This window comes from Lepidothrix coronata, unplaced genomic scaffold (assembly GCF_001604755.1).
Source record: "Lepidothrix coronata isolate B3197 unplaced genomic scaffold, Lepidothrix_coronata-1.0 Scaffold30, whole genome shotgun sequence".
NCBI classification, from domain to species: Eukaryota; Metazoa; Chordata; class Aves; order Passeriformes; family Pipridae; genus Lepidothrix; species Lepidothrix coronata.
This window is the reverse complement of record NW_016690210.1, coordinates 6,030,722-6,169,019: the sequence shown is the minus strand read 5'-3', so window position 1 is coordinate 6,169,019 and position 138,298 is coordinate 6,030,722. Positions and strand designations below refer to the sequence as shown.

At 41.3% G+C, this 138,298-nt stretch overlaps 2 protein-coding genes and 1 long non-coding RNA gene across 10 annotated transcripts in view; all 3 read left to right on the top strand.

Moving 5' to 3' along the window:
• PRRG1 (proline rich and Gla domain 1) overlaps positions 1-29,885 on the top strand; it is a 33,052-nt gene extending 3,167 nt beyond the window's left edge. For 2 of the 6 annotated variants that reach the window (XM_017810985.1, XM_017810988.1), the window contains 3 exons: positions 14,327-14,375; positions 19,238-19,398; positions 26,554-29,885. In XM_017810985.1, the coding sequence (XP_017666474.1) occupies positions 14,366-14,375; positions 19,238-19,398; positions 26,554-27,078 (696 nt within the window). In that variant the 5' untranslated portion in view covers positions 14,327-14,365 and the 3' untranslated portion in view covers positions 27,079-29,885. Of the gene's footprint in view, positions 1-4; positions 58-10,367; positions 10,389-13,454; positions 13,475-14,326; positions 14,376-19,237; positions 19,399-26,553 lie in introns of those variants that run through there. The other 4 variants (XM_017810987.1, XM_017810989.1, XM_017810990.1 and 1 more) reach the window with 4 other exon arrangements.
• A 5,588-nt stretch (positions 29,886-35,473) lies between these two features.
• LOC108495321 lies at positions 35,474-42,148 on the top strand. Its single transcript, XR_001874068.1, has 3 exons — positions 35,474-35,529; positions 35,829-35,944; positions 42,027-42,148. It is a non-coding gene; the product is annotated as an uncharacterized LOC108495321 (long non-coding RNA).
• A 26,093-nt stretch (positions 42,149-68,241) lies between these two features.
• On the top strand, positions 68,242-127,688 carry LOC108495357 (lanC-like protein 3). 3 transcript variants are annotated; one of them, XM_017810983.1, is made up of 6 exons: positions 68,242-68,787; positions 94,668-94,791; positions 95,756-95,953; positions 97,270-97,477; positions 116,563-116,825; positions 123,730-127,688. In XM_017810983.1, exons 1-6 carry the CDS (start codon positions 68,242-68,244, stop codon positions 124,554-124,556), a joined length of 2,166 nt encoding a protein of 721 aa, XP_017666472.1. In that variant the 3' UTR covers positions 124,557-127,688. The 3 variants fall into 3 exon arrangements, with proteins under 3 accessions (XP_017666472.1, XP_017666471.1, XP_017666470.1); XM_017810982.1 differs by lacking the exons at positions 116,563-116,825; positions 123,730-127,688 and adding an exon at positions 98,562-105,597; XM_017810981.1 differs by lacking the exons at positions 68,242-68,787; positions 94,668-94,791; positions 95,756-95,953; positions 97,270-97,477 and adding an exon at positions 107,710-107,961.
• The last annotated feature ends 10,610 nt before the right edge of the window (positions 127,689-138,298 follow it).

Sequence of the window (138,298 nt, the reverse complement as noted above, 5' to 3'; positions counted from 1 at the left end):
TTAGAAGCACCTGGATGAGCAGGGGACAAGAGGTGGTTGATACCCCTTATCCCAAGTGTGAGTACTGGGAATAACCTAAGCCATTTTGCCCTTCCGCTTCCATTATTCCAGTAAATCTTCTGTGCTTCATTTCTTCCCATTTACTCAGCAAATGACATCAGATTTTCTGTAGGCAAGACTTTTAAATTTTTTGGCATATCCTGTTAACAGCTTTTGCTTTCAGTTTCTCAACTCAATCCTGAACTTTGCTGCTGGTTTTCATCCTTCTCCTTCATGAATTCCCCTCAGCTGTGTTTTCAGGATGCTGCTTTTCTCTGGCTGGTGTTTCTTTAACGGTTGATTTGCTTCAGCCTCCAAAGACAATCTGATTTCTTCCCCCACCCTTACTTCTTTTCCTCTTCCACATTATAAACAAAAGCACTTGCATTATGCAGTAGAGAACCTTACAGAGCTGGCAGGGGAGTGGACTGAATGACCTCATGTCTGGCCTCTGTTCTCCTGCCAGCTATTTTTGAGTTCAGATGTTGGTAACTATTTGACCTTTTAAAATCTAATCTGACAATACCCAGCCCTTTCCTTGTTTACTCTTGTTTGCTTTACTGATTCTTGTTAAACAAAATTTGATGTGCATTTGTGAGGTGTGAAATACACTTAACCCATTCTTTCCTTGCCAGCACTTTTGATGGTACTGATTATCAAGTAATCTGTGTTTTGATTAAGGTTGCTGAATACCATTATTAAAATAGCTACATTTCAATATGAAGCATGTCTTCATACTGGAAATTAAAGAAATTACATCCTAACCACCTAAAATCACATCATGGATTTTGGCTTGCTTAGCAAACATAGTTGTTGAGAGATGTTTTATATGTATTTCAGGCTATCGCTTATAAATAGTTAGATAAGCATTATGTAAAATATCTTTAATTTTTGATAAAAATTAGGCATCTGTTCAGAAATAAATATGTAAAATCAGACAAGAAATATATTTGCACAGCCCAACATATTGGAGCTAGCATCCAGGGCTGAGATTCCTGGACAATATAGTAGCACAAGTGCTGCCTGTTTTCAAACCAACAATGCTACTTTGTGTAAATATTTTTTTTGAAACTAAGTATCTTGACATGGGGGAGAGACAGATTACTGTGCAATTGCATCTTGAAAGATCTTTGAGATTCCTTGCCTTTAACACATTGCACTGTGTTGTGTACCTGCTCAGTGGGGTGTTTCATATAAAGTGTTGAATCAGCCTTCTCATGTCACTTTTGAAATGACTTTTGAAAATTGTCATCTCCTGTTCTAAGGTAACACACTCAACATATTTCCAGTTTTTCATTTAGTAGTCAGTCTGTACCAATATGATTACTCCCAAGAATGGTCAAATTAAGTGATGCTAAAATCCAGAGAGACCATGTGAAGTGTAGGATTGGAGTAGTTCATTGTAGATTCAGCTTCTTAATCCTGGTGAAGTACTCATTTTATCGCCTGAAACTGCAGAACATCTATTTTTTCCAGAACTGTAGGGTAGGTGAGATTTTTCTATTTGTTTGTTTACACCAAGATGTTATACCCTTTTGTTGTAATTCTGGATGTTTCTGTTTTGCTGAGCTCTTTGTGTTCCTGTAGTGTAACAATGGATGCCATGGACCAGTTTCAAGACTCACTTTACAGCAATTCCTCATTAAAATCCCTATCGCTAAATTAACTGTTAACTGCCTAAACTGCAATATTTATAATAATTAGCTGTATTTCTAAATGTTTCCTACTTGGCATTAAAGAATGACTCAAAGTGTGAATTTGTTTGCTCACTGGTGCGAGGCAGTTTATGGAATTCTACCAGGAAAATTCATGAATGGTTGATTCATCAGACAGGTGAACTTTAGCACCTGGCTGGACCCCCAGGTTTATCAGTGAGCTGTTGACTGACCTTGTGTGTATTCTTCAGCTTTTATTTGCAGACTTTTACTCTTCTAACTATTTGCTCAATAAACCTGGGGGGAGAAGCAACTTTCTGGTTTAACTTTCAGTCCCTTGTTCATTCTCACGGCTACGGGGGAGGACTAAATGAGATTTCAGCAGCAGGATTATGAGCTAAACGTCTTGCTGCTCTTCCTATAGATTCCTCCCATGGCAGCTGAGGTTAGCACGGTCCATGACATTCCATTGCAATACTGCTGAGCAGCTCTGAGCATCAGAAATGCAACGGACTCACTGTACTACTTTCTGTTTGTTACTGTTGGTTGTCAGAGCTGTGGACAGCAGCAAAATAAAGGCATGGCACACAGTGTGTGGCTGGCTAAGCAGCTTAACTGATCTAAGCTTCTCCTGCTGCCTGAAAACAGTTCTTCCTTTTCCACTCCATCCTTGCCATGTTTTGTGTTTTGACTGCTTCCCTTGTGCTGGCACTAGCACTCTTAATGCTCTGCAGTCGACTGAACCAGGGAGCTGATTTGTTTTATTGCAAAACAAGCATCCTGACACACATGCACACAAAAAGCTTTTCCACTGGGTGCTGTCAGCCAGAACTTGTACTGACTCGGTGGAGCGAGTCTGTGTGTCTGTGTGTGTGGGACCACCTTCTCAGACAGAGCTTTAGCTGGGATTGATCTGAGTGCTGACTCCAGAACCATCAGAGAAGCAGCAAGGTATCAGTGTCTTCCTCTGCTGATGTCTTTGAAAAACAGCAGTGAACTTCTCAAGAGGGAAGGTACAAGGAAATCCTTCAAAAGGACCAAGAACCCGGTGAACAGACCATGGGGTCAAACTCAGAAAGAGAGAAGAAAGGTGAACAAACTCTTCTTTCATGGAAAGGCCACTTGAGGTGAACTGTAAAGAAGTGCCCAATTACAAGTGCCAAAAGCTCATCTGTAGTTGTCTCAGATAGAAGTATCAAAGCACTTTCACTGTGGCCATTCTTAGGAACCCTTGGCAAAAGTTTGGTCAAAGTTTTCATCTCAGTGTAAGAAAGAAATTTTTTACACTGAGATCAGTCATTCACTGGAACAGCCTGCCCAGGAACATGGTGAAGTCCCAGTCACTGGAGGTTTCTAGGATGCAGTTGGACAAGGATGGTAGATAACCTCAACAGGGCTCCCTTTCCGTAGAACATTGGACCAGACAAATCTTTTGAGCTTCCTTCCAACCTGGGCTGCACTGTGATTCTATGAAATTTTGTGTGAGTGAAGTAATCTACACCAGAAACACTAAAGGTGGAGATGCACAAGCTGACAGGCAGCATGTCTAGGATTTCTCCAATGACTTCTTCAGTGAACACACAAATGAATGCCTTACCAGATCTAAAAAATAGCAGTGATGTATTTCTTCTTATTAGAAGACTCCTCCACGTTTTCTGTGTGGAGAGTTTCCATGTGTTCAGCTTTGTGGAGGTGTGGGGGAACACCCTTTAAATCTTCCAAGAATAAAATGTTAGACATGTTAGATTTTGTAGAGAATCTGTCAGTTGTGAATAAAGTTTTCAAGAGCTAACTTTATTTTCATGCTGTGTATGCTTTTGACACAATTAAGATAAATTATGTCTTCAAATACAGTTGATTGCACACACACAAATTTGACACATTAATTTGGCATATTAGTGTTAGGAACTTTAATATGTGTAAAATTTTTTTACTGTAAGTCTTTTAAAACAGATTTCTAAAGCAAACATCCTCTGCATTGTTTTGTTACATATATTTTTTTGTGCTTTACTCAGGCAGAATGGATATTGTACTGAATCACTTCATGAGGAGTAGAAGAGCAACAGTAGAATTATTGTTTTAGTTTTGGGGGCTGCACTTGTGTTTTCACAGTGCTGAAAAGCATGGAAAACTCTTATAAGTATGACCTGATACTGGTAGTTCTGTGACTGCTGGAACTCATGCAGCTTTGTTTTGTATGGATTTATGCTGTGTGATTGATCAGCTCTGACTTAGATCTTTACTGGGACATTTATTTCTTCATAAATGACAGTTTGAATTAGATGTTAAGTCATCTTCCAGTCTTCTCTTGAGCTACGATGTTCAGAATGCCTCCATCCTCTAGACCAGTGTGCTTTCTTTAGGAAAACTTCCATGAATTTAAGGTTTTCTGCTGTTCTGTAGTAATTGATTGGAAAGGGCCAATGAGTAAAGTTGTTGGACTAGAGGACAACACAAAGCCCTTATTACTGAATGCAAACAATCATGAAATAGAAAAACTGTGTTAACACCCTTTGAAAAGAAATGCTGTTGATGTTTTCAGTTTTTGCATTTTTAGTAATTCTTACAGAATGACACCCATTTAAAATAAAAATTCATCCTTGACTTCAGTCTTACGAAACCAAATGTAATCTATGTTTTAGAGGCTGCAAGGTAGCTAAGGAGGGATGCAAAACTAGCTCCCTGAGTGGTTAGTTTTGGTGGCAGATAAAGTCTGGAAAGTTCACATTTCCTTTCTGCTGCTGTTCTAGAGAGGAAGGGGTAGAGGAGGAGAGGTTGGTGGGAGAGAGGCAAATCTGTGGTGCAGAGCACAGAACTGCATCAGCCCATCAGAGGGCTGATCCTCAGGAAAGAGTGGATATCTGTGGCAGGAAAGAGGTAAAATTCCTTGACTCCTGTTCAAGGCTGAAGCCAAAACACCATATGTTTGAGCTGGAGTATTTTGTGTGTAGGTTTGTTCCAATCCTACTCAGAAAAAATGAAGTGCAATGTGTGTATAATGTGTGTATCTTAATGTATTTGGAAATCCAGGTAAAGTTGATGTGAGGGGTAATGGGTGTGGGTGTTGAGAGAGAGAAATAATAGTATTTAAAACATTTTTTCCGTGTTTTGTAGGGCTGTTTACCCTTCTGCTTTACTGCAGCTGTTCTTTGGATTCTAGTGGTGTACAACTTTAGTGCATTCTCTTTATGCAATTTGCCAGTGTGACAGAAAATTTAATAAAATCTGTAAAGGAGCTGTGCCTCATTATCTTTTCCCTAGTTACCATCTAATTCAATAAGATGAAAAATGTGTTTATGACTCTTTCATAACTTCTATGCAATTTGATTTTTGGTTGACTGGAAAATCCCATTAAAACATGCTCTGAAATGTAGTCATATATGCATTGCTTCAGGGGAGGACAGGCAGGGTGGAAATTTATATTAAAGCATGCTGACGGTGCATAAATACTTGGAAGAGAAGGCTTTGTCTGCACATTTCTCTAGTTTAGTTTAGCACTTCACAAAGAAATTTGCACTTTGTTGGTTTTGGGTTAATTTTTCTCAAATAGATGAGGAGTTAGACGTTGGCCTACCAAACAACTGCTAAATGCAATATCTGTCCAGACCAGAATATTTGCCTCATCGCAGAAAAGCCAAATAAATGTTCTGAAGAAGTAGGCTTATGTTTGCTATGAAATTATTGTATACAAAACAAAGATGCCAATGTGAAATTTTCCAGGTTTCTTTTCACAATAAAAATGCACGTTCTGAGAGCTAGAATATTTCTGGGATTTTTTAATAGATACTTGAAAAATACTGGTAGTTTAGTGGGAAACTGATTTTTAAAAGTAGCTATTGCTCCTTGCCTTTCACAGTATTGTAATAATTTCAAGAAAAACTTCAGTGAATTGAGGATAATCTTTTTCAAATGTATGGAATTGTCAGGTCTCTCTGTGAAAAGAGCAGATTTGAGTATTGGATACAGTTTGATACAATTGGAGGCTGAATTTTGTGCAGCCAGTTTGTGTTATTTGGAAAATCCGTAAAAGGTATTATTTGTGACACTAAAGTAACGGGTTTGCTTTATAAGCTGTGTTGGAGAAGAAAGTATCTATAAGAGTTTCAGAGAAGGATGAATGTTACATTGTTAGCTTTGATCTTGTGACCTTCTGTCAGGGGACAAACACTGTATCTGCAATGAAATTACATTTTGGAATGGACTGTGCTCAGATACTGTTACTTAGCCCTTTTCTCTCATGCCTGGAGAGATACAATCTGAAGTAAAGGTAGCATTCTTTTTACTTTTCCAGTTTTTATTTCTCTCCTACCTAACCCATGAATGCTTCTAAAAGGTAGAAGGCACTGTTATAATCTACTTTCTGCTTATTCTGAAAGTTTTGATGCGTTGTTTTGGGAGACTCAGAGCCAATGAAAAAGGGAGATTGTAGATAATAAGTAGGATCTATTCAAGAGACCACTTACCATCTGTCAGCTCAGTTTCTGGTTATGTGGTGGTATTATGTGCTGATAGATACTTCCCTGGTCCTAATTCAATTTAAACCACCTTGGAGAGGAACTGGATGTAGTTGTTGGGCACTGAACTGCTTCCCTGCTTTCATAGGCAGGTAGTTACTGATAAAAGGTTACAATTAGATCAGCTCAGTGTCTACCTTCTCTGAACTGAGTGCTTTGTGGTTATTTAAACACAAAGGATATTTCCTTTTTTTCTTCTTCTTCTTTCCATATAAATAGTAACATGTAATTTTTAATCCCTACACAATCCAGTGTTCAATTGAAGTTGAGAGCTGCTGACTGTTCCTCGGTTTGTTGTCTGCAAAGCATCAGGAGACGGTCTGAACTACAAAATGAAAGTTGGCTTGATCATAACTTACAAAACAGATTCAAACATTTCATTTGTATGAAAACAGGAACAAAATAGGGGAAGGAAATTAAATGAATGCACATTCAGAACATCTAATTTAGGGAGGCTGTGAGTGAAAACATGCTATAAAGGAAACATTCTGCAGCAATTCTGATACAAGTCATCTGGGGTTTTTTTCTTGAAAAGCACTAGCAGGTCCATTGATTGTTTTATCTTTCTATAAATTTAGAAATACTTGATAGTTATTCAATAAGCAGCTGTCACCTTACTAGTATAACATAAGATTTTGTCAATATGTTATTTAACACTTCAACCACCTTTAAATGCATGGCAAAAGGATCATGCAGTTTCTCTGGCTTCTTGTGTATTGATTTGCTGTGTTACTTTATGGTTTTAGAAACTGGTAACATTTTGGAGAAGAACGTACTGTAAACACTGATAATGGTGATCATAAACTGGATGTTAATTCTGTAATCTGTAATTGCAAGTTTCCAGTCTTTGGGGGTGTGAGGGGAGAATGTGCTTTTTTGTTTGTGGAGGTATTTTTGCGGAAGTGAGGAGTGGCCGGGTTTTCTCCTAGTTCCCGTATTAGGTATCTGTGTGTGTGTCCTTTTCTGGTGTTTCTGAGCAACCACTCTGGTATTTCAGGTTTTTGGCCTTAGAATGGTCCCTGTGGTATCCTGTGCATTAGCAGTATTTAATTTCCGCAGTAAGAACATAACATTTGAATTCAAGAGACAAGCACATAGACTGAGATTCAGAAATATTATTCACTGTGGTAAGGTTTTTTGTTTTCGAGAAGTTTTTTTGTTTGGTTTGAGTTTTTGCTCAAGGGAGAGCCTCATGTTACCTTTGTTTTTGTCAACGTGTTTGTCAAATAATTTTGTAGCTTTATGGGAAGTTTTGCCAGACATTCACTGTCATCCCATAACAAGCTTTGGCTTTTTCCTGTGGAGTCATTTACACAGTTTCCTTACTCATAGCTTCTTACTGTTTTGAGTGCAGTCATACAGTACACATTGGATGTATCTCCAGTAGCATTTTGGTTCAGATTAGGAGTGTGTTTGGAAAGCAAATCTCCCAATTGTCACCACTTACTGTGCTTTGGTTTGTGCTGCAGAATCATTTCAAAGCACTCAGACTAAATTATTTTTGGATGAAGGTAAACCAGAAGATACTCTTCAAGAGCACACCTGCTGCAGTCCCACTGCCACAGGGTGCTCAGCTCATGGAATGAAATTGTAGCTACCCCAAAATAAAATTCTAGACCTGTGTTGTGTAAATAGTGTCCTCAGCACCAATTGTTTTGTTCTTCAGGTGCACTGGTATTGCTCTGCATTCCTAGGTAATGTGACTATAGTCATGAATAGAGATAATTATTATGCACTTAGAGGTAATTATTCTCGGCCACTGTAATTGCTTCAGATAAAGAGTCCAGCTATTCAAGGTTAGAACAGACGATATCCAAGTGTCTGACAACCTGAGTTTTATTTGGAAGCTGAGACTTAAACAGTAATTAGGTCAGGGAGCACCAGAGATATAATGAAGCTGTTTTCCTCTTTCTGTTACCTTTTGACCTTTCCTGCTTTATTAATCTGAGTTCTCCTTCATTCTCTAACATGCTTATCCTTATTAGCCAGCCACTGACCCAAATTACCACAATATTCTGACACCTCGTATGTGCTGCCAGGAGCTCTTTCCCTCTTCTCATCTCTTCAGCTTATTTGAGTTCCCACCTAGTAAAGGGCTGTGCAGGCTGTGGCTGGTCCTGAACATGGTGTTATGATTCCTGACTACTTACTTTCTGCTGGCAAAATGGGTAGTGATTTACGGCCACCAAAGGTGCCATGTTTCCTGAAATACTGCCACAATTGGTAAACCCATCTTTACCTCAGTGGCAACACTAATGGGTTTTCTTTGTTCTTCTTGGTCATTGATTTTCATGGAAAACTTTTGGAAGCACAGAAAAAAATCTCAGTGTCAGATTTGGTTAAAAGGTATGGGATAGGAGCAGAATGTAGAATAGGTGAGTAACACAGTATCATTAGTTTTGTGTCCAAACAAAATCAAGATAAAAACACATCCTGCTGCAGAAGCTTTATTTAATTGTTCACCATTCTCACTTGAAAAAGAAGGAGAAGAATTAGTTATATCAACACTTCAGTGTTAAATACTCAGGTTAAATCTCAAAATTTGAATTCCTGAAGCATAAGAGATTGTCTAACCTAAAGCAATGTCTTCCAGCAGTAACTTACAGAAGAGAGAGGTGCCTGAAGCTCTGCTCTATGGGCTGCTCAGAAAGGCCTGGTCTCTTGAGGATTTGTGGAGTTCTGGTTTCCAAACAGATAGTTATGCAAGTGTTAAATTCTGCCTCCCAGGAACTGCTCCAGGTGGTCCCCAGGAGTTTAAAACAATGCAACCTCCCAAAGTTCTTCCTCACTGAAGAGAAAATTTCGTTACTTCTCCTGCCTGATGTCCTGGTTGCCAAAACGTGTGTATCAGGAAAATGTTCTTGTCTGGTTTTGAAAGGGAGGGGAAGGGAGAGATATCTCAACTTGTGGTGATTCCCCCTTTGAACCGGAGGAGCCTGGAAATATCCAGAGAATAACCAGCCAGAATATTGATATAACTTTAACAGGAAAGAAACCCACAAGTGCAGAAGGGGTGAAGTTGAGGCAGAAGCTTAGCCTTCAGTCTCTGCCAGCTGAAGTCCTGCCCAGCTGCAGTTGTGAGGAGCCACCTTCCCTCTGCTCTCAGGGCGGTGTTGGAGAGCTGTGCTCAGCCTGCTTGCTCTGTGAGTAATGATGGGTTTCACTGGGTTAAAGATGCAATGGCACTCTGCTAAGTACAGGTTTCTCTTAGTGACCTGGTCTGTGGGTTTGTGTCCTTATGTCATCAGAATTACTGATGACGTTTTATAATGCTGTGATCAGATAGCATCTACAAAGCAGAGGGTTTTTTTCAATTCTCTGTTTTACTCTTATCCTTGTCCTATGTAGTCTGAAGTGGGACAAATCTTTCGCATCCTTGTCTGATAGAGTAGTTTCCAAAATGTTCCATCCCTTTTTATTCCCACCAAATTCCCTGAAAAAACATGCTGTTAAGAGCAATTTAATAAATACAAGGTTCTTCTATATCCTATATCCTATTCTGTTCAGAGAAAAATAAATCTATTTCTTCAGCATTTGAATCCATGTAAATTATTTGGTATGCTTTTCCTGGGAAGCAAGTTCCTGTGAAACAGATGATAATAAACAAAATTTTAGTCTTCTGTAACATTTTTTCCAAGGATATAAAAGATGTATGTGGTGGGACTGGTATTTTTAGGTAGGCACATAATGTGTTTTGAATAAATGGCAGTCAGATAATTAAATAACTACACAGGAAGACAGATTGATAATCTTTTAATATTTCTTCTAAACAGACCTCCCACAGGAGTGTTTCAGTTTTTGCTTTGCACCTGGTTTGGGGCTGAGGGCTAGAAAAGGGGTGTTTATATTTAGACAGAACATCTACTAATGTTTTAGTTAACAGTGTCCCTTGAATGGACCTGCTTTCATAAAAAGCTCAAGAAAAATTTAAATATTTATAACTTTAAGAAATTATATAGCTCTATGTGGCATCTGGTTATAAATTGTGTCCCAGAGATTTCATTAATTGTACAGATTACAAAACTAAAATCAACACTTGAATGTTATGTTAAGAATTCTATTGCAGAATGAAAAAGCCACTTCCCTCTTCCCTACCTGGATGCTGTCAGGCTCATCTCTCCCCAGCTGTGAGAGGAGCATGGTGGCCTTGCAGTGTTTTAAGTCCCTGTTAATGCAGCAGGTGAGAAAGTAAGTGAGAGACAATACCACTGCTGCTTTACATTAGCCTTATTTTCTCTTCTCTTTCTAATCCCTTCCCTGAAGGACTTGCTTTGTTCTTGATGTTCTGTATCCTTAGAACACGTGACAGTGAGTGAGAACAGTGCAGGCAGTTTTGTGTGCCCTCAGTCAGATCCTCTGTCCTGTAATGGTACATGCTGCACACGAGTTTCCATTAGTCAGGAAATGAACCCAGAAGAGGTGTGTGCTGCCAACTGAAGATGGTTATCTTAATAAATGCAACAAAATCTTGCAGAAATATTGTCTTAAGCCAACAACTTTTAATGCTGAAATTAGTTAATTTTAGAATTTAAGAGATACACTGCACTGCTAGAATATGATTACCAGCTTTGGAAACATGTACACAAATATTCTATGCTTTATGCTTATAGATAGTGCAGGCAAGGTTTGGGCACTGTCAGGATTGAGGAAAAGAAAATTTAGGTTAGTTGTGGAAAGAAATGTACATCTTGGTTTGTTACTTCAATATTAGGTCCTTGAGCTTTCATGCAAAATATTTCCCCTTGGTAAGAGACTGCACCCCTTTGGTGGTGAGCAAGGTGCTGCTGGTAAATAGCACAGGCCTTGTTGGTGTGTCTCCTTGGCTGTCTCACACACTTTAGAACTTGTGTTCTTATTGAGTCATTATAATTCCTACCAAGAGTGGACGGTTCATTGTTTTCTTGTCATGTTTTTTAACCATTTTACCAACAGCCAAGCAGGCAGTGAGGAAAGATCACGTGTTGGTTTGGGTAAGTCAGCTGCCTCTGAACTCAGAGTTCGACACTCAGCGTGGCTGTAGAGCTGCCCATGCTGTCCACCCTGTTGTCACTTTTTCCACAAGCAAATTTAAGGTGATATGTAACCTTGTGGAGGGAATAATGTATAGAAGAGGAATTCCTGAAGCAATAAACATTGGTGTTACTAGTAAGATACTATTGGAGGTGGGGGTGGTGGTGAAGAGTATGTGTTCTTGTGTATGTGTATGAAAAAGATTGCTCTGTATGCATAGGCTTCAGTAAGGTTTGTGAAGACTTAAAAGCAGAAAACTAAATAAAGAGCCGGGTAGAGGAATAAATGAGTCAGTAGCAAGTCAAGATGTTCCTGTGGTGTGGTCAGCCCTCTTCAGCTTTATTAGCTGGTTTATGATGGTAAAAAAGATTTTTGTACTTGTCCATGTTCTATCCTTTCTTCCAAGCAACCTTTGAACTATTTAGTCAGTTTGAACCAAGCCAGTCAGAGAAGAGGATTAAAATATAATTAAACTCCTTCCCTTTAGGGGAAGGGACAGTTAAGTAGAGGGTGAAGGCACAAGTGGTTCCTCTGCAGTGGGAGAGTTTGTTCTGTGAGTGAAATGTCTGTGTAGTGGCAGGGCAGCCATTGCCCCTGTCCTTAATCAACCTCTTGCCCAGTAGGTTTTTGGATGTCATAGGAGGAAGCTATGATTTGTGGGAGCTTGGAAACGAAGGTTGAGGAGATATAGAGAGGAAAATCAGGGGAACATAGAAGAGACACACATTTGGTGGAAAATGGACATGATTAATTCCAGGGAGCTCTAAATACTTGTAATTCCTGTAAGAATTTAATATAGATTGATGAAGGGGAGTTTCTGTACTACAGCCACTGATTGGAAAGCTGTATTTGAGATTTCCTAGAGAAGGACATATTGTTTCCTTCTGTAATGAAGGAGGTAAAGAAAAATGTAATTTGCGTTTTGCAGCCTCTTCAAGAAATCTTTATTTTGTCACCAACTCATAATATACCTACCTTTGAAGAAATTAAAATGTTTTTCCTTCTGTGTTTTCTTTTTTTTTTTCTCTTCCTCCTCCATGTGTTTTCCCCAGTTTCCCAGCCTGTGTGTGTCAGTTTTCTGATGTTCATTCCCAGAGCTTATGATATACCAAGTACCTAGTGCGAGGTGCCAAGGCAGAGGCAGTGTCCTGCTGTGTTCCTGGTGGAAAACATCCCGTAGCAGGGGAGAGGCTTGTAAATTCCTCTTGTTTCCACCACAGTTCCAAGTAGGCAGAGCCATCAGAGCCAGAGTTGTGACTCATGGATGTGGATGTGTATATTCTGCTTTTTTCTTTTTTAATGTTTTTGAAATCCACACCCAAGTTATTTGTTAAGGGGATGAAATATTAAAGACTAACTGAAATTTATTGCAGAAAAATGACTCCATTAGAGAGGGGGAAAGCCTGGCAAGGTGTGTTTAATGCACAGCATTACTGCCACTTAACAGAGCAAGGGATCACTCATGGCTCTGCCTCTTCTGTTGCTGTATGTTTTATCTGATGTTTGCAAAAGCAGCCATCTGAAACTGCTGGGTAATAACTGGCAAAAAAAAAATGATGTAACAGGTGAAGAGAATAGTTACACCACTAGCCAGTTCTTTTGTGACCTGTTTATAAGTTTGGCAATTTCTTCATCACAGGTATTTGGGTTGTAACAATGTGACTGCCCAGAAAATGATACTAATTTTAATTTTATTCAAGAAGCAACTGGCAAATGTGGTTTGTCTTAGCACAGAGGAGTCTGGTAAGAAAAATTCAGTGTATTAAAAGAGGTCTTATAAATATTCTGAAAAAAAATTTTAAGTCTTCTGCTTCTGTTAGCCTGCAATACTTAGTAATGACAAGCTAAACACTGTGGTGGTGAGATTTCAGACTGCTTTAATGTTTGCTGTTTATCCACATTTATTTACCTTTACAGAGATTTGATGAACTTGCTTTAAAATCAGTTTACTCCTTCATCCTATGAGTCTTGTAGTCCCAATCCTACAGTTTTGTTTAGCAGGCTGAGATGTCTTTACAGAGCTCCACTCACCTCAGCAGTCCTTACAAATACTGTTTACGAAGTCTGCCCTTGCCTGATGAATTATGCTGTTGGACAGGCCATGCTGGAAACATTAACTTTTCCTCTTTTTTTACAACAGCCATGGCCAACCCTTTTTACAGAGAGGTTTGCTTATGAGGGTTTGGATTTATGAAAAGTGAGGACATCAGTGTGGTACATGTTGATGTGTAACCTGTCCTCTGAATTTAGGAGTAGGTAATTTATTAATTAAAAAAAAAAACACCTTTAACCTTGTGATGTTCTACTAACTTGGTTAGGCAGTTGTACCTTTCTTGTACTTTCCTGAAAGCTTTTGTTTTCTTAATTCTTCCTATACTAATAAAGACTCCAAGACACAGAAAACAGTCCCTCAAACTATTCTTGCTGCCTTCAGATGCAGTTCTTGTTGGCTCTCTGCCTGGTGGGTGCAGTGAGCTTCAGGCACTTTAACTGAGAGCATCTTGTCTGTTCTCTTTCCAAGATGAGGTACAAAGTGCATGTGAGTTCTTGTAGGGCTGGTTGGGAGCCTCTCATGTATTGCAAGTTCCTTTGCCAAATTGCAGGCCTTGTTCTGCCCTTGCACTTTATGCAGACATCCTGTTTTAATCAGTAGCTGACTCTGAATGTATTTACATGTGTGTTCTGATTTCAAAAAATCTGATCCACGGACTCAACGTGTTGACTTGATCTCTGCATAGTAAACTTAAGTCTTAGCTAAGGTATAAGTAATTACAGTGGAGAATGTAATACCTTTCAAGTTCAATTAGGCAAAACAGGCTGCATTACATTTTAAATGATACACACCCTTTCTTTCATATTAACATTTTTGTATATTCTGAATGTGAAAAGCCTTGAAAAAGGTTAAAGCATTCACCAGTTCACAAGAGTTAACTTTTTTTTTGGATAGTATACCTATATTACTGAAATTAGTTTGTCTGCAGTAGTGATACATCTCAAAAGAGGGGTTAACCTTGATATATTTGTAACAGTATTAGGGGATCAAGAGAAACTTTTCCAAGTTTGTCATAATTCACAAACTCAACAAGATGTTTCCTCTTTTGTTTACAGACTTGATACTGCAAGTTCCCTGCCTTGACAGCAGTCATCATGGATAGTGGTAAGTTTGTTAACTTAGTGGTGAGTGTACATTTTTTATTATTCCCTATGAAGTGGGCAGTAACACACCCCAGAACTGTGCTCTCCTCAAAATCCCAGTAAGTTTGCACAAAATGTCCCCTCTGGCATTGAACTGGCTTGAATGTTATGTACAATGCAGATCTTTGCCCACACTGATGTGAACTGGAATCATATGACTGTTCTGACAGAGACCATTTGAAGACCATAATAATCACAGACTTACTTGTGGCCCTTTGAAAGTTGGCTGCAGAATGAAAACCACAGAGCTCAATTTCCAGCCTTGAGTACTTTACTTTTAACTATTTTTAATCTTGTCCCAGTACCTCCAAATTTTTAAAGCAGAAATCACTTTTTCAGCTTTACAAATAAATGTACATATCATTTTTCACCCCTCTGCCCTATTCAAACCAAATGGCTTTATTAAGATGGACTACAGAAAGACTCAAATTTAATAGCACCAGCTTCAACTTTAAGGTTAAATGTTTATTTTTAGCATGGGGGTTTTAGTGGTGGTTTTAGTCTGCTTAGTTGTTGGGAAGGAGTCAAAAAAAAGGAAGCCTCAATAATGGTCTCAATAGAGCTGGTTTTGGTGTCCAGAATGCCCCAGGCTTTGCTTTGGCCACACTTCTGTGTCCCAGAATATTTTTCCCACGCTCCTGCTCCCTGTTCCTTCTGTCACTAAAGACCTGAAGCCTGTTTTCTTTCCCTGTGACAGCTTCAGCTGGCAGGCTGTGGTGTATTTATCCTCTCGTGTCCTTGCCTGTCTCTGGTTCTGATTGAATTTCACCTTGGTAGAGTATCCATCCTCTGTTAGGATACCACGAAGGTTTTACAGAGAATGTGTAATACATTGATCTGACTGTATTGCTCTCTTCAGTAATAATAAGTGAAACTAAGTCTTTGGAATTATTTTTTGTAGCTTTCTGATGCATAAAAACTTGGTAAAAGACAAGTGTTGCAGTTACACACAGAGCTCAACCATGTCTGAAGAAATAATGTATTCAAATGCATTAAAACTGCTGGTAGATATGTATCTTCATCTATATTCTACAAACACTGAGGGACTGAAAGAGACTTTAAATTACTTATTTCTGTGTCTATTTTACATAATGCCAAAATAATAATTTTTATTTTTATCTTGTATTTGCTAGTTAATCTCCTTTAAAAAAAAAGTAAAAAAGTAAGTTTTATCGTGCTTCATTACTTTATTCTTGCCACATACAAGCCTTCCCTGATTGTGTTCAACTCCGCAATAACAGCTGTAGTGAATTTGGCCACACTGTGGTTTAGCTGAAAATGCAAAGTAGTTTTTTTTACACACTCCTATCCAACTATAACTGAATATCTACAGGATTATGATCCTGGAATACTAAGAAGTCAAAATGGATTCTTCAATGTGGTTCCATTCTCTCTTTTTATAGGGTTCATCAGGCAGTGACTGATTCTCATTAAATCCCTGTATTTCAATCAGTATCTTCATCAAAATTGCTTTGATTCATGTGTTCTCATGTTGCCTTGATGAATTTGTATTGATTTCTCAATAGGATTTGAAGTCACTAGCAGTGTGAGAGCATTAAAAATGTCACATCAAAACAAACAAATTATTGTATTTTATTTTTTTCCAGCCTTGCAGGTTCAAAAGCCGTTCCTGGTCTGGACTAACCAGAGATCATTAATTATCAGACATCTTCAGAATTAATATGGGATGTAGTTTATTTTCCTCAGTGGGCTTTTTTTTGTCTCTGTGATGTATGCATTTTGTATACTATATTGTGAGAGAAGTCAGACTTTCTGAATATGAATGCTAAATAAAAAAGTTGTGCATTTAGATAGTCATATATTGACCATGCATTTGAATCAGAAATGTATGTTTAGCTCCTTTTGGAAAACTAAAGTATTCCCTAGAAACTCATAGCAGTGTGTATCAAATGCAACATTTCTTAACATACCAGCTTTAAAACCTTTATTCTGTTTCTAAATTGGAATGTGCATGCAGAAAAAAAGATTTGTGTCTTGTTTCTGAGAACCAGAATCTTCAAGTCAGGGTACTTTCAGCTATCTGCGTTTTCCTGTATTTCTTTTCCCTCTGCATCCGGTACAAAGCTCTCATAATTTCTCTCATCATTCTTTTCAGGGATGAATTCCAGCTGTGAAATGAAATTCCCTAGGTTTTATCTGCTGGAGGAAAGGAAACTTGATTTATAGTGCATTATCTACTCTTCAGTGACTCTTCATATGGGCACTCTTAAGAGAGTCTGGCCTGACACTTGTTCCCTTCAGGAATGCCCAAAAGGAGTTGGGAGAAGTAGGTGGAGTACCAGCAGTCCATCCCCGGGCATGGCTGTGTGCTGACTGCCTCATGTGGACAAGTCCTTCAGCTCATCACCTTTAGGTGATCACTGAGGCATGTGAGGAGAAACCAGCTTCTTCAGGCCTAGAGGGGAGTCAGGAGAATCGTGTGGGAAATGGAAAGAAGACATCTTTTTTTCTTTCCTTTTGAAGAGATTTATGTTATTTAGTCAGTGAATTTGTAGGAGATGTCCATGTGCTCACCTGTGGTGCTGTAGAAAACCAAATTTGTGGGAGGTACAGTTGTAGGGTTGGCACTGAACCCCTGGCACCATCGTGGATAGTGTCATTTGTGTGGTGCATGTGTGTACATGTATTAAAACTGGAAGTGAGTGCTGTTTTGGAATTTAATCTTCAGATCTTCATTTAATCCTTTGCAAAAGGAAGATCACTGTCAAATATTTGTAATCAAGTTGTGGTGGGTTGACCCTGGCTGGACACCAAGTGCCCACCAAACCTTCTGTCACTGCTCCTGGTCAGGAGAGAGAAAATACAGTGAAAGGCTCATGGATTAAGATAAGTAACTCACCAGTTACTGTCACAGGCAAAACAGGCTCAACTTGGGGAAATTATTTAAATTGTGAGAAAATAAAAACAAATCTTAAAACACTTTTTCTCCTTCCCTTCTGCCTGGTCTCAACTTTACTCTCCATTTCTCTACCTCCTCCCCCCAGCAACACAGAGGGATGGGGATTGGGGGCTGCAGTCAGTTCATCACACACTATCTCTGCTGCTCCTTCCTTCTCAGGGGAAGGACTTTGTCACTCTTCCCCTGTTCCGGCATGGGGCCCTCCCATGGGGTGCAGTGCTTTGGAAACAGTCTGCTCCAGTGTGGGTCCTTCACAGAGTCCACAGGTCCTGCTAGGAGCCTGCTCCAACATGGTCTTCCTACAGCCTCCTTTGGGCATCCATCTGCTCCACTGTGGGATCCTCCACAAGCTGCAGGTGGATCTCTGCTCCACCATGGACCTCCATGGGCTGTAGGGACACAGCCTCACCATGCTCTGCACCATGGGCTGCAAGGGAATATCTGCTCCAGCACCTGGAGCATTTTCTGCCTCTCCTGCTTCCCCAACCTCAGTGTCTGCAGGGCTGTTGCTCTCATATATTCTCACTCCTCTGCTGCTGCAGTTGCACAGAGCTTTTTTACCCTTCTGAAGTATGTTATTACCAAGGTGCCACCACCATCCCTGATGGGCTCAGCCTTGGCCAGCAGCAGGTCCGTCTCAGACAGAGGGGAATTTTCTAATGGCCTCTCACAGAAGCCACCCCTGTAGCCTTGCCACTACCAAAACCTTGCTGCATAAACCCATTACAGAGACTAAATAAAGTGAAATTCAAGTAGATCAGCCTAATTATGCTAATCATTGCTGACAGATGACATCTATCTAAAGAAAAATGCAGTGATCATATTTGTTTACTTGCTGGCCTCCTTCTGTAACATTAAAAATCAGATGATTAAGGGAAAAAAAAACCTTCAGATTAAATGTAAATGAAGCAATGCACAAATGATTGCATAGGTCAGGAAAGTGGTATGAGTGCATTAGTGTGGCAGTGCATTGAATAATCGTCCCCTCTTGCTGGCAGTGAGAGCCCAAGAGCAGTGTAGCACTGACATGATGTTCCTGCTTCCTGACCTGAAATACCAGGAGAATTTCTGCAGCATTTACTGCAGATGTACCTCCCAGGTAATTCAGTCTGACGGATTTTGGAGTGTTCCAGATGCTGCATATTACTGTAAAAACCATTGGCGCAGGGAGTTTGAGGGAAATCTGGAACATCAGGAGAAAAGAGAAAACTAAAGAACGCAAATAAAGAATACCTGTGTCAGAACACTGGTTGCCTTTTGGAATTGTTTTATTTGATTAATCAAATAAGGTGAGGTTTTGTGTATGATTAAAGAAAATAGAAAGAGGCCAGTTCCCCCCACACCTCCAAAAGGGTACCCATTTCATGGTTGAGATTTCTGGAGTGAAGGGAGCCAGTCTGCTTCGAAGTTGCTTCGGAAAACTTAACAGACTAAAACATTGATAAATGCAGCTGTTCTGGTGTGAGTGACTCTGGGTAATAGTCATAAATATTTATATAAAAAACTTCAGACCATTCTGGCCGTGATGTCCTCCGGCAGTTGCAAATCTCATTTTGTTTGTTCTGTGTCATCTTAGTTTAAGAAGTTGCTTGAGTTGAGCATGTGCCTGTCTCATCTGAGCACTTCTTAGGCACCAGCTTCAGGCTTGTTGAAGCACACAGGACTATGATGCTGAATTGAGATCTATTGCATTTATGCCATTATAGCAATAACTGCTGAAATTGTAGGCCCAACTCCTTACAACAGTGAACAAAACTGGGAGATGCCTTTTATCATATGAAATAAAAGGGAAGACTTTGAAAAAGCATTTTCTTACAAGCACGTTTTCTTTGAACAATTCTAGCGTGAGGTTTTGGGTATCTATTTTAGAACTGACCTTTGTTGTCTCACCTCTTCTTGTTTAGTGTTCTTAACAGAGGACAAAGCCAACTCTGTGTTAAAAAGATACCCAAGAGCCAACACATTTCTGGAAGAATTAAAGCAAGGTGACATAGAACATGAATGCAGAGAAGAAATCTGTAGCTATGAAGAAGCAAGAGAAGCATTTGAAAATGAGGAAAAAACGGTATGTTATGCTGTGTATGTAAAGATGGGTGGGGTGTACTGATGCTAAATTTTTCACTGTGCTGAATGCTTGTATGTTATCCAACACTACATTAGATTTGGTTTAATTTTGGTAGTGTTTCTTTAAGCAAATTAAGTGAGCTGTGGAAACGGATAGACTGCACAGCAGTAGCTTTCAAATCCATCCTAGAATTATAGAAAGGCTTGGATGGAAAGGGATCTTAAAGACCATCTAGTTCCAACCCCACCACCCCCCATGAAGAGGGATGCCAGTCACTAGATCAGGTTGCTCAGAGCTCCATCCAAGCTGGCCTTGAACACTTCCAGGGATGGGGCAGACACTTCTCTGGGCAATGTGTTCCAGTGCCTCGCTACCCTCTGAGCAAAGAAGTTCTTCCTAACATCTAATATAAATTTCTCCTCTTTTAGTGTAAAACCATTCCCCCTTGTCCTATCACCATCTGTCCATGTGAAAAGTTGCTTTCCCTCTTTTTTATAAGCCCATTTTAAGTACTGGAAGGTGCTATAAGGTCTCCCCAGAGTCTTCTCTTCTCCAGGCTGAACAGCCCCAGCTCTCTCAGTCTGTCTTGACAGGAGAGGTTCTCCAGCCTTTGGATCATCTTCATTGCCCTCCTCTGGACCTGCTCCACTTCTTTCTTGTGCTGAGGACCCCAGAGCTGGATGCTGTGCTCCAGGTGGGGTCTCAGCAGAGCAGAGCAGAGGGGTAAAATCCCCTCCCTGGCCCTGCTGCCCACGCTGCTTTGGATGCAGCCCAGGACACAGTTGGCTTTCTGGGCCTTAGGAGCACACATTTGTCCAAATTAAACTACATTTGAAGGAGGTAGAAGTTTTAGAGGTAATTATGCTTATATGTGTTGTGCAAATTGGCAGCTAGAAAGAAAAGAAACATGAACTCTCACTTGAGAAAAGGTGGTAGATGAGTTTTTTCCCAAGTAGCCCATGTACTGGTTCTCCCTAGATGTCATAAATGTAGTTGTCCTGCTTGGAAGAAATGATGGGACTGGGACAGTTATGGGGAGTATAGAGAAGCAGAGAGCACAAGTCTTCACTTACCTCACTCCTGCTGGAATAACTTGTTTATTGAATATGTTCATATGAAAAGAGTGAGGAGCTCAAAAAGCTTTCCATTTAAAATACACCTTTGAATCCCAGGTTTTGCTGCAGCTGGCCAAAGTGTTCACTGCCCAGACTATTAATAGTCTAAAAATAAGGAAAGTGGCCTTCTTCAAGCTAAAATCTGCAAGCCTCCAGAGAGTATTGTTAAGCACCAGTGATTTAAACATGGAAGGAGCAATGATTTCAGTGCTACCATGTGTTATGCAAGGGCAGTGATCTATTGACTTGATGGGAATGAAGCAGAAACTGCCTACACAGAATTGTTGCATAGTTCTGTTGGCTTCTCTGATTTAAAGAAGCTTGTGGGCTAATGGCTCTGCAAGCAGTAGCTGCACATCATAACCAAAGTATCTTATATTGCTTCACAAAAAATAAAACCAGGTTTTTGATGGTGGCATCTGAATTATTTAATACAATACAGTCTTTTTTTTTTTTTAATTCAAGATAGATATGGATGAAATTAGGGCCGAATTTGAAGATAAATCTGAAGTGAAAAGCAGTTGCTAGAAAGTGTGACTAGGTATCATTATCTCTACTTATCTCCACAATAAGCTTCTATCCCTTGTGGTCGAAGTGACAGAGGGAACGCTGCAGATTTCTTCCAGAATTTACTCAGGTAGTGCATTCCACTCTTCAGCTGCTGAGCTCTACATCAAAGAATAACAATGTGAAAGGCATACTGGAGATTTTAAGTTCTTGGCATCTTTTTGTTGGAGGTCATACCTGGGGAGATGAATGAGAATTTTCTGATTTATTAAAATGAAATAGTAGGACTTATTAAATAGTAGGATGTATTAAAATGAAATATGTGCCATCTCTTCAAAGCTTCTTCTTTCTGAAGCTTTAAAGTGCATGCACTTTTTTTGCCTCCCAAATTTGTCATGGTGTGGCTATTCCTCTTTGTGTAATTAAGAATAGTGTGTACAATGAGACAATTTGTATAAAATTCTAACATAATATCACTTTTGCTTTTTGTTCAAGTCGTTAGAGAAAACACAACGTAAACGTGTGGCTTCTCACTTCAGCTTATTTTGCTGCATTTAGGAACATTTTATGTTTTAGTAGATAGCAGTTCTCTTGCATAGGCATTTGGGAAGTAGTAAAATAGCAATAGATACATTTTTGTTCTTGCCACAAGTGGTGAAGGAGCTTCCAATAAGGTCCTGAGCTTTTATCCATTTTTACTACTGTATCTTTTTTTCCTGGCTGCTGTATTATGTTGTTGGGATCTTGCTAATGGGCCAGGCTCTGCTAATGTGCAGTCATGCCTGACCAGCCTTATTTACTTCAGCTTTAGTCCATTGTCCCCCAGCAGTAGCCATCCACACAGCCACTTAGTAAGACTTAATTTCTGTGCCCCAGGGGAAGGAAATAGATGCAGTAGACAAGGAACATGATCCAGTACATTCAGAGAAACAAAGGATCAACAATTTCATAGTATGGATAGACTGGGATTCAAATAGGGTCTGTAGCTTATTTATCTCATGGTAACTTTGTTCTGTGTAATCTCTCCCTTTGTATTTTTATCTTGTCCACTTGGTTCTTCATTTTTCTGCAGTCTCTGGGGCACTGTGCAACATACAAATTTGTAATATTAAAGTAACATCAAGCAGTTCCCTCAAGTTATTTTTGGTTCATAAGTTTTTAATTAGCATTTTGTATGTCAAGTATATACACATAGCATTCAGTATTTTCATGACAGCTTTTAGTATTATGTAGGCTTGGGGATTTTGACAGGTTCAGAATTATTATTTAAAATTATAAAGTTAATTATAAAGATAATACAATTATGTTAGGCTAGAGCCATCAGGGAAGAATTTGCAAGACTTTGTGGTTAAAATAGAATATGAAATTCAGTGTTGACAAATATAATGCATGTGGGGGGAAAAGGGAACACTCATTATATATATAATTGGCTCTGAACTGAATTCAGGAACAAGATCTGAATTCAAATCTGTGAAGACTTGAATTTAATGCTCAGCAGCCAAACAAAACCAAAATAAAAAACCTGAGTGCCAAGAATATGAAAAAAAAAGAATAAGGATCAAAATAAAGAGTGTAATTCTGTCAGTGCATACCCACATCTTGAATGTGCCGTGATCCCCCTATTTCTTTAAAAGCAAATTAGTAGCTGAGGAAGGACCAGAGAAGAGTGACAGTTGACCAAAGATATCAAAAGTCTTTTGTGACAACAATAGTTCATAAAATAATTAAATCAGGGAGTATGTGCTGATGTCTGTGAGGAGCATGAAGGTTGAGCTGAGGTCAGTCACTTGCCATCCTTCTGATAGCAGAGCTAAGAGGGCCTCAAAGGAAGCTAGAATGTGCAGGTTCAAAGCAAATAGAAGTATCTCTCCTCACCACAGCTAATAGAGCTATGGACTGCCTTGCCACGGGATGTTTGGGATCCTAAAAACTTGTATGTGTTCAGAGAACATTGCTGTACTGCATGAAGTTTGTAAAAGCTGAAAGTCACAGATCTTCCCACAAATTTTAAGTATTGAAGAAACTCCAATGTTTTCTGTCTTGCTTTATCCTAGAAAGCAAACAAAGAAACTACTAAAAAGCTTAGCAAACTCAAAACTTGTCAGCCAGATCTAAAAGGATGTGATTGAGTAAGACTTCTAGTGCCAGTCTGTGTGTAACTATGGATGCTGGATAAATACCTAGAAGAGAAGAGGTGAATCTTTTCCTGCCACCTCAAATGGGGGGCAGACCAGAAGAAAACAGTGTGGCAGGTGCACTCACTTTCCATTGCTGCTTTGTTTGCATCCTCTGCCGACCTAATACCAAGCACTCTTTTGGCTGGCATATTAGTCCACCTTTAAAACAAGTCAGACAATTGATCAAGGATCATTTGAGCTGATGATGCTGCCAAATTTAGTAAAGGCCTCAGCTGAAATTCTGAGCAGGATGTCAGTCTCTTACTTTCATGTGGATCCCTTATTTGATTCAGTGTTCAGATCGAGTTAACTGATGCTGACTCTGTTCTGAGTATTACAAATAAAAGGGAAACAAAATTCTTGCAAATTTGCTGTAACTGTCTTTGTTTGGGATGCATTTGAGAATTCCTTTTGATTGTTTCAAACTGGATTTGCCAAAGCAGTAAGGTACATTCAGAAAAATAGCTCTTGGCAGGAATATATGTTAGATGTTTTCCAAGTCTTTTCCACAGTGGTTATCTGATTCTGTGGCCTGCTTAACTTAGTTTTTCAGCCTTATAAGGCATTCACACCTGGCATTCCCAGTTGTAGAGCATTTGAGGATAAATGATTACTTAAGTGTCCTTTTCTTTGATCACAAATTAGTAATTTTGTCAAGTAGAAAGTCAGTCCTTTTTGTTGGTGGTTTAAGAGACCAGCAATTGTGGAAGGAGTGTTTGTGCTGTGAGTTTTTCAACTTCTAAACTACTCTATAACTTTCTTTATGAATTTCACAGCTGCTTTCTAAGTTTTCAGTATGTCCCCTACTCGTTCTTTTTTCAGAGCAGTTTGTACAAATCCTGACATTGTGCAAATTCATCTGAGTTGTCTGTGGTTTTGCAGGGCATGATTTGACTTTCACCAGATGTCTTGTACTCCTTCTGCACCATCAATTTACTGTGTGGTGTAGCTGTGGGATGACAGAGCAGAGGGAGAGCTGCTTGGCAGCTGTGCAGCTCAAACCCTAAGGATTAGTTTCTTGCAGTTCCTGTCAACTGCATCACTCTGGAACTAAGTGTCTTTGTGCTTCTCTTTGAGATCTGACTTGCAGAAATGCAAGCTGCAAACCTGGGATGCTAGTAAGGTTTTGGTTGGTGGGTTTAATGGGGTTGTCTTGTTGTGGGTTTTTTTGGTTGGTTGTTTTTTGCTTTTCCCCTGAAGAAGAACATTTAAGTATTTGTTTCTTAGTGTTTTGCATCTGTGTGCAGAACTTTATTCCTGTGTCTCTGGAAGATAGTGTTAGGTCTAAAGTACTGTAATTTTTGACCAGGGGTGAGGGGTGTCTACTGTCTTGAATTTTCTTTACCTTGCATATAAATGAAAGAGGACACTAAACTACTTTCATCCTTAAAGCAGTTTCAACTCTTACCTTAAGCTCTTTATGCAACTGTCTGGTCACATCATCAAGTCAAACACCCCAAAACCTGTTCTGAACTAAGTACCTGCCAGTCTGGGAAAACAGCTTTTTTTGCTTCTTTGCCATGTTGCAGAATGCCAAGGAGGTATTTCAGCTGGTATTTAAGCTTTATAAAAAAGGTACAGAGACATTTTCTACAGCAGATAGATCTGACCTAGAAGTAACATGAAAACAACACTGAAATACCAGTCACTACTTACTACCCTTCTGTTGGAGAAGGTGCATTTCCTCTGCAGTCTGCAACACGAAATAGATTGCTAGGGGAGAAGTGTGGTTTCTTCTTTTTCATCAAAACTACCTTTCTCCTCCACAGTCTTTAAAATGACCTACCCTTGCACAGTCTATTTGACATCTTTCTGTAAACCTTTGCAACCTTGGCCTTAAAAACAAGCACTGTACCATTTTATTTCTTTGCTGCCATTGAGGCAGCAGAACAGTGAAATGGAAAATTTCATTCCAGTGCAGACAGTAGCATTTCGTAATCCTAATGAATCCTTTTCTGCTTTTTTTAGTCAACAATATATCTATTATTTATTTCACTAAATAATTTAATTCTGTTCTAACCAGATGGAAAAGTGATAGGTAACAGATCTTCTTGGTTGCCTGGTAATCTGGTGGGGAGAGGGTGAGGTGTTTGGTTTTGCCATCTCATGCAGAGATCTCAAAAGTCCTCAGTTGTGCATCTGATGGCATTTTTTTAATGTTAGTTCCTCCCCCCATATGTTTGTCTAAAATCAGCACAGTTGATCTGGGATTCAATGTGGAACAGTGCATCAGAGAAGGCCCTTGCATAGAAGTGTTTAGGGTCCATCTTCCCAGAGTTTCTTAAAAGAAACTAAAGAGTTCAGAGTTTCTGGCATGGATTGCAGGGTGTCATTAATTATTTTTTTCTTAAATTATCCATGACTATAAAACACAGCGGAAATGTTTCTTAGTAGGAGAGATCTTATGTTACAGGTGAGGATGGCTACTTTTTTGAGGTAGGGTATGCTTTTCTTTTGTTTTTTTCATAGCAGTCACTGCAGAGGAAATTGGATTGGCAACATGATCTTTGTGCTCCCACTTGTGCACATTAATAGAGCAAAGATGACTTTCAAGTACTGGTGTACCCCTTCATCTTTGTTTTCACTTGTTCATATTTTCACTTTATGTTCCATTTAACTGTAGCTGTGTTGTCAAGGTTTCTAGAATATAATAAGCTGTGTGATATTCTCATAGCTCTGGAGCTGTTTTTAGCTGTAAACAGAGGATCTGGATCAACTCAAAATAAGCTGACAGCAATAGCTGTATGAGCCAGAGGGTGGAGGAAGTCTAAATTATGAGATGACAGTACAACATAGTTGTGCTTTGCCAAAATGGTCTGTCATTCTGAACCAGTATTTCCCTGTCAAATTCTATTAGTATATTATTGCAATTTTAAAACAAACAAACAAACCCCAAATTTTACCTTGAGTGGTGCTGAAAAATTTTGATCCACCAGATGGCTGATGTGCATGCTGATTAGGCAGGGTTTTGGGGGTTTTTAGCTAGTTTGTTTTGGGGACAGGGGGGTTGGTTGGCTAAGTTTTTTTCTGTTTGAGGGGTTGATTTTTTGTCTATTTTTGCATAGCCTTGTCTGTGCTGCATGTTTGCGAACACTGAGTGCAGACACAGGAACCTTAAAAGTAGCATGGAGTTTGTTTTTAAAAACCAAATCCCTTTGGTATCACTAATGACATCAGAAGAAAAATCGAAAGTTTCTTGTGTGTGCTTATCCATGCCAGTTCTTATTTTAATCCTCAGTATTTGAAATGCCTTTTTTATTTTCCTCATTCATTTAAAACAACTTGCTGACATTGCTTTTTTTTTTTTTTTTTTAACTATCTTATAGTTTCTGACTTACTGTATCTTGCTCTTCTAGAAGGAGTTCTGGAAAGTCTACAAAAACGGACTTCAGGGAGAAAGTAACACAGGACATACCTGGTATTCATTTTACCTTGCGTTTCCATTAATCATTGGCCTTTTCGTTATCCTCATTGTCATTTTTGTCATATGGAGATGCCTGTTTAAAAAGAAAATGCGTAGACAGTCGGTGTACGTGCACAGGGGAGCCCACGGAGCGCTGGGTGACGGTGCTGTGGCTGATGGCAGAGGCCCTGTCCCGCCGCCCCTCAGCATTGTTCATTCCCCACAGGAGGAAATGTATGAAGTCAGTGGGCTCTCCCCGGGAGGTCTGAGCTATATGGACGCACGGTCGGACTCGATATCCACCAGGCTCTCAAACTGTGATCCTCCTCCTTCCTATGAGGAAGCCACTGGTGAGATCAGTGTGAGAAGAAGTGACACTGAGCAACATTTAGATCCACCCCCGCAGTACGAAGACATTGTGAATTCCAGCTCAGCCAGTGCGATTGCACTAACTCCCATTGTCACCAGTGCTAAGTGAAACGAGAAGAACGCCACGGACCTTTTAAAAATCAGTAATCCTTTTGTAGCACTTTATCTTGGCATATTATGCATTTCTGTAATTTAATGGACTTGTATAATGGATTTCACTTTTTTTAGGTTCACTCGTTCTTTGGGTTTGGGATTTTTTTTCCCCTACAGAAGGTCTTAAAAGATAAGGAATCTGTATTGAGAGTGTAGTGCAGATACAAGTGTGGTGCTCTGTCATACTTCTCAAAAGTACCTCTGTTTTGAGGGATGTCACTTGTTTCATTCTGAACATGTCCACATTCCCCACAAGATTTGCGGGATCCCCCTCCCCTTTCTTACTGCAGACTGTCATAATTCCCTGCAATAGGGAATCCTTAAATAACATTTTAATAGTTAGTTACACTAAAGGGGCCTGATTTTGCAGTATTGCCTTGTCTGCTAGGTTCTTTTTTCTCACTTGGATTTTTGTTACATGATGAACCCTATCCTGGACCCTCAGGAGGCTGAGAGTAGGATGGCTTTGTGTTCAAACCAGGATCTCATTTAGAGAATGCTGGTGTAATAGCAATAATTTCAGAGTCCTAGCAGAAGAGATGTGTTCTAAAGCTTTTGCTATTACAGCTCAAAATTCTGTAAATGTTTAGAAGCTAAAAATTCAAAACACTGATTAGTGAATTTAATGGTGTTTGGTTTTGTCTGTGTTCTGCCTTTCCTGTTTTCCCTTGTGTATTCCAGAGATGAGAAGTATGCATATGTTAACCTTAGAATTGGAAAGTTCATGCAACAATAAATAATGAAATACTGAAATACTCAAGAGTGGATAAAATCCTGGTCATAAACTTTCTCCCATGGTCTTCACTGGGACCAGGATGTTATCTATAAGCACATAAACCCAAAGGTATTACTTTTCTTTATAAAAAGGAGAAAGGAAAGGAATTCAGTGTGACTTCCTTTTTCCCCCAGCTATGAAAACCTTCCTCAAATTCTAATACTCTCCTGCCTACTTACCTGTACCGTGTGCACCTTGTATTGGTGCCTTTGGAAATCCTTTGCAGAGAATATAGATACCTTTTTACAACAACAGATATATTTATTGCTTATCCATTCCAACAAGGAATTCTAAGAACATGCAGGCATAACCCCAAGCATTAGTGTGGAGTGACTTTTTGAGGATGAAGAGATGGATGCAAATTATCTACAGGCTTGTACAAAATTTCACCCACCTGGTTTAGATGCTGATGATAGTTAGGGTGGTGAAAGTTCTAGTGTGGTGATTCCTTTTTTCCCAGCTTGATTTGAAAGTTCATTGTTTGATTTAACTTCTGAATATTAGTTTCAGTTTTCTTTCTTCCCACACCAAGGTAGTGTGGCATTAGCTTAGTACTGTTCCATGTTCTAATCAGCACCAACTGAAATGTGTTTAGCCCTGAAGGACTAAATTATGTTATGTTGGCTTTCTTAAAACAGAAACACAAACTGGATCTTGTTTCAAACGCCCCAAATGAAATGCCAGTGCCATACACTTGAAATTGCTCTTAAAGTCCATCTCACAGGGGGCTTGGCCCACCTTTTCCTGAAGGATTTTTATGGACAGAGACTGGAAAGAAATGTGTGGTCATAGATGAGTATGTATATGCACACTCTGGTAAGAATTTGATCTGATGTACTGACAAGTGGAGTAAGGATTTTATGATTAATTTCATGTTCTCATTTTTGACAAAGAATAGGTTGCCAAAGTTGTCTGCTGGGGATCTCCAGTGGCTAAGGCAAGTTATGTTAGACTTAATAGATGAACTCCTGGCCAAACTCCTGACTCCGTTGTCAAAACTGTAACTCTTATTTATGTTTATTATATATAATAGATATTGGGCAGATAAATATAATATTTTGGACACTTGTAGTAAAAATTGCCTGAGTCTTGTTTGTGGGCTGTCTGACCTTTTCTTTTGAAGTGGTTTTAGCCCTTCCCAAATCTTCGTTCGCGAAGCCTAGCCATGGTTTTAGCCCTTGTGAATCCTGAATTGCCACTTATGGAAGTTAAAGCTCCTTTTGTACTGAGCAACAGTTAATAAATGAACTGCTTTGGGCAGATGTTACCAAAACAAAGTGCCTCATCCCAGCGTGCAGAAACCACCTCAGAAAGAGCTGGTACTTCAATGTCTGTGCCATATTGGCATCTCCTGTGCCTGCCAGCACAGATAGTAATTTTAGCAGTGACTTTCTTGTTAGAATATAAGACTTTTCTGTAGGAAATGCATGGAGATCACCCATTTCACATTAGGTTGTTTAGCAACAGTTGTCATCCCCTGAACATGGGCAGTCTGGTTTAGTAGTTTAGAGATGAGCTAGATCCTTTTTTTGTTTGGCCTTTTTTTTTTTTTTAACTATATTCCACTACCACTTTTAAAGGCTTTGTTTCTGGTTCCTAAATTGAATATGTTACTTTATCCTGTTACTGTATCCTGTAGATACCTTTATGTGCAATTCAAAATTGATGCTTGCTGTTCCAAAAAGTCACAACCAAATACCTAAAGTGATCTATAAGTAAAATTTATTGGGCTATGCCTTTTCCATGTACATGAGCATGAAAGCCTTTGTGGGCTATAAATTTATGTCTTGGTGAATAAATTTCATAGTTAACAAAACTGTGTGGGACAGTTGTGCAAATTCATTTCCTCTGAGACATGAACAGTTTACTCCATGTTGGAATAATATCAAATTACAAATTGTTTTGTTCTGTTTTGTGAAATGTGGGAAAATAGCTTAGTCTTGTGGCTGGCTTTTCTAACCTGATTGAAAAATAAAATTTCATTTTTACTGGGGTTTTATACAGCTTGTTTGTTTGTTTATTTTACCTATCATGTAATTGCATGTCATGCAAGAAATATGAATTTATAGTTGTACCTCTCTAAGGTTTTGCAACTCTGAATGCAGTGCTATCTTGACTGATGACATGAATAGTCAGGATACTGCCTTTCCCACTTCTGAATGTAACACTGAATTTCATCTTGTATTAGGACTGAGATGATTTAGCTACTAAAACTAACTTAAATGTGTTGCTGTTTTAAGAAATTATGGAAATTAATGATTTGCTTAGATTACATTAACATTAGTGAAGGTTGTTCTGTCTTCACTGGATGTAAATAACCTCTGATTACAGTATTGCATATTTTAAGGGGGTTTGGTTTACATTAAATTATCCTATTTAAACATTTTTGCCTATGTTTATAGAAAATTTTTTGTAACATTTGTTTTTCAATATGCTAAATAAAATTTTTTAAGATGCCTCTATTGTTTCAAGGTATCAATTCTACACAACTACAATGAGAATTAACTGTGTATTTAAGTGGTCTTTTAATTTGCATTGCTCTATGGACTTAGTTGCATGAATCAATTATTTTTATGATACAAAATATCTATTGTTTGTAGGCAAGCAAGTATATTCTTTCAAAATTCAGGCTCAATTTTAATCATATTTGTGAATTTGTATAGTTTTCAGTTTTAAAAAAAGCATCTGTTCTAGCCATAGCAAAATAACAGTCACAGGCTGAGGGAAAGCAGAAATTATTCTCTGTTACAACAGACTGAAAGATTACAACTGAGTGAGAGGACAACTCTTTGAAAGTTTTTACTCCACAGGCAACAAGCTTGATTTGAAACTTCTTTGAATTATTTGAGGGCTAATTCCAGAATTAGTCTGGTTTTTCAAGCACTGTAATTGGGATCAGAACTGGGTCAGAGGATTTCTTCACACTGTCTCATTGGCTGTTTTATAAACATGAGCATATTCCCTTTTTCACTCACTGACAATATCATGGACTAACCTGGAATTATTAAAAGGTTTTTCCAGCATTAAGTATGACCAGTGACATTGTCACTGGAATTTTTTTAAAGCACAAAAACCAAATCTTCTGTAGCAAAAAAAGTGTTTTAAGTCAGAGGACTTAATTTCAAAGTCGACTTCAGCCATTTGAAAGTGATTGCAAACAAAACCAAAACCAATCTTGCATAATGAGCCCTGCTGGAACCTGAAGGTCTCTGTTGCAGTCAACACAAACTTTGTGTCATCCTTTCTCGCTCTGGTAGGCAGGATAATGTGTCCCTGGTATTTTTGGAGAGGCTGGTGAAGCCTGGAGGGAGGTGGGTGTCTGAGAGTCTCATGGACACGAGGGCAGTTTTTACACTGATCATAACAAAAGGGCAAAGAGAGTCTTTTGAAGCAGCAGGGTGAGTGTGACTTTCCAAGCTGTCACATGCACAGTGTAGCACCTTGCTCCCCTGGGGACGTTTCTTTCCAAACAGGACACTCTGCCCTGGGTTAAGTGGCGTTTGCTGTGCACGTACACGTTTGTGTCCTGACCATACATCCATCACCACGGGCTGATGTGTTTGCACATAGCTCAGTGCATGATTGCCTCTGCATGCCTGGCTCCCAGCTATGGGAGATACAATGTTAAACTGGTATCATGAATCTCAGTGTCTATAAAAATCAGATCATCGTGCAGGTTACTGGTGATGAATGTTCATTATTTATTGTTTTGCACGCCCTGAGCACTGTTCTCTGCTGCTCTAAATCACAATGATAGATTTCTTTTTATCTTCTGCATAATGTGAGAGTTGTAAATGTCTCCTAGTGCTACTCACTGATTTTTAAAAAGAAAGAAAACCATGTTCAGCTGAAAGCACAGAGGTGACATCTGTACTATTTCATTGCTTGCTGCACACAGACTTGATTGATTTGCTACAGGGTAATTGAACTTTGAGCTTTGCCAGAGAGTTGAACTACGCTTTTCTTCTACAGGGGGATCTCAGTAATTGTATTTTTCATTTGGCAGTGAGTTATTGAATGCTAAGTAACAAGTCAGCGAAAGAAAGGCCTTGCTTATATTCTCTTGACCATGTATATATCTAGCACATGCAGCTTGTTATGCAGCACTTGCTTACCATTTAGTTTTGTGCAACAATGTTTGCTGGAATATTAGGACCTGTGTTCTCTTTGCCTGTCCTGTCTCTGGGTATCACACAATAAAAGCACACTGACTGCTGTGCTGTTTTCCCCTTAGAAACAACAAAACCTAAGAATCAAAACAAAAATTTTCAGTGTGACCTGCTGTTTCCTTCTCCACTTGGAAGAATTGTATGTACCTGCATCACTCCCAGGGTTAGCTAAGGAGCTTAAAGCAAGGAGGAAACAAGTGCTTAAATCATTTTGATACTTCCAGCAATGAAATGTGTGCACAGGGAATATTCTGTACCAGACTGTCTCCCTGGCCTTTCCTGTGGTGTTTTCCTGCAGAACAGACCCTGGATCGATTCCATAGGTCAGAGGCTCCTGATTTGATTTTTCCTTAGATTTTTCTTTATTTTGTTACTCAGCTCTTGCCACTGGCAGTGATGCTGAGCACAAGGACTCAAGTTGTTTGTTCAGTGACACCCTGCAAGGTCTGTACATATGTGGATCTGCTACCCAAGCTTGCCTGCTGTCCTTCCCTGTCCCTGACATTGCTGATCTGCTCCCACCTGGGCCAGGCAGTATTTCAGTGCTGGACAAACAGCCAGGGGGATGAACGCAGGCATTTGGAGCCAGATGCAGGTGTCAGTCTGTGACACACAGTGAGGCACAGCCTGTTACCACCTGAGGCCTTTTCACTTCCAGTCTTAATGCAGCCACCACACGTGGGTTGTTTCCAAGATTAAAACCACTGCAGGCAGCATTTCTTGCCAGGACTTTCTGTGAAAAATTACACAGTTGAAGGAAAGCAAGGGCAATGTGACCAGCTCAAATATTCTCCCCAGCTGGCACCCCTAAACTCTCTTAGCACAAGTCATTTATTTCCATTTACTATTGGGATTGTTATTTTTATCTCTTCCTTTTATTTTGTTTTGTCTGCTTTTCTGTTCATGGTTCTGTTCTAACCATAGGTTTTTCTTTACAGGTGGGTGAAGGTAAAATATAGTGACCCTCTGAAAGAAAACCTGACATATGAGAGTTTGTCAGACTGGGTTTTTTGTATGTACCCACCTCACTGGCATTTTAAATAAAATCAAAAAATTCCACACAGATGTCTCCTGTGTCTCACAGTAGTGATATAAATATCTCAGTATCCCCTTTTTGTGTGTAGTCTTGTGGGCTTGTTTCTGAACATTATGTTGGTGTCTCTAAATGTACTTCTTCTGTCCTACAGCTGTTTGAAATCATGGTTTGGATTGTTTCCAACTTACCTACAACTTCAAGAGTGTTAGTAGAAGTATAGTAAAGGCTGGACACTCTTGAACATTCATTTGTTGGTAGCACAGGCAGCATTAAGCAAATTTCTCCGTAACAGCACCTGAGGAGCGGGCAAGGTTGAAGGTAACTATCAACTTTAAAGTGAAAAGACCTTTCTTCCATGAAGAAAAAGTGCTGACCTCAAACCTAAGCCTGACTGCTGCTCTGGGTCATCCCAGATATGTCCAGTAATCACGAAAAGCTTCGTTTTTCTGTTTCTAGGTGTTTTGGATGGTTTTTCTCTTAAGTTGCTGATTTTTGCGTTTTGTTTAATAGCAGTGCTGAATAATGATGCCTCCTTGTTCTATTCCCCCTAAAATATTTCACATGCTCTTATATCAAAGTGCATAACAGTCGATACTTTTATTGTGCAGATTTATTAAAAGAAATGTAGGTTTGAAAATAATTTCTAATGTTATGTTCTCTTCAATTTTTTTTCAGCCCTATGAAATGTTATTTGTAGCTCAGTGTCCCTTTTCTTACCTAACTGTGCTACTAACCTTCATTACCTTTCAACCTTTCCACACAGGCAGCTTGGCTCTGTGAAAATGCTCCTGTCTCTCTCATTGGTAGAAGTGTTTAAAAAAGGGGTTTCTGTCCTGCACAGTACTTTGAGATTTCAACATTTGCTGTTCTGCATAGCACAACATTGTCTTCCTGAGAACTTCACAAAATCATGATACTAGTGCCAAAATGCTCGGTGTCTGGGGGCTGTCAGCAAACCCCCAGCCCGTAAGGAAGGCTGACTCTTGCTCTGACCTTCACCCACAGCCCTGGAGCAAGGATTTGAACTTGTGTTTCCTCCACTGCAGGGCATTAGGCTGCTTTGCATGTTGAAGTAGACTAGCAGACTTCAAAATCCCTTGACATTTTCTATAGTATATGCAGATCTCTGGGTATAGCAAATTTAAACTACTTAACGTAGACTTAATTTACTTATTAGCTCCTTATAAATTATTGTAAAGCAGACCAGTATTCTTCTATTAAGGGATATAACAGGCTGTGGGTTTGAGCTGCTCCTCTTGATTTTTTGTGTGCTGGTGATGCCAACCTCGATGTGATGTTTTATGGATCACAAATTCCATCTGGAGTCTGAAAAGTCATTGCCAGTGCAAGTTTTGTTTCTTGTTTTTGTCAAAACTGGCATGGTTCCATGAGCAATTTTGGCTTCACTGAATTATTTTTCAGTATAGAAGAGTTTATTAAAAAAAATTCCTGAGTAGCAGCAGTTGATGGTTCTATGATTGACTACAAGTATGTCTCTTAGCAACATGACTGAAAAAAGGTCCCCCCACATTGCTCATTTGTCCAGAGATTTCCAAATGGATGTGGTTACCTTGATGATAAACCATCTCACTTCTCCAGTACTCCTTGCACCATATTTTGTGCCATACTGTTGAAAAGTCTTCTCCAGAGTGACATTAAAAGTATAAGCCCTAATTTCAGACTCCTGTTTTGGGACATGTGTAAAATGCCTTCCCAGGCAGCTGAGTAGTGCTACCACACATCACCAAAGCATTCACTTCCTTTCCCAGTAGCTCTTCTGAGCCAGGCCTTGCAAAGGATAGAGACCTGTGGAGTTCATTTTGCTGTCTGACAGAGGTTTTCAGAGCCAGGTACAGCCTGTGGACCTTTCATCTGGCATCTCTGTGCTGGTGACAATGACAAATTATTGGCTTGCTGATAGTCAACATAATTTTGATAATCCTTTCTTTGAAAGAGATTGCTGTAGTTGGTTGTGAACAAATGCTCCACTTTCACAAGATTTCACAGATGAGATTCTGCAAGAGGCTGCCCTGCTGTCCCCTGCACCTCCCCATGGCGGATCCCTCTGCTTTCTCAGAGAGCCTCCTCAGGCTGCAAGGACACTGTGTCACCACCACAGCTGCAATATGTGTTGATTTGAGGCTGGTTAGTGCTGAGCACAGACTTGATGGAGGCATTGCTGTGTGAGAGAGATGGCAGGGGTGCTGCCTTTCCCCACTCCCAAAGAAGGGTGTCCAGCACTGATGGAGACGTGGTCATGGAGTGCTGGCTGCCGTGGCCCCATGGTAGCAGCCACTCTACCTGGCTGCAACTGCATTTGACTATGAAGTAATGCCTCTGAGAAGCAGATGCTGTCACTGTTCAGGGCTCTATTTTGCTTCAGGACCAACCTATGACAACGTGCTCCATGTGACCAGGGCTAATGTGGTAAGAACTGCTCAGCTACACGTGAGGCACTGCCGGGCTGTGCTGGCTGCCCCATGGCCTGAAGCAGCTTTACAAACCTGCTTCACAAACCCCTTATCTACCATGGAGCTCTCTACTCGAGATATCTCTTCTCTCCATATGCTATGGGCAGCAGCACCTTAGCTGGGTTTGTAATGCAAACAGATGGGTGAGCATCTGAATCTTTCCAGGTCCACAGAGCTGCCCCATCTCTCTTACTTGCATGGCCTTAATTTTAATTTCTTTGGGGCATGTTCTAAAAGCTTCCTGTTTTATATAAGGCTTTGAAGGGCATATAAAGAAATCATGTGAAGGTGCCTTGGGAATGTTCCTGTCGTCACTGTCCAGTGCCTGATGCAAATTGTTTTCTTCACTTTGTTATTTAAACTGCTGGCAGGTGAGTTAATAAATTTTAATAGAATGCTACAGGGTGGGCTTCGGAAAGCTAATTATTTGAAAGGCACTCAGAAATGTTAAAAGGTCTCTTTTAATGCCAAATCTAAAGAAAGTGATACAATTAAATAATGGTCTAGTTTTTTTTTCCTAAAAAAAAAAAAATTAGAAGAGAGAGAAAAGGAAGAGGCCAATTCAATGGGAGTAATTACTTTTGTAGTACTTGTTAAAAGTCTTCCAAACCCCTTGTTTTTGTTCAGGTACACATATCTCTGATATCTTAATTGTCAATATTTGAATCAAGTTAACAGATGCTTCTCTGTTTTTACTTGACCTGCCTTTGTGCTGTGGTTGGTATCACGATACCCAGGAAATCCACAGCAGGGGACATTAAAATGGGAATATTGGGCCAGCACACAGTACCAACCACCCTCAAGGGCAGCTGGAGATACTGGTCCACTAAACTGGATCGACCAGTGCAGGGACTGGTGGTGTCTGTGTGAAAGGGTCAGCTTCCAGAGAGGGTTAATCAGAGGCTGGTTGGTGTCCATCCAGGCAGTGGGAAGGGAGGCATTCAGGAACTCTGAGATTATCCCATCAACCTCGAAGTGACTGTCTCACTTGATAGGTGAGACAGTCATTCCTTAGGATTTTTAAGTCATCCCTCTGCTCCCTTGGTGGTGTGTATAAGGTTATACAGGGCAAGTAGATAAAGTGTCCCCTAAAACCAAGAGATTTGCAGTATTTTTCCTGTAGAAGAAAACAATTTCTGTCATCAACATGTCTCCTTGTCGTTTTCCTTTTAAGCCTCTGTCAGTAACAATAGAGTTTGGCCTGCTGTATTCACCTTATGCAATCAAGGGAGTGGATTTCCACAAATGTTTGTGTATTCACGTGTCAACTCTGCTCCACCCTGGGTGTGAGAACACCTCCAAGGTTAGAGTAGCAAGTTCTGTACCTTCCTCTGGCCTTAAACCATTAAATATGTTGAGTGGTTGACTCTTGCCGTGGTTGAAAAGCACTGATAAAGGACTGCAGGCAATTAAATCTTACTGTATTTCAGCTGTTTTACCTTTAGTCGTGTTCGTCTTAAACTGAACACTCTTCAGAACACCTCTTCACAGATTATTTCTTTTTTATTCTTGACTGTGCCAAGGTAAATTTATAATAGAAGTTTTTTTTCATTTGTGTATAACTTTGAGAAAGACTTTCAGCCGATAGTTTGACTGACCTTACAAAGAACAGAGCTGAGCAATTTTGTTTAATCTCATCATGTTGGAAAAGATGCACTTGTCCTAAGAAATGAAAAGATTAAAAATGCAGTGGTTGTACACAAGTCTGTTCTCGTTACATTTTTCCAAGTAACTGTTTCAAGCCTTTATCTGTTGTTGAGCTTTGTTTCTATGACTAATAAACCTATATTGAGACAAATAATGAAATATTGATTCAGCAACTTGAAACTTTTTCAACTGCCATTTTATTCAGTGCCCCCATAGGCAGCACAGCAGAATGGAAGTTTTATTGTGGACTGAACAAATCCAGTGGTTTGAGCATGACATGGTGAAATTGTAACATAGCAATAAAATCGCACGGCACATTTATGCCATCTGTTTCATAGTGGGAAAACAACACTTTGGTGATGGCCTCAAACAATAAACCTGGATTTAGAAAAGAATAACAAATGGAGCTTGTAGTATTAGGAACAGTGTAAGATATTGTACATCCTCCTTCCCACACTGTTGCTCAACTGCAAAGTTCTCCCAAGTGCTTTTTGGTTTAGGTGTCCTTAGCTGTTATAGTCTGCTGGTTTCAGGGCTCAAAAAAACATCTTTGACTCATAGAACACGGATTCAACAGATATTTGCCTCTTCCTATCTCATCTATTGCTTTTATCAGCTTTCCTTTTTTGGAGTGGGCAGGCAGGAAGGGAGTCAAGTCACATTGCTCCTCCATCAGTCAGTGACAAGAAACAAAGTTAAAGGGTCATGATTGAAGAGCAGGAGGCAAGCATGAAAAAGTTTTCTTTAATCTTTCATCAAAACAGCGTAAAGTCTAAGACATGAGCCCTGTGTTATCAGAAATTGGGGAAATTAGACTACTATAAATTATGTAGTATGTGCAGAAAAGGTTTTTTTGTGTTTTCCTTGGGAAATCAGTGATGTAAGATAAGAGGGTTCTCTTATTCTGACCACTCATCAAACATTTGATATTGTGGCCCTTGTATTTTTAAGTGACCTGTGACCTGAAAGAAGGGGCCATAAAACACTGTTCTTGTAAGCTTTTGAAATCTGTAGATAGAGAATATGATTAAGATAAGTAATAAATCCTGTTATTAACTATTTTTGTTGCAAGGTTATAAATGTTATATCTACCTAATAAGAACTAAATATCTTTCTTCAGCTTCAAACTAAAAGAGAGTAGGTTTAGATTAGATATTAGGAACAAATTCTTTTCTCTGAGGGTGGTGAGGCACTGGAACACATTGCCCAGAGAAGTTTTGGATGCTGCATCCCTGGGAGTGTTTAAGGCCAGGTTGGATGGGGCTCTGAGCAACCTGGTCCAGTGGAGGTGTCCCTGTCCAAAGCAGGAGGGCTGGAACTGGATGATCCTTAAGGTCCCTTCCAACCCAAGCCCTTAATATGATTCCATTCTATAATACTTTGGTGCATGGAATCTCCTTCAGGGAGTTTCTTACTGTTTTCTATGCCCTCATTTCCACAACAGTCCTCTGTAATGTATGTGGATGACCTTCTGTAATGGTATCTGTTTCAAAGTCTCTATACTGACTTTTGGAGGAGGAAAGGAGAACACAAAAGATGTCAACGTTGTTGAAGCCACTGGTTTCTGGTCCAGCTACAGCACTGTGATTGCCTCAGGGCATCTACACACTTCCAGTGGCTAAATCTCTCTCTGGCATGTCCTCCTCAGCTCAACTACCCTGTCCCCATTCCTAGTTCTGCAGCCTGATAAAAAGTGGCAGTTTCCTGCAGCCTCCCCTGCATAGTGCTGCTTTACAGAGTGAGACCTTCACAGCTAATTGCCCTGAGTCTACCACCTACTTCTGTGAAGGGGGTTTGCATCCTTACCCAGCTCTCTCAGTTAGGGACCTGGTTACCTGCCTGGCACAAATTGGTGCCTGTCAGATATTAAATAAGAAGGATGGAAGCAACTGGGTTTGTTTGTGTTTAAGCTGCAGAAGCACAGTTTACATTTTTTTTTTTATAGTCTTTGCCAGTTTTAAGATGAGAGCTTGAAAAATGCCATTAACATGAAGAATGGTCACAAGGTAATAAAGAAACAATCTTCTCACTTTAATGACTTGAGCTAAAAGCTAAATGACTGTAGCAGCTCAGACTGTAAAAGCAGTGGGAAATTTAATGAACAGTGACCCCACAGGAAAGTCAATCTGTCTATTAATGTTTAGTTCTGTCATTTCTTCTGAAAAGTAATAAACTTCTATTATATAATCTATTGGTTACAGAACCTGGGGTCAGGCTCCCGTTGAGCTTAACTCTGCCAATCTGCCTCAGCTGAAATTACTGACCTTCCCCATGTAATAGGTAAACATCCCAAGCAAGATATAACTGTGCAGGTACTCAGGGAAACAGTGTGATTGTGAGGAAAGGAAATTGTCGTGAACTTGACTGCAAAAGCTCTAAATGGTTTTCATATTCCCATAATGGTAAGCGGATTCAGCCAGTTAAATTATGTAAAATATAATGAATGAAACTGTGATTAGTCAGTAGTGGCTGATGCCCCAGTTCTATAACATGTCATTCATCTGGATGCTCTAGAATACTTATTGCAAATCTTGTAGCAAAGGTGGCAATCAAGTAAGAGATAAAAATATGAACCCTTTTGCTTATGTTTAGCTATTAAGAACATGTATTTACTTAGCCAGGTAGCGGCAAGAGGCATCTTGAAAATTGGCTGATTTAGAGAAGTGTATTTTAACTACAGACTAAAAGCTGGAAAGCTCCAAACTTAACCATCCACATGGGTTAATCCTGTGAGCACAGGCCTGGAAGAGGCTGGAGAAGTCCGCTTCTGGAGAAATCTGCAAAGTAGAACCTGCCCCATCCCACAGAATTCTTCATTTGGGCTAAAGTTTCAGATTGGCTTTGTTTTAATCTTCTCTACTTAAATCAGAACCTGATCCTGTTTGGTTATGCTTTGTGACCAGCATGTTTGAGTGGCTTTGTACAGCAGCTTGTCCTGTGAGAATGGGATTGTGTATGGGTGGGATGTCACTTTGGAAGGGGCTGAGCTGACAAAACTCTTCAGCCACTCATCTTTCTTTTTCCTAGTTATATAGTAGCAATTATCCAAAGTCCAATCTCTGTCACATGTATCCATCACAGTGTTCAAACTGGAGACTTATTAATTGGTTACATACTGTATGTCACATTAAATCTGTATTTTCTTCTTTACGATGCTTTAATAAAAATTGTATATGCCTATTTACATATGTTTCTCACAGATAACATTTCTTTAAAGCCCATTCAAGTTTATTTTTGCTTGAAAGCCTATTGCAATTTGCCTTCAAATATACAGCACAAGTAGAGCTTCACATTTAAAAAGTCACAGAACTTTTTATAGTTTCCATCATTTTTTCCCTCTTTTTTCTTTTTTTTCTAAGCTGGCATTTGGTTCTGTGGGCTGGAAAAACTGCTTTCCCCATTAGTAACGTCCTTTCCTATTAAACAAATCTTGTTGATGTAAAAGAAATTTTCCATCCAGTGGTTTGGCATTGCTGAAGTGTACTGAAAAGCAGGTACAAACTAGTTTGGAGAACACCACTATTTTAATGAAAAAAATGAACCTATAAAGGCTCATAATGGTCTTCAGGCTGCCTTGACACCAGGGCAGAGCCAGGGTGGGGACAGTGACCAGCAACCACCTGAGGATGTCCAGGCATGGCTGGGGCTATGGGGCAGTTCCATGGCCCAGCCAGGGGCCCAGCAGGTGAAGCTGGGACAGCAGAGTCTGCTGCCCCCAGTGCTCTTCCTCACCACGAGGAGCCAGCCTTGGGCTGGGGCTGCAGAGCTCCAGATGTCCTGGCCCTGGCCTGGTTTGGTCCCCATAACCAGCAAGATCCTCCTTTTGGTGCTGCCTGTTGCCTTCTGCCCACCCCACAGGGGTGTGACAGGGCAGGCGGCAGGACTGCAGCCTCCCAGCCTGGCCCTGGTATGACCTTTGCTCCTTTGGCACGCCTGGGCACAGTCCTGATGCACGACTATTTTTGCTCATGCTTTAATCTGCTTAACATTTTTACCAGAAATGTTTTCTCTCTCCTGGCAGCGTCGTGTGTGTTCAGTGTGTTCAGCCATGAGCAGCCACTCGGTGCCCCCACGCTGGGCCGTGCCCAGCTTCGGGCTGCACCACTCCCACCTCACCTTTTCCTGAGCAGAGCTTCCTGGCGTCTTTCTCAAAGTAAATTTGGAAACTACAGCCTTATTAACTAACCCTGTCAAACACACTTTGTGGGGAAAGGTACCACATCAGTCTTCTGTGTGAGCGTACGTTGTCTCTCCAGCCAGCAGAAAAGCCGTGGGCTGAAGTGCGGTGGTAGCAGTGCTCCCTGCCCTCCTGTGACATAAAAAGGAAAGCCAAATTAAAACACAGAGTAAATTAATTTTTAATTTTTTTCATGATGGCAGCACAGGCACTTCTCACAGCAGGGCACAGAATCATTAGAGACTGATCTGTCCTAACAGGTACAGAAGTACTTCTGTAATTATCCGAGTACAGTTTCTTTCCAATCTGGTAAGACTTGCCTCCTCAGCACTGACTCAGTCCCTGTGGCATCAATGACTCTGCTTTCCAACATCCCCACTCCTGATCTCGGAGGGCATCAGCTCATCCTCACGAATAATGACGGCCTTGTGCGTGAATCTAACATGGAGTGTGCAGGGGACACGCGCACAAGCCACAATTTCACCGACGGTGACTAATCAAACTACTTAATTCTTCCATTCCACAGAGCTGCCTGACAGTTCACAACAATTAAATAACAAGATATGTGGGAGAAGCACACACAGTAATGCCTATGTCATGCAAAATATGTTGACCTTTTGTGTCTGCAGGTCTGCCACAACCTGCACCCCGGTTGCTGCCATCTGCCCACACCGGCACAGTCGGCTGCAGGCTGATGGACAGGTTTGCTCTGGAGGAGTCAGTGCTGCCAGGCCTTCCTGCATCCCTGCAACACCCTCCCTGCCTTCCTGTGCTCTTCGACTGCTGCTCATCCTGCTGCAAATAGTGCAGTCACAGCCAGCTGTTAGGATCTGATTATTAAAAGATACCTCTGCCCAAATTAAGGGCAAAAAGAGACCACATGCCAAAGTCAATAGCATGGATTTTATTTGACAGTAAATGTGAGGGAGAGAAAAACAGGAAGAGGGGGGAGGGGGAGAGAAAAAGAGTGAGAGAGAGAGACAGATTAAGTAAAAGATCACCACCACATGGATTCTGTTGGCATCCCCGCTTTTTCTGATCTTCTCGGTGGTGGAAGTCCCGAAGTTGTGCTTCTGGAATACCACTTTTATACAGTTCAAGTCCTGGATATTCACAGGACATCAGGAGATGTTCCCACAACTTGGAATGGCATGGGTGTAAGTAGTTGTTTTCTTTCCCACAGCTTGCACAGTGAAATATTGGTTTGCTCATTTCAAACCTTTACCTTCATTTAGGTTTGGAATTAACACTTTTCTTTCTCACAGTTTTCCACAGAGGGAGTCTTTGTCTGGATAGGTTACCCAGATCTGCCTTACCAGGCCTGGTTCCTGTTGTTGCCATCTGCTTTTATCACAGGTTCCTTTTCTGGTGACTTATGGGAATTTCTTTCTTTGACAGTGTTTTGCGACAATTAAGTCCTCATTTTTTAAGTCCTGACACCAGCACAGTCCTTTATCTCACCTTACTTACTTATTTTGAGCAACTGCTTGTAAGAATGTGTTTCCTCCTTCCCACAGTGTTAGTCACAGCATTTCTGTTCATCTCTCATTTACCTGTCAAAATCTGGTTAAGGACTCTGCATCCTCCTTTCTAATAGCTGGTGACACTGCAAATCACTACCAGAGCCCGCAGCTGGTGAGAAACTTCTGTGCAACACAAAGCAAAGACAAAACACTCGTCTACAACAGTATCACTCAGAAAAAAATATTTCAGCTGCATCAGATAAGACAGCTGCAAAATACGTACAGCCTTTTGGTGTATAAGAATATGAAGTATGTGGAAAAAAAAATATTTCTGGATGGTGCTATCAAAAATGTTTAGCACATGGTTAGCAGTTTCCAGTCAAGTGGAAGATAAACCTTTTATAGACTGCAGCGATTTGCTGTCAGTGGCACTTTCAAAAAGCTCAATTCAGATCAACCAGGTTAGGAGGTGATACAGACATTTGTCAGCTAAACAAAGGAGGTTACAGACCCGAGGGTGAGATACAAAATAAGGCATTTAATTGCATAAGAGTCAATGAGAGTAGCACATGAACCTATGGAATTGTATTCATACAATTAGTTAGTCCTATTAAAACATCTGATAAACTTGCTACCCCCTGAGGATGAGTTGTAGCATTGAGCCTCCAGTTTAATTGTCTTATAGAATGTCTGAGATGTGAAAAAAAATTGGTTTTCTTCCAATGTTTAGGTGTCCTAGATTGGATAGCAGCAGAGGGCCATATTAGCTTCTGAGAGATGAAAGAAATTTAATGCATACTGATTATATTTTACTGCTATAAGCAAAACAGCAGCACTTTAAAAGAGTAAAATGCTCTTTCTATAAATACTACACATATATTGTAGAATGAAATTCCTGTTTCCAGAGCCTGATTCTTTTTTGTGAAGGGAGGAAGCACCATGGATGTTGCTATGTTGCCCTCTCGTGGGTCGAGCCTGCAAACAGCGGCTCAACGTGCCGGAGCTGCCACTGTGTCACTCACGGGTTTTCAGCGGCCTGAGCTGACAGCCAAGGGGTGCCCTGCCTGAGGAGAAAGGACTGAAAGATCGGCACGTGGTAAATATGTAGTCAAATAAGTCCATTTCCCCCTAAATTCTCTGTTTCTATTTCTGCAGAATACAGCTCTGAGGATAGGTCCCCGTGGGAATTGCAAATGTTGTCCTGTAACATCAAAACAATAAGCATAAAAAATACAGTACCACTCCTCTTCCCAAGTCTCTTTCTGCAGGACTTGATTACTGTTTCTGCAGCAAACAGTAATTGAAGAGCAGGAGGATGAACAACACTATTTGGTGGCAGATGAAGCACAAGCCAGAAGTGAAGGGAGCATAACAGGAAAGACAGTTGACACACAGATCCATTTTGCTGTGCTGTGAGTGATGTCATCTATCACACAGAGTGCTGCAATTGCCTCCCACATTGCTGAATCTCATATCTATTCTGTCCTGCTCTTCTGGGAATTTTAAAACAGCATTTTCCTGTCTAGCCAAGGTACTTTTGTCACCCGTGCTGAGAGAGTTGTCTGAGTACTTCATAGTCTCTGAAATATTTATCCTCTCACTTTTCTTGTCAGGTAAGAAAATTCTCCATTTTGCAGATGACAAAGTGAGGCACATGGATTAATTCTCAGTTCAAAAAAGAGATTTATTCATGCAAAGTGGTGCTTAGGCAGAATTTAAGAGTCTATATCCAAAATGTACATTGTGAAAAGCCCTGTTCAAGGGTCGGAGACATCTGATGGCATGCAAGGAAGCTGTCAGGGAGTTCCCTTCTCTGCCTAAGGGAGAGGAAAAATGACAGCAATTCAACTCTTTTTTATAAGCCATTTATTTCTGTATATGAAATAAAAGTTCTGAAATAAAACTGCATTCAGATAAGACTTTGCATGCAGCCTCTGCTACTCATAACCACCTTGGGGTGGAGGAGGAACAGCTTACAAAGCTCCCAGAAGGGAAGGAATCAAGGTAAGATCTTGTCCTCCCATGCTGTGACTTGCTGAGGGAAATGCTGCCTCTTGTTTTATGCACACTGGACACCTACATCCCCAGGGAAAACCTTCCCTGAGAGCCTGCTGCAGCATCAACAGCCAAGCTACACACGGCCTTGACTTCACTGAGCTGACCAGATAGGCTTATGCTGAATTTGTGAGGCTGTTTGGGGCCTGACCTGCTGTTCAGAATTCATTTCTCAACTCTGAACTATCCTGTTGTTAAGTTAAAAAGACTTTATCACAAAACAGGATGCCCCACTTCCAACTGATAACCTATAGCACTACTCTGAGAAACACCAAACCTGCATCCTAGGCTCTTCTAATCCCATGAAAGTTTGAGCCTTCATCTCCCTGACCTCAGAAAAATGCCCTGAACATCGGGTGCTGATTATTTGAGGTGGGAATGGTCCCCATTACTTTCGGGCCACTGAGAGAGGAAGGTCTGCAGCACCAGCAGAGAGCAGCCATGACCTGCAGCTCAGAGGGCTGTGTGTCTGCAGGCGGGACTCTGGCTCCTACTCTGGAGTATTTTTCTCTGTTTTATGAGAGATGTGTTTCAATTTCCTTACTAGCCTGAGGAACCACAGTGTGCCCCTCCCCAGCCTAAGTGCCTACAGCCAAGGCTACTGATCCAGTCCCCTGTGGGGATTTTGCTCTCACAAATCCACACTTTTAACTAAAGAACAGTCTGAGCTCAGTAAGAGGTGACAATCACCCCTGTGCAAAATGCCTCATAAACTAGCAGCTTTTCCTGTAATGCAGAGCCATTTGTTCAAATGACAGGAAGGGTGATGTTGGTTTGGGAATTAGTCTCCTGGGCACATTTTGTAATCTGTGGCTGTGTAAGAGAGCGGGCGAGATGTTGCAGACACTGAATCCCTGTTTCTCCAGGGAAACATCAAAGACAAGTTTTCAGTTCTCTCAGTGTTTCTGATTGACTGGTTTGAAACTCTCCTGTGCTCAGCAATTTGGCTTTTGGACATTTCCATCCGGATGCCTGATTTTCCCGTCTTTGATGGAGAGTCACTGTCACCCCACTGTCCCAGGCAAAGTAGGAGATTCAGATAAAGTTTATTAAAGAAATCCTCCTACTGAATCACAGGGAACAGAAAGGACCCCCTTGCTTTCTAACTCTGCTACAAAGGGTCCAGTCTTAGCCGCAGACTTTGTCAATAGTTTATGTGTAAAGTATTGAATAGGTGTAATTGAACCTTCATACAATGTTGTCGCCAGGATTAAGGATGGTAAACCATATATATTTATATAAATATATATATGATTTATTATGACAATGATTAGAAAAAAGTTCTTAATCAGAATTATTAATGACACACTATAGGAGCCATAACAATATTATAATGCTATTATAATATAGTGCACTATGAAGCAATATTGAAGCTACATATATATATATATATATATATGCCATTGTATTAAAGCTAGCAAAACCAATTATGCAGAGATTGATGTCACCCATACCAATGACTGTGGGCAAATCGCTTTCACTCAACCTCAAGGAGTAACACTGAGGGACAGCCTCACTCAAGGGAGGAATTTCCACACATACACTCCCAGAAGGGATATGTTAGAAGACCCTGCCATTAAAATTTCGGACCGGGCTTTTATAGTATAAAGTGACTGACTGTCCATCGTATGTCTCCAGGCTGGCTGTGTCAGCTCAGCAGCCTTAGACAAGCAGATGGTATCACTTGTTTCTTCCTTTATCCGGGTGCTTTACCAGGCCTACCACATCTTCACCTCACAATCAGGATGTTTAAATTTGGGATTGATGAGTCAGACTGATTTCACCATTATTCAACACCAAAAGCAGCATGACTCCTCTGTCTCCATTTACCACTGGTAGCTTTGCAAATTGGGCATTATTTGAGTTGTTCTACCTCATTCCAGGCAGAGCATCCTGCTACAACCACCAAGGCACCCCTACAGATGGCATGGCAGAGAGGGTGCTGGCAACCCTGGTGCCACGAGCTGCACATTAAAACTCTTAAAGCCCAGTGCTGGACACCTGCTAAAGTGCTCTCATCTATTGAAAGCAAACAGCCATGTTAGATAGAAAGCTTTGTTTTCTTTCTTGCATTTGGGACAAATCACTCTAGAGCCTATCTCCCCTAAAAAATTACATCTGAAAGAGGTTATTCATGTGGCTTATGAACAGCACTTAAATTTAGGCAGCTAATTTAGCCATCTAAATTGGGAGACTATCCTGCCTCATTTTGCTTGTATGGAGTGTGGGGAAAGAAAAACTCACCCAGAAGCTTTTCAAAGCTGGAACTAAAAGTCAGGGGCTGTTTTCAAGTCATCAGTGGTGGGTTACATTACAATGCAATGCAACATGTGGATTTTCTGATTTGTCCTCTGAAGGACTCTCACGTCTGCAGTGCTAGGAATAGTCATATATAAGACCAGGCACCTCCTTCCATTAAGTAGTGTATCTGTGTCCTTAAAATGTGACCGTGTGAAGAGGAACAGCATTAGCACTTTTCTACTTGATAATGCAACTCAACAGTAAGGGAAAGTGTTACATTAGAAAACACTGTTTTTATGTACACTGCAGACATCTTCTTTTGAAGCTTCATTCAGCAAATAATTTGGAAGTTGATTCAAAGGCCACATAAAAAAGATCATGTCTTACTATGTACATCTTTAAGCAGATGTCTAAGGACATGTCTATTCAGCAAAGCACACTCATGTGCATTTAAATCCCACTGGAGGCCAATTTTCCGCCATAAGTGCATTATTGAACTGGGATTTTGAAATACATCATTGCTTCTGTTTGAAATCTTTCCTCACTTCGGAACTCTACTGTTTAAAGAAAAAAAAACCATATGGAACTAATCATGCACATTTTGTCTAGCAGATAGGCATTATAGCAGACTGTGTTTTCCCTTCAAGTGATTGTCCATATGAGCAGGCAAACTGTGGTGTGCATATAGCTGAACATGCAAGACAAGGTTTTCAACCATAACAACATCCATACTGATGTACCTCCTGCTCAGTCACATAATTATGAGATGAGAACACTCATCACTGCCTATCTGCCAGACAGATGAGGTTTCTTTTCTTTTTCCCTTCCCTTCCCTGCCCTCTCCCTTTTCCTGCCCTCTCACAGACCTTACTGTTTTTTAGCTTGTTATCTCTTTATTTGCTTCCATTTAACAACTGGTCCTTCTGTTGACTCCTCAGAAACACAGAGTTCAGACTACAGAAGAGAGATTTCCCATTCTGGCAGATATTCCACATGCTACTACACTGCCCCAGAGAAAATGCCCCTGGGAAGTATATGACTTCCTGAAACTTCAGTACTGGCTTGCAGAGAAACAAGAGAGGATCAACACTGCAGGATGTCTACAAACCATAACCCCAGGACTAGAAAGGAAGCATCAACCACCACTAATCCTTATATGAGAAGCCTGGAGAGAGAGGACACAGTAAGTAAAGTTGTACATAGCTACCTTCTTTTTATAATTATCAAGTACAGAGTTCTTTTCACTCTTTATATACATCTCTGTCTAAATAACTTCTTGTATAAGCTTTTCTATAGTATGACATTGCATTTCAGATATATCCAAAGTTCTTAGTCAAACCACTTTTCATTTCTACCTGATTAAAAAAATCATTCTTCTCTGGTTGTGACTGCAGATCTTTTGTCAGCAGCAGAGGCCACACAACACAGACTAGTGTGTTAAACATGGGGTTTTTTATATTCTTTATGTTTTACTCAAACAGGATACATTCTTTCCTCAGCTCTTTATACCCAATACAGAGAGATCATCTGAAAATTACAGTAGCAATCAGCTTGCATTTGAGGTGATCCAAATGTAGCACCTGTGGAATACATGACACAATTTTTAAAGGAGCCTGTAAGCGTCTCTGTTCTCACTCATGTGGTGAGCACTGGGTTCATCCAGAGTGAGACCTTACTCTGACTTAAAGACAAATGGCAGGTTGTTGAACTGTGTAAACCAGATGCCAATAAAGAGCAAACAGTAAAGTTTTATCAGCTCACAAATACCCTGGTTCTTTCTCATTAAAAAGTGACGGATATAGTTCCAACTAAAATTACTGTGTCTGTGCCATTTTTGTTCATGTCACAACACTGGGCCTACAAGGTAAACTCACTCTAGTTTTTTCAGTTAAGGCTTCTTAGCCAGAGGTATTCTGAGCATTTTATTAGCAGTTGTTTGGACTCTAAAGACAATATGTTCATTCCTCCAACTCTTGAAAATAGACCTATGCATTATGCCATAACACTCTCTAATTTACACACACAGAAACACACCTCGTACAGATAGATATGTGTGAATATTATTTTCTGCTGAAAAATTATATTTTAAATATTTTTCAGAGTATGTTAACAGTATTTCAGAAGGTGAATATTTGAATCACTATAAATGTAAAGATTTGCATCAATCCTTGTCTGTAAATCAAAAGGGGAGAAAAACTCAGGAGTAATACAACTAAAATTTCTCAAATGTGTCCTAAAATACTCTTCTATGCATGAAGATTCTCTGTGACTAAAGGTGGGTATCTCAGCACTCTCCAGTTTTCTGAACTAGTATAGTGGGTATATAATCTGGGAGACTCCAAAGTTCTTCCTTCCATTAGTGTTTTAGCACTGAATTGCATTGCAATTATCCTACCACAAATACTTGTCCGACATGGAATATTGAATGCCAGGAGAAGATAATATGGAGGAACCTAAATTTCCCACAGATGGATATGAAAGGAGATGATAGGAATTTATGGCAGGGTGAAGTCTGAAACATTTTTGTAATGGCCATTTGGATTAGGCAGGCAATTGTAGTGTCAAATGCACTTCCAGCAGAGGGAGATGGAAAAGTTAGATTTTACTTTTTTTTTTAGAGCTCTAATTTTTCCTATGGCTGTACTTGTGAGTGGGTGTAAAACTATTCCCTTAATACATATGTAAGAGAATGAAAAGGATATGTTACCAGCACTGTAACCAAACATTCATATTTTACAGTCCCAGCTGGGACTGAATGAATATTTTATGAATTGAAAAGGTAATTTAGGTTCACTTGGCACAATTCACATGCCAGATGATTTGGAGCTGGCCTCAATTTGAGCTGCAGTGAGTGAGTGAGAAAGGAATGGAAGGCAGTAGGTGTGTGTGGCTCTTTGTGTGCTGCAGTACTTGGCCTTGAAAATTCTCACTGAAGTTGCCAATTTTATATAAAATACCTAAAATAATCAGCCCAATGACTCAAACTCATCTGCTCTGTCAGCAGGTCACATCACCTACAGCAATGACCATGCTATAGGTATGCTTAGACCCTAATTCTGGCCAAAAGTGAACAGACTTATTTCACCAGGAAAAAGCAGCAATGATGGTGTTTGCCCTTGCTTCATAACTTCATACCAGAGTGGGGAGTAAACAGTCCTTTGAGAGAGAGCAACCACTGAGCCAAATATGAATCAGCTCTATTAATCAAGTAATGAAAAGTGCCTGAAAACAAATCCCATTTCAACTTTTCAGTGGTCTACAATACAGGGAGGTTGGGTTGATTTGCAATATTTTCCTTTTTTGGCTGCTTCAGTGAGAAATCAATTGTTTGAAAACCATGAGTGGTTAGAAACTCTCAATCAGCTTGTGATTAATAGAGAACAGGAATATAGCAAAAATCTTATTTTCTACTTTTCAGTGGGTATGTTAAATATTTTATCCTGCTGTTCAATTTGATCATTCTGACAACTTTCTGTATAAGATGCAGAACTCTCCATGTGGAATAAATATTAACTCATCTCCCTTACACAGAATAAAAAGAACAGAGATGGATGGGCTTATGCCTGTAAGCAGAAAAACTGTGTTGCACTCTCAGAAAATGTGAAGAGAACAATGTCTAAAGAAATTATTCTGGAGTGATTAAATAATTATAAAAGATGTGAAAATTATTTTTTTTCTTGGTTCTTATGTTTACCTTCATCTGATTTTCCAAACTGGTTTTTGCTTATAGATATTCAGAACACCAAAAATTTTAAAAAGCCAGTGTGGATGTGGGTGTATGTGTTTGACAAATATGACAAGTAGAACTTCATTAATAGTTCTAATTCTCAATCTTTGCACTCTTGGTAATAAATGCATAAAAGATAAGTGTTACATATAATTCTTTGGTTGCTTCAGTCATTATTCAATGAGGCTGCAAAGGTTAAATATGTGACTGAAAGTAGTAGATCTATATCTTATTTGAAAAAGCTCAATATCAAGTCAGAGGCATTCAAACAAGCCCTAGTTTGACTTGTAAAAAAATAAAATATCACTTTTATATGTCTCAATAATATTTCATTTTTAATTTAGGAATATTATTGCTCTTTATCATGGGAAATTAAAATATGATAAAATCACAGTAAGATTTCAGAGTATTTTTCATCTGAGCAGCTGTCAGGTGCCAAGAGGGCAGTCCTGGACTGCCTACTCTGGGATAGCTGATGGATGTTTGGGATACCCTTGGGATAAATTAAGGTGAAACAACACCAAACGATCAATTACAAAGTTTTATTTAGGACAGCAAAGACTTAAACTTTCAAATGATAGATTGAATGGCCCACAGCAGCAACAATTTAAACATTTCTAAACAGCGTGTGGCAGCAGAGATTTAAACTGTTAAGGAGAGGGGGAAAAAGGAAGAAGGGAAGATAGAAAAATAGAGGTAGTGAAAAGGATCTGGGTCACCACCCAGGATTTCAGCACCATCTGGGGTCCAGCTCCTCTTGATGATGGGTGCACAAACAGTGGGTGCACAGATGGTGGGTGCACATACAGTTGTGCTATTTATAGAATCGTCCTCACACATTATTTTGTTATTTCTGAACTTTTCAGAAGGGTGCTGGGGGGGTCTTGTGGTTTCAGTTCCCCTCCCCTGACAGAGACAGAAGTGCAATGGTGTCTCAAATTTGGTTTCAGACGCAGCTACCCAAGATAAGGAAGGTGGTCCCAAAAAACCACTATCCTGCCTCTGAAGACCCTCTTTCCTAACTTTGCCTTATCTCCTTGGCATGGTAACATTCCTTTTCTCTTCTGTTCAGTGTTTGAGACATTAACTCTTCCAGGTTTACATTAACTCTTCCAGGTTTTCAGTCTCTCGCAGCAGCTTTTCTCTTTAGGATGAAAAACACGTCCTACTCTCCCTTCTCTATAACTGAGAAATTACCACTGACACCAAAGGCACACAGTAGACCACGAGCTAAGGCAAGAACCAAGATGAGTTTCTCTGTGAACCTGTATCCTAGCCACCAGATAAGGTAACTTTTATTCCAGTGGCAAATATTCAATCTTTATTATGTGTACTGCAGACAATCTAGGAAGCTCAAAGCAGGGGCCTGAAACCTATTGTTTAGGCACTCTGAGAACAAAAACCAAAAATACAGTGTATCAGGGAAAAATGGAACATGACAGAACAGTGCACAGCAGCATATTTTTTTCTGAGGGCATTTTTCCTTTGTTTGCCACATATCCTGACAATACTTCAGCCTTAAGATAAATTTGACAGCCTTAAAGCCTTTTTGAACAACTGTTGATGAAAGAACAATTTCTGAAGTAACCAGCAGCCCACAGTAGCTACCCAATACGTAGCAGAGCCACAAGTGCTGACATCATTGCAATTTTCTCCACAGAATCAGTAATGACTGGAAAGGTCAACATAATTCAATTATACTTTGAAGCTAAAGTCTTTTATTGATGTCATATTGAAGGAGAATGATCTCAAACATCACTTACGACACTCAAGAAATATAACCTAACAGCCCTCTGCAGGCTTTGCTCAGCAGAGTAAACTCCTAGGATGAAAAAGGTTCACTCATTTTTTCTGAGTTTTTGTAGCATCTCTGATAGATAACAGTATTAACATCATGGCCTGCCTTATGTGTCAGGACCAGCAACTTTCACTGTGGAAGCTAAATTTAAGTTATTAATGTATGACGTGATAAACATTGTAAGGACCTTTGGTAGTGCATGTCCCTGCATATTACAAATGCTCACAGCTCTGAAGAACCAAGTGAAGCTGCAATGCAAGCAGTGCACATCCAAGGAAAGGAACATGAAGTTTGGGCATCATCTCAGGTGCCTGGGAGAACTGAAATCCTGCGGGCAAAAGGGCAGCAGACCTCGGTCTGGCCCCAGCCAGAGCATTGACAGCACTGAATCACTGGGTGATACCACGACAACCACAGCCTTATAGACACCATAAGGGGCACTTAAGATGCTTTGCTTTTTTTTTTTTTTTTTTTTTTTTTTTTTTTTTTAAATTGAGGTTTATACATAGGAAGACATATGGGAAATGACTGGGCTTGTGAAATAAAGCTCAGGTGAGGATTTGCATTGAACCTAGTTATTACATTAGACTACTGCAACAGAATCACTGAATCAAAGAATCATTTAGGTTGGAAAAGACCCTAAGATCTAACTGTTAACCCAGCACTGCCAGGTCCAGCACTAAGCCATGTTCCTAAGTGAAACATCACGTATTTTAAATACCTCCAGGGATGGTGCCTCAGCAACTCCCTGGGCATCTTGTTCCAATGCTTGTTAACACCTCTGGTGAAGAAACTGTATCTAAAATTCAATCAAAACCTCCCTGGCAGAATTTGAGGCTGTTTCCTTTTGTTCTGCCAGTTATTACTTGGGAGAAGATACCACACTCCACCTGTCTAAAACCTCCTGTCAGGTAGTTGAAGAGAGCAATAAGATCTCCCTGAAGCCCCTATTTCTCCAGGCTGAGCAAATCCAGCTCCCTCAGTCGCTCCTCATAAAACAGAAGTGGCCCCAAGACTGAGCCCTGTGGAATATCACTGGTGACCAGCTGGCACCTGGATGTAACTCCATTCCCCACCACTCTCTGGACCCAGCTGTCCATCCAGTTTTTCTGCCAGCAAAGAGCGCACTTGTCCAAGCCACAAGCAGACAGATTCTCCAGAAGAATGCTGTGGGAAAGTGTCAAAGGCTTTACTAAACTACAGGGAAACAAAGCCTCTTCCTCATCTACTAAGCAGCTCTTCTTGTCATGGGAGGAGATCAGGTTACTCAGTCAAGCCTTATGTTAAGTACCTCAGAGTCTTCCTCCTTCTCATTCTTTGTCACTGTGCTTCCTCCCAACCAGCAAAGGCTGAAGATTCTCCTGAGCCCTTCTTTTTTTGCTAATGTACTTATGGAAACATTTTTTAGTCTTTTACAGCACTGGACAAATTAACTCCCAGTCAGGCTTTGGCTCTTCCAATTTTCTCCCTGCATAACCTCATGACAGCTTGAAGTCCTCCTGAGTGGCTGCTCCTCCTTCTAAAGGTCATAAACTCTCTGGTTCCATCTGAGTTTCATCTCAGTTCCATCCAAGGCCCAGGCTGGCAGGGTGGGGTCACCATGGGGCTCTGGCACCTGTGACATCAGAGGGGACAAGTCCCCAGGTGCCCAATCTGGCAATGCAACCACCATTTCCCTGCCACCCAGCCCTTCTCTCCATCCTCCTCCTCCAGGCCATGGCTCTGAGCGTCACCCAAATCCTCATGGTGCTGGGTGTCCTACAATTCACGCTGCTGATGGATGACCAGTCAGTCAAGGTCACGGAAGAGCTCCTGAAGCAGCATGAGGAGCATCAGAATCAGGAGATGGCTTGGCTGAAGGAGATGGAGAAGAGGATCCAGGAGCAGACCAGACTCAGTGAGGAAAACCTGCTCCTCTCTGCCTGCCAGCAGTGGTGGTTCTGGGCCTTTGCTGAAATCCTCCTCGTGATTTTTGGGTTCTACTGGCTGCCCAAGCAGAAGAGCGCTGGTTCTGATGGCAGCAGCCAGTGGGGAAACTCCAGCAGTGTCCAGGAGCAGAGAAAGGAGAAGGACTGGGAAGATAAACCAGACCCTTACAACACTCAAGACAAGCCCCTGGATAAGGTGGGGACCTCTGGTGCTTTTGCCAAGCCCTTCCCAAGAATAGCTTTCTGATGGCTGCATCCAGCCATGAGAGCAGACAGTGCCTACAAAGTCCTGGCACCCTCAAGGACAACATTACCAACCTCTTGCTGTTCATGTCCCTGAGACCATCCTTTATGCACTTTTTCCACCAGGGCTCAGCACTGTGGTGGGTCTGCCAGTGAGACACTCCTACGGCCATTTGCAGCACCCACCGGAGAACGTGCTGTGCTTCCACCTCTGCTGCCTGACAAGCCACATCCTTGCTTCCTGTGCAGCCTCTGCACCTGCTGCCAGTCCTGATGCTCCCCCTGCCGGGAGGCGTGGGAGAGACTCACCTTTTGTGCATGTTACTAAAATTGTTCTTTTGATTTGAGAAATGCTTTATCTGTGGGTGTCTGGGCAAGACTGTTGGAGGATGGTACCCCTTGGCTCCATCTCCTCTCTCTAACAAAGAGATGAAGTTTGTGCTCCAATTTATGTTTGCAGTGATTACACTCGTGCTGAGGTGCTTAGCACCTCCCTGTCTTCTCCTGGTGTTCTTGACATCTTCTCCTCCCTGTATCCTTTCCCATGTCCCAGAACGCCTCTAAACTGGCTTCAAAAGATGCTGCTGAAATCAGCAGCTCTATCACGGGGTCTTGCTGCTTGTCCTTGAGCTGTTCCTCTGAGGAGGGTGGTCCCATCAAATAAACCCCCAAAGGCCTGCAGAGGCCATCGTGTTACCTATTTCTGACCATCAGATCCTGACCCACAGCTGGAGGCTCAGCCACCTCTGGACACAGTTTGAAGGCTGCTGGGAGATGGCCATGTGTACACAGACCTCCACAGGCCTCCTGCTTTTCTTTCGGCACTCCTCCTCCTAAGTGGGAATATTGCCTGTGTCTCCCAGGCAGCTGAGAAGGTCACTCTTGGTACAGGCAAATCCATGTCTGTGGCTCAGGTGTCCAGGCTTGGCAGCGCTGGAGCTGCAGGGGAGGCCTGTGAGAAAAGGCAAAATGCTGCCCAGCAGAGGAAGGAGTGAGGAGAGAAGTGTGAGGAACAGTGAGAAGGAGGAGGAGGAGGAGAGGGAGAAGGAGGAGAAATAAACAGTAGTAATAAATGCTTTTAGGAGTAAACTGCCATGGCAATCTATTATGATTAGCTTTTCACATCTTTAATAAAGTTTTAGACTTTTATAGTCTCATGTGTCAAGAGACCAGAGTATGTTCTCATGGTCATCTTTCTGGATGTCAGTCCTGAAAAGAGGCATACCAGTTCCCTGTGCCTGTTGAACAGGTAAGCTCCTCCTCCCATAGAGGATCAATTCACCTCTCTGTCCACTCTGCAAATGAAAAGAAGGGCTTGGAGCAGGACCAAGGCTCTTCGAAGTGTTTTCAGTGATTTCACCAGCATGACCACCCTTTCCAAAAGCAGGGTGCACCCAAGGACAGGCATGAGAAGCAGCCCATGTTGCTGCCTCTCCTTATAGGATTAGCCTGGCCCAGTCACGTGGACACCTCATCTTATTCCATGAGCATTTACTGTCTTTACTACGAGAAAAAAAAATATTAGTGTCAAATAAATGAAAAGTGTTTTCATTCCAGTCTCCATTAAACACAGCAAGTTTCAAGACAACCAGAGTTTGTATGTACAATCGAGAGCACTTCACATGTCAGCCCGTAAACAAAATACAATATGCATTTTTAATTCTGTGAGAGTGTCACTACTCTAGAGCATCATTGGCACTTCAATTAAAATGCCTCAAAGGAAAGAATAACAGAGATGCCTGGATGAAGGGATAGAATGAACCCTAAGCAGGTTTGCCACTGATACGAGGCTGGGGGGAGTTGCTGATACATCTGAAGGCTGTGCTGCCATTCAGTGGGACCTTGATAGGCTGCAGAGCTGGGCAGAAAGCAACCTAATGAGGTTCAACAAGGGCAAGTGCAGGGTCCTGCACCTGGGGAGGGATAACCCCAAGCACCAGTACAGGTTGGGGGCCGACCTACTCGAGAGCAGCTCTGCAGAGAAGGACCTGGGGATCTTGGTAGATGACAAGTTGACCATGAGCTGGCAGTGTGCTCTGGGGCCAGGAGGACCAATTGTATCCTGGGGTACATCAGGAGGAGCGTGGCCAGTGGATAGAGGGAGGGGATCCTCCGCTTCTGCTCAGCCCTGGTGAAGTCACATCTGGAGTGTTGTATCCAGTTCTGGGCTCCTCAGCACAAAAAACACAAGGAGCTACTGGAGGGCCCAGCGGAGGCCATGAAAATGATGAGGGGTCTGGAGCATCTCTCTTATGAGGAGAGACTGTGGGAGCTGGGCCAGTTTCCTCTGGAGAAGGGAAGACTGAGAGGGGATCTCGTCAATACATTTAAATATCTCAAATGCAGGTTCCAAGAGGATGGTGCCACACTCTTTTCAGTGGTGCCCAGCAACAGGACAAGGAGCAATGACTATAAAGTAAAACACAAGGAGTTCCTCCTCAACATGAGGAAGAACTTCTTTACGGAGAGGGTGGTCGTGGAGTCTCCCTCTCTGAAGACATTCAGAACCCACCTGGATGAGTTCCTGTGTCACCTGCTCCAGGTGCCTGGGCAGAGGGGCTGGATCAGATGATCTCCAGATCATCTCCCTTCCAACCCCAATGATTCTGCGATTCTATGAACTTGAAAAATTATATGAAATTGCTTGTGTATGAAAATGCCAAAAAGAAGCATAAAATACAAAACACAAATCTCTTTTTTTCCTTTCTCTTTTCTCCTTTCCCTTTCCCTTCCCTCCCCTTCCTTCCTTTCCCCTTCCATAGTTCTCTAAGTTCCCGAGGCCAATGTTATAAATACTCCAACCGGCAATTTCTAGCAGAGCAGTCGCCTTTTCGCCAGGATACGAGGATTTTCCATGTGCACTTGGGGAATCCCCCAGCGGGCGCCGGGCCTGGCATTGCGAGGACGTCCCGCCAGGGGTCCCCCTTGCACCAGATCCTGAGCACAGATCTGTTTGTGCAGGTAGAGCTGGAAAATCTCCGTGAATTCCCTTTAAAAGATTTTACATATAACTACGTAAATATTGCTACATAATCATTTGCTCACCAGAGAAGACAGTTTTAAAGTAGTTCCTCCATTTTGAATTATAACGTTCCTTGAAAGGACATAATTTGCTGATTAGAGATATGTTTGTTTAGCTGCAGTGCCTGAAGCCTCAAATTTGATTGAGATCGTTCTAATCACAGGACTGATCTTATTTTCAGTAACATGGAGCTGTTTGTTCCAAATGCATTTATGAATTCTTATCTCAGTTATGTCACAAGCTGGAAGTGATAGTACTCTTCCTAATTCCTAACATCATAAAACCTACACAGAGGAGAAAGTGCTGGAAGAAGGAAGCATCTTTTGAATTTCTATAAACTAAATGGGCTTATTTTCAAGTGTCTTTAATCCTGCTTATGCTGCCGTAAGGGACAGGCTCCAAAACCACACATGATCCTTGTGCCTCTGACATGAAAGACCTGTCAGTTCTCACACACTGTGACACAAATACACTTGGCTCATGTCACACAGCCTCTGCCTATGGTTACATCTCCCTTGTTTACAAAGCTTTACCATGTTTTCCCTCTTACTAGGTGCAACCTACCTCCAGAAGGAGCTGTTGCAACTGCCATTCCTTGTTCTTCCAGCCTATAGGACGAGGGAAGAGAAAATATATTAAGTGAGGCAGTGGCACTTCACAGCACTTTTTCCTGACTCCTGTACCACCCCTTCTGCCCAGGGATCAGAGTACCTGCTCACCCCCCGCTTGGAACATTTTGTGAGAATTAAAAAATGAGCTTTCTGGGCCTTCAAGGCAAGCACCAAAGAGGGTAACCTTTTAACAAAGCAAGTCAGGGAGACTTTTTGGTGATGACAGAAATTGCACCTGGAAAGTCACCTTTTACAGAACTTGTCTTGTCTCTGCTGCATACTGGAGACAGAGATGTCTTTTCAGAAATCTTCATTTTCAGCCAAGGATTAGAGTGGGATCTACAATGAATTAACTATTAATGTTACAAACACATGTAATCCTCTGTCCCAAACTCATATGTTGAACAGTCATGCCTGTGGGCCATAAGGTGAAGGACAGAGACCCAACGATATACGAAGTTAGCAGCAAGATGTTGCTTGAGCACCACAGAGCTCCTTTGCCAGCCCACTTGCAGCCTGCCTGTAAGCTGAGAGTGTCCATGCTCTCCAGGACATGTGTGCCAGGGATATGTTGCTGGAAGAGTAAGAGGTTCATTATCTTGTACCAGAAGTTACTGGTCTTTAGGTGCTATTTTAGGAAGAGGTCATCAGTGGCCCATAAAATGCTTGGAACATGTCCTCTCTCACCCCTCTCACCATTCCTCTGTGGCAACGGTGGGGAGAATGCCAGTGGAAAATTCCTGTGCACAATGAGGTCAGATACATTAGTTTTCCATCTTTTTTAACTACCCAAGCAGTGAAAAGCAATGGGAGTGACAGCTAACGCTGATCCAGACACAGCTCCGGGAAACATTATGCAGGAATAGGACCTTGATGTAAACAGGAGTCCAGGACTTTAATGCAAATGGGAGTCAAGCCCACTGAAAACATCAGGCTGATCTCCTCCTGAGATAGGGTTGTTCTAATCAGAAGAATTATTTGAAACTTAACTTCATCTCCTGAACACAGCAATACCTAAATCTAAAGGTGATTGTGGGAACATGTGACTAAGTACACCAGCGTGGGCCTTGGAGCCTCAGAGCCAGCGAGGGCTGGAGGGCAAAGTGACATTAAAAAGAGGGAACAATTTGTACTCTGGCTAACATGCAGAGGTTTAATTTCCCCACAGTAGGTAACAAGCACCGACATCTGTGAAAGTCACTGTGCATTGAATAACAAGTATCCAAATGTGGGGCATCCAGAAAGTCGGCCAGTCCAGCCCCGCCAGCATCAGCAGCTGCACTTCCAAGCACAAAGTTTTCATTGCAGTGACTGTTGATGGAGCCCAGCAACCTTTTCAAAGGAGAGGCTTCTCGTCAAACTGTGTATTAATACCTGACTCTGGAGAGCTGATGGCTTTGTTTCATAATTTGATTCTGACAGAGGGGAATAGAGAAGGAAGGGAAGGCAAGAGAAGGCAGCAAATGCAGGCAAATTCTTCTAAACTAGTTGTGATTCTAAAAAGTGATGTCCACCTTCTTCTTTGCAGAAATGCTGCAAACAATGCTGTGACACAGCAAATAAACCAAGCAGTAAGTGAGCAAGTATAACTGAATTAATTTGGTTTTAATGAGGTGCAATAATAAAGGTAATAATCAGAAAAAGGGAGGGTTCTATTTGAGGTTTATTTTCAAGCTCATCATAGCAAGTTTTATTTTCAAATTTGAAATGTGAGCTTATACATACATCTATCTAATGTAAGTTTGTGTATAAATATTACACATACATTATTTCCTTTATCTACATTGCCTTTTTCATAATGAATTTGAATCATCTGGCTTACACAGAGAAACTCTAAAACCACGTTTGTATGGAAAGGCCATGGTTTTATTCCATCATTCACTATTGTCACTTTGTGAAGACTGAAGTGTCTTAAAATGCCTTTTAAACAGGCTTAATTCTGCTTACTTCAGAGAAATATCGACTTACAGAAAGCTGGAAGGGGAAAATCCTGTGCCAGAGCAGTATAGGTCTGATCCACTCAAGCATGAGCTTTTTATATTGAGTATGTGAGCAATATTTCTGACCCATATGGTTTACTGAATCAGAGCCTAATTTTGTAATATCCTATCCAAATTTATACCTTAGTACCTGAACATATTGCCTTATCAACTAGAATGTTTCCCTGCATAATTCATGAAGCTGTGAATTATTTTTATATATCCTCTACCTCCTGCTTTTAAAAGAACCAGTTTTAAAATGAAAGACTAGAAAAACAAAAATACTTAACAGGCTTCTGAAATAATCTTAGACCATGATCTTGTGAACAATATTTACTGAGAGCAGCTAGGAACTATTCACTTATGCAAGATAAATCCCAGATGTAATATTTCCTTGATTGTAGCTTACACATTTGAGGGTATAAAAATAAAGCAAAATGTTTTTGTTTAAAGTCCTATAATACTACTTTATCTTATTCTAATTTATAACTTCAAGTGACCCATAAAGCTCATACTAAAAGAAACCTAAAACCAGAGTACAATATATTGAATATTTCTGTTACCTCCTCCTTGGATGCTTAACAAGCAAAATAGCATAAACTGCTGCAGATGGATCCACCTAGCACAGTTTAGCACAGCTTCTATGCATCCCATCAGACTGGTATATAGCAATGAAATGAAGACAGACGGTGTAATAAGTGCAAGAACTGCAAATGGAAGTGAGCAGAAATTGATTGGCACTTTCCCAAGACAATTTTATCACTACATTTAAAAGGAAGTGCTCCATGCATTGTTTCAGGATTACTAAGAATTAACTCTGGCCTCCGTAATTATTTTCTCTTCTGAGAGCTATTTTCAGTTCAGTCGTGATATCTACATTAAAAAAAAAAAAAAAGAAGTTGTCGATTCTTAAAATTAGAAGACCAAGAGTCATACTTGAGAAATGTGCCTGGCTGTGGGCTCCCCAGTACAAGACAGATATAGAGCTACCTGGAGAGAGTCCAGCAAAAGGTCAGTAAGATTATGAAGGGACTAAAACACGTCTCCCATGAGGAAAGCCTGAAACAGCTGGAACTGGTTGACCTGGAGAAGAGAAGACTCAAGGAGGGGCCTCATCAATGTATAGAAACACCTGAAGGGAAGGTGTAAAGAGGATGGACCCAGGATCTTCTCAGTGGTGCCCAGTGACAGGACAAGAGGAAAAGGGCACACTGAGACACACGAAGCTCTGTCTGAACATCAGGAAACACTTTCTAACTGTGAGGGTGTCCAAGCAGTGGCACGGGTTGTCCAGAGATTTTGTGGACTCTGCATGCTCAGGTATTCAAGAGCCACCTGGACATGGTCCTGGGCAACTGGCTCTAGGTGACCCTGTTTGAGCAGGGGAGGGGAGCTGGACCAGATGACCTTTGGAAGTCCCTTCCAACCTCAGCCATTCTGTCATCCTGTATAGAGAATTGTGACTTAAAATGTGTCAATCAAAAATTAAAAACAAACCCTGAGGAGACTGCAGTTGTCTTGAGTGTCAATCTCATTAATTTTCAATGTCTTAAATTAGCCCAACTGTTTCATTCTTTGAGTGGACAATAACTGTACACCCAAACTCAGGTTATTTTATGTTTTCCCAGATCTGCAGCTGTAAGGGATAATGCATCAGCATTCCATGGAGACAAGTCAGTATTCTGCAGATTCATAAAAGCATCTAGACCAGGCTGCTCCCACGTGCATAAAGCTGGACCTGCGCAAATTTGCACAACTCAGTGCTCCCTAACTTAGGCTGCTTACTCCTTAGGGAATGCTGAAAACAGCTGGATAGAAGGTTCTCAGGAGAAGTCTCATATTAAAGTTTTCGTTTTTGTAAACCCAGCCTTGTCTTATGGTTTTGTTAATTTGACAAAAAAAAGCCAAAACAAAAACAAAACAAAACAAAACAAACAAAAAAAAAACAACCACCAAAAAAACCCAAACCAAAACAAACAAACAAACAACAAACAAACAAAAAAACCCAAACAACCAAACACCAAAACACCTGGAAGAGGTTTTGGTTCTGGATAATTTGTATTTCTAAGTGTGTGTGTACGTGTCTTGTAATGTACAGCATGTCACCTGGCACTATGAGTGCCTCAAATATGTCAAGCTGAGAGATCTAGACCTGGTCAATAAACATGGCCAACACACAAATTTTAAAAAAGATCAAATGCTGCACTAGTTTTGATGATTCAGAACTTGGAAATCCTCCATCTCTATTATCATGTATCTAACTTCCTTAGCATATCATTAAAGGGTAACTTGTTTCTGGAGGTGCTATCTTTCCCCAAGGACATAAAACCATTATTAACATTACCATCATTAGTTGTATTTAAGACCCCAGGACATTTTCTTTTCAGATTTAGTGTTACAGCCTGAAATCCCAACAATGTGCTTTGCTACTCAGTGCCTGTGGCTGCGCCAAGGTCCCAGGGCTGTCATGGGCCCAGTCACTGTTCCCAGCTCTCTTCACTCCCTGCTGTGGGCCCTCTGGTGAGGTCCCTACCCTGGCAAGTAGAAACGTCATTTGTTTGTCTATTATTTCCATCACAGCAATTACTGAGGTGAGCTAGCACAAAGGCAGTAGCAAAATGGACTACTTGACTTCCGATGTTGATTTTCGTTCCTGTACTTTGAAATGCTTCCAAATTCCGGCTGTTACAAAAAATGTTACAATTAAAATCTTGGATATCACACTGACATCTACTGAAGAAAAGGTGCACTTAAGGAAATTTAGAATTTACAGTATATGTTGTACTGACAGACTAATTAGTGAGATGAAAAATAACTATTTCATTTTAATATCTACAGTAGAGTGGGATTTTTTTCCTTCTTTATTCCATTAGAAAGTATCAGAACCAGGTAGAGAACTACAGATGAACTACTGCTCTACAAGCACACAAGAGTACTTGTGGTCCCTTAAAAATCATCTTGAACGTGAAAAAATGGACATAATCTGCTGGACAAAGAAACTGTGGATTGTGGCAGACACGTCTGCAGGAAAGAGTTCTGCCATCCTGTTAGTCTGAGCAGGTTTGAGCCAAGGGAAGGAATGCCAGGAATAACAAAGCCTATGGAAAAAGCTCAGGACAGGGTCAAGGTAGTGCCATTTTGAAGTTGGATTTTTATCAGTTAAACCAAAATTCCAAATTTCAAACCTCCTGCTCTGCAGAAAGTCCTGGCATTTGTCAACAGCTGAACCATGATTCACTCATCACAAGTGGGATTACACAGAGATACTAAAAAATGCAATATTCTTTTCAGAGCCTCCATAAAGGCTGTTACGTTTTTATCTAAGCCAAAACCATTACCAAAATTAGCCTACATTTCCAAATAGAAAATGTGATATTCTGTAATAAAAATCAATTCTGTTGGCAATGAATATCTCTGCCCATGCTTTCAGTATCTTGTTAAAAAAACCTATAAATTGTTCTCTGCACATTCTCATAAAAATAAAGAAAACAAACATCAAGACCTAAAAAAACCCCAAAAACATTCTAGTCTTGTCTCTTAAGGAGGTAAGGCTTGCATGATCACGCATGACTGTCCAGTATCTATTCAGCATTTCCCACCATCCTGAAATTTCTCATCTGTTGGCCAATTTCTACCATATTTGGGAATAAAGGCAGAGTCTCAAAGAAATTAAACTCCTGTTCAATTCCTAAGTTTTATGAAACTGAGCAGTAAACAGAAATTCAGTGTACTCTTGGAGCAAAAAGGGATTCAGTGCATCCCCACCTTCTGATGTGTAATTTTCATTGTGGCAATGGTACAGTGAATGGCAATACACACATTAAAACTTGCCTCATGTAGAAACTGTGTTTTTATTCTCAACTATACACAAGTAGCAGAAAAACAGGTCGACTTAGGAAGAGATTCCATTGTACAATGAAAAGAAGCACTTAATTTTTAAAACAGGTTTTCAGATCACTGTCAAATGATTGTCACAGAACAAAAAACACAAAACTTTTTGTGTTGCTTTGTAAGTGGAGTCCATACAGAACAGGGTAGTTCAACCTAAGAAATGGAAAAAAATGCTTATGGTAAGAAACCAGAATATACTGAGCAACCAGAAACTGCTGGGGCAACGTGGCAACTGAATGACAATGCCATGAAACCCTGGGGGCTGCCTCCACTGTATGCTCCTGGTCAGACTCCTGTATTTTGGCTACTACCATGGTCTCTGCAGTGCAGTGGTAATTTCCCCTTCAAGAGCCCTCAACAGAGAACACTGGAAATACAAGTATTTCTATTCTAATGTGGACATGAAACAACTCTGCCTAAATCATTCCTTTCTGCCAAATGTCCAAGGGCCAGCTGCCCATCAAACATGAACTGACTACAGGGCTGGGACAGAGGTGATCCTGTAAACCCCAAAGCCCCTCAGACAGGAGTGTGGATTTCCAGGAAAAAGCCTAACCAGGCAGGGAGAGGAGCTAACTGCAAAGCTGACCTGCAGTGGCAAAACTCTCTGTGGAGGGAAGAGCAGCACTGGGCAGTAAAGAGTACTGATGGCTCATTTCAGTAGTTAGGGCAGGAACTCATTTTGAATTTAATAGCAGGTGTGCTCAAAGCAGCCTGAAGACCCTCTAGCACAACCCTGCTAATGTGTTCACACCACTTAATACACTTCTGTTACTGAAGCTTAGACTGTGTATGGAGCCCAGTGTTTCACCTTAGGCTTGGGAGAAATGTGGAACACTGGGTAAGAACGAAACTGGCAACCACATGGGTATCCAAAAATCCTGAAGGCATACAAAATTGTAACATCAGTAAAAAGTATACAAGACAAATGCCAGGATAACGAATCAGACATTTATTAGGAGATGCCTCCAGTCCCCACACAACAACTGAAGAGAGACTATTGTGCTCTGCTGGAAATATCAGATGGCACAGATTCCCTGAAGGAATCTGTACATAAGCAAGCAGAAGTGAACAAGCATACACGAACAAGCACACCAATAAGCCCTACTTTAAGTACAGGTTGGACTAGACCCTAAGGTTCCTCCCAACCTGAATTATTCTATGATTACACATTTTATCAACATGTAACAATAAATCTCCAGAATATGTGTTGCATAACAGTGGATTTAGTAAAACAGAACAAAGAGCTTCGAGGCTTCAGCTCCCTCCTCTACCCACCACACCAGTATCATGGTGTGATTGTCTCCTTGGACAATCTATAATTTTTTTCCCTTTACTTGGCTTGTAGCATCAGATTTAAAGAGCCAAAGAGGAGAAATGGCATGCTCAGAGAGCACAAATCAGGGAGCTGCAACAGTGGAGTGAGAGAGGGGAGTTCACATTTGTCTCAAACTGAAGGCCCACACTGGAGGCCCACACTTACTCTGGAACTCAAGAGAAGGGCAAATCTCGGATGATCTGATGAGAGACACATGATCCCCACTTGATAATCTGCGCTTCTTCTCCTCCATTTTTATTGGGACTGCAACTGTGCTTGTTTGAGAGAAAAAGGTACAGAACACAACGCATCTGAAAACGTGAAACTTTGGTACAAGAAAGCATGAGTAGTTTAAGATTTGGGGGTTTTACAGCTATAAGAAGCATGTGGGGTTTTTTAATGTATCTCTCCTTTTGGCCTTGGTGGTTAATACTCATACAAAAGAAGTACAGCAGAAACTGCCATTCTCATTTCTTGCTTGATTGCTGTGTGACACTTGCTAACCCCACAGTGGCTAAGCTCTTTTTATTTCAACAAAAGACTCTCCAGAGCACAGAAAGTGCTCCTTTTTGGCATGTCATTACTCACCCTCTTTTGAAAAATATTGTAGCACTTATTTGACCCTCCTGCAGAAAAAGTTGCTAACCCAATTGATTTTCTCATAAACTCTGTATTTTTCTTAAACCCTTTTCTGCTGAAACTGGCAGGGGTCCATTTCCACTTGCTGGGGTTCTCAAAAAGAGGCACCTGTGACAAGGTAACTCTCTCAGTTACATTCAGTGCAGGGAGACAAGCAATTCCAGAGAGAGGATTCCTTCACATGAACAGGAAGACTATGTCCAAGACATCTCCCACCCCAGAATACTGAAGGAAATTACCAGTCCTTTTAATCTGAAAAGGATACTGGAAAGATGAAGCAAGCATCCACACAATGTGGAATAAATGGTGTCAGAATGAAAAACAAAACTCCCAAATTTTCACTTAAAAGAGCATGTAGGGAACACATTTCTCTACACTAACAGGAATTATGCTGGAAAATCCTTAGCTACACCCTGAACCTTATCAATGGGCTGACAGGAGCCAGTTAATGACAGTAAATACTGCATGAATGAGATGTCTTATCTATTGGTGGGGCATTTTCACATTTTCAGTGCTCTAGATTGGCAAGATTTGTGTGGTAGAAACAACATATGGTACAACTGTGGGTAAGTGAAAATGGGGCTATAGGGAACACCCTACAAACACAGAGGAGCCAGTGGGTATCTGGAATGTGAACATGGCAAAAAGACACTGAAGGAAAGCACAGAAACCAAAATCAGAGGGTGAAAGCAAACGTCTCTGAGCAGATCATAAACCCCTACAAAGGAAGGAAAGAGAAAGGATGGGTGGGTTGAATCAAAAAGTGAGTGTGAAAGTGCAAGTGAGGAGCTGCACAGAATTGAAGGTACTTTCTAGAGGAGGCGGGAAGAGGGCTAAAACAGCCAGCATGAGACTGAGAGAAGCCAGACACACTCTAGAAAGGTCTTTCAATGGCCAAAGGACAGTGCTTTGGCTTTTGCTACTGCTGTGCCAACTGGTGGCTACTGGCTGGATCCTCCAGCAAGCTGCTACTTCTACCTTCCTTTGGGAACGCTCTCAATTATGGAGACTGCATCTGCAGAGAAAGTACCAGATACCACCAGGTGCCCAGAAGTCTTTGATGATAAATCCACTTACGCTGGACAAGTTCACATCATCAGGGGAAGATGTGACAACTGTGTATTTGAATCATTAAAGAGTTGCTCTAAGTATCTGCTTCAAGATGTTCCTTCTTTTTTTTTTCCCTTTCTTTTAACTAGAATCTATTCAGTGACCTAAATTTTCTATTCCTCATAAGCTCTGCTTGGCTTATGCATGAAGGAAAGGGGCCAAAGATGACCTTGTGCCACTACTGGTTTGCTGGGGACTCGCTCATCTTCCTATGTAAATTGTCCTCGGGCTATCCTCGTTTGGGTTTGGCTACAGCCTTCAGCTTTGGCTGCAGCAGCCCCCGAGGGGCCGTTCCACAGCTAGGAATAACTCAGCAGCTATCCGGCCACCCTTCTTTGCCCCTGGATCTCTTCTGCAGACCCAGAACTCATTCCTGAGCCAAGTGGTAGCGTCTCTGGCAGCAGCGGGGAAGGGGAGAGTGAAGAACCCAATTAACCCCTTTTCCCCGGGAATGCACGGACGGGTCGGGCAAAGGTGCAGCGAGGGCTTCCATTTGTGAATGAAGATCCGGACACCAGAGCCGGGACGCCTCAGCTCTGCGGTCCGGAGATTCGGGTCAGCCACAGCCATCCCGGGAGACGGTCCGAGGAAGCGTTCGCCGAGCGCAGGAGGGGCGGTGGCGGGCGAGGGGCGCTGGGGAGGCATCGTCTGCCCTGTGCCAGACCCGCCCCTGGCACCGCCGGGACTCCCGGCCGGCGTCACCCACTCCCGCCCGGCATCCTCGCCCCTTTCCCGCCTCTCCCTCGCATCCCTCCGCCCCCTCAGCGGCAGCCCCCGCCCGCCTCTCCCCCGCTGCGCAGAGCGCGGCGCCGGCGGGCGATGGAGAGCCAGCGCTGCTTCGCCAACCGCTTCGATGACTACCCGGGCAGCCCCGCGGCGGCGCCGGACAGAGAGGCGGCGGTGCCGCTGGTGACCGCCACCATCGAGCGCATCCTGCGGGAGCTGCCGCCCCTGGGCGGCCCCCGCGGGTGCCCGGGCGGGCTGTACGGCGGCGTGGCCGGCGTGGCCTACATGCTGTACCACGTCGCGCAGTGCCCGCTGTTCGCCCCGTCAAGGGACTCGTACCTGCGGGCCGCCCGCCGCGTCGTGGACGCCTGTCTGCGGTACCAGGAGGGATGCGGCGAGGCCGACGCCGACACCCGCGCCGCGTTCCTGCTGGGCGGCGCCGGGGTGTACGCGGTGGCGGCGCTGGTCTACCGAGCCCTGGGGCTGCCCGAGTTCGCCCGCCCGCTGGGCAAGTTCAGGGAGCTCAGCGAGGTCTGCGCGCCGCTCTCCTTCCTCGAGTGCGGCTCCGACGAGCTCTTCGTGGGCCGCGCCGGGTACCTGTGCGCCGCCCTGGTGCTGAAGCAGCGGCTGGGCATGGAGGTGAGGGGCGCTGGGGGACGGCGGGGCATCCCCGGGGGGACCGTCGGGGAGCTGGCGGCGGTCCCTCGGACCGGCTTCCCGCGTTGCTGCCGAGGTGGGACAGTGCCCTCGGTTCTGGCTGGCGGTGGAGGGGCATGCAGCGGGGTCGCGGGTCTCTACGAAATAAAAATGGGGAAAAAAAAAAAAGGCGTCTTTGTCAGCTTGTACTTTGAGGGACCGCTCCCCCGGGAGGAGAGGGCTTCCTCTATTAGCTGCTCCTTCCCGAAATTAAAAGATGTGTCTTTAGACGGAGGGAGCTGAGTGCATGGGGCGAGTGGGATGGGGTCGCGCCGCCGCGGAGCCGCTGCATCCCGGGGCACGCCAAGAGCATCAGCTGTTGGTTGCCAGGTGGTGAATTACTTGGCAGGAGCCACCCTGGGCTTTCAAGAGTATTTCCGTAAGATGAAGTGGGTAAGAAAGGGAGGAGTGTTGGATATACAGTACTAAGCTGTGCTGTGCTGTAATTTGCAAGCAAGGAACCAGATTTTCAGAGGTGCTTGGTCTTGCTAACCTCAGCACACAGACTTTTGGAAATCTGTCCTTGTATTTTGGTGCTTTTCATGAATGAGAGCCGTTCTTTTAGCAGGAAGCACAAGATGTGGTTATGGTTCAACATGCTATTGGTTTCAGTAGTTGGGATTTTGCCCCAGGATATTGTCGTTGTCAGTGCTGACAATTCATGGCTTCCACTGACTAGGGCACAGTAATTATTGCAACTGATTCTGTTTGCTGTGGTGCTTGTTACTAAGAGGTCAGTCTGGTATCTGAGCAGGCAGTTGGTAGATTTTTGTTCCTGTCCTCTTGTCGGGTCCAATTTGTGTTTCCTCTGTTAATCACTGATTTGCAAGTTCATATGCTTCTGGCTTTCTTTCCTCCCAGGAGAGGAAGCGACATTTATTTACAAGTAAATAAATGATGTAAAAACAAGTGGCCCTGCCCCATCCAATACCAGTCACTGCAATTGGAGTCCGAGGAAATTCACTTACTGGAGGTCTCAGGAGACTCGAGGGTATCCAGAGAAGACACGAAGAATGTTAAGTCAGTTAAATACTTTGATTGCCTTGAACAAGAATTCTTACAGCATTAGGCATTTGAAGTAGCATACATAAAGATGTGTGCTGTTTCTTTGCATGGCATTGTCTGACAATCACAACCATAAACGTGTTTATGTTATTTGCAACCATAATATAACCGAACTTTTCACTCTGACAGCATTTACTATGAGAGGAAAGTTTTGAAGACACATCACAATTGTATATGCAGCAGTGCCAGCCTGAAGGGATGGTTTCTCATGGAGAAATAAGTCATCCCTGTTAGTTCATTTTGCAGTGGGGGAGTGTGTCTAGTGCCTGTATCAGTGCTTATGATGGTGTGGTGACATACCAGCTGAATGAGGTGGCACACTGCACTCTTACTGCTTCATTTAATTCCTTTGTCCATTTGTCTTGCATCCTTGAGAACAACTGCTGAATAGTTTGTAAAGTAGGTGCAATCACCTCTTACAGGCAGTGTGAGCAAGGGGAAAACTCTTCTCTCTGTTTGCTTGCCGGGTGAAAAATTATACTTAATGCAGCTGTAAAGAGTTAAACATCCCCACAAATAGGCAAAGGTGTGCACTTATTGTGGAAGGTATTTAGCAGATGGGTTAACTGCAATCGTGGGGAGTTATTTTGCCAATAAAACATATATTCTCTGTCTCCTTGCTGATGTTTTCATCAGTAAGCTAATGTCCTTCTATGGTACTATTTGTTTTGTCAATACATTGTCATTTTAAATGTATAATGCAAGAAATAAATTGTTAAATATTAATAAAACCAAGTTTATTTTTTAATTTTAACAAAAATTAAAACTTTTAATTTTGCTCCTTAATGAGGAAAACTACAGTGATTTCTAGTCTCTATGTACTTGTGCTTGAGCAAAATTTGTGCCTTTGAATAAATATTCCCATCCTAATACAAAATTATTTTAATTAGTACATTGCCAGAGCAGACCGTGCATCTTTTTACAAATGAAGGAAGGGATGCCCAGAGAGAGTGCATGTCATTTATTACCCAAGGTCAAACGGTAAGCCAGGTACATCCCGAAATAGAAGCGATGTCTTGTGATTCGAACCGCTGGAAAATGCTACCTCCTGTAATTTGATTGTGCACAGTCTCACGTGGCTCATTGCAGCACGTTTTCTTTTTTCCCACGTTCTTTTTTTTTTGAGGACACTGTGCAAACATTTCCAGCACAAAGTGAAATGCATTCCTTACATTGAAATACAGCCGCTGCTGCCCGTATGGTTGTTTTTTTTTTCCTCTGAAGAAGTCAAATGGTGACCTATATACAAGGAATCACTTGCCCTTGGAGAAAGCCTTGGGAGCGAATTTTACAGTTTATGTTGTGGGTTTGGTTTTTGTTTATTTCAAGCAGGGAAGGAATGAGACGGCTTTATTTCAGTAAACACCAATTTAGCTCAGCTGCTGTGCCCTGATGTTTCAGTTTCTTGCTAAAGAGTCTTGGTGTCTTTAACATGTTCTTCACAAAGTAAATGGACTGTCCTGAAGGATGCAGTCGGTTGGATGATATTGGCTTCATGTGAAGACGGCATTTACATTCAGCTGGTTTTCAGATTTTCAGGCTAATACAGCATTTTCCCCTGATGAATTAATTGGGATTTTTTGCATGAGTAAGGATTACTTCAACAGTCAAGGCTTAACAGGATTTGACTTTCATGATGCACTGTGCATTAGGAAAGATGTTTGTATTCATCCCTTTTTTAATTTCCATTATGTTGCAGTTAGTGCTTCCCAGGCAGAAATGGGTAAAATACTCTTTTGGCAGAAAAAATGCGTCCTTTGTATAAGGTGCATGTACTTTACCTGTCCTTACCTGCTGTGTCTTCACCACTTATGGAAAATTTAGTTTCTGTTCTCTCCTCTGTAGGTATGTCTTTTCCTGATGCTTGTAGTGCTGGTTCATGGTATGTTCTTGGGGAAATCTGTCAGTCCTTCTTTTAATTCTCTTCACACAGTCTCTGTTTGCTCGTGCAAACAGCAGTAAGACACCGTCAAAATTACGGTCCCATCCCTCTGTTCGTGTGATATTTTATCCTTGGTTTTTCTCAGGGGTGTTTCTGTCCCATTTTGTGGCTGATGGAGCATGGTGTGCCTCGGTAGTTGCACTTCCTTCTGGCAGTGTAACTGTCAGATGACGGAGGGAAAGGTACAGAAGTTCGAGTGGCTTCTTGCATTACCATCTGCCAAGATGTTACTGCCTTTTAGTACAGCTTGGGTTATCTTTTAATAACTGCCTGTATGGATGGGCTTGTCTGACTTCCACTGGCTCGAGGCTGCAGCAGCAAAGGCATCAGTGGATTGCAGTGTGCCCTGTGGGAGACAGGGCAGCATTTTGAGTGGCTGCCTGGTGCTGTGGTTCCTTTAGAGACAGTGGTTTCGAAAGACATTGGGTCACTGTAAGAGACCCTTGCCTGCAGTTGCAGTGGTGACAAGCTGAACCAGCACACTGTGCCACAAATGTGGCCAAACCTGTTCCCACAGGGGCTGAGACACTGGGCTGAGTCTTGAGACTCTCCAGTAGGGACTTTAAGCTCTTCCATGCCACAGTGTGGTTAAACTTTCTGTCTCTGTGGCAGAGGGGAATCTCGATTTCCTTTTCCAGCAAATGCAATGTCATGATTTACTGTGTGTTTCTGAGGGTGTTATCCTGTCACAGTATGGACACAATTCTGATGTTATTCTGTCAGGGCATGCCCAGAAAGAGCAACAGTCTTTCCAACAGGACCTTGTTGAGTGTAGGGCCCTTCTAAAAACCGTATTTACCCTTGCTGCTGTGTATAGCCGGAGCCTCTTTTCTCCTGGACCTCACAAGATTGCAAATCAAGCTGAGCCAACTTTACCTGGTACCTAGAAAACAGAAATAATGCTGCTGTGCAGTTTTAGATCTGGGTGCCAGAGCAAGGGATGTGTCAGGCAGGACTGGCTTTAAAAGGCAGTGGAACAGAGAGATGTACAGTGTGTGGGACCTGAGAGGCCCAGCCAGTGTGTATTTCATAATATTCTGTGAGAGAAGATACACATGAACAGGAATTATTTTCTTTCAGCCTCTCAGACAATTCTAGATGATGTAAATTGTTCCTTAGAGTTTTCCCTCCAGATAGTCAGCTAGTTTTTAAAGACTGTTGTAGATTACTTTGCTCCACTTTTTTTTGCTTTTCAATCTCTTAGGAAAAAAAATGGAAAGTATGAGAGGAAAGAGCTTCCTGAATCCTGCCTAGAACATGTTCATTTGCAACTCTTTAAAGCAAATGTATTAATGCTGAACACAGTGTTTATGAAAGACACTCAATGGTCTGATCTTAGCAAGGGAGATCTGCTAAGTACCCACAGAATTGGTGCACCTCCAAGTGCTGTAGCACAGAATCCCCATGTCAGGCTTTTAATCTCCACCTGCACCTGAAAGGGAAGGATTGTCCTTTGAGGTGAGATTTCATTCCTGCTCTGCGGCCATTGAAGTCCTTTCTCTCTGCGGAAGAATTTGCCAGTTTATCTGAAGCGTTGTGGTGTTTGAAATGTCAAACATCATGGTGCTAGCTGGAGCTGTGCTGATTTCATTATTTCATTTTACACAGGCCACTACACAGCCAGGATGTCTTTTTTTGCCAGAGGATTAAAATGAGTTAACAGTAAAGATAAAAAGCTTTTGATCCTGGCCTGCCTCTTAAACATACAGTCTCCTAGCCGTGGTTTCCAAAACCACACACAGAGGCTAGATTTTGCATTAATTTGCTTAAATTGATGAATTTAAACCTGGAGTTCAATACTGGAGTTTTCTAAAGTAAACAGTGAAACGAAGCTGATTATTTGCATTTGGATTTTTTTTTAGAAGGCATTCTGAAATAATTTGCATCTACCTTTCAGAATTTCTCTGTTTCTCTTCAGCAAGGCAACATGAATTGTTTTCATTTTAACAGCCTCCAAATTCGGAGATGGCAACATGTTGATAAGGGCTGCCTGGATTCAGTTCAACACAGCGGACACTGAATGTCCAGTTGTAGTGTCAAAGTAGAAAATTTGAGGTTGAAAATGTCGAATTTCATGTGCGTTGTTTACCAGCCAGTAAAAAAGCTCTGTAATACAGACTGGATCCTTCTAGAATTGGAGGTTTGATTGACACGAGTTTAGCTACATCCTTTACATATTCAGTTGCAAAAATACGGATTTCAAGCACATATAGCTGAGGAGTGGTATTAAAAAGACAGTTTTGTACAAAAGCAGTGTCGTATCTCTATGGCTTTATGCTGTTGGAAGAACATTTGCCTACGCAGCAGCATCCTTTTGCTGAAAAAGCAGCCCAAGCACTAATACGGATGTTATGATAACAGCTTTTAGCAAAAAAGATAAATCTATTTATGCAGAGACATCTCTACTTTCCCATCCGTCTTCTGACTCCTTTAAATTTCATATGCTGGAATTTAACTCTTAAACTTTGTCAGTTCAGTCATCTTCCTCGTCGTCCCCGTGGAGAATTTTGAGGTCACCCTTAGGAGTTTGTCGGTGCCGCTCATTACTCTGCTAGAAGCAGAGGTGTTGGAGGCAGTGTCTTGTCCTCTGCAGAGCAGAGAGGCTTGAAGGTGAGATCTGCAGAACAAAACACAAAACACAGGAGGTGGAGTGAGGGCATGTTTGTGGAAAAGCTGCTGAGCAGTGTTTTGGACCTGTGGAGTGTGTCTGGTGTCTGAATCTCTGGAAGCATCTGGAGACAGAGACGTCAGGTTTGAAGCAGAGAAGCAGGAGGTCTCTTCAGCAGTGAGGTGCAGAGCTGGAGTGGAAGCTACCATTCCTCACAGCATTGCTTACTTGGAGTTACTTTGGTGACACAGTGCAGGAAGTTCCTTAAATCCATTGCCTTAGGGTTTCAGATTTTTTTTATGTTGTATTTTGTGCATACGTCAAAGAACTTTATTGCAGTACTGTGTTTCTACAGATACTTGGCATTGATGGTTTCCCTCATGATTTTTTGTCATGGTTCTTATAAAGGACTAAAATCCACTGTTAACTGTTAGGTCACACTGGATGACATAGCAGAAAGCAATCGTGTGTGTGTCAAACATGCATATGTGGTGGAGTGTGTGGATGCAGAGAGACAGGCAGGCACGGGGAAAAAAGACATTTGACAGGGATGGAACAGAGAGAAAAAAGAAAGAGCTAATTTTAAAAAGAAATCTAAAAGAAGCAAAAGAATTAGTTGCTGGCAAAAATGTAAAAAAAATTGGAAAGTTGCAGAGGGGTAGCGGAATTCAAAGATGAGAGGAGAAAGGCAAGAAATAATGTAGACCCTGGAGCAGAGGAGATTTAAAACTAAAGCCAGGCTCTTTGACAGGCAGATGTAGATCTGATGGCTAATGTACTCAATTTAGAATAATGTAAAAGTTCAAAAAGAAGAGAGAAGAGGACGGGCAGAGGAGTAAACTACATTTAGTTAGGGAAAGTTACTATTTTTGTCTGCTTGATTTTGTTTGTCACGCTTTTGTCACCATATTCTCTTTGCAAAGGCTCCTACACTTACAAAAATAGCTGCCATCACATTCAGTGCTTAAAAATTCGGAGCACAATGTTATGTCTTAAATTCCATATTTTCTTTCTGTACTGAAAAACAGAGATAACTACTGACGTCTGGAAGCAAATATGGGCATTTTCATGAATGTTTCCGTATTTCTGATGCTGACATTTCCCTATTACGTGCATATAATATTATAAATCAGTATGTAACCTAAACAGTAATACTGTTAGTAAACCTTACTTAGGTATCAGGCTAAATAAGCAGGAATATAAAAAACTGAGTTGCTTCTGGGAGTTAGAAAAAACACAAGGCTAACAACAATTGCTAGTTAAAAGTGTAACATCCTCAGCATTTTACAGCACTGAAATGGAGGGATAAAAGTAAGCCTTAAGTTCCTCTGTACTCATATAATACACAGAGCATTAGATTTGTACATAAATATGTAGGACAGCAGCGCACCAAAACTAGCAGGGCCCAAATATAGAATCTGTCCTCTTCTTTTGTCTCACCTCCATTAAATCAATGGGCTCTACTTCTCTGTTAATTCAGCTGAACAGTCCTAAAATCAACCTGGCAGCCCACAGACAGACTGTGTAAAGACTGCAGAGCAGGTTACTCAGCCAGTAAACCCCTGTCTTCTGCCTCACCTCCGAGCAATTGTGGAGCTCTGTGGAGAGGATCAGAATGGGTAAGTCCCATGGTCCTGCTGTCATCCAACTTCTCTATTCCACCCCTTTTTAAAAAAAAATCAGAATTCAGTATATGCAATCAGGTCACCATTTTTGATAAGACAATCTGTCAAAATGTCTCTTTGTCTGTGTCTGTCATGCAGTGAGTTCGTTGACCACTGACAAGCACGAGATTAAGCACCGAGCAATGTTGCATAACCTTCTGTCCACTCCATTACAAGAAGCTCAATGACAATACCATGTCAAAACCAAGTATTTCTTATCTATGTTGTAGGATTATTTTCAAGGGATCGTTAGTGAGCTGGAGCACCAAGGCAAAATAATTGAAATACTATTTTATTTTAGGCAAACATGATCAAAAAGCATCTTAATAGCAGTCCAAGCTGTGTCTGAGTCATTTGGTGTTTCTCAGCTCGGTATATTTTGATGTCTGAGAGCAGAACCATAAATCTATTTTTGCAGTAGATCGACATTCCTGAATTCTTCATTTTAATGGCTTAGTACATCTTGTTGAAGAACAGTGAATCATGAATGAGTTGGAATGGGTGTCTGATAGCACTGAATGATCTGGGAGAAAAAACATGTGGCAGATAAATACACCTTCTATCTGTCCAGGGCATTTAGTTATTTTGTGTGTCTAATCTTTTCCTTCACAGGATACTTCCATTCCCTTATTGGTACAATGTTAACATAAATTGAAGATTATAAATTGGGCATGTGCTGGTCATATTTAGATATCAGTGTCAAGGAAATGAAAGCTTCTCTTAAAAATGTGTGGGCCTGGAGCTAGAAACAGCACAGGACAAAGCAGCTCTGTGCTGGTTGGTCAGTGCAGAATTGGAAGATGGTGGTATTGCATATTCCATACTGACGGTGTTCTGCAGTTTGTCTGCTCAGGCCTGACAACCAAATAATATCCCAACCAGAATCAAAGAGCTGATAGGACCCTTGAGAGGTAAGTCAGGCTGCCATCTAACCCACAGGAAAGTGTGGCTGTGCCTGTGTCATTCCTGGCAGACCCTCTCTAACCTGCTCTTCACACCCTGGAGTCAGTGATGGGGATCTGCAGGCTGCCTTGGCTGTCTGATACCAGTTTTTTTTAGCTCCCCTGTTAAAAGTCTTCCCTAATGACTAATCTGAATCTTGCTGTAATTTAAGCCTGATATTCCTTGTCCTCCCCATTGAGAAACAGCGAGAAATTCTGTTCCTCTTTACAGAAGAGGGAGACTGTTATAATTTTTATCCTTAATCTTCTCTTCTCAAAACAATCCTAAACCTTACAATCTTCCCATGTGTGTCATCTTTTCTACATGTCTGGTCCTTCCCATTCATTGCACTCTGCCAGTCTCCCTCCAGCCTTTCCTGAAGAGTGCCAGAAGTTGGACACCTGGTTCTGGCAAAAGCCTTTCCAATTTAGCAAAGAGATAACTGTGTTTCTTCCAGGTCTTATTTCCATATATATAGCTCAGTAAGGTGTTTGCATCTCACACCAGCACGACACTGACTCACATCCAGCTATTATCCAGCAGTCTTTTAATGGGCTGCTGCTACATGGACAGGTGTTCATTAGGAAAAGTCTCTGAACAAGTGAAGAAGGTAGGGGTCATGTGGAGACAGGGAACCACAGACACTGTGCTGTGATATGCAAGATGAGAAGCTTCTTCAAAGCTTCAAAGCTGAAGGGGCTTTGTGTCATTAATGCCAACTAGAGAACCTCCTTTCCTTTGTTCCCTGAATAAAACTGGGAATATGTTATTCTGCCTTGTAACACGAGGTGTTCCATTATATATCCAGGGGACATCTGTGAAGTATAGAGTTCTTTTGTGGAAGTATAGTTGCAACAATATATTTTAGAGGGCTGTATTAAATCAACTGTGTTGTTGACATTAGAAATCAAGGAGTAACTGAAATCTGAAGAAATGTCTGCAAGTTAAACTTAATCTGTTCTTCTGATTTACTTTTGTAAATTACTAATGTATAGATAAAGCTCAGTGTTGTCTCTCCTTGTCATCTGTGAAATGACTAATGCTATACCTGTTTTAGTTTTCTAAGGCTAAGCCAGTGATTAAGTGGTCGAAATTTCAGTTATAATAGCAGTGGACCGCAAGATACACATTCCACATGTAGCTGTTTAAATTTGATCAGACCTAAGCTGGTCAAATATGAACTCGGGCAAAATTCTTAGCAGTAGAACAGCAAAATAAACTTATTCAGGCTCTTTAAATAAATATTGATTTGCTTGTTCTTGGTCTTGCAGAGCTGAATCAATCATGAGCTTTCTTATGCCAGGCTGCTGTTTTCATCCATACACGCTTTTTATTATGCCAGCAAAAATACCTGGAAATAATGCTCAGATAACTGCTACGCATCCAGAAGACAAAATGTAGACAGAGCTGTAGCATGAATGCACTTGCCCTATTTTGATTTTATTCTCTAATCACTGTGGGACTGCTTATTTTGATAAAACAAATATCGTGAGGTAAATTTAAAAAAAAAAATAACACACAGGTAAGCTGAGTCAAACTTGGAGTTGAATCCACATGATCTGTCTGACCAGTGTATCAGCATACTCACTTAGATTTGGATTTGGCTCAGTTGTAGAGTCAAAGCATGGCCAAGGCTGGAAGGCACCTCTGGAGGTGTTCTGGTCCAACCCCTGCTCAGAGCAGGGTCTGCAAGAGCAGGTTACCCAGAGTTGTGTTCATTTGTATTTTAATATTTCCACTCTATACCTTCTCTAGGCAACTGTGTTGGGCCACCTTCACAGTAAGAAAGCTTTCTTTTTATATTTAAGTAGAATTTTGTCACTGGGCACTGCTAAGAAAAGCCTGGCCCTTCTCTGCTCACTCCTATCAGGTGTTTATACACATCGAAATCTCCCCAGAGCCTTCTCTTCTCCAGGCTGAGCAATCCCTAAGTTAGTACACAGGAAGCACACAGTCATTCCTGCTCCATTTGCCTCTTTTCCCCTAAAGCAGGCTCACAATGCCATCCCATCTCCTCTGACTCCCCCTAATACCTTGGATGGGCAAAGGATTGCAGTTTTTTTCCCTTGCAGTTGGAAGCAGGGAAGAGCCTGAAGTCCACAAGGGTCAAGAGGACCCGTTCAGCACCACACTCTGCCACAGAGCCTCAAACTCAAACGGCATCCTCCTTGTCAGTCTTTGCTGTGTGAAGGGAAGGACAGAGTCTTCTCTTATAGCTAAATATTGAGGTTGACAAAACTGTTCCTGGCTCTGTCAGGTAATCGGGAAGGTTGTGGATCTGAAGAGCTTTAGTGTGAAGATTTTTTTTTTCCCACAAAAACGAAGCTGTTTTAATGCTGCACGCTGCAGCTCAAAGGCTTCTTAATGCCTTGCAGCCCTGCAGCACTGAACATCTGTTAGTGAAAATGTCTGTAAGAGATAGACCATGCCCCACTACCAAAGGGAGATAAGAAATACCCTAAAAGTGCCTGTAGGAACTTTATCCCCTCACTGCCCATATTAATCAAACACCTCAGGCTGCTGTTTACCAGTGGAGGAAGAGAGTTCCCTGTCCCACAGGCTCTGTGAGGAGCCAAGGATGGATCAGGGCAAGGAGGCAAAACCTTCTTCTGAAAGGTAAGTTACAGGCCAGGGGTGATAAAACATTCTTCCTGGTGTCTGCAGGTGGCCAGGACACCCCTCAAGTGCCAGGGTTATGAGGGAGGTTCTTTTAAATTGTTATTTTTGTGGGATTTCTTTCAGATTTTGCAAGAAAGACATCAGAGGATTTCTGTGTCCTTCTGAGCCCTTGAGGTGAAGCTGCTTTACTCCAAGGGCATTGGAATATTAAGCACATAGAACAGGTAGGAAAGGCATCTGGCAAAGAGTTTTAAATACAAGTAGTTTGACTTAACAAGCTTGACTTGGAAAACACATTATATGATCCATAGGTCCAGGAATATCTGGCTGGGGCTCTTCTGTCTCAGTTTACACAGTTCCTCCCACGGGGCTGGAGAGAATAGTCATGTAAAATGACAAATCCAGCAAAGGGGAAGCATGGCTTTGAGTGCTCCCAGGGCACCAACAACACAGTGTAACATGAGGTAATAGTAATTCCTGTTAGTTAATGATGTGCAAAGTAATGGCCAAGTGCTGTGAATATTTATTACTAGTGGCAGTGGTATGATTTGTCTCGTGATTCCTACTACTCTTCTTCTTTGCTGTCTGAGGTTTGAACTCTCAGAGTAATCTGAACTGTGCCTTCTGACACAGCAGTCTCTTTTTCCTAAAGTCTGCTTGGTTTACACACAGTCATAACTGAGAATAAGTAGCACAAAGGGAAGATTGATAAAATTTTCCTGATTTTATTATAGTATCAAATGGCAATCTTTTAACCAGGAGAAAAGTACAGACAGAGATCCCATTACTTACCAAATAAGCCACATTTTAAGGAGCACAGTATTCCACACTTCCTCAAATTAATCCCGTGACTCTCACTCTGCCCTTGAAATGTGGCAGTACTGAATTATAAGAGACTGTCTGTATTTGAAATATGACTCAAATTGAATTTGGAGTTGTGGGCATATTTCCAAGCAGTGCTAATGGCCCTGTATGCCACTGGAAACTCTTTTGTTACTGTCTTTTGCATCAGAACTGTCTTGTCGATGTGCCTTGGAGTATCTGGGAGCCACATACAGAACATCAGGATTTTTACTACATCAGGCTGCTACCACAGTCTAAGGACAGGGTAAAATTTAGATGACTCAGAGGACTTGATCACCTTCATCTGGTTTTCCTGCATTATGTTGTCAGCATTATTCCTGTAGCTTAAGTTGATATTTCTATTCAGTAGCTTATTGGCATGGCACAAATTGCAGATCATCACACAAAGTAGAAGTGGCATGATGCCAGCATGGAGTTCTCTAGAATTCCCTTTGCTTGGAGGCTCTGCTGGTGCTACCTTAAAGTGACTAATTTATGCCTTTGTTAGCCTGTGAATGATGCTAACATTGTGGTGTTTACCTAATTTAACTAATTTCACAGGTAACCCCATTGTTCCTTGGCCATAAATATTTAAATATACCTCTGTGTGTCACATGTCTCAAATATATGCATAGTAGAACTGCATATAAAGCAGCATGACTTAGAAAAAAGAAGTCTTTCGAGACAAGCAGTGTTACTTGTTGTAAATAAGAGAATTATAAAATTAGTGGCTGATGAAAGAGCAGTAGCCAATACCTTGTTTACATTTGAATAGGTCTTTTTATGCAGTGTCAAAGATAATCTTCTTTGAAAACTTAATTCATGCTGGCTTGGGTGGGGACCTTGTGGATTTGGAATTGGCTGAAAGACCAAAAAGCAAAGCTAATCATAACTACTAATAAGGGACTGATGTAGCAACCAGCCTTATTTATTATCTTCATTAATGATCCAGAAGAGGCAGCTCTCTGGATAAGAATTGCTTTGGCTTTTAAACTGAGACAAGTGCCAAATACCATGCACAGGCAGAGGGAAAGTATGAAAACAGCTCAGGAGATTAAGAAATGAGCTAAAACAAAGTTTATTTTTAGCGGTGCAAGCACATGTATCTGGGGAGAAATATCTGTAATACTTATCCTGCATGTTAGGAAGAAACTGAGACTCAAGTAAGCTGGACATGACAGGGCCTGAGTTCCTCATATACCCAGTTCATGTGAGTGTTAGATTAGTCTGCACCTGTGCTGCATCACTGCTTGTACACTGGGTGTAGCATGAGAGCACATCAGTGTCCTGCACTTACTTTAATGTAAATTACCATTACATTCCTTTGCATTTATTCCCCATGGGAATGAGCAGCTAATATAAATGAGAAGGCATAACCAGTACCCGTAGAAATTAACACAGCATGGCATTTAGAAGGTCAGTGAAATTTTGGACTGCCTACACAGCTGTGCCATCCAACAGAGTCCAAGGCACCTAGTTTGTGCCCCGGAAGTCTGCTGGGCATCTTTTGATAGGTGTGCAAAACCTGAGAGTTGTGCATTGTGGGTCATGTAAGCCATGCCAAAATCCATAAGCCAACAGCTACACCACACCACTCACCATCCATGGAGCTCTGGTACAGATTTATAGTGCTCTCTTTTCTCCGTGGTGTTTATGCAACTCCTCCCAATCTTCCCACACGAGTGGCCTTCATCTCACCTGCCAAAACTCACCTCCAAAGGAGGCTGTAGAGCTGCAGCTGGGGAGTACGTCCCACCAATCTCATCTCTCCCAGTTTGCTGAAGGTGCTTTTCTCACAGACCCCCAAGCAGGGTCTGACCTGCTGTGGAGTAAAAGCAAACCAAGCATCCTATCTTTTCCCAGTGGCAAGGACAGAATGTCTTCACCTCCTGTCACCCTACAGTTTTCAAGATCAAATGGGCTCTAAGCAAATTGCAGTACAAGTGGGGGTCATAGTCTCTTCCTTTTTATGTGCAATAACCTTGAGATTTCATCACTAACCTGGCAACTCAAATTCACATCCCTTCTTTTTCTGACACACTACAAGAATTTAAGCTGATGCCTCTAAGCCGAGTGTGCTGATGGCTAGAGCAAGTCTCTCTTATTGCACCTCTGATTGAAATTACTTATATAAAATACTCCCTCTGATTGAAATTACTGATGTAAAATACTCAAATATTCTTCAGAGGAGGGCCTGGAGGGAAGTGCCCCAAACTCTAGGCTCCCAAGTCACTCTTGTTTCTTTGTCGCCCGTGGTGTCAGCATGGAAGGATACTGTTCCTACATGGCAGAGACACACTAACTGCAGAACAGGTTTAAATAACAGTTTTCAAACTGTTTTAGGTACAGTACATCATGGACATTGTCCAAACAGTTGGATGCTTCCCCTTGTTTGCAGTGAGGAGTACTGTAGTATACAAACAAATCTTTCTTCTTCAAGGTTTGTTTCCAATGCTCCATCTGGTTTAATATCTTGTACCAGTACTAGATGACTCAGAGTAGCTGCACAAATGTCTGTGGAAGCTAATTTTGAAATGTGTTTTCTGTAATGTGCCTAACCTGTGTTTTTTAAGGACTGACTTTATGCTCTGAAGCACAAGAGTTTATTTTTCATCCAGAATTGGTGGGCTGAGTTCTGGGAGTTGATTGTAAGATTTAGCCTTGCAACATCTGTCAAGAATAAATGTTCTTACATTGAAGTATTTGATGAGTTGAAAGGTGATAAATTATTTATTTAAGCAACACAGACTCTGAAGAATTCTTATTTAATTCAGTTGGAGTAGTGGAACACTTCCGGCTGTTAAGCCAAAATCATCCTAAAAATTCTCATCTTAAGGTTCAGTTGGTTTGTTAAAATTCCACAATGAGAGTGGACTCAGCTAAATTTTGCAGAAATAATTTCTCTGGCTTACTTGAGTCTTGGCTGTGCAGAAAGATATTTTGTCTTTAAACTTGCAGCTTTTTACAAGCTATCATTTTGTTCTTGACATTGGAAGATGAAATAACTTTGTATTCTTTAACTCATTAATTACCTCCTGTCCAGAAAATAAATGTTGCCATCCTTTTAGCTTCACTTAGGAGAATCTCTTAATTTTCTCTAAAATACCTGTTTCTACTTGATTTTTTTTTTTTTGTAGTTTTGTTTTGTTTTATTTTAATAATGAGAGAACAAACCTGGAGAATTATCAGAAGAAAGAACAAAACAATACTGCTAAAGTAGCTTTTAAATAATCATTTCAGCATTACTCTCATGCATCCTAACACTTTCTGTTTGCTTTCTACAGCGCTGTGATACACTGAGCAGAGATTTTCACTGAGCTGTTCACAGCACTATGCAAATTGTCACATATAGTTTAAGTTCTTCTCTTCCATGAACGTAGGATTTTGAGAAGGTCAAGGACTCCTCTAAGGTACTGAACTGTTAGAAATGTACATGTATTATACAGCCACAGTCAGGGCACTCTGTACATCCCGAGGTATCACGTTAAGATGAAAGCCCAAAATTTTATTGGTTTTAAATGGAGAAAAAAACCCATAGCTGAAAGCCTTGTGATTTGGAGCCTCTAATGCTGGTAACAGCCCTGTTCTCTTTTTGAACCTTAATTAGAAACAAATGAAGAAAAGAATACTATTTTACTTTTCTGTAGCTTATCTCTGCAAGTTTTAACAATAAGAAGCTATCAAGTCTTTCATGGATAGCTTTCCAAAAGCTACTTTCTGTAGCCCCTCCTCCCCCATCAATTTTTTTGGTTCTGACACTTCTGCAGTGAGGCTTTGAGGAGTCATGTCTGTTTTCTTATTTACTTTGGTAAGCCTGTGAATGACGCACGTTCACTTGTGCCGAGGGAGGAGGTCTGAACACTCAAAAAACAAGCCTAAAGGCGTTTGAAGTAGACTGGGAATTGTTGCATGAGGAACATAAAAGGACTGGATGATGATGGCAGATAAGGAATGTAGTATATCTTTAACGTAAAGAGGAAAAAAATATAAGGCTGCTCAATAATGTATAGAATGAAGTCTCTGTCTTCTGGATTTCAAATGGCCCTGGCATATTTTGTGAGTTGCTGCCTGTCAGCAATGGCTAAATAAAACACCAAGGATGCCAAAAAAAAGGAGGAAGAAATAAATTTATGATACCCAGCAACACACTTCATATGTAAAATTAAATGGATGTACAATTGTTTACATTGTAATATTTGATTAGCTGAAAAGTGATAAAATGTTTTTGACAGGTGTGCTCCAGGCCAAATCCTGTAGTCCTGACAGAAAAAATTCCCCCTGGAAAACAGTTCACAGCTGCATCTGTGAACCATGACCTACTATAACTGCTTGAAAGGCAAATGAATTCCTGTTAAACTGAATATTGAGCAAGATCAGACACAATTTGATCCACTACAGTTTGCTGGTGGGTATATAAACTGCAACCTTTAATTTTACTGCTATTTTAGTTCTTCAAATTTCTTCATTTTATTTTAATTCTTCAAACAGTGTATTTGCAGGAGCAAAGAAGATTCACAGCAAGAGTGTAAAGCTCTGCCTCAACACAAACTATAGACCAATATTTGGAATTCTCTCCTCAGGAGAGTGGTGCCTCATACCTCAACTGAAATTTTTAATCCCTTTCATTTAGATATAGAAGACAATGTATTGCCTGGCTCATCACAGGAGACAGTCTTTATGAGAATATTTGTTGACATGAAGCACAATTCTTTCAGAGTGCCAGGGAGAATTGCTTATAAATGCAGCTTTATTCAATAGAGGCATAGAATGTGCACATCCTTGGAAAAAAGTGATTAAAACCCCCAAATACTTCCATTGTGTGTAAGTCATGCACTCCACATTGGTTTGGAGCAATGAACGACAATGCATGTGCTGGTCAGTTCCCTCCAAGCTGACTAAACTGAGAGCAGGATCAGTCCTTGAACAGTTAGATACTCGCTCAGCTGTATCTGTTAGGTTTCTCTACTCAGCTTCTGCAAACAAGGTCAGCATTTTACTCTGTCAAGTAAGCCATATTTCTGTGTTCTCAGCCTTTAAAGGCCTCATCAGACACAGTTGTTATCAGTTTCAACAGACTACGAGCCAGCCCCATGGTGTTACTGGGAAGATGTGGAATAACAAGAATTTACAAGAATAATTACATGGCACAGAAACCGTAACCAAGTGGTAAAACTTACAGCACTTCTTATATAATACTTACCAGGAGTAACAACCGTCTCTCCCCTCCCTTCCCCATTCAGGTCAATGACCCATTCAGGTCAATGAGGATTTTGATATTAAAAGCCATATTAATCATCTAATAGCTGAAATGACTTTGACAAATTGAAAAGAAAAAACTGCATGAAACTAAAAAGGCTCTTTTCCATCACTCTGAGTGATTAAGATGATGGTGTTACTTAAGATGAATTGAATGATGAGCATCCTTGGAGATATTCTCAAGGAACCAGCAATCAATCTTTCTCTGTCCCCATCCTGTACTTCTTATTTATTGTATTACATAGTTGCTTTCAGTGTAATCTCTTAGTTTTATTTTTCTTTTCTTGGCAATCTCAGATGAACAACATGAACACTGTTGCTAAAACAAGAGAAGCTTTAATGTTATATACAACTGCAGCATGAGAATGGCACTTGCAATAAAACAGAAAATAGAGGAAAGGTGATGTGATCATAGAGGTTCTGTGCAGTAATTTGGTCAGGGAGATACTCAGTGAAGGGGGCACTAGAAAAACTTTTAATTGTCCAAATATGCTGTATATAAACCACTAAGTTGTCTTCTCCAGCCCAGTACCACACTGAATTTGGGTGTAGACCATTCTCTTCAGACACAGCCTGCTAACACAGCCTATAGGGCACAGGAGCTCTTTCACCTCTCTCTCTTCCTCTCTCTTTACCCCCTTTCCTTCTCTCCCAAGGCCAGTTAGGCCACTCTGTCTCTGTTTTGTGCCACCTTTTGCCATGTAACATCCAGCTGGCTGTTCCCAACTCAGACAAGAAATACCAGCCAGCCACCAAGGACGTAATCACCACCAGGAGACATCACTACAGCAGTAAAGTTTTGTTAATTGTGAAGTGATACACAGTGTTCTTGTCCCTTTGTCTTTCTTAACCAAACATCAGTTTAAAGGAACTTCATGGGTATTATCATTCTCATAGATAACAAGATACAGTTTCTCAGAGCTTAAATTTTGGAGATGTGTCAGAGATGTCCTTGTTTCCTCTTACCACTTGCAACAGTGCTTTCAAGTACCTGATTTCACTCCTGCATTGAGTGGCACCTTCAAAGTTAACTGTGTCTTCACAAGCTTGGCAGCTGTACAAGTCATAATCTTAAGAAGTTCTAGCATGAACATTTCTCGTTGCACATTTGTACTCCTCAGAAGTAAATGCATTACATTTTATTCGATCAGTGCCCTGTCTGATGCTGAGTGCTCTCTTTTACAGATGAAGCAAAAGAATGAAGGAATGGAAATGTCCAGTTCTTTCTGGAAACCTCCAGGACATCTTAAAATATGGCTTACCAGCTTATTTTGGTTTCTAGATACAGTTGCCATTTTCGTTTGTAGAACTCTAATCCTAGGTTAGCTTCCCTTTGAACAATGTTAGCCTTTACTTACTGACCTGAGATCAAGTTCTGCCCATCTTATGCTGACCTGTGTACAGACACTAATAAATTCATTTTCCCAAGAAGCAGCCTGCCTAAGTTTCTAGCAGCAAACAATGGTGTCCAATTAAACTAGACTTGCATCATGTTTTATGGCACTGCCATGGTTCCTGCAGTGTTTGGGGACAGTCATTCATGGTTACAATGTTTTTATCTTTTGTAAAGGCTGTATAATGAATCCCATTTCCTGTTGTTCTGGAGCTGGGAGAATGGATAATACTTCTTGTGCTTCTGCATATGTTGCATACATCAACCAGTTCAAGCACCAGGACAGCTTTGCTACAAGAAATGTCTGTCGAACAGATGAAGGTGTGGATTCACTTCCAATAAACCAGCAGACCTGCTGTTATAGGGAAGTAAGATGATCCAATATACACAGGCAGAGCAGATGTTCCTTGCTTAGTAGTGTAAAAAATGGGATGGGATCCTGGGGCAGCACAGCTACAGCACACTGGGCTGCCTATTACCCAAACAAGAGTGCAAGATGCCCAGCTTGGAAGATGTTTATCATCATAATGCAGAATTGTCAGGGACAGGTTTCTAGAGTGCAGAAGGATAGATCTCTCCTCAGGAACTGACAGCTCCTCACTGCAGTTTTGGCATCAGTTATTGCAGGACTCGTGTACTGATGTACATTCTGACTGGGACTAAGCAGAGTCAGAGGTTTTCCCACTGATGGCTTCTACATGAATAATCTTCCTCCTACCTGTGAGGGGAGAATAGATGGAAGGAAAGCAGTACCCCTGCGGCACTAATCTCCCACTTATTTGCAGCTCTCATAAGCTGCTCCAGAGTCTGGTGGAGGAGTGGTTGACACATGGGAGCTCCAAGCAAGGATTTGGATCACAGAAAGGTGATCACTGATCACCCAGTTCCCAGGGTCTTTGTCCCTACAATTGCTCAGCCATGCACTGGGAGGATGGTGAAGAAGAATAATAATAAAGAAAAAAAAAATTTTATGTGCCTGTTGAAAAACATTAGGGTAGAATTCTGTGATGTAAGAAGAAGCCTCTCCAAGCAGTGCCGGGCTTGTTTCTCAATTAATTTGCAAATCTTTTTGCTGTTTTTAAACATGCTTTTCAATTCATGCTCTTGAATTTGGGTGCAATTCTAGGGAGAGATGCTTGAAATTAAATTGTTGGCTCTCTGTGGTAAGTCTAACCCTCTACTAGGCAGCAGAGAACACGCAGCAGAGAACACGCAGCTGGGGTGCAGACAGCTGCCATTTGAAAGCCTCAACACAGGAGTGCGTCCCAGGGTACCTCACTTCTTCTTCTGTGATAGGACTTGTCCTCCTGAGAAATTCCCTGCTGTCTTTGCTCTTGACCAGACACCTTTGGCTGGACAGGACCTAAGCTCTTAATATGCAGCCTGATACCTCCTCAGTCATGGTGGTTATCAGAACTGCTCTGAAATCCCTCCTGCTTCAATTCTCCAGCAGCAGAGAGCGGGGTGGTTGTGATTCCCTACTTTATGATAATGATGGGGATTTCTTGTTTCCTTCCCAAGACCTAGGAGAACCACTGCATTAGAACTGCATATCCAGCCAGACCCTGGTGCATTAGAGTGAAAGATTTTGGGGCCTGAACATAACCAGGAGAAATGTTTTCCCTCTCTCTTCATTGACCCAGGATAGGGGGAGCTTGAAGAAAGGTTGAGTCTTTTTGTGCATCCTCCCACTCCACACACCCTCTCTCTCCCTTGCCCCTGTCTCTGCTGGGCATTGTGATTTGTCCTAAGATACAAACACCAAGTGAGAATTGTCCTAAGGTAAGGATACTAGGTGGGAATTGCAGGAGGAACTGTCCGGATGCTCACATAATGAATACATTCCAGAGATGTGGGAGCTGTGATGATGGTGCTTGGCTTTGGTCCTGCAAAACAGCATAAAATGCTGCTGGAGGTTGGACCAACTGGGCACTCCTGCAATTCCCACCTGCAATTCCCACCTGGTGTTCTTATAGTAGGACAAATCAAAATGCCCATCAGAGGCAATCACAAGAGGGAGTGTATGTGTATGTGTGGGGAGATGCACCAAAGACCTGACTATTGTTGCTGTCACAAAAGGCCAATTTGCTGGTTTTGCTTTGAAACTCTCCAGTCGAAGATGACACACACAGGGATTAGAGATGCCCAGTCCACTGGACCAACTGGGTAGCAGCACCAGCTGTTCTCAAACAGCCTCCTGTCTACAGTAACAGTTCTGCTCCATCCTTTTCCACAACACTTCACATTCCCCTTCTGAAGGAGAAGTTTAACAGCAGAATTTTATGGGTTTAATGAGACCTGTGGAAATTTTTTACACTGTTAGCATTAACAGAAGTTCTGCATTGTCTTCTTTACCAGTAATCTGATTCATCAGGAATAAAAGCAGCCCTGAGTTTCTGATTGGACTCATGATTAGTGACCCACAAAACAAGACAGCCATAACTGACATTGCTGTTTTCATGCTGCTGAGGCAAAGGGCAAGCCTCAACCCTCCCCAAATTTACATGTTAAAAACAAGCAATACCAATGGCATCTAGAGGGAAGCCTGATTTACTCAAGATTGCAGTCAAGTAGCATTCTCCAGTGAGCTGGCAGAATAATACTAGTAGTTGTCCTGAGTCTACACACAGTCATGTAGTTTTGTTAATATGAGAAAAAAAACTGGCCATGACATTGCATGGAAAGATCCCTGAGCAATCCCAGCCCCTCTCTTTGGCAGAAAAAGATGAAGCTTAAGGAGTGAACTTAAACATCACACAGTGCAGTAAGTTATCACTAAATTACCAAGTTGGCTCCGTCACCCTTCTGCTTGAGTCAGCTGTCCTGCTGAACACAAACATGTATATCTTTTTTTTTTCCAGAATTTTTGATTCTTATAACTAATTCACAAGCTCCCTCTGCTGGGCTACCAGCATAGGAGACTGATGGCAAAACTCCTGTTATTTGCAGACTGACCCATTTTCTTCAGGTTATTTTGACACTTTGTACAGCATCAGAAAAAGTATCTGATCAAATTCATCTAAATGGCTTTTTGGAAGTGTGACAGAGAGGTTTGATGTGTTAGGTGCATATTAAAGTGTTTTTACATGCATAGAGGAAGGTTTTTTCCACAATAATGTAAGTGTAGCTGTTACCTCCTAAAAGTATATGTGCATCTATCAAAATGATACTTGGCTTCAGTAATGCTTTCAGTTACATACAGGAAAGAGCTCTAAGAAAATAAATACAGCTCTTTTAAGAGAATTAAAAGCTTACAGTCATCAAGTATACTCAGTACATTGTGCAGTTCTATGTAGCAGTGGTTTTCAAAAGGCAAAGCAGGAGCCAAGGGGCTTGTACAGCGAATGATGAACTGCTGAAAATGTTACAGTAATTACAAGCAAAGAAGAGCTAGTCCTTTTTTTTACTTCCTAATTCTCAAGGTCAAGATTTGTGTCTACAATCAAAACACATATTTAGAGCTGGGCATTGTCATAACTGATACATTGCAAAATCTCTCCTAGTAGATTAAAAGGAGTTGTGAAATCATTCTCTTCCAACTAAACAATCTCAGGTTGAGAAAGACTTCTAACAACAAAAAAGAATGGATGGTGTTCTGTGATTGCTGTAGACATAGCACTTCCTTGCTGGCTTTTAACAGGGATTTACTGAATGAAGTATCTGCCTCAAATAATTCACAAAACTGTGGAATGCCTTAATGGGAAAAGGCATATTGCCTGCAGTGGCACAAGAGAAAAATGGAGAGACTTTAAAAACAATCACAGTGGCTTTTCTACTGTAGGTCGGGCTCCTGGGCACAGACAGTAGTACAAATACTAAGTATTACAGTGCTTCCTAATTGTTGTGCTTAAAGTAAAAGGTATATGGGAATGTAGCTGTCACCTGTGTGAGCAAACCAGTTATTTGCAACACACAGAATCAGTGGGCAATGATATGAAACAGAAAATAAAGGACTCCACCAACCTACTGATACAGAAATTGCAGGGGAAACGTGGAATGCCTGTATTCCAAACTTCAATCTACTGAGGAGAATAAAATGAACATTTCTGACATCAATTGAGACAAAATCATCAGTTTTGACTAAAGTGGACAGGCCATCTATACTTAACCTGGAAAAGGAACATGTATAATTTATATGTGTTTGTTAAATAGCTGAAAGCTTAAGAAGGCAGGTGTGACAGGAGAAGGGGGAATGGCCTTAAACTAAAAGAAGACAGCTTTAGACTGGCTATTAGGAAGAAGTTCTTTACTGTAAGGTACTGAAACAGGTCGTGGTGGAGAAGTTCACATCCCTGGAAGTGTTCAAGATCAGGCTGGATGGGGCTTTGACCAGCCTGGTCTAGTGGAAGGTGTCCCTGCCCATGGCGGGCAGTTGGAACTAGATGGTCTTTACGGTGCCTTCCATCCCAAACTGCTCTGTAATTCTATGATAGGACAGGTTGTGATATCTTTAAAAGTAAAAAAATACTTGGCTGAAGTTTTAAAGCACCAGCAGTATATCTCTCAGTGTCAGTAGTCTTTTGGCTAAGTACTGACAGGATGAAGAATAATTTTACCTATGCTTATGCTAAATGACATTCAAGAAGTTTCTCAAAAGATGTAGCTATCTCAAGCCTGACTTTTTTTCTAGGTAGCATATTCTCATATTGGCTTTATTGTTCATCAAAGCATCTGACAGCTCCAGAGGACGTGATATCAATATGCAATTTATATTCTCAAAGCCTTGAGGATGATCAGTCTATTTCTTTTCTGTTCCTAATTAAACATGTTGCTTCAGTAATTCCCAGGGGCAAGGAGGCATTGTGACTACACTGAAATGAAAATGAACTCTGTAGAACCACAGCTACATCATCGGTGGTTATGATTAATAATCACAGTATTCTGTGATTGTTGTTTTGGTCGTAAGATTTAGCAGTTTTATTAAAGATCCTGTAAGGGAGCATACAGAGACAAGTCACAATTTTCTTTTCTTGGTAAGGTGAAAGAAATCTGAGAAGGTTTTAAGGCAGAATTGGTTGAAGTAAAATATAGCAAGTCAAGGGAGATCTTAAATGTGATTTCTGATTATTCAGACTTTGCCAGGCCATTAATAATTATGGTTAACTGAGGGTTTCTGTTCCAGCCAACCATTTCCTAGAATAAGGAGCAAATACAAATCCTTCTTATTTAAGTGTTTTGGGAAACAGGCAGCAGCCCTGCAATGATTGTGGATTGAGGCTCTTGTTAAGAGATAATTTTGTAATTAGCAAAAAAATAAGGTTGTTTTCCAGATACACACGTAATTTTCTTTGCCATTTTCTTTGGTAATGTAGAAGTGGATCAGGTGGGTTGATTTCTATCATCCATTCTAATCATGATTCTAAATATCATTTTTCATCTGGCTTTGCATGTGGGCTGCTTTTGCATTCTGAAAAAGAGGTGATATTCATTAGCATATTTCATTATGCCAGATAAAAGGATATACTGTGTATACACTTAAGTATTCATACTGCTTAAGTGCTTGACTTTTTACACTTGCTTTATATTAAAAAACGGTGAACTGATCCTTCTTTATGCAGCATTGTGGAAGGCTGGATTTGGGTAGAAGTTTATATGCATTTAAAATACACAACCAGCATTTTAAAATAGACATTAATTTCATTTAAAAATTAAATGTGGGGAACATAAAAATAAGCTTAGCAAAACATGGTCTGTGTTGAAAGCTAGTTGTTAATATTAAGTAAAGGGATTACTACACAGGGAAAATGAACTAAGATTTTTCTAACCAGTGTGCCTTTGCCTTCCAGGATTACCATTAGTAGACTTTATCCTTCACATTTATTTCTAAGGGGTTACTTTACTAATGGTTTTGCAAGGAAGGTATGGAGTCTGGAGGAATAGGTCCCAAACTGGCAGATATTAAAATTAAAGCTCTGGAGAGAATTCACTGTGTCTCCCTATTCCTCTGCTCTCCTCATTTGCTTAGGATTTAAACCATTTCTTTAAATTCTGTGAAGCTAAAATGATTCTTTTAAAAATGACTGAAAATGAGTGAAGTCTCCAGATGTTAATGGCTTATTTACTTTTACTGCAGGAACATTAAAGAACACTAATGAAGATCAGAAGTAGGTTGTTCTCCAGGGTATAAATACCATAGTCATTTGGAGCAGCTGTAATAAAATCCCTTGTTATGAGGAGCAAGGTGAGACAGACAAATAAAATTTTTCAGCCATTACTTTTCAGACAAGTTTTAGGTGACATTAATTTTCTGTAGCATCTTTTATGTGCCAAACGAGAGAACATAGTTTATAACTTATGTTGCCTCTATACTTAATGCTATCAGTATTTTTTAAACTTTTTAACTGAAGAAGTAATTGTAAATCCTATGATAATACAAATTATAGCAAACCCAAATGAGTTCAGAAACATTTCAAAGACATCACCTTGATATTCCACTTAGTTTTAGGACTACCATTTATCTTGTCAAGACTATTTGTGCAGCCTTTTTCTTTTTTTTTTCCTGTCTCACTTTGCCTTTTTTCTTTCTCAGTTCTCTTTTCGTAATTTGAAATATATTTCTTTAAAGTACTGCTGCCATACAGGCTTTCCCCTAAAGCCAAAACGCTGCTTCAATTAAGGTGTTGGTTAGTAATGTGCAGGTGGGGCTGGCACAGAGGAGATTGCCGAAGATTGCAGTGAATTGCTTATAAATAGTTGTAGTTAAAACCTGTAAAACTGATCCTTCACTGAATGCTTTAGGTCAGTAACTTGGAAAAGTTCATGTCTGGTGAAATATATGATTTATCAGTCTTACTTTTGACACCACTAAGAGTAAGGCATTAGTCATTTCTTAGGACTGCAATAAAGGCAGCGTTGCCCTGTTCATGATGATAAAGTCCCATAAGCATAGCTAACCTCTCTTCATAGAAACCTGTCCTGCACTTCATTTTTCACAGCATCTTCTTCAGGTAAGCCTGATTTCTTTTCTAAGATGTTTCCAAACCCACACACATAATAGTGATTTTCAATAAAATCTGGTACCCTCCTCTTTGCTTCCTCTTTTTTTATCTTGTCTGTAGAAAAATCTGTCTAGCCTGGTGTGTCCTAATAAAGCCTGTAGCACTTTAGTCTTTCCCTTTGTCTTATCCTAGCTTCCCTTCCTCCAGTCTGGGGGCTGCTGTTCTGCAGCTTGCCTGCTGCTTGCTGTCAGGTCCTAGACGCTGGATCTTTAGGAAGGAAAAGCTCTTAGTGGGCCTTTTTTCACCTCATCTGTGCAGCTAAATGTTTGGCATTCCCTTCCTGAGACGGGATGAAACTCTGTTTTTGAGAATCATTATGTAAATTGACTATGTTATGTAAGGAACTTTTAATAATGATGTAATTACAGCATGCTCATAAGATTAAAGGCAGTACTTTGTCTTGTGCACCAGCAAAAAAGCAGAGTCCTGAAAAATGTCTTAAAAAATTAAATTATTATAATAGACTCGATGTTTGTTTGATGTTTCTGTTTAGGTGCTGACCCCAGCACAAATAAAATCAATTTGCCTGGCCATACTTGAATCAGGAAAACAGTATGCAGTGAAGAAGAGGAAACCATTCCCACTCATGTATTCCTACTACGGAACAGAGTATCTTGGTGAGTAAAACACACCAACGGCTTTGACAGTGATGCTGTGTGTAGATGCTGAGCTAGCAGGCACTTCAGAAATAAAATACATAAAACCTACAGTGTGGGATTTCTCCTGACCCAGTTGGGACCATCCAACCTCCTAAAACTGCTAAGGGGGATGAGGAGCTGGAGGGAAGGACTGATGCTGCAGAGCACTGGGGAACACAAGAGGTGCCTGTGCTGCACCAGGGGAGCAGCAGGGAGCAGCTTCATTCCCTCTTCTCCTTCCTGCCCTGGTAAAGCTGCCTTGCTAGACAGAGGCAGCGAGAGGTGCCCATGTCTGTGTGGAGCAGGTTACCCGAGGGAACAGTCAGGGATGTTTTTGTAAGCTGCTGTTGCCATGCAGGGACTTGCTGAGCAAGTGCAACTCAGACATGTGGTCAGGTCCTACCCATTGAGAGCAGCTTTAGCTGTAGCTCATCTGAAGCAGTGGGGAAAGGCCATTGAGCAGCTCCCTGGCAAGGTCCTTGAGGTACAATATGCAGAAAGTGTGGGATTGATTTGCATATATTAGCGAGTTCTCTGGCAGGCGACCAGCAGGAGAAGTCACTGAGTTGTGTGTGCCACAGAGCCTGGCAGGTACAGACAGTTCTTGCACTGAAATTTACGTTTTAGCTGACTGATACTGTCAATCAGGAACTGAGAATACTCATTTATGGCCCAGTTCCAGTTTGAATTTCAGGTTCAGTTTAACTTCATGCACTGAGTTTCAGTCATATCCTAGTGAAAGCATAAAAAATTCGTATATATTTTTGCAAAGCTGGAGGAACTGGAAATGACAGAAGTAAAATATCTTTTATTCTAAGCACTGTTGTAACATGCATAAAGAAGATGAAGGAGCTATGTGCTTGACAAGGAAATCAATCCCAAGGGCAAGTTGCCATGAGGTGGAGGTAGGACCCTCTAATTTGTTTGTTTCTGTTCTTTACAGGTGCAGCTCATGGGCTTTCGTCAATCCTTCAGATGTTGCTCTCCTACTATGAGTACCTGCAGCCAGCAGATCAGGAGCTTGTGTGGCAGAGTGTGGATTTCCTTATGGACCAGGAACAGAACAGCAACTGGCCTCCTGAGCTGGGGGAGACGATCGAGCGGGAGAATGAGCTCGTGCACTGGTGTCATGGAGCTCCAGGTTCTTTTCCCATTGATGCTTTGAATAGCCAGATGCTGATCACGTTGCTTTTTCACGTTAGGTGATTCCATGTAGAAGATAATCTCAGGTTAAATTTGACCGGTTTTGACCTTTTAGGAGATGCAGGCAAACTATCTAGACTTCTTCCAGTTCAGAGTGTTTTATTTATTGCTGAAGGAGCTGGAACAAGAGGTATATTTTCTGCCTTAAAAGCATAGGTGATCACTGCTGAAAGAGTTCTGGTGATCCTGTTTTCTGCTTTTGCTCCCATTCGTAAGACCTCAAAGACTGGTACAGCTGAGTCAAAAGACAGCATGTGGCTGGAAAGAAAAATGGTATGTGAAAGAACACAGATACAGACACATCCGTGAGTTTGGTGAAGGACTCGAGAATAGCTCTTTTTTTCCCCTGTCAGAATCAAAGTTTAAGCTGCACTTGTTACATGGATAATGCATAATTTGACCGAAGTATTTTCATGTGAAGTATAGTTTGTACTAGCAGGAGGCATTTTTTCTAAAAGTAATGCATATAAAACTGCTTTCCAGAAAAAAAAAAAAAAAATCAATGCTTAGTTTGGGTTTGTGAGGTAAGGCTGATGTCTCTCAGCAATTTTGGCAAGTAATGCTGCATATTGAAAATGCTGCTTTACCTCCAGGCAGAATTTTATTGCTAACGAGTGATATTGTCTTGATAACAATGGCACTTTAATGAAGTGGAGTAAAAACAGCTTTTGCCTACCAAACTTTATTAGGATTAATTTATTTAAATCCCCTCTAAAAATAAGCCAAATAGCTTTTTTTTTTTTTTTTAGTATGCATAGCTGTGTATAACTAAAATAAAGCAGTATGGCCCCACTGGGGAAAAAAAGTGAGTTTCTTTTTCTCATCTAGTAAAAAAATTATCTGTTGCCAATGTAAGAAATTATCTTGCCCATCTTTCTGTTTCTATCAGTGTAAGTAGGTGAGGTGAATGGGGATTTGGAAATAGTAGAAGACAGTGCTAAGAGTTTACTGTTTTAAAGGCAAAAATGTGACTGCTGTTTTAAATTGATAAAAGTTTGGGAATCTTAGAGTAAACCCTGAAATTCAATGATATATTGAAAATATTGTCACAGGGAATGGGTAAGTACATCTTGCCATATGCTTTTTTATCATACCGGATACTCCCCCCTCCACATTTAGCATGCAGAGGTAGCGTTGACATGTGCAGAGCATGAGACTGCAGTTTTTTAGTGTATTAATCTTTATTTTCTCAAGTGTTCTATGAAACCCTTGGCGTCCTTACTACAGAAGATAATCTCACTGCTCTTTTCCTAGGCATTGCATACCTGTTTGCCAAAGCTTACCTGGTTTCCAAGAAGCCTCAATATCTGGACACTTGTATCCGCTGTGGAGAGCTGACTTGGCAGAAAGGCCTGTTGAAGAAGGGCCCTGGAATATGCCATGGAGTGGCTGGTAGTGCTTACGTGTTCCTGCTGCTATATAGGCTCACTGGAAACTCAAAATACATATACAGGGCACAAAGGTTAGCATTCTTGTCTTCTGGATGTAGGGTAATACTGGAAAGTTTTGGGAACATTTATGAAGCAGCTCTATCTGTGATCACCACTCGGTTGTAACATGAGCAGTGAGTTGCAATGAGCTGTGGGGCAGGAGCTCTGCAGTCCTGCTTCCAAGCTGCCTGTGGTGGGAGAAGCATCAGGTTCTCCCAGGCTGCCTCCCTCCCTCCCTGCCTGAGACCCTGTGCTCTTTCAGAGGGAACTGGACTGGATGTGGAGGGATGACATGCAACCAAGTATCATCCTGATGTGAGTTCAGAAATCAGCCAAGTTGTGTACCTGAGTCCAGGAGCAGAGTAAAACATGATTTGCTACATTTTTTTCAGAGCATTTAATGCTATTTCTTTCTACTAGAAGTGGGAAAATAAATATAAGACATGATTTGCTGTTATTTTACAGGTTTTTAATTTATCCTTCCCACCTTTAGCCAGTTTGACATTGTGCTGTTCAGTTTAGCTAGTGGAGTTAATTCCATTTTCTACAGATGCAAGCACGTATGGTCCGATGAAAATTCTGTCACAGTGCTGCAACTAGCTTTAATTATACATCTGTAACTTAACTGCATATGTTTAAAAACGTAGAATTCAATGTTTGTTATTGTTTTCCTTACAGCATAGGACAATGAGGGAAAGTGATATAATAACTAGGGTGATATATTTTCAGCCATTTGCTTTGAAGTGAGAACCTTTTATTTGTGTAGTTACTTCAGCATGACAGAATTTGTTGCATCAGTGTGAAACCTTGCTTGCATCCTAAAGGTTATTAAAAAATACTTGTTTAATGATATGTCTTACAGAAATCAGAAAAAGTTTACAGCTCTTAAACAAGCAAAATGCACATACAGATTGCAAAGGTTTGTCTCTTCAAAATCTAATGGACCTCAGTTTCTTGTGGAAGTTGGATAGTGTAGAAGTTGCAGATAAGGTTAAATAATGATCATTCTATTTTTTTAATGGCTGAGTGTTATTAAAATGATGCTTTCAAACAACAGGTAAGTAGACAGAGTGGGATATCAAATAATAACAAACTCTTTTTTTTTTTCTCTCTTAGATTTGCAGAGTTCTTATTTACAGAAGAATTTAAGGCTGGTTCCCGGGCACTAGAAAGTGTCTATAGTCTGTATGAAGGTTTTTCAGGAACTGTTTGTTTCCTGACTGACTTGCTGCAACCCAACCAAGCCGAGTTTCCTCTCTTCAGTGTCTTTGTCTAAAGACTGACACCCTCCAGGGCCACATCCCCGGTGGCGATGGGGGAGGGCACCTGCAGTTTCACTTTTTTGTCAAGACAGGCTATTTACAAAACGAGCCAGTGGTACCACTAATGCTAGCCTTAATGTAGCTGGGAGTCAGGTGAAAAAGAAAACACACTGGGGCTTTAGGAGGGAAGTGTGTGGTCACCAAAAATGGGTCAATGAAAAAAAAAAGGTGGGGGGGGAGTGATTGAATCTGATGGGGTAGATATTTAGCTGTAATAAGAAGCATAATCTAATCATTCAAGTGAGAGAGAAAGGGGCATTATCATACTTTTAATTTAGCAGTTACACAGGAGAAAAAAAAAAAAGTCAAACTAGAATTGCAGGGACACGCAAAGAAGAAACAGCAATGCAGTCAGTAGGTTTTAAAAAGAGTCCTGCAAAGACAGTTCATGGAGCAATGCACTCACTGGGGAAGGTGTTGTAGACATTTCACTACACTGCACAAAGGCAAAATCTGGGACTTTTTTACTTAAACCACATCTGCTAGTTTTAGTAACACCTATTGGGAATACCTGTATCTTGGAGCTCTTTCCTCTTCATGTGCATGTAATGACAGTTCTGTAGATAGCTGTGAGTTCAGGCTGCAGTTTCCCAGTTCATTTCAGCAAGTGGAGTCTCGTGTGTAAATGAGCACTGAATTTGACCCTTCCTTTCAAAGATCAGTCTGTGACAAGGAGCTGGTCTCCTTGCTGACTTATTGTAACGCTGCCACTTGTCAATAATTTCCCTGTCACTGGGAAGGTGGGTGGAGCTGTGGAGAAGACTTGGTTAAAAAGGTTCTGTAGCAAAGATACAGCAGGCAGATGCTTTCTTCATGATACAGCATTGCTAGATAAGGATTGTTCAGTGACACAAAAGCTTCCTTTAAAAATTACTTATAGCAGCATTTCTGAACAGTAACATACATATTTCAAACAATGGAAAAATCTCTTTTCCTTGATGAATTCTTCACTACAAACCCTGCAAACTGAATGCAAACCTTGAATGACATACTGATCTTAAGAAAAACCTGGTAACAAATTCAAAATTGCTTCTTTTCCTAGTAAACAAAATAGTGTATATGCCCAAACGATTTTTAGCTATAGAAATAAATGGGTTGCTCAATACTAGTTGCACTAGCACTTAAGGTTGCAATTATATGCTGTTTTATATGTATTATAGATATGACATGGTACTTGAAAGCTAAAGAAACCATTGACATAGATTTGTACTAAAAATATAAAAACAATATCTGTAGGTAATATATATTTACTATTTATTCATTTATTTTTATTTATATGGGAATAATGTAACACAATTACCTGTAAAGACAAATTGGAAAGACCAGTATGTCAGAAATGGAAGTTATAGAAAAAAAGCAGATATACATGCACTGCCAAACAATGCAGTCTCTCTTCCTGCATTCTCAGCTGGAGGAGATTAAAATTTCTTTATTTTTAATGCCTAATGGATTAAAGTTCCCATTTCATTTCAGTGGGCTTTGATCAGGCTATAAGTTGGAGTAGGGTCTTGAAATCCCTCCACATTTTAATGTAATAATCCCATTCCTGCTCTTGCCACTGTAATTTTAATGAGATGGGTTGCATGACTATGAGCTGCAGATAAGGATTTCTGTTATTTTGTCTTGCCCTGTGCAGCTCTAATTAATTACTTAATAATAGAAATAACCATATTTCATCAGTGAATAAAGCAATGCAGTCCTGTATCAGTTTGTCAAGAATTTAGGTATCTTTTAGCAAGTGCAAATGTTACAAATCAAGATACATTTGCTATGTGTTTATTGTTTGTGGGTTAAAAGGTCTTCTAAGAAAGCCATAAATATCACTTAGTTGATTACTCTGAGCAGTGAGATGTGTGCACATAAAAGGATGAATTCCACAGGGAGGTGTACATGTGAGGCTGAATCAAAAAGTCGGTGGAGATGTGTGTGAGATCTGCCCAGCAATGTTGAAATGCTCCTGTTAGATCAGAGGAAAGTCAACTGTCAGTAGTCAAGATCTCACCTCCATTAGGATGTTTATCTAGTTGCTTCCTGTAATGGATGTGGCTCATATATTTCATAACTGGAATCTTTTTAAACAAATGTCTAAGGAAGGTAAAACTTGGTGTATCCACTCTCACAATGTGATCAAAAACTTTTCAATCTCAATTTTTATTGTAGGGTAATGTCACTCAGCTTAAGCAAGTGAGTAACAACATTTGTGCCACAGCATTTAAGTAGCTACTATAACTGTGTTCTGTCTTACACTAAGCCAGAGAAATAGGTTTTGCTGTGATCTGGACTGAAACTTTTGCAATCCTTCATTTATTGATAACCCTTTTAGTTAGAGATACAAACATAAACCAAAAGCGTCTAGTGTTTTGATAACTACACCTTAAAAAAACCCTAAACAACTCCAAACTTAAGCCTTAACATGTATCATAATAGTAATCATGAACTTTTAACTTTGTCCCCAGGGCCTACTTTTTAATTATCAGTGGGCCACAACATTTAATTGTTTCCAGTTAGTTATCTCTCAGGAGATGCTTGAGAATTAAAACCATTGCCAAAACCTCAATCTAGAGCATGATAAATCAGTAACTTAGATTCTGACCAAGTTATAAGTGCTAATACCATAACACATACCACATGTGTTAAAATTTACCATAATAGCAGTAGACAAAATCACTCTGTTTTATTATACTTTACTTCCAATGGTCAAGTTTGCATTTATCTTTAAGTGTGATTCTTCATAAATGGCGGGAAATAAATCAAGAACTCAGTGTCAGTTTTCTAGTGGTTTTTCCTCTGTGTCCCTTTGTAGAATTAATTCCTTCCAAGTTACATTCAGAGGAGACTGATCTGCTCTGTGTTGTGTTCAACAGCACCCGCAAAACAGATCTTTCTCCACAGCTGTTCTCCATATATGAAGCCATGTGTTTGGCTTCATTTGATACTAATCCGGTGACAAAGAAAATAGTTACTTGAGTAAGAGTTAGTCCATTCAAAAATAAAAAAACCCATGTAACTGCCCAGTTTTTGAAATCCAGGTCCCAGACATCTTTCTGCAGGTTATGCGAGTTGGTCACTGACTTCACCAAGGGCAGCACACAAATATCCAGTATCATGGTTTGCATCTAGTAAAAATTTTGGAACATGATTATTCATCTCTTTCATCAGACATGGCAGTTTAATCTCATTCTTAGAGGTTTGTGGCTTTTCTTACCTGACCTGGATGGGTTAGGGTGGCTACTAGATGTGCTGCAGTCACAGCTTCTGAACACAGTGTAAATACACCCAGGGCTCTTCCGAAAATCCCAGTCATTAAATGAGCAGGGTTTTTTTTCCATCTTTTCCTTCCTCTTTATTGCCTGTCTTGATTTTATTCTTTGTCCTATATATGCTGTTACATACATGCTGTTGCAACCTTTATCTGTTGCTTTTAAGACAATGACAGGAAAGTAACCTGAGCAGAGCCCTCGGCACTTTTCAGTGTAATAAAAAACAAGGTTCTCTGTGTTCCCTTCTTCCTGCTTGGAGAAATCGATCATGCAACCTTTGCTAGACATTCTCCATGGGCTGCTGTCTCCTCCTGCTCCTGAAGTGGGCCCCAAGAGACTGAAAAAGTGTATTCCTGAACAGATTCTGCCATGGTGCTGTGACAAAGGACTGTGTAACCGGAAACTCGAGAGGCCTCTTTCAAAGTGTAAAACACAAGTAACTACATCATGTTTGCACATTAGTTCCTTGACTGTGTTTAGTTTCTAAATTGTAGGCAATAGGAATTTAAGTGATATAATAGTATTTCTGATTATGGTGTTAAAGCAAAGAGGATGCATTGTGTGGGTATTGATGCTTATTTGTGATGTACCTGTGTTTGTGTGGTGCTGTTTGTGATTAAAGCTGTAGATTACACATCAGTTTAAGCAGCTATATACTGTTCATGACTTTTGGTCTGTCACCCATAGATTACTGTCAGGGAATAATTTTGAGAGAAACTAGATTGGTAATGTCCAGATGTATTGATTTCAGGATTCATAGAACCGGACGCAATAAGTTTTATCAACAATACAGTTCTAACGAATATATCTTCATTTTTACCTGCTACTCACAACTTCTCATCATAACAACATGTTCATTTTGTGCCACTGCTTTCAGTGCTTTCAATATCTGCTTTGTTTGCATCATTGTTGCCTTTGGTTTCCCTGCCTTTCTTTCCCAACCTATGAATAACTAGAGAAGGCTGAAGAAGCAACCCAGGTCTTTTGTTCTTGAAAATAAGATTGATTAATTTTGCTTAAGCAGGGTATTCCACTAACTTGCATTACATTATTTTATGCTTCCAGGTGGTCTCTTCTCACTGGCTCTGCCATTTCCCACTTGCTAAGGAAAAGTCATTATACTGTGTAACAACTGTCACTGATGTTTTACATCACGGAGCATGGTCACTTCTCTAGTATCTCAATTCTGTTAAGACAATCAAAACCAAGTGAAATGGCTTAACATTCCAAAATACCCCTTTAATTAGTTCTGGGAAATATACATAAACAAATGCAAGTAAAGTGGTAACCCCTATTGCTACTCTGTCAGATTAATGCCATTTTGATGTTGTGATGCTAATTATATATGGGCATGTAAACAATATCAGAATACTGATTTTTTTTAAAATATTGTGGAAAAAATTGAGATATAGGTATCTGATGTATTCAGCAGCATACAGGGGCAATCTGTGCAAATGGAAACTTTGATAAGCAATCAGCTTTTTGTACTTACATAGTTATCTACATATACAGTTACAACATCTGCCAACATATTGCATGTTTTATGCCAACAGTGACCTATTTTAGTGTGTGCATGCATTTTGAGAATGTACCCTTGTTCTTTGGATCTCTGGGGTCTGCCAAGTAAATCTCAGGTGCAGTAATCTTCTCCTGCATACCTTGAATATTCTCTGGCATGAGTGTGTATTCTAATTTGTAGGAAGATTAGTATATCAGGAATAAGAATTGCCCTATAGATTTTTTTAAAGAGTAATCTTGATGTGGAGAACTACACTGATGAGCAATTGCTGGTCAGCAGCTCAGCCTGGACATTTCAGTTTATATAATTATGTCCTGGACAAAGTAGTAAGCAGCAGAAAGCTAAATTAAAAAGAAATAAGAAAATGACCAAAAATCATACTACTAGGGGAACAACATACTTCAAAGCCATAAGCCAAAAACACTCAGGGCCCACACAAAACAATACAGCAGTTTAGGGATGTGAATAGGCATTTTCCTAGAAAATAGCACAGTGTGCTTCACTGCACAGGTAGTGGTACAGCGTCCACTGTGCAGGTTTCAGCTGCCTTGAACAGCACTTCATTGCCATTATAGCAAAGTCATCATATGCTGAAAAAAGTTTGCCTGTGAAGGAGTTGCCTGTAGCTGAACCTACTGCCTGCTGGAACAGAAGTGATGTACACTATTGATGCTGAGGCAGTTTAAAAAAAATACATTCAAGAAGCCAACAAGCTCCAACTTTTCAACCTGCCTTTGAATTACTAAACCTCCTGACTAATTTGTATTGTCACCATTGGTCCTGTACCCTCTATATTTAAAATTCTATATCAAGCTCTCGAAAAAACCCACAGTTTTTAAATATCAGTCTGCTTGAAAATACGTAAGGCCATGTTTATTTTTGATACTTAGAAGGTTGTATTTTGGAAAGCCCCTTGACTTTGTTCATTGCATGAGTCAATGAGGCGGTGGAGGCATTTAGGTCAAGTACAGCAATACCAACTGGAATGGCAGCAAAATAAATAAAAACTCATTTTGCCAAGTGGTATAATGATATTTGAATAAAAGATAATTTATAGTGCAGTGATATTCAGCGACAGCACTGCATGGCTATATGTGCATACTCCAGAGAAAATGTTATGGAAAAGTCCTGAAGTCAATTATATTTTATAGGGAGTAGAAAACCAATCCTAGTCAAACATATATTTCTACTTCAGATAGAAGAGGAAGGCTGTCTGACCAGAAATTTAATTCTGCTCTGTCTTCATTACCATGACCACACATGAGAGAAGAAAAATTTCCTCTAACAATGGTCTGATTTTGCCACTGGTTCAGCCTCCTGCACTCATTTTAAGGGCCTTCTGATGTCAGTGGTGAACCTCCACTTGATTCCAGGCATGCATGGTAGGTCCACATATGTGAAACAGGGGCAAAACTATTAATCCAGACCCCAAGCCTACAAACTTTCCTTCACACATGAGTCCCATGGAATTAGTAAGGCTTGTCTGTACAGTATGAGGAAAGCACAGATGTTTGCATATGCAGGGCCCTATTTGATAGCAGTTTTATACACATTTTCTCTCAATATCTCTGCAATATACATGAATGCCAATACCAATGAAAAATACAGGGAACTTAAATGGCATTATTTCATGTCTAGTTTGTGTTGGTGACACTTGATTATTCAGTATATTCCAGCGTGTGATATTCATTCCTTGAGTATGTGCCACACCCTAGGTTGGTTTCTCAGTGTTACAGCCATTCACAGCCATGATGTGGTACAGGCCCATAGAATCAAGACTGATTTGATTCTTTAGATATGCACCTTATTGTTTAAAAGCAGGACCCCTGTCCTGCTTTTCTAATATTTTAAACACTGTGATCTTTCAGAATGTGTTTATTGTATTAGTTTTGTATTGTAGATTATGATAGAAACTAGATTTTATAGCTTTTTAAAAGCAGTGATAATATTAAGCTTCCTAGTGGCAGAACAAACTCTCTGTATATCCGTATTATGAATATTAAAGCTGTGATTATATTTTGCCTTAAATAAAAGTCCAACCTTGAACAGTATGATTTTGTGGCAGATTGATTATTTCTGTACTTATCTTTCATAATGCTGGCAACTTTTCTTTTCCGAAGAGTCATGACTCAGGGCTCCAAAAGCTTTTTAGTGGTACTGTGTAAAATAAATCATAGAATCAGATAAATCATCCAGGCTGCACATAGCACTTGGGTAAAACTACCTCATGATAGTTTCCCATGAGACAAAGCAGGTTTCTTTTGGCCTGTAGATTAAATTTTCTCACTTAGGTGTTTATTTTCAGCTTGCTTAAATCTCAGTTTTCATGGCCTCTTCTCTTTCCAGAAAGACTCCTCCACTCCCAGTGAAGGACGCCAGATCATTACATTCACCTAGGCCTGCCCATAACAAGATTTCCATCTTTGCAATCATGAGCTTGAATTCAACTAGAGCTGAGCAATGACTCCAGATTTCCCAGAGCAGCAGTTCAAGAAATGGCATTTTTTAAAATTCTGGTGACAAACTAAGTTGCATTAAAGAACAGTAGCAGACATGCAGCATTATCCCATTAATAGGCTAATAGCTCCACATCCTGCCTTCCTGTTGTGCTCCTGCTAGGTCCCAGATTTCTTTTGTTAACCTCCATGTGCCAAGTCTGCAATTACCTGGGAACAGGCAAGGAGAAACAAGATCTATCGGGGCAGGCATCAGAACCAGCTGAGCGTGAACAAAGTACCTGCACCAAGAGGCGGAGAGAAATGGCAGTGATTGGAGACCCCTCCTGTGCAGGATAGAGGCACCATCTGCCAACCTGACCTGGTACCTCAGCAGTTTTGTTTCTTGCCAGGTGCTCAGATTCAGGATCTGAGAGATGGAGAGTCTGCAGAGGCTCATCTTTCCCTCAGGCTGTTGCCTTGTGCCGCTTGTCCATGCAGGCATCAGTGACACAGGCAGGGTGACATTTCCAGGACTGCAGAGCTCTGGTGAGCAAGGGAGGAAGGATCCTGCTGGTGAATGGGAAAGGCCCAGGGAGAGTGGGCAAGTGCTATGGGCTGGTGTCACAGCACGTGCTTAGTGTTCTGTGGCCTTAGGAACCTTTGCAGGAAAAGGGCTGGGAAGCAAGGGTGAGATCCACTTGGGAAAGTGCTAAAAGGGTACCTCTGCCACTGCCTCACTGCCCTGCTGAGGGGGCTCTGAGCTGGGTACATCAGAGGAGACTCTACAGCACTCACAGCTCCCTCTCCACCTTTTGTTTCTTTGGGGTTTTTTTTGTTGTTGTATTTATTTATTTAATTTTTTATCAGCTGTCTCTCAGCCTTTTTTGTTGCACAGGGTTATTTTTTTCCAGGTACAGGACTTTGCCCTTGCCTCCTTCTTTCAGTATACCTATTCTGTCACCCTCTATTAACTACCTGAAAGGAGGTTGTACCCAGGTGGGGGGGCAGCCTCTTCTCCCAGGCAACCAGCAATAGGATGAGAGGACATAGTCTTAAGCTACATCAGGGGAGATTTAGGTTGGACATTAGGAGGAATTTCTTCACAGAAAGGATCGTTAGACATTGGAATGGGCTTCCCAGGGAGGTGGTGGAATCACTGTCCCTGGAGGCGTTTAAGGAAAGACTGGACGTGCCACTCAGTGCCAAGTTTACAAGGTGGTGTTTGGTCATACCTTGGACTCCATGATCTCAGAGGTCTTTTCCAACCTAATTGATTCTGTGAGTCTGACCTCCAGCCTGACCAAGCGCCCTGGGAAGCACCCGCTCCCCTCTCCCCACCCCGACCGATCCCTCTCAGTTCAGCGCTGTATCTTGGGGCCGAAGGAGCCGCGACGAGGGGGTGCTCCCCATGAAGGAGCCGCGACGAGGGGGTGCTCCCCATGAAGGAGCCGCGATGAGGGGGTGCTCCCCATGAAGGAGCCTCGATGAGGGGGTGCTCCCCAGCACCGGCGGGGAACCTTCCTCCCTTTACAGCCCATCTCGGGCCGAGCACCGGCAGCGCCGGGCGCTGTGGCCGGAGCGGAGCCGGCGGCGGAGGCCGCGGTCCGGCGCTGAGGGCGGCGGTGAGGGCGGCGGCGGCTCCCCCTGGCGGGCTCGGGGCCGCACCGCACCCACCGCACCGCGCCTCAGCTGGGCGGGCCGGGCGGGCCGGGCTGGGGCGGCGGCGGCGGCGATGAAATTCCCGGGCTCCGTCCTCGTCTCCCTCGTCCTCTTCTTGTCCGAGACCACGGCCGCGCTGTGCCTGAGCGCGGCGTACCGCGCGGCGGGGGACCCCATGTGGCACTGGCTGACGCTGCTCTGCGCCCTCCTGCCCTGCGTGCTGGTGCAGCTCAGCCTGGTCTTCATCCACCGCGACGTGACCCGCGACCGCCCGCTGGTGCTGCTGCTGCACCTGCTGCAGCTCGGGCCGCTCGTCAGGTCGGTGAGTCCGTCCCGCCCCTCGGCGGGGCCGGGGCCGAGCGCGGGGGGCGCCCGGAGCCCCCCGGCCTTTGTGCGGAGCGGGCGCGGCCGCTGCTGCTCTGCACCGGGGGCGCCGCGTCCTGCCGGTCCTGCCTTTGAACGGCGTCCTTTGGGAATGCCCTCAGGGAAAAGGGGCTCAGCCCTGCCGGGCCCGCGGGGAGCCGGGAGAGCCCCCGTCCGCGTCCCGCCGCTGCGCCGGTTTTGCATCGCCGTGGCCCCCTGCGGATGGCCGTGTCTGTTCGCTGCCGGCTCATCCATAGCGCTTTGCTCGCAGGTGACTTCCAGGAGGGAAAGGGAAGGTTCACTCGGCTGGGAGTTTAGGACAACGATAGTGATGCTCTAGTCAGTCTGTTCTTTCCAAATGTGAACTTCTTGCCCCACATTGCTTTTGGAGATATTTTTTTTCAACTTCAGTTTAACTTCTCTCTGAAAATACCCTTGAAGTAAAAAAAGAAATCCCAGATAGATGAAAAGCTACAGCTGTAGTGCAACTCCCAAGTCAAAATGTTTGCTGGGGGCGTTCATTTTAAATTTACATTCATATCTTTTATTTAAAAAGAAAGGTGATTAAATGCAGTGCATCTGAAGAAGAGGCTGGGAGAAGCATCAGCAACTTTTTGAAATTCCTGGACAGTGTGGGAAAGGAAGATTTGTTCACACTAAGAAGGGTGAACAGTTTGGATGTTACAAAATATCTTACACATCAAAAACATGGCTTCTATAACCACGACTGGGTTTTGTTAATGTTTTTGGTTTTTTAAGATTTTAAAGATATTTAAGTTATGGCTAAACAGTTAGTTCTTGAAGAGCTCTGATTTCTAAAAGCTGAGAATAAAGTACTTCTACATTCTTTGGAAAATAAGAGAGGAACCAAAGAGAAAGAAACTATCAAAATAAAAACTATGTTGGTGACTTTTGTCATTCTAAATCAATTTCTTGAGGTCAGATAAGGAAAGAATGTCATGTCAAGCTGGAAGATGTGAATAAACAAATAAAGGATGTAAACAACCAAAAAAAATTGGAGGATTTTCTTTCTAATTATCTGAAAGAAGCAGACTTCCTCTTTGACCTTAACCACCAGGCATGACTTGATTTTCTCTTTCTTTCTCAATATCAGGTTTATCTGTTTACAACACAAGTCTCAACGTTGTGCAGAGCACACTTTCTGCTCCATTGGCGAGCTCCCAGCCAGTCACTGCTGTAAAACTAATGGGCATATGGAAGCCCTCTCCTCTCTTCAAGTGTGTTGCCAACTCTGCAATTCTGCCTTTCTCAAAGATTTACAAACCTGGCGTTTCCAGAAGGTTTGAAGATGTTCTGGAGGTGTTGCAGCATGCCTGTGCCACGCTCCCCATGACATCATTTGGGCATTACAAAGTGATGTATGTTGACTTGTCTCTAAACCCAGGATAACTGGAATTATAACTACTAATACAAAGAGGGTAGTACGTTCATGCTACCTGAGAAACTTATTTCCTGCTAAAGGCTGGAGGGACTCTACAAAACAAAAACTTCATAGAAAACAACCTCTCTTTAGTTTTCAGGAAATGTGTCTATTTGTAGAATACAGCACAGAAATGTGGGAAGATGAAGTGATCAGTCTGAGGCAGACCGTAAAGGGATTTTATTTTGGGGTTTTTTTCCTCCCTTGCCTTTCTTGCAGCTAAACATTGCTGTATCTGTCAGAAGAGGAAACTGATTGCTTCCTATAAGATGTAGCTCTGCACTGTATAAGTTTAAGGGTTTTCAGCACATGAAATACTTTACATTTCCCTGCTTTGCACGGGAGGCTTTCTATCCTGTGTGGACTGCCATGCACACAAGTGGTAGCTAGAAGGCAAAATATTTTTTAACTGTATCATCACTGCACTGGGGCTTTAACTTTTGTAAGCTGAAAAGGACCATTGTCCTTGGAGGCATTTTGTTCCATCCTTGTAGGCAAACCTCTGCTCCTTTACACCAGAGAATCCTGCTGTTCTTAGTCATTTGCTTCCCTGGTGTGAAGCCTCACTCCATCCTCCCTGCTCAGTCTCTTGTATCTCCCTGGCACAGCCCAGGGTTGTTTAGGGAGAGCTGGGCCACATTAGGTCAAATAGGACACAGACAGTAGAGCCTCCTCAGGCTCTGTCTGCTTGTGGCATCAGAGTGAAGTGTTTAAGAACCTTTAGGCTGTGTGAGATGACACTGCAAAAGAAGGCTAGCTGCTTTGGCTGGCTTTAAAAAAGCTAACACCCACCTTTTAACCGTCTTTTTTTGGTTTGGTATGATACAGGATAGTCAGTATTTCTCTGTTCAAACTCAGATACTGCGATATCAGTGCACTGCTTATCAACAGCCCATATATGGTTTGTGAGGTTTTCTTCATCATCTTAAAATCTAGACATTTCTCTCCTCTTCCTTTTTCTCTTAAAAGAAAAACAAAGAACCTTTAAATTATGGGGAATGGTTTGGGCATGTCTTGGCGGGGAAGTAGGGTATTGAACTGTGGAAGAGAAATGATCCAGCCTATTTTGAATCGTGTGTTGGGAAGAAAGTACATTCTCTCATAGAACCTTCTTACATATCACCATCTTCCCCAAACACCCACACTCCACCTGTTCGGGAGGCACTTGCTGTCCTGCTGCCACCGCTGGAAGCACTAAAACTGGGTAACATCCCCCTTCCTGGAGAGGACTTTTGCTGTACTGTTAATGTACCTTTTTTTTTTTAATTCCTTCTCCCACTCCCTAGGAGCTTCTCTATAAATTTGGGGCAATTTGTAGAGCAAAATTTCTATATCCCTTAGTGGCCTGGCTGTGACACTCAGGATGCAGGCATGCCAGAGACTATGCAGAGACTTGGCTGGAACAAAGTGACTGCAGGTTTCTGGGCATCATGAGGGATTCCTGCAGCATTTCAGGTCAGTGCCATTCCTTATGAGTGCACCAAATTGTCTGGATGCTTAGGAGACATATTTGGATACTTTTTTTTTTTAAAGAAGATTCTTTTACCACATAAAGTAAATTATAACAAAAAGAAATTACTTCAAATAGTAGCCAGTGTTAATGAGAGGTTTAATATACTTTTATTTTCTTTAGGGAAGGTCATGGTGAGATTTTTGGTTCATTATTGGCTGCTCCTGAACCAAGGACTCTCTCTTTATTCCCTGTTCATTTGAATGGCACCTCTGTCACCAAGATCATCTTGGGATTTTAGGTGCTGCTACAATTCCAATAAATAACAACTGGATGTATTTTTACTAGTGTACTGCACCACACTTAAGGATTTGTTCAAAGTGCAAATAACTCTTCATAGAATCAGAGAATCGTTTAGGTTGGAAAAGACCTCTAAATTGTCAAATCCAATTGATAAGCCAGCACCACTGTGTTTACTACTAAACCATGTCCCTAAGTGCCACATCCACATGCCTTTTTGAACATTTCTAATCATGATGATTCCACCACTTCCTGAGCAGCTTATTCCAGTGCTCGACCGCCCTTTAAGTGAAAAGACTTTTACTAATATCCAACCTGAACCTCCCCTGGCACAATTTGAGGCCATTTCCTCTTGTCCTGTCACTTGTTATCTTGGGAGGAGTGACTGACCCTTACCTGGCTACAGCCTCCTTTTGGGTAGTTGTAGAGCAAGAAAGTCCCACCAAGCCTCCTTTTTTCTTTACCCTTCATGAAGGGCACCAGAGAACCCCCTGTTGACTTCCTTGCCCTTTTCTATTTTGCAAGCAACAAACAGATCAGGAGCTGAAGTGCAGATTTCCAACAAACTGGCTTAGTCAGTCACACTCCAGAGATGTTCCTGGTGTTGTACCTTAAGTCTGCTAGATGCAGTGGTTCCCTACCACCTGAATTACTGAAGTGGCATGCTCAAAAGAGACTGGTGTGAACTTGGCAGTGCTTCCTTCTGGTACCAACTTCATGGAGAGGAAAGCTTGAGTGACTGCAGGTGTCTTTGAAACTACTGTCCCTGGTGCTCTGTTAGTGGAATGTGAGCCCACGGGCTGTTCCTTGTTAGGAGATGCAATCAAGGAAAGGCTGTCCCCACAGAAGGATGAACTTCTCTTGCAAAAACATCACAATCAAATATAACAAGTCCCTTTTTAGAACACTAATTACTGTTTTCCTTGGGTTATAATGGGACAAGGATGTAAACAATAGAATATTATTTAATGGGCTAGGGCTTTGTTCCTCAAGGCATGAGGAGAAACAATTACATGTCTGTGTGTACCTTGTAGACAGCAGCACAGCAGATGCAGGAGGAAGTTTGCATCAAACTGCCAGAGGAGCTGCTGTTATGGCCAAAGTTTGAATCTGTGAGCTGTGGGAAGCAAAAAAAAAAAACAAAACAAAACAAACCCACCAAAGAAACCCCCCAAAAAACCTTCTAGAGGCTGAAATTTTTAGAGTCGTTCATGTTTTGGGTATCTAATTCTGCGATTTGAAATCTAATGAGCTCTACTGGTTCGATCTCATCGTGCAGAAGAATTGCCTCCCATGGGTAGTCTCTCTTTCCTGGTGACCTGCTTCGCAGTTCAAAATAGAACAGGTCTAAAAACTTTCCTTCCTTTTAGTACTTCCATTGGCAGACCTTATCATAGGAGATCCTGCTAGCTCTAAACTTTACAACTGTTCATGTATCTTCCTCTTTTCCAGATGGGAAGACTATGCCTAAATTGTCTTCAGGCTATTTTTTTTTCCTTTATTCCCGAGATGATGTGTTAGGTGTCCATCATGGGGTGAAAAGAAAGTCAGTGCAGGTAGAAGGTAGAACAGTGAGTGAGGAACAGTCTTTGGCTGATGTAGGTAAGTCTGCAGGACTGATGAGTCTTTTACTTGCTTTTCTAAAGAGAAGGAATTACTAAAAATTGAGTCATTAGAGAAATCTGTATGTTTGCAGTGAGCTTCTGTGGATAGGTCTCAAATAGCTGTTTATTCTTGGAGCACTTGGCTGTGGAAAGTTCCCTGTTTTCATTGCCTACTCCCTCTTCACACCACCATTATTTTTTCTGTATTTAAATCCCACACATCCATGATTAAAAGAGGGAATCAGGTGCTCGCTCTCGGCAAGCTTATAGGGATGGGATTATTCCTCCTACTTACTGTGTTGAAGGCAAATGTTTGCTGCTGAATCACTTCTTGTGGGCACCATCAGGATCCTTGAGAAAGTATGGCTTTTCTCTCTGCCAAGATGGGGAGAAAGCAGCACCATCCTTTTCTTACCTTTTAACTTTCACCGTAGAAAGTAGATCTGACTTTTTTTCTTCAAAGCAAATTGCAGCTGTCATTGCCTTACATGCAGTGAAAACAACCAGCTGCTCTCCTTCCGCTTTTGGTGCCAAGTGAGGAGCTGTTGAAGGGGCCCTAAATGTCACTGCATTCCAGGAAATGGATTGTGCAGAAGTTGGGATCTCTCACTCCTGTTCCTCTGGAGCAGAGCAGCGATGAGCAACCGGGGCTTCTGGGGAATTCATCATGCTGCAGCAGTTTGTAACTGTGGAGGAGAGTTATCGTGAAGCAGTTGCCATCTTGTACTGTGTCTTAGTTGTGCTTCATACTAAAGAAGAACAAGCCAGTTCATTTAAAGACAAGATGCCCAACCCTTCAGCGTGTACTTCACAGGCAAAGTTATAATCTGGCACAGGTGCATGGTCTGAATTGATTCTTCATCACAGTTCTGGATCCTTCTCATCTGGCTGGTCCTTCAAGTGCCTGTTCCCCTCTTAACTCTCTATTCCTTAAAACTTTTAGATTGGTGCTCTTTATTTCTAGTATATCAGCTGCTAGTCTGTTCCTGTTTGAAGCAATTGCTTGGGCAGTGGCACCAGTCAGAGTCCTGACTGCATTTGTGTTTTGCTCCAGAAGGCTTGACCTCCAGAAACACTCCCGTGGGCAGGGCCTGGAAGAAAATGGGCATAATTAGTGATGTAGTCTGAGTGCTTGCACATACCATTTTATTGCTCTGCTGTACTGCTAAAAGTCCCCTTTTGGCTCTAAGGTTGCTCATTTCACATTGTGTTTGCTTTTCTCTACTGATATAAAATTTCCCATCACAAAAAATACACTTTTACTTAGTACCCAGCTAATAAATACAAATCAAATGCTTGCCCCAAAATCCAACATTTTGTTGATTATAATGTTTGCTATAGTCAGTTGTCTTATAAATCTTATCATCTCTTTTATTGGATTATTGTGTATTTTTCAGATGGGTCCCTAACCTATATCTGCTTCTAATCACACACAGCAAGAGTTCAGAAGCTGATGCTGAGATCCCATTTTCCATAATAGCTTCAGACTTGCCCTCAGCTCAGGGTGAATACATAGCTGTGAATACTAAGCAGGACAAAAATGTTCTGGTATCTTTCTTTTGGAATAAAATCAATTTGTTGGCTTCAGAATCTGTGTTGGCTTCATAAGCCACAGTGGTTTATTAATTTTTCACACTTTATTTTTGGCTGTGTGGATTCTTTCACATGGAACAAGGCTGGCAAGGAGTAGAAAAATTAATGAGGGGAAAACACAAAGTCATCTCTATGAATGGAGCCTCGAGAGCACCAGGGACTTCCAATAGCTTTAGTGATGATAGCTGAAGCCTTGTGAACCAAGGATAGTACTACATACTCCTAAAATTGCTCTTGAAACAGTTCAGCAGTAGCAGTTGAAACTTGCTAATGGTCTGGTTAGGAGAAAAAATGAAGTATAGTTTATTAAAATAAAAATCAGCATGCTTATAGTTGAATTTTTGTAAGTGCTACTTTACAGCTTTCCCCTAAAAGGCTGTGATAGGCTCTGAGTTGGCAAGTGTTTTAAAAAGTCAAGTTAAGAAGGAAATGGGAGTTCAATAAAGACTCAGACAAGCATAGCTCTGTCCTCTTTAGTTGTGAGACACTTTTAAATGGAAGATAAGCCTTATTTGTAGGTTACCAAAACTCACTGGCCATCTGACTTGGTGGAGACTCAGAGATGCTGCATTCCAGGAAATATTAACTGCAGAGGTGAAGGAGATGAACCCCAGCAGGCACTATGGAAGGAAAGAAGACAGCTCAATCCCCACCAGCAGATGATGCCTGTGCAAGAAGATGCCATGCATGCCAGGCTGTGGGAAGGGGTGTGACCAGAGCTGGTACCCCAGGGGGGCACTGGGGATTTCTCCCCCCAGAACTTCCCTTGGCTGGAATCCAGCCCTCACCAGTGCTGCTGCTCACACTACAGCTGGGTTTGGGCTTTTGGGGAGTACTTTTCAGCTTATGGACTCCTCCGCAGCATGCCCTGTGTTTTTAGAACCCTAAACAATGTGACAGAAATAAAGTTTTTCTTTCCTCTCCTGTCACCTTCAGCTTATGATTTCACCTGTACCTCTGTTATTCCTTGCATGTTATTACTTCCCAGACAAGGCTGACTGTTCCCCTTTGTGTTTTGGGTTCTGCTTGATGCCCAAGCCTGCCCTTAACACCTTCATATCTGAGTAGTTCTCTTAGAATAGTTTTTCTGAAGTTTTATCCAATTAAAAAACATTCATTGGAAGGAAGTTTCAGAAATTGTCCTTTCCTTGCAGAAATCTGTCTGAGGTAATTCTCAAAGAGCCAGATTGTCCTTGTTGCTACAGCATTAACTGCAGATAACCTTTTCTATTCCCTCCCAAATGTATGGATTATTCTCTGTGCACAGGTAGATGCAGCAAATAGTACACTATGTAATTTATGATAAGAAGTGTGTGTGCTGGCACCACTTTGTTCCTTGGAAGTTAGTCTGCAGTAAGTTAGACTATATAAACAAGAGGGTTTGGCTCCCACTGTGTTTAAAGTATGAAGAGCTACAGCAACAGGAAACACTGCATCTTCTTATTTAAAAGCTTTTTGCAAGATTATGTTTAATGTTTCTTTAACAGTACAGTAAACATAAACAAACATAAAGACTAAAGCTCCTATTTTTTGTGTCTTTTTAAAAAATGCTGATTTCCAGAGTTGTGAGGCTCAAAACTGCTCCTTCTCACTGCTCTGGCATGTTATTAGTGTTTTGAACCATTGCTGAGTAAAGCAAGAATTAGAGTCCAACATTTTGAGGTGTGCACACCTGCTTGTACCCTGAGCTTCTCTCTTCAGATACTTTGTTTAAGGCAAAGGTATGAAAAGTGTGTTTGTTGCCATGTCCCACTAGCGTGTCACAGATGTATGGATAACAGGAAGATAAAGATGTGAGGATCTGAAAAACACTTCTGACTTTGGCCCTGGGTTTGCCTATGAACATTGTAGTTTAAGGACTTCAGTGGGACAGCAGAGAGCAAAGGCATCTCATAGGAAACAACTAAACCTCCTCCCATGTTTGAGTACTGCAGGCAGCCCAAAGGGCACTGCTGGGTTCTTGCTCTCTAGTCGCATGTAGTTCATGTTTTAAAGAGTGAAATCTGTCATATTCCAAATTCACCAGGATGAGAAAACATACAGGCTTTGCTCTATGAACAAATGGTTTAGGACTTATATGTGATTGCTTAAAATACTAAGGATTGGGAAGACCTATGCTTTTCTTTCGTTTTTTTCCCCTGTCACTCTGTTTACTCATTTGCTTGTAGGTGTGTGGAAGCCTTTTATATTTACTACCATGCTGGCAGGATTGAAGACCCCTATGTCAGCATCACGAAGAAGTGGCAGGTGCCCAAGGATGGGTACTCAGAAGAAATTGAGAAGGAAGTGGGACAGGCCGAGCGCAAGCTGCGCACTCACAGGTCCGCCTTCAGCCGGGCCTCCGTGATCCAGGCGTTCCTCGGCTCCGCGCCCCAGCTCACCCTCCAGCTCTACATCAGTGTCATGCAGCGGGAGATCACGGCTGCCAGAAGTAGGTAGAGCCCTTGTTATCACCCTTTCTGGTATTTTGGTGGGAGGGAGAGGAGGTCAGCAGTCAGGTGTAGCTGCCCTTGACAAGAACCAAATGTGTTGCAATGTATTTCGTCTTCCTGACAGATTTTGATGCTGATGTTGCTTCCAAGTTTATATCATGTTTTAGCCTCTGACACTTTCTGTACTGTACTTGGGTTGCTATAAAAACACTAATTTGATAAAGTGGCTATTATGGCATGACAGGGAGGCAGCTCGAGGAACTGAACTGTCTTTATGTAGAAGGAAAAAAACATTGCCTCTATTCCATTTTGGTTTTTGAGCAAACTTCCCGGAAAATTCCTTTAGGTACACCACAAAGCATGTTTTGCCATGCTGCATTAGGGAATATGTACTTTCAAGAATGGAGTTTTAAATATGGACTGAGGATGTGAGCTATCTTTACTTGTGCCAGACTGATTTTGGAATCAAAAGGCTGAATTCAATAAGCTGGTATGCAGCTGTGGCCATCTCATCTCTTGACCCAAGCTGTTAAGCCTTCACCAAGTGATGCTGCACCACATGGGCTTATCAGGACACATCTGTGGGACTCTGCATCTTGCTCCATGATGAGCTCTTGATTTGCTGGCTTGCTGCCAAATGAAGAACCTACTCTAGCTGATCATGGAGCTTTTCAGTGTAAGAAAGGACTTTGACACCTATGAGAATTTGGAGATGTGTTTCCACTAAAAGAAAATGTTGTATGTGTAGGGCTATGAGTGGCCAGGGATCTTTACCAGCATCACAGGTAGGGAGGCTGGGGCTAGGGTAACAGGTTAATAATTGAATTAAAGGAAAATCATCATCATCATCATCATTGTCATCATGGCTAGGCTTCACAAACGAAGATTTGGGAAGGACTCTACCCACGTTTGTTGCAAGAAAGGAAAATATTATTACAATAATAGTAGTAAGGGAGTGGAGGAGAGAGGGGGAGGGAGAGGGAGAGGAATAAAACCCAATAAAGACACATGATGGACAATACAATTGCTCACTACCCACTGACCAATGCCCAGCAACAATCAGACCCTCCCAGCCAACTCCTCCCAGTTCATAAACTGGGCGTGATGCTCTGTGGTGTGGAATATTCCTTTGGCTAGTTTGGATCAGCTGTCTTGGCTGTGCTTCCTCACAGCTTCTTGTGTACTTCCTCACTGGCAGAGCATGAGAAACTGAAAAGTCCTTGACTTAGAGTAAGCACTGCTCAGCAACAACTGAATCATCAGTGTGTTATCAACATTATTTTCACACTGAATCAAAACTCAGCACTGTACCAGCTACTAAGAAGAAAATTAACTCCACCCCAGCTGGAACCAGGACATCATAGCAGAAGTTTCTTGAAAGACATTGCTCCTGACAGTTTTGAGTCCTTCACACCTAAGGTAGGTTCCTCAAATAGCCATGGCATTTGTGACATGGGATGAGGACAAAGCACCTGATGATGTCCTTTGCTGAACAGTGCAATTAGCAAAGTTTCCAGTCACTTTGCTGCAGATGGCATTTACTTGATAAAGGTCACCTTTTTATTGTATTTTTTTTATTACTGGTTTTGACCTTACTGGTCATGACAGCCAAGGAGAAGCACTGTGTTCCACATGATTAGAGAATTGCATATTTAAGAATGATTTGTAACACTCTATTACTTCTGACTTTTTCTGTCACTGCTGAGATAAATTGTGAATGACAGACTGATAAACGACCTTTTGTGGGTGAAATGAAGTTAAACAGAGGTAAGCTGGCTCACCAGTGAGTTTGGTGAGCTAACTAGCAAATGCAGCAGTCACCTCACGTCTCCCAGGAGCCATCTCTGTAGCAGGTGTAATTTTAAAATACAGAAATGCAGAGAAAAAAAAAGTGTTAGGAACAGTGGCAATGTCTGTTAGAGATCATAGATCAGAAAAACAAGAACCCTGACCATATTCCTGTTTTGTATATCTTACCTACTGAAATATTGAAGCTTTCTACAATCTCTTTATCTAGCTTATTTCTGCAGTAGTACCTTTTGTCCACCAGTATTATTCAACGTCCAGAGTAAAGGGGAATGATGCACATTTTCATCTTGTTTTCTGTGTGTACACAGGATTCTCACATATAAGTACATGACTTTAACCCTTTGATTTTGCTGCACCATCAAAGTAATTTAACAGCCAGTCCAGCTCTTATTCCACACTTCACATGTCTTCAGCTTCCTTATTCTTTAACACTGATCCTTCCATTTTCATCTGTTATAATTATCACTGTCTTGTATTTTGATTTCTGCTTTTTTTGTCTTGTCTCCTCATCAGTCTCTTCTTTTTCTGGATTCCTACACTATCCTGCCTATTATTCTGTGTAAATTCTGCTTGTTCAGGGGTAAGGAGGTCAGCATCACCTCTGAACCTAAAGCTGTTTACCATCATGCTCGTAGCATGGCTTGTCCCTTTCAAATCTGTGTGAAACTCCTTGTTACTTCCAGTATTGGATTGAACAGTTCTGAACAGATTGTGCATCCCTGTCTAACCCTTTGTCAGCCAGAGCCATGCTCTGTGTTTCATGTGTATTTCATGTCATTCGTTTCTCTGGAGGTTTTGGGTGGGTCATCACACTTCCGGATTATCAGATCCTTGCCGGTGTTTGGCATTCTCCAAAACTGTCATTTCACTGTCTGCCAAGAATGGAAGATCAAGAGAACTGGAGAGAATTGCAAAAGCAGGACAAAGTCTTTAGGTTAGTAATGAGTGACTTAAAGCTTCAGTGACTGCAAGAAATAATAGAAATGCTGGATGTAATGCAACACTGGAAACCAGCATGAAATAGCAGGAGCAGCGTGGCCAGCAGGACCAGGGAAGTGATTCTTCCCCTGTACTCAGCGCTGGTGAAGCCACACCTTGAGTGCTGTGTCCAGTTCTGGGCCCCTCAGTTTTGGAAGGACCTTGAGGTGCTGGAGCAGGTCCAGAGAAGAGCAACAAGGCTGGTGAAGGGACTCGAGCACAAGTCCTATGAGGAGAGGCTGAGGGAGCTGGGGTTCTTTAACCTGGAGAAGAGGAGGCTCAGAGGAGACCTTCTCACTCTCTACAACTACCTGACAGGAGGTTGTATGGCAGGTGGGCATCGGTCTCTTCTCTCAGGCAACCAGCAGTAGGACAAGAGGGCTCAGTCTTTAGCTCTTCCAGGGGAAGTTTAGGTTGGATATTAGGAAGAAATTTTTTACAGCGAGAGTAATCAGACTTTGGAATGGGCTGCCCAGGGAAGTGGTGGATTCACTGCCCCTGGAGGTTTTTAAGATGAGACTGGATGTGGCACTTAGTGCCATGGTCTGGTAACCATGGCAGTGTTGGATCAAGGACTGGACTTGATGATCTTGGAGGTCTTTTCCAACCCAGTTGATTCTATGATTCTAATCTGAATCCTAGTTCTAAATATTCGGTTCTTTCTTTGGTTACAGCCTGACTGGGAAGAAGTTTCCCAACTTGCTACTGTATGAAATGCCCATGAAATGACTTTGTAGTTGGCATTCCCAGAACAGACGCCGAGGTCTCTTCTGCACATTTGGGCTACGCTCTGCACTCAAATGCTTCAGCACCTGTCAGTATTGTCTTTGCCTTAGAGCCAGATATAACCTTGCTTTGTAGAGGGTCTGACAACAGGCTCAGGTCCACTTACCCACTGCTGGGCAGCTCTCCAGACCACTTCACTTAGGTGGTACCACCTGGAGGAACATAAGGTCAGGAGGTGCCAAAAAGACCTGAGTTAATGTTAGTTACAAAACCAGCTTGTTGGACATGGGGGATGTGTGGCTTGCCCCTTATCTCTGACTAAGGGCCAATTCTCAGTGTGCAGTATTGAATGTGGAAGCAATGTTTTTGTTTTTGTAAGTCTAGTTTGTGTGCTGTTAACAGCAGGCAAGTTATCTTTTTCAAGCATTGCTTACAATGATAATCTCAAAAGGAGGATTTCCTACCATTTAAAAATGAAATTATTCTCCGGAAGAAGGTTGGATTTCTTTTTTTTGATGAAAATTTTTAGCAGTGACAGCCATCTTCAGTACAGAAGTTTTTGCTGTAATACTTCTTACAACTTACTAGTGTTTTCAGTGGCACTTTCCTAATGCTCTTGACTGGGTTCTGTAGATGGTCTTACTAGAGATCTTAAGATGTTTCTACAGTTGCTTCTTCTGAACTCATTAAGCTCTGACCACAGAATATTTTTCTCATTGTTTGAACAACATACTTTGAGTATTAATAGTTGTTTCTAAGTGTTGAAATTATATGTTATGACAAAAAAAAAAGTTTCTAGGTGTCCTGCCCTAAGGAAAAATATAAGTGCCCTTATTTTTCAAGGGTTCTGATTATCAGTTTAGAAAACTATAGTATATATAACGTATGTATATATATATATATATATAACTATAGTATTTATATAACAGATTTCAGTAATCAGTCTTTGTGATTTAGCTCATCTAGAGCAGAATTAGCAATTGCTGAAGTGGGAAGGACCAGGTCTTGAAAGTACTTAGGACAGAATACCAAAACCCAACAAAATAAAACAGTGCCTGCCTGAATGACTCAGTGAGTGTTCACCTCTGATTTGTAAGAAAAGTACAGCCTTTTGGGAGGAGGCAGAAAGAAAAGAAATGCCACCTTTGTAAAGACTGTTAAGGAATTTGGGACTGTTCCAAGAGAAGATGCTTTGCCTTTTAAATTTTCATTTCTTTGCCTGCTCAGGATGAGCAAAAGCAACAGTGTCACTCTCCCACATGTCCCTTTGTGGTTCCTTCAAACCATCTTTCTCACAGAGTTAAAAGTGACGTTTGAACTGAAGGTTTGGTGACAGTAATGAGCTTTTGGGAAAGAAGCAGGGCTGGACTACTGTATTAAACTGCAGCCAGCATGACCTAGTTTTTATCAGTGGAGAAATGCCTCTTTTGAAGGCTTGAGTTTATAAGATAAGTTTGAGATTAATACAGGATTCCTAAAGTGAAATTGTGGAATAACATCTATGTTTCAGCTTATCAAAGCAGAAAGCAAGCACACGTCCAAGACAGCAGCACTCAGTCCCTGGTGGGCAGGTTTTTGTTTCTTTAACTCTGAGCTTTGTTAGCTGCTGTAAGTTATGTTCTTTCATAGCCCAAAACTACAGGAAAGACTTTGTAAAGAGCTACAGGATATCAAGCAATATTCTTGACTGCAGTCACCTGCTCTTCTGCTTTCAGCCAATGTTTTTCCAAGACATAACATTTAAAAATTCTCAGCTCGGGTACAGTGCTGTAAGAAAGATGTTTAAAAACACCTACTAAAAATATAAGAATATATGCAGTACCAAACTGGGATGTACAAAATTACCACATAAAATAGTCAATGCTTTTCAGCTTACTGAGTGCTTTGGAAAATTAGATATAAAGACTTAATTAACTCTTTTCCAAATAATTCAGAGGTGTTTGTCGATCAGAATGGGAGAGAGCTTAGCTGAAGTGATAGAGAAAATCCTCTTAGAAAGTTATTAGAGATCTTAAAATAGTCATGTTTCTTTCAAAGTCATGCTTAGAAATGAATAACTTTAATTAGGAAAAACCCACAAACCCCATGTAGCAGGGAATCCAGTTCATTTGTAGGACATTGACACACAAATTAATTGAAGGCTGCAGAAAGCACTGGTTGCTAAACATTGCAAAAGTAATTGACACAATTAAGAATTCCCAACTCTGAGTGTTTTATCTGGTGCAATATAATGCTCTGACCAGTTGGCTTAGTTAGTTTCATTGAAACTCTAAAAGAAACAACTGAACCATTTTTACTGTGCTTAACTCATTTGCATGGACAAAAAAATTCTAAGATTGAAACTAAATGTATAAGTTGGGGGTGACTAAAATTAGTCCTCTAAGTCACCCATTCAGCGTGTGGGTAAAAATTGTGAATATATATTTGCATAATTGTGTATGCAAATGCTAAAAAAAAATGTGGGCAGTTGACACTTCTGTTTATTCTGTGTGTTCAGTGTTCTTGTACATTTGTATCCACTCAGTGTGGCGAGACAGGACACCCTTCTGCAGCCCCAGAAGGCTTTTCCCCTATTGCATCTGGGGAAGGCAGCTAACACCTGGCCTCTGCCTTGACTTTCTGCAGAGTCTAAATGCTGTGAAACTTTCCCTTCAGGGATTTCTGAGTAGATGGGAGATACTGAAAGTTGATCTGAACATTTAAATACATTTTTAAAAGGAGTGGTTTTTTACATGTATGGTACAGATAGGTGCATAAAGAAAATGGAAATATAGGAAAACACATTGAACACAGGTGAGCAAATATCTCTCTACACAGGCAGAGACAGTGCAGATGATTCTGGGTTTAAATTGCTTTGGCTTTCAGTTTTGAGCTCTATCACAGAGCTTTATTGTGATCTTCAACAATTTACTTTGACGTAGAACTTCACAAGCACCAAGATACCTGCACATCCAAGTTACTCCAAAGTTTCAGCTTCTGTTTTGCAGTTTTTCATCTATATGGAGAGGAAGTAGCATTCCTGTGCCTTGTGAAGTGCTGTAAGAGTTTGAGAGCAAGTTGGATACTCTTATGACTGAGCTGTATAACCACCAAGGACGGTATATGTACGAACAGCCCTTGGCAGGGGAAGTGCTCTTTCTAGCTACTTGTAAAAGTAACAAACAGGGACCAAAACAGGAGGTAGGGTTAGAGTTATGTGATGGTTTTGGCTGGGGTAGAGTTCATTTTTTTCCACACAAATATATACAAGGAATGGCTTTTGTGGCATTACACCCTGCTGGGAATCCCCAGGAAAATCCCAGGTGAAAATGACTGCGTCTGCGCTAGTCTGCTGCAAAGTCTGTAACTTCTGCTGAGCCGAAGGTCCTGATTTGTGTTTTCTCTTTGTAGGTATTTTTATGCTGCTTTCTCTCCTGTCCATTGTATACGGCGCCTTGCGCTGCAACATCCTGGCCCTTAAGATTAAGTACGATGATTACGAGGTCCATGTGAAACCAGCTGCCTACCTCTGCATATTCCTGTGGAGAAGCTTTGAGATTGCCACACGGGTGACGGTGTTGGTCCTTTTCAGTTCAGTCCTTCGAATCTGGATTTTCCCTGTTACGATGGTGAATTTCTTTGGTTTTTACTTCTTCCCGTGGATTCTTTTCTGGCGTAGCAGATCCCCATTTCCTGAGAACATAGAGAAGGAATTCAGCAGAGTCGGCACTACCATCGTCTTGTGCCTTCTCACTTTCCTGTATGCTGGCATTAACATGTTCTGCTGGTCGGCAGTGCAGGTGGAGCTCAACGATCCTGACTTAATTAGCAAATCCCAGAACTGGTACCAAATGGCTATGTACTACACACTGCGGTTCGTGGAGAACGCGTTCCTCCTGCTGATGTGGTACCTTCATAAAACAGATATCTACATGTATGTCTGCACCCCACTGTTGTTCTTGAGGCTGCTCTTAGGTTACTGCATGGCTATCTTCTTCATGTTGGTGTTCTACCAGTTCTGCCACCCATGCAAAAAGCTTTTCTCATCCAGCATTACCGAAGCTTTGCTGTCCTGTTTGAAGTTCCTCTTCTTTATGCGCAAGACTCCCAAATCCACTGTACTGAGAGAGGAGGCAGCAGTGAAAACTCCTGAAAATACTGATGAAGCACAGAGCAGTAGCAAGACAATAGACTCTCAAAAGGGATATCTTCATCAAAGTGCTTCTTCCAATGCCTAATACAACTGGAAGCAAGAAGGTGCCTTTGAAAGGTGGCAGGTCACCTGCTGGGAACGCTGCGTATCTTAGACATTGTGTCTTGTGGGTGGGGTTTCTTTCTTGCAGGTGTAGCACTGCATGGTGGCTGACAAGCCTGTCTTTGTGGAGAACAGTGTTCGGGTATTTGTATCTCTGTGTGTTTGTATGTGGAGAGCAATTGTTGTTTGTAGACTTCTATTTCAGAGGGTTTTTGCACATAGGTTTATTATCACATGCTTATTTTATTATCACATTATCGGAGACATCCTTCAAAAACTGGCCTTGCTCAGTTGCTCATCTTACTCAGGAAGTCTGAAGATGGAAGGCAATGAATTTTATTTCAGATAGGATGTCCCATGGCACACCTAGCATAGAAACAGAACTTAGACCTGGACTTTATGGCGACTGTAGCTGTGGTCTGCTTTGATCAAATTGCAGACTATGTTACACTCTAATTAGTGTAATAAGATAATACATCTCTCTGCAGTATTAGAGTTGGACTTCCACAATGCACTGTAGTCTGGGTTGCCATGAAACAGCCAATTAGCTAGCACTAACACTGAAATGTGGCTGTTACTGAGGATGGACAGAGGGGTTATTGACTTTGCACTGTTTCACCCTTCATATTTGCTGCTTGTTAGTAAGGTAATGAAATTTGACACATTAATTGTGATGTTCTGGAATACCTTGTTTTTCTGACATTATCATTTGTCTAATACTTTGCCATGTTCTGGTATCAGGGTGGTGTTCACTTTATTTAAATATCTAGAAATTGGGCAGATAGTGTGTACTTGTCATGTAGATGCTCTCTAGTGCACATCCCTAGGGAGTGATTCACCCGACTTAAAATGCACAGGTGATGCGAATCCTTCTCTGGAGACCTGTTACTCAGTGTTGATCAGATGCCTTGACAACAAGTTTTGACTATCCATCTCCCTTTTAGATGGTTGAAGTTAAGAGATGAGCACTACTCTGATTGTCAGGGCTTTGGTAGTGCACCTAGTAGGAAGCTCAGTGACTTTATCTGGGGAGAGAAGACACTGAGTCCTTCTTTTTGAGGCTGTGATTTGTTATGATTAGTTTAATATCATTAATTCAAGATGCTCTGACTTATTTACCTCAGAAATATCACAGGCTTGAAGACTGAAAGAAAAAATGGAAGTCGTTGACTTTTCTCCTCAGCAATGCATAACCACGATAAAAGGGTTTCTGTATTTTGTAAGTTGCTGAGAAAGCTTTAGCAGATGAACATCCAGGAATTTAGTGGAAATGCACAAAACCATCTGTATTTTCAAAAACTAAGTGAAAGCTATTAGCACTTTGTTTGCTTAGCACCTTGCATTCCTTTTGGGTGATACACACTGTGGCTGCTCGTGGGAACAAATAATTGATGACCCAAAGCATCTCCCAGTGTCCTAAGCTTAGCCTCCATTCTGTCATCACGGAGGGTGAAGCTCTTCACTGGAGATGACATCGGCATCATTGTATTAGAAGTGCCTCCAATTCAGGTCTGAGGCCATTTATAATGGAATATGTCACCTGCAGTTCTGCAAAGAGCTAAGCTGCTTTTATTTTTTTCTTTATTGCACTGTAAATGAATGTCTTTATATTTCAGTTTTGTAATGGAGTTATGTTTTCATTTAGCTTAATATGTATCTGTGCATGTTATGTGTATGTAGATCTCGTTAAATTATTGGTGGGTGGTAATGGGAATTTTTGGCCTGAGCTTGCCATGGGAATGTACCTCATACCTGGGGAAGATACCAAGCCCCTCAGTTCTAATTTCTCTCTCTGAGGATCATAAAACAGTGAAGTGACTCCTTGAAGACACTACATGATTTCTCTGTACTTTTGCATGTGGAAGTACAGTGTAGTTTTTGTCTCTACTCTTCTAGATGCAAAAGAGTATTTCTTTTTTGTTGTTGTTTTTCAGTAGTGAGTTAAAGGAACAAGAGAGAATATAACCCTTGCTTCCAAACCTGCAGAGTTCAGCACACAGTCTCAAATTTTCTGGTGTTCTTAGCCAAAACTGAAGGTCTATCTTTATAGTTGGATACTCTTCAATATCATAAATCAGGGAATTATGGTTGTTGCCTATCTACAGATGTACCCAGGTCTGAAATATTGGTCTTTAAGGGAAAATAAAAAAAGCGGCTTCACATGTAGAAGTAGTTCACATCTAAAGATCTCTCAAATACTTAAAGCAGACTTTGGACACTGTAAGTGATGGTGCAGTTGTGATTCTGCCATTTGGAAACAGTGAAAGCTTCACAAACCTCAGCCAGTGAGATGTTTCTGCTACAGCAAAGTCAAGTATAGGAGAGTTACACAGCCAGGAGCCTGGTATGAATACACAGTGAGTACCATGTAACCTCACATAACAATGCTGAAGGCTACTGCATATGCATATTTTAGAGTGTGTGCCATATTACTTCCTATTTTTGTACCAACCTGAAGTGCATGCATAGGGAACTGAATATTTAAATCACTGTTATGAGAGGGAAAAAAAATAGAAATATTTGTATGGGTTATATTGCTGTCCTATGGTTTTGCCTTAGTTGTGCAGAGTAACCAAGTACAGCTTACATACTCCACCAGCATGAGGGTCACTGCCTGTGCACTGTCTCATGTCACCACAGCCTGGAGTGCAGCTTCACCAGCAGCCTTGCTGCTCTGAGATGTTTTATACCCCTCTGCTGCCATTGCTGGTGGAAAGGTATGAGAAGGAGCCATAGAGACAGAAGACACTCTGTTAGACCAGTGTTTTAAAGGACAAGCTGATTTCTCTGAAGTGCCAGGAGAGGCAGCTTTTCCTCAAGATAACAACAGTCTGGAGGGTGTTGTTATCAGTCCACCCAGTGGCTGCATGGAGAGGATAATACTGGCTTCAAAGTCTGTATGTGTATGAATGAGTGATCCTTTGCTGCAAACTTTACTGTGGTTTTACTCTCCTCCATGAATATTTGAGGGGTCTGTGTGTTCAATGGAAGGGTTTAGGGCTACTGCTAAAAACTGTACTCACTTGAATAGTCCTGAGTCACACAAAGGATTGCTCAGTAAGGATTGTTCACATGTATAAGAGTATGCAAGATCTGATACATGGGTTTTCTTTTATACTTGTCAAACAACAGAAATTAAAATGTTGAAACTATCCCTTAAGTTGTGTTGGTATCAGTTCTTATTCTGCTGCTTTCAGAAATTCAAAGTAAGGTTTACAGAACACACTGTCATCTGTCACCATGCAGCAGCAGGAATGTTTTCAAGCAGATGTGACAGAAGAATAATCTGTGGTTGATTCAGGAGTTCCTTACCTCCAACCTGTGATGCTTCCATAGTTGTTTAGCAGGAAATTTTTTAAGAGGGGGGCAGTTTAAGAGGCCAGTGTTATATGGAACGAGATCTGTATATGTAATATTTACTGTCAGGATGAGAATATTTTCTGGTTTACATTAGGAATTGGGAAGAATTCATTACTTTATAAGGAATATTTTAGCTTTTATTCTGCATGCTTGTTTCAGACTCATCTGGATTTACCATGTCCTTGTCTCTGACCTAGTTAATAGCCAGCAAAATCCATGCTGAGGACTGTTGTGGAGGAACATGAATGCATAAAAACTTTGCAACACATTCAAGTGTTTGTAAATTTGTATCTATAAAATATACATTTATTCTGTAAATACAGGTGTAAATAGATACAAGTTGTAATGTGAGTACATCACTTAAATGAGGAGTAGTGAGAAAGGATGTTAGATGTCCTGGTGGTGATGGACACTACTGCTGCACTCCCTATAGCATAGAAAGTAATTAATCCTTTCTTACAGACATTATTTTTAGTCTCAAGGGATGATTTTAAAATTAATATCCACCATATATATTTTTTGTATTCACACGTAGATTAAAAACTCAATGAAAAATTTTGGATTTAGGCACAATGTTGATAACTTCTGTTTTCAACATGGTTCCTTAAAGAAAAGTTTATATGACCATGCTGTTTCTCTGTCAGCCCTGTTCTCCCCAGTACATATCAAACATCATCATCAAACAACATCAACATAAGACACATTAAAATTACATTTTTCTGAGATCAGATATCTGAGGAAATAAAAGAAGTTTGCACAAGCTTTGTGATGGCTGTCAACTTCTAGGAGGAAAATATAAAATTGAGGAGGAATTGATAAAATGATCTTATATTGATAAGAGTGTTTTCAGCATGACCTTCTCTCTGACAACTTCACAAGCCAAGCAATGAGCACATTCTAGGGGTTATAAACCTGTGTATCACTCTGTGATCCACGTACCAGTTAACTCTTAGCATGAGAGGACCAGAAGGTGTGGAGAAGAAAAGGTGCAGAGGGAAGGAGGACAAGGAGAACATCATAAAGTCATGGGAGGTGATGGGAGTCACTTCAGTTGGAAGGATACAGCATGGACTGTATTGGGCATTATACCTTCTGCACTGGTCCATCAGTTGCAGAACAGCTTACAGTAAGTTTCTAAGCATTCTAATAAAAGACAGGGTTTTGTTAGTCTTGAAAAATGCATGACAACTAAAATTAACATTTCTAAACAGGATTTGGGTTAGTAAACGGTAATCTGATTTTTAAAAATCTAAATTGTTGAGGGGTTTTTAACTCCCCAACAGTTCCTTCATTTTTGTCCCATCGCAGCTGAAAATATCTAGCCTAAAACAATAAACCATTATCTGTTACTTTCTACCTGTTTGGAGGGCTTATGTACCAAAGAAAATGGGATTTTGAACTCAGATATTTGCAAGCCAGACATCATAGTGGATATTTAAAATCTTTTATTTTAAAATGGAGTTGCAGTGGCTACCTCTAGTCACTCAGGAATCATCACAGAAACACGAATATACAGTAATTTGGCAGAGGGGGTAAGTTTGATTCACCAGAGACAGAAGACTTGAAAAGTAAAAAGTACTAAGGATTATGTGATTTTTTCCTGACCAAGAAAAATAAGTACAATAAAACTGTTAGGTCTTGGGTTCACCCCAAAACTAAAGTAAAAATGAAAGGTAAGTGCTTCAAAATGATGATATGAAAGCTTACTGAGTTGCTCCCTTGGATGAACAACAACTTCATATCCTGAGGAAAAAAAAGGACAGTTTTATCCTTTTTTTTTTTTTAAAAAATTTCTTGCAGTCGTAAGGAAAATCTCTTGCCATTGAAATAAAGCTTTACAGAAAATATGATTCTCTGTATTCAGGTATGAAAATTTTGCCTTTCAGGTGTGAAATTCACATGTGATTGTATCTGTGTGTAAAGGCTTCTAATCACAGACTAGCATTAAGGGGTAAACACATCTAAGCAGAGGATGGATGCTAATTTGTTAATGTTGCTTATTGAGGTCCTTCTGGAATAGCAGAAAAGTTACAGTTGTACCTTTTTGGCCCTGAAGGTGAGATATGATTGAATGAACTAGAGACAGCCTGTCTTAAACACGTTATGTGCCTTCACGTTCGTAATTGTTTAAGTTCCTATTTTGACAGAGCTAACAAAATGACAGGGAATAGATGATGCATATTTTAACTTCTGAAATGTCTTTCATCAGCTAGTTTTTTCATCTGATTAATGTGCCCTGTCAGTCCAGAGCTTTAATCAGCCACAGATACTTTCCAGAAAATGATCAGAAACAGATACAGATGGAGAGTGATGCCAGAGGTAGTCAAGGTGAAGATTAATTCATATCTGGCTTCTAGAGTGGGAGGTAAATATCAAAAACAATAGCACAGCACCTTACAGACGAGATGCCAGCACTGCATTTTGTTGTCTTTATGCATGGATTTGCAATTCTTGTGAATCTGTGTTATATTAAGTTGAAAGCTGTGAAAAGGGCTGAACTCATGGAATGCATCAATTCTTTACTGCCAGATTGAAAATTTTAGTACTAGGGGGCAATACAGTAACTCAAAAGCATTCAGGTGTAATTTAAAAAAAAATAGAATGGAAAGGAAATTTTCAAAAATGAGTAGCACCAACTTGTAGTACTGCAAGGAAAGCAAGAGAGCCCTACAGCAGTGGAGTAATTAGGTGTTTCTTAAATTTTTTTTCATTGTGCTTATTGTGAGCTCCCTCCCCTCATTCTTATTTTTTAAGCAACAAGAAATAAAAAGACCAAGCAGGAGAAAAATAAATATTTTATTAAAAACTAAAATGTCACTGCAAACCTGTGGAAATGTGTGAAGCAACTAAGAAACATGCTGCACTGAGGGCAAGCCTAGATTTATCCACTGATGCTCTTGAAGTTACATGATGCAAACCCTATAAAGGAATTCAAATAGAGCCAGGCAGTGTAGCCCAGCCTCAGAAAGTGAGAAGGTCTCTCTGATCTATGCATAGTCTTATGTTAAAAAAAAAATCTTTCTTTATTGTTTGACTGTCTTAATACCAGCAGTCTTAATTATATGCATTTTGTTGCAGTACACACATTAGTTCTGATTCTACATCTCAGCACAAATAGGCAATTTCCTTGCTAATGATCAGAACAGAAATATTAGCACTGACATAATATGTGCAGTTTGCTTATTCAATCCCACCTTATGCATGGAAGAAAAACAACAGGCTATGCAATATATTGGATCATGTTTTAGACTATGTGGTAGCTGGATGGTTGGATCCCGTTTTCTTCATCAGCTGTCAAGATGTGATGCCCTGAAAAAAATCTGTCAGTTCTTACTGAAAGATAAAATGTAATCGATTGGAGAAACCTGGGACATTGCACAGGCTAAGGCTTCTTCGTGGTGATTTGTCTGTGTGGATCAGAAATGAACCGAGCTGCTTCAGAATAAGAGGGAAGAGAAAACATTGCAGAGGAGGCAGGTTATCAGGTGGCAACAGGCAAGGAATGTAATACATGAAAAATTACTTCTGCTTTGCCATCCTCAGTAAGGATGTTGTTGTTGTGCCATGAGGATTGATGGTAAGGCAAATTCAGGGAAGGCTAAAGAGTGCTAAACCATTAACTCATCAGACAACTCAAATGCCAATGACACCCAACTCTTCAGTATCATTTACCGTTGGTACAAAATGTAATGGAAGCCCACAGGGGCACCAAGCAGGAATCCATTAGCAAACATCTATCAATCACTTGTCCTAGAGTGTCCTGTAGCTATCAAGGGCTTATGTGTTTGAGCTACCAGCTTAATAAACCATACATCACTGCTCCTACCAAGGTACAACAGCAAAGGAGCAGTTGTCTCTTCAAGCAAGAAAAGAAAAAAAAAAAAATTGCAAGGTAAAGGGAAGATTTCCTAGCGGCAGATCTAAAATTTAAAAACATGAACTGTTTATGGTCTTAAGTGTATCACTCATTCAAAAGAATTTCTAGTGTAATAGAAACTCAATGTAATTAGCACATATAAGCATATTTGTATGGAAAAAAAAGTATTGACAAAGAATTGGAGTTTGATCTGGCAGACTCTTCCTGCCAGGTAGTAAAAGTCTCAGTGAGGTGGGGTTGTGTCCCTGGATGCAAAATAAAGTCACTGTAATTAGCAGTCAACAGCTCTGATTTTAATTGAGGTGGACACAGCTCCTTGAGCTTTGTCACAAAACTAGGTGAGAGAAGGATCTCTAAATCCAACTGAGAAAGAACTGAGATATCTCTAGCCTGTTGCTGCTTCCAGGAAAACCTTAGCAGTGAAAATAGCAGAATATGATTAAACCATCAAATCTTACATTAAAAGGTCATAAAAGAAAGAAAGACAATGAATGAATAATATTGTGGGAATTGTAATCCCTGATCTAATCTACTCATTTAAATTTTGGTTTTCATAGTGGTTTGGTTTCTCTGGAAGTGCTGAAAATGTAGTACAGGAGGGAGGTGTGTGCCTATGTAAAAAAAAAAAAGCTGTAAATAGTCTTGCAACAGAAGGCTTCAGGAGTTATTAATCAGTGGTAATTCAGCCTGGAAGAAAGTCATCCTAGTTCAAAGGCCAGGCTGTGACATTTGTCTTCATTAAGTTTTCCTACGAGATGGATGGATGCCTCTGAGCTTCTCTTGAGTGTGACTTAATCCCAGGCTTTGTGAGGTACTCTCAGGCAAGTGTCCAAGTTATCAGGGCAAATCCAGGGGTAAAAAAAAGCTTTATCGTGACAAATAAGTGAAAGGAAACAGGCACTGTACAGGACCTGAGGGAATGCCCTGAAGTTTTGTCAGGGGAGGGTTAGGTTGGATATTAGAAAAAGGTTCTTCACACAGAGGGTGGTCAGGCACTGTAACAGGCTCCCCAGGGAAGTGGCCACAGCACCAAGCCTGACAGAAATCAAGGGGCATTTGGATGATGCTCTCAGGCACGTGATCCTGTGCAGGGCCAGGAGTTGGACTCAATGAGCCTTGTGGGTCCCTTCCAGCTCAGCATATCCTGTGATTTGTATCTGTTGCTTGTCTGGTCATGGACAGGTAATTGAATGGGGTCACCCTGTTGCCCCTACACTGAGGACTGGGAGAGAGAAAAATCAGTAAAAAAAGCTGTCACAGCACTCCTTTGCATTTTAGAAGATAAACTGCAGCAATGCAGAGGCCTGTAAGGTTACCTTGTGTTGGCAGGGTTTAGCCACTATGGTTCACACTCCTGGGTGGCTGTTTCTGTGCGTGAGGGGGAATGCTGGAAAACTTCTATGCCTGTGTAGTTATATTGATGCCATTTTTCCACTGCTGTAACACAGGCACTAAGACACCCACCCAGCCCAAATAAAAGCACAGGACTTTCACTGCCAGAATCGGTCCAGAGACCACTGCAATATGCAGTAACCACACAGATCCCATTCCACAATGCTTAGCCCAGTCCACTAACACCAGCTGAGCAGACCCCTCCTCTCAGGGCTTTTTAAATGACTCCTCACAGCACACCCTCAGTCATGAGCTACCACAGCACAGCTACAGCAGGCTGGGAGGCACCTCCTTTGTTTCTGGTTGTGGAAGTGGGGATGCAAATGTGTGTCCGGAGTGATACAGCTCCAGTGGATCCTATTCGGAGTGCAGGTGGGCTAATGATCTCTGGAGATCCTTTCCCAGACTGTGATGATGAGCTGCTAATTAGAAATGGGATTTGACAGCCCAGCACTGAAAGCGAGAGGGAAAAGTGGGAAAGCGATTTTGAACAAGCATGCAACAGGAAAGGGGACACGAGGGCAGATGCATACGGTGGGAAGGTCCGGGGCAGAATGGGCACATCTCCAGCTCCTTCAGCTGAGCTGTGCCCCGTGAGCGATGCGGGGTCCCGGCGCTGCCCGGGAGGTGGCACCGCCGAGCCGCGGGGCCTCCGGGAGCGCTCGGGCTGGAGAAGCACCGAGTTAGGAGAAACTGCCCTCCCTCACATCTTGAGTGGGAAATCGCTGGTGAAGTCCCTCTCTCCAGGCACAGGTGAGTTACCCTGGGCTGTCACCAGCACGTGTAAACGAAGTGGATCTGAAGCACTGGGAAGAGAAGACGAGAATTCTCGCTACAGAGTGAGAGCAAAGATAACAGTTGTGTTCCGGAACCCAATTAACAGTTCATGAAGGCTGGGACCCTAAAGAAAGGCTATGAGCTGAGCTTCCTCTCCCTCAGTCCCATGCATAGCCAGGTCATTTTGGCCTCTACCTTTATTCCATGGTAGGTTATGCTGTATAATGTATATGTATATATATGTGTGTGTGTATAAATATAAGTTTGCTTTATATATATATAAAAATATATATTTATTTTCTATATAATATATATTTTTTATATATATACATGTATATAACTTTCTTCTAGCTCTACTTGGAAACTACTGCCTGCTTAATGTAATGAAATTTCTGTATGTAGAGTATGTTGCTGGTGGTGGCTCTTCCTTCCAATAACACAGCAGTGTCCGGCCATTCTGGCCCATTTTGTGGTAGTGCTGCTCGACTTCAAGCCAAGAGTGGTGTGGCAAATAGCATCTGGATCATACATGGATTTTTTTAATATAACACGTGGGTCTCTCATGATCATTGCAAAAGGTGGTGTGAGGAACTACAGGAGCAGTGTTATATTGAGGGTTGTAGTGTAAAGCAAAGACCTAGAAGGATCTGCCAGTCCTTACTGGAGTCTCACTGACATATTTTTTCCTGGCTCATATCTATCCTCTTTTCTGCCCTTATCTCAGCATGGAATAATTTATTTTGTAAACAAAACAGAAAGAGCAGAAGTTTCAGACTATGTCATTCCCTTGAGTGAAGGCAAGTGCCTACAGTGACGGCCTCAGGCTGTGTGTGAAGAGTCCCTTCAGGGAAGACAGCTTGACAAGCCTCTTGTTTGCTTCTTCCTCTTTGGTGTAGAATCAGGGGATGGTTGGTAAACAAGTATTGCACAGCATTCAAAATAAAGACTTCAGCACACAAAACAAAAGAGGTTAATCAAGGTCTCTCTTTGTTTTTCCTCCTGCTACATGAGAAGGAGGTGCTGGATCTCTTTCCCTCTGTTCTTCATATCACTCTCTCTTTTGGGGATTATAGTTGCAGAATTTTTCATTGTCCCTTTTAGGAGGCAGGTATGAAACCCCCAGGCCAATTGCAAGTGTCTGCCCTTAAATCTGTGCAGCAATGCACAGACCATTGTTCCACAGAGCAGGAGAGGAACTAAATTAATTCCAAAGCAATGGGGCAAAATTACTGCAAGGAAATGAAAAATCCTGAGACCTGAACACTCTTGCAATACTGTCATCCCACAAAAGGATCCCTGTTCACTGAACTTTTCAGTGCAAAGAAGGATGAAAAATGCTGTGGATAACAAGTAGCTTGAGAGAAATTTTAGAAATAGAATGAGATAGCATTTAATTTTTTCCATTCTCCAGTTTTACACTCCTATTTAATTAATACACAACTCCCAATGTTGCCTTTTCTTGTACAGGATGCATTTTCCAAATTAGAACAAAGTACAAAATGCGAAAGTTTTTGTAATAGCAAAGTTGTTTCACTCATTCAGAAGGTGGAAGCATCAGAATTAAATCATGGGTGATGTGTGGGTGGTTTGAGTACTGTTTATACTCACACTTGCAACGGGCAACATTTCCTGTGTGTTGTCATGTGACTTCCAAAATTAATAGGAAAACTCACAAGCATCAGTGAGCACCAGAACTCACCAGCCGTGGAAGGGCACAGCAGCTCTGCCCTTTCTTTTGATTTCAGGCAGTGTCTGCACTTAATTGCTAGGCTGGGGGCAGCTGAAATATATTCCATTTCGTGACCTGTATTCAGGCTGTTAAGAGGACATCAGCCTTTGTGGCTGTTGTGACTGATCCGAGATCAGCCCCTGCGGGGGTTGTGGCCTCTCAGAAACCTCCTGAGCCAGTAAATCCATGTTTTAGGGGCTATGGTGTCTCAGGAGCTTCCAGGCAAGGCAGAGCTGCCAAAGCACAGAGCATCCTGGATGCCTGCACTTGCTCACTCCAGAGAAGGTGCAAGTAGCTTAGCCTGAGTTAAGGGGAAGAAAAAGGCAGTGAGAACAGTGCCATTCCTGGGCAGGAAGAACAAGCTCGTTCTCATAGCCAGAATGGACATCCATAATTCAGAACTGCATCCCTCCTTTTCTTCCCCAACCGCTCCAGCTGTTTAACTTCCAGAGGCTACCTCCATAAGCAAACATATGGGGGACCAGACCCTCTTATAGCATCCAGCATCCCTGAAAGTGTTGTCCCATCCCTGGAAGCATTCAAGGCTGGATTGGGCCCTGAGCAACCTATCTAGTGGGTGGCCTCCCTCCCCATAGCAGTGGCGTTGGAACTAGATGATTTTTGAAGTGCCTTCCAACCCAAACCATTCTCTCATTCCATGATTCTGTGGTCCATTTGGAATGGCCATGAAAGCAACTGATAACACATGAGAGCCTGGCCAGTCACAGAGCCTGTCAAATGAGGTTGCTGCAAACCCCTTTTAACAGGTTTTGAAGGCTTCATTTTGATTTTCAGTTACTGAAACTTGAGAGGCTTCAGGAGGAAGATGTTTATGATGCTGCCTGTCTTGCACGTATGAGGAGGTGAAGTATTCCTGGGCTACATTTGGGATGTTTGTTCTATATATCTCATGAAGGAACAACAATGCAGAAACCACTTGTATCATTTACGTAGCTGTGTTTATCTGTTTTAGGAAAAATGAAGAAATATATGAGTTTTTTTCCGTAATGAATCTTTGTTTAAGTCCCAGTTAAACAAGTCCGAGTTTATGTCACCTGATGGAAGCCATATTCCAAGAGAATTTTAATGAAGGGAGTGGTGTGTTGGAAGTAGAGGAGGGAAGAGAGACATTCACCTCAACATGGCTTTTTGGTCCAGGTCCCCTCACTCTCATTTTTACGTCATGATCAAATATCCCATCACTGCCACAATCAGACCTTAATACAGTTTCTGGTTCCAGAGTAAGGCAGGCTGTGCAGAGTCCCTTTTCTGACGGCTGTGAGTCACACAGGATTTATCCCACCTCTCCAGTTCTTGTCCTCATTAGTGGTTCACCATCTCACTTCCAGTTGCAGATCAGATCAGTACTTACTCTGGAGAGCAAACTTTAGTCACACAAATGCAATGAGCAGCTTGCTGCTCCCTCCAGCAGGTGCAGGATCAGGCCTCTGGGAATGTGGCTGTGCTCTAAAGCTGTCAGCACAGCACAAGGCTGCTCTGGGATGGCTCAGGCTTTCAGATCCATGAAATTCTGCATGGTTCAACAGGGTGTCACAGCAGAGAGACATTGCCACTCAAACTACCTTTCTACTGCTTTCTAAAACCTAAAACAGTCTTTTAAAAAAGCATACTACACCTTGGAAAGGAGGCAGACTCATGTCAGTAACTTTGGGAGGAGATCTTTATTTCTGAGACACAGTGGGTGGAATACATGAGAAAATGAGCCATCAGGAGGCAGGATGCCTTGCTGCTCCTAGGGGCCTGGACCTTACAAAGGATGGTCCCTCTTAATCACAAAGGTTCCTTCAACCTACCATTTTGCACTATTTATTGCAGATTTTGGCATTGTAATACTTCAGAGGCAAAACATTCAGAGATCATTAAACTCCCTTAATTTTCTTTTTTTTTTTTTTAAACAAAAACACTTGGGATAGATCTCCTCTGGCTTATAAGCGCTAAAGTACATTTGCAAAATTTCCCATATTTTTCTCTAATCACAAAAGCAAAATGTTTAATATTTTTTCTTATATAGCGTGCTGGTTTCAGCTGGGGTAGAGTTTTCTTCCAAACAGTTGGTACAGTGCTGTGTTTGGGATTTAGGATGAGAATAATGCTGATAACACACTGATGTTTTAGTTGTTGCTGAGCAGTGCAAGCCAAGGACTTCTCAGTGTCTCATGCTCTGCCAGCGAGGAGCTGTGCAAGAAGCTGGGAGGGAACACAGCTGCAAAGCTGATCCAAATGGGACAAAAGGATATTCCATAACATAGAACATCTTGCCCAGTATGTCAACTGGGGGAATTGTCTGGGAGCCACAGATCCCTGCTGGGGGACGGGCTGGGCATTGGTCAGTGGGTGGTGAGAAATTGCATTGACCATCACTTTTTTTTCTTGGGTTTTATTCCTTTCTCTCTCTCTCTTCTTTTCATTACAATTATTATTATTGTTACTGCTGTTGTTATTATTATTTTGTTTATTTATTTTTTCAATTATTAAACCGTTCTTATTTCAACCCACAAGGTTTACTGATTTTTTCCAATTCTCCTCTCCACCAGGGGAGTGAGTGAGCAGCTGTGTGGTGCTTTGGTGC

Excerpts from the sequence above, each read along its gene's own strand:
- LOC108495357 (XM_017810983.1), top strand. The coding sequence starts at position 68,242 with ATGGAGAGCCAGCGCTGCTTCGCCAACCGCTTCGATGACTACCCGGGC. Across the intron at positions 95,954-97,269 it reads CTGGTGTCATGGAGCTCCAG|GCATTGCATACCTGTTTGCC; the intron begins GTTCTTTTCCCA and ends CTCTTTTCCTAG. Across the intron at positions 97,478-116,562 it reads TACATATACAGGGCACAAAG|GTGTGTGGAAGCCTTTTATA; the intron begins GTTAGCATTCTT and ends ATTTGCTTGTAG.